This window comes from Pangasianodon hypophthalmus, chromosome 6 (genome assembly GCF_027358585.1).
Source record: "Pangasianodon hypophthalmus isolate fPanHyp1 chromosome 6, fPanHyp1.pri, whole genome shotgun sequence".
Lineage (NCBI taxonomy): Eukaryota > Metazoa > Chordata > Actinopteri > Siluriformes > Pangasiidae > Pangasianodon > Pangasianodon hypophthalmus.
In genome coordinates, this window is record NC_069715.1 from 13,611,489 (window position 1) to 13,725,011 (window position 113,523).

General features: G+C 38.9%; 7 protein-coding genes across 22 annotated transcripts; 3 read left to right on the forward strand and 4 right to left on the reverse strand.

The window, feature by feature from the left end:
* The first annotated feature begins 211 nt into the window (after nucleotides 1-211).
* Nucleotides 212-18,286, forward strand: arih1 (ariadne ubiquitin-conjugating enzyme E2 binding protein homolog 1 (Drosophila)). 2 transcript variants are annotated; one of them, XM_053234704.1, is made up of 14 exons: nucleotides 212-679; nucleotides 2,487-2,554; nucleotides 2,682-2,826; nucleotides 5,074-5,166; nucleotides 5,763-5,818; nucleotides 9,155-9,221; nucleotides 9,429-9,535; nucleotides 11,623-11,665; nucleotides 12,369-12,440; nucleotides 12,529-12,659; nucleotides 12,756-12,813; nucleotides 12,963-13,223; nucleotides 13,389-13,501; nucleotides 14,359-17,542. In XM_053234704.1, the coding sequence occupies exons 1-14, from the start codon at nucleotides 395-397 to the stop codon at nucleotides 14,429-14,431; spliced, it is 1,572 nt and encodes a 523-aa protein (XP_053090679.1). In that variant the 5' UTR covers nucleotides 212-394; the 3' UTR covers nucleotides 14,432-17,542. The 2 variants fall into 2 exon arrangements, with proteins under 2 accessions (XP_053090679.1, XP_026783221.1); XM_026927420.3 differs by lacking the exon at nucleotides 14,359-17,542 and adding an exon at nucleotides 17,549-18,286 and having other exon boundaries at nucleotides 214-679.
* A 1,931-nt stretch (nucleotides 18,287-20,217) lies between these two features.
* c6h15orf39 (chromosome 6 C15orf39 homolog) lies at nucleotides 20,218-32,256 on the reverse strand. 5 transcript variants are annotated; one of them, XR_003403499.3, is made up of 5 exons: nucleotides 31,996-32,256; nucleotides 26,390-29,357; nucleotides 23,297-23,325; nucleotides 22,962-23,101; nucleotides 20,218-22,114 (listed from the first exon to the last, which is right to left on the reverse strand). XR_003403499.3 is itself a non-coding variant. In XM_053234702.1 (5 exons), the coding sequence occupies exon 5, from the start codon at nucleotides 22,002-22,004 to the stop codon at nucleotides 21,096-21,098; it is 909 nt and encodes a 302-aa protein (XP_053090677.1). In that variant the 5' UTR covers nucleotides 22,005-22,114; nucleotides 22,962-23,101; nucleotides 23,297-23,325; nucleotides 26,390-29,357; nucleotides 31,996-32,242; the 3' UTR covers nucleotides 20,218-21,095. The 5 variants fall into 5 exon arrangements, 4 of the variants coding, with proteins under 4 accessions (XP_053090677.1, XP_026783101.3, XP_053090676.1 ...); XM_053234702.1 differs by having other exon boundaries at nucleotides 31,996-32,242; XM_026927300.3 differs by lacking the exon at nucleotides 22,962-23,101 and having other exon boundaries at nucleotides 31,996-32,253.
* Nucleotides 32,257-41,571: 9,315 nt separating this feature from the next.
* Nucleotides 41,572-45,546, reverse strand: ppcdc (phosphopantothenoylcysteine decarboxylase). The gene is made up of 5 exons (XM_026927282.3): nucleotides 45,191-45,546; nucleotides 44,246-44,341; nucleotides 44,041-44,169; nucleotides 42,883-43,051; nucleotides 41,572-42,750 (listed from the first exon to the last, which is right to left on the reverse strand). The coding sequence occupies exons 1-5, from the start codon at nucleotides 45,338-45,340 to the stop codon at nucleotides 42,677-42,679; spliced, it is 618 nt and encodes a 205-aa protein (XP_026783083.1). The 5' UTR covers nucleotides 45,341-45,546; the 3' UTR covers nucleotides 41,572-42,676.
* A 131-nt stretch (nucleotides 45,547-45,677) lies between these two features.
* On the forward strand, nucleotides 45,678-52,602 carry hacd3 (3-hydroxyacyl-CoA dehydratase 3). Of its 2 annotated transcripts, XM_053234969.1 has the most exons (12): nucleotides 45,678-46,006; nucleotides 46,563-46,639; nucleotides 47,149-47,191; nucleotides 47,276-47,349; nucleotides 47,712-47,876; nucleotides 48,018-48,066; nucleotides 48,183-48,293; nucleotides 48,578-48,705; nucleotides 50,516-50,628; nucleotides 51,450-51,556; nucleotides 51,709-51,840; nucleotides 51,967-52,602. In XM_053234969.1, the coding sequence occupies exons 5-12, from the start codon at nucleotides 47,790-47,792 to the stop codon at nucleotides 52,041-52,043; spliced, it is 804 nt and encodes a 267-aa protein (XP_053090944.1). In that variant the 5' UTR covers nucleotides 45,678-46,006; nucleotides 46,563-46,639; nucleotides 47,149-47,191; nucleotides 47,276-47,349; nucleotides 47,712-47,789; the 3' UTR covers nucleotides 52,044-52,602. The 2 variants fall into 2 exon arrangements, with proteins under 2 accessions (XP_053090944.1, XP_026783082.1); XM_026927281.3 differs by lacking the exon at nucleotides 46,563-46,639 and having other exon boundaries at nucleotides 45,682-46,006.
* ints14 (integrator complex subunit 14) lies at nucleotides 52,585-58,624 on the reverse strand. 2 transcript variants are annotated; one of them, XM_026927280.3, is made up of 12 exons: nucleotides 58,506-58,624; nucleotides 57,690-57,969; nucleotides 57,341-57,448; nucleotides 56,337-56,492; nucleotides 55,826-55,944; nucleotides 55,563-55,705; nucleotides 54,669-54,761; nucleotides 54,439-54,583; nucleotides 54,199-54,332; nucleotides 53,736-53,854; nucleotides 53,277-53,342; nucleotides 52,585-53,176 (listed from the first exon to the last, which is right to left on the reverse strand). In XM_026927280.3, the coding sequence occupies exons 2-12, from the start codon at nucleotides 57,909-57,911 to the stop codon at nucleotides 52,919-52,921; spliced, it is 1,563 nt and encodes a 520-aa protein (XP_026783081.1). In that variant the 5' UTR covers nucleotides 57,912-57,969; nucleotides 58,506-58,624; the 3' UTR covers nucleotides 52,585-52,918. The 2 variants fall into 2 exon arrangements, with proteins under 2 accessions (XP_026783081.1, XP_034161255.1); XM_034305364.2 differs by having other exon boundaries at nucleotides 58,392-58,507.
* A 57-nt stretch (nucleotides 58,625-58,681) lies between these two features.
* slc24a1 (solute carrier family 24 member 1) lies at nucleotides 58,682-82,300 on the forward strand. 6 transcript variants are annotated; one of them, XM_026927137.3, is made up of 11 exons: nucleotides 58,682-59,134; nucleotides 59,696-60,899; nucleotides 67,938-68,000; nucleotides 68,322-68,430; nucleotides 70,454-70,504; nucleotides 74,803-74,886; nucleotides 75,545-75,642; nucleotides 76,585-76,860; nucleotides 77,641-77,730; nucleotides 77,876-78,042; nucleotides 80,413-82,300. In XM_026927137.3, exons 2-11 carry the CDS (start codon nucleotides 59,847-59,849, stop codon nucleotides 80,660-80,662), a joined length of 2,241 nt encoding a protein of 746 aa, XP_026782938.1. In that variant the 5' UTR covers nucleotides 58,682-59,134; nucleotides 59,696-59,846; the 3' UTR covers nucleotides 80,663-82,300. The 6 variants fall into 6 exon arrangements, with proteins under 6 accessions (XP_026782938.1, XP_026782939.1, XP_026782940.1 ...); XM_026927138.3 differs by having other exon boundaries at nucleotides 68,322-68,424; XM_026927139.3 differs by lacking the exon at nucleotides 70,454-70,504.
* A 1,343-nt stretch (nucleotides 82,301-83,643) lies between these two features.
* Nucleotides 83,644-113,096, reverse strand: dennd4a (DENN/MADD domain containing 4A). Of its 4 annotated transcripts, none has more exons than XM_026927134.3 (31): nucleotides 112,839-113,096; nucleotides 107,619-107,965; nucleotides 106,753-106,999; nucleotides 106,376-106,445; nucleotides 105,749-105,918; nucleotides 104,393-104,631; nucleotides 102,575-102,641; nucleotides 102,388-102,446; nucleotides 101,535-101,679; nucleotides 101,222-101,397; nucleotides 100,648-100,748; nucleotides 99,674-99,895; nucleotides 98,673-98,818; nucleotides 98,229-98,255; nucleotides 96,592-96,725; nucleotides 95,881-96,013; nucleotides 95,546-95,752; nucleotides 94,071-94,199; nucleotides 93,298-93,442; nucleotides 91,948-92,070; nucleotides 90,639-90,758; nucleotides 89,495-90,393; nucleotides 88,985-89,210; nucleotides 87,124-87,215; nucleotides 86,278-86,453; nucleotides 85,895-86,012; nucleotides 85,491-85,709; nucleotides 85,205-85,334; nucleotides 84,874-85,039; nucleotides 84,717-84,781; nucleotides 83,644-84,519 (listed from the first exon to the last, which is right to left on the reverse strand). In XM_026927134.3, exons 2-31 carry the CDS (start codon nucleotides 107,927-107,929, stop codon nucleotides 84,383-84,385), a joined length of 5,199 nt encoding a protein of 1,732 aa, XP_026782935.3. In that variant the 5' UTR covers nucleotides 107,930-107,965; nucleotides 112,839-113,096; the 3' UTR covers nucleotides 83,644-84,382. The 4 variants fall into 4 exon arrangements, with proteins under 4 accessions (XP_026782935.3, XP_026782934.3, XP_026782936.3 ...); XM_026927133.3 differs by having other exon boundaries at nucleotides 89,483-90,393; XM_026927135.3 differs by lacking the exon at nucleotides 98,229-98,255 and having other exon boundaries at nucleotides 89,483-90,393.
* Between the last annotated feature and the right edge of the window lie 427 nt (nucleotides 113,097-113,523).

A 113,523-nucleotide genomic window follows, 5' to 3' on the forward strand; every position in this document is an offset into this window, starting at 1 on the left:
TTTTCTTAAATGCAGTTACTAATATACAGTTACCATCTATATATATATACACACACACACATGTGTATGGTCGCCGCATTGTTTGTAAAACCTACTAAAATATAAGGAATGTATTTATATATATGTTTATATACGTGAGGCTTAACTTTTTTCGGCACGCGCATGACGTAAGTCGCAGTCGGTTGATGACGCTGTACGTCTCTTTGTTGGCTCGGCAGCAGCGTCCGATCTGTTGTTATTTTCTCTGCAGCTAAAAAATCAGGAATGCTAAGAGGCTAAAGCGTTTTTTTTCTCCCCCCACTTCCAGGTCGTTCTTTTATTTCTCCATAATCGCCGTTTCTGCTCAGACACCCGTATATACCCTGGCTTGTCACGACCCAGCGTCGATCTAGTAATGGACTCGGACGAGGGTTACAATTATGAATACGACGACGAGGAAGAGGAGTGCAGCGAGGACAGCGCTGAAGAGGAAGCCGAGGACGACACCCTGGAGCTCGGCGACGTGGAGCTGGTCGATCCCGTGGTGGCCGGCGGCGAGCGAGACGAGTGCGGGGAGACCGGCGGCAGCGGCCTCGGCCCGGGACAGGACGACGAGGACTACCGCTTTGAAGTTCTCACCGCCGAGCAGATCCTCCAGCATATGGTGGAGTGCATCAGGGAGGTCAACGAGGTCATCCAGGTAAATGTTTAGGAGCTTAGAGTGGCTGTGGAAGGCTTTCAGTGTTTAACCGAAAACTGAAACGGTGCTGTTTTATCAGAGATTAGCCGTCTCTCTGGGTGCACACTTACAGGCTTACAGGTTTAACTGATAATCCTCCAGCTGCTCCTACATTAACCTTCAGTTAGTTACTCAGGATAACTAATAACTAGTTGTCTGAGTAGATAGTGTGAAGTAGAGAAGAGCTGGTTAACTAACGTTAACTAATAAACGCCCTGATAAACAACCATGACAAGAATGACACTGGACAGCTAGCCTAGCCTAGCTAATTTGTTGTCATTTCACTTAACCTTAAACATTTCACTTCACCTAAATACTTATTTATTTTCTTCGCCGTAGCTTTTAGGGTATCTGTCATACGTTAGCTAGCTAGTTTTTTTTTAAATATATATATGCTCACACAACTCTTCTAAGCTAATTAGGTAGTTAATTAGCTGCCTAGCTTCCTACGTGCTAATACAAACTCTTTTTGAGAGTGCGTTCCGTTTAAAAGTTTATAACCCCTATGATATTTGTCAACACCCCATAATCTGACCATGTACACTGTTTTTAAGAGTTGTTGTTTCCACTCGTTTTGTGTCACAGTGCTTTTGTGTGCCCAGAAATATCAGTTGTAAAGTCAGCTACATGGCTAGCTTGCTATCCTGGCTGTGTTTCGTCGCGACAACAACATGGCGGAACTTGTGCTTTATCATGGCTGTTAGGCTTCATAAATGGCTTAAAATGTTCGTCTACAATTCACTTAAGATTTACAGCTTATTATGGTTACTTTTTTTTCTTCAAAAGACAGACCCTTATAATGTATTAATAGCGCCAGTAATATGACAGGTAATGCTATGTGTATGTGCTAAGCTGGATGGATTATTTGGGCCAGGTCAAAAATCAGTTCCATTATTAAATATGTTAGGATTATGATGACAAAATATGCTTTTGTGTAATGAGACACAGAATATAATTACAATAAGGGGCATGTATTTTTTCTTTTTTTAAATCTCGAAACTAGGTTAAATTGTTATGTAGGAACCCAGATGTAGAGTTTATGTAATGAAATAGAAACAGTTGTTGCATATTTTGGCAGCATGATTAATACTGAAGGTCACATTTTTTCCCCATTGTCTATAACTGTATTAGATTGTGAAAGCTGCTGGTCACACAAATGTCTTTAATTCCATTAGCTTTATCAGGGACTGTGGCATGTTGCTTTTGTTGCTTCTTGTCAAGTTTTGAAAACACAGAATCACACGTCAGAGCCGCTGGAATGAAGAGGTTCATCCACCCATCTATTTATAGTATGTAGTTCATATCAGGATCATTTTATAAAGTGTGACCTGCAAGCTAAATCAACTTGGTGGGACTCAATACCTCTTGGTTTAAAAGATCAGTATTTGCGCTTTCGCCGTATTAGTGAATATGGCTATGATGGACAACAGTTCTGTTTATATTTGTATGAGAGCTGTTACTATAAATAAACTGAGCGACGTAACAAAAATTGTATGCCATGAAGGTAATACACAATACATCTCCCTTATGCTCTTTTTAAACTGTTTAGTACACGCTTTGCGGTTAGAAGTAAAGGCTTACAAGGACCGAACCTTGAATAAGACCTGAGCCGCTTGTTCTGATTTAAGCAATGAAAACTGCTGATCAAAATGTATTAAAATGCAGTTCATTTCACTAATACTCGCACTGCCATTATTCTGTTACTGTTTTGCGTATGGACAGAATAAACCAAGTGTAATGTTGTCTAATGAAAATTTTGATTTTACAGAATCCTGCAACAATCACAAGAATACTGCTTAGTCATTTCAACTGGGACAAGGAAAAGCTTATGGAAAGGTAAAAGTTTTCCATCATTTCTTTATCGCTAAAGCTTAGTTTGCTTTTTATGTTTGTTCCTCAGTTCATATTTTTCATCGATGAATAGTCAAATCTGAATAAAAGACAACCAGTTTGTATTTTACAGGTACTTCGATGGTAACCTGGATAAACTGTTTTCCGAGTGTCATGTCATAAACCCTAGTAAAAAATCCAGGACGCGCCTCATGAATACACGATCGTCAGCTCAGGATATGCCATGTCAGATCTGCTATCTCAACTATCCTAATTCGGTGAGTGCCGTCCAGTGGTGCAGAGCCATACGGGTTTTTGTGCTTTTCTGTTACCAGTCTAACTTGACATCCTGATATTAAAATGAATTACACATTAGACTGCACTGGCGAGAAAAGATCTCACGCTTGGTGTTAATGTATTGTGGTGTATGAGTTCAGATCACATTAACTGAGATGTGGGGTTTTCAGCTGATGGGATACTTCCATACGAGTATGTTCAGCTTTTCATGAATCATTTTCTGTGATCTAGTGTTAGCACTTTTTTAAATCTCTGGATTATTCAAATTATGTATAAAGCAGCAGGGTGGAGGAACAGAAGAGCCGTAATGTCTGCAGAGGATCTGAGACAGTTGACTGTTTGTGTAGATGCACATTTATCCATGTTTATGTATCAACTTTGTTACACAAGTTAAACTGGGAGACACCATTAGACCAAAGTTTTAGAGGTAGAGAGGTAGAGAGCAGGCAGTTACTGTCTCTCCCCCTTTCTTATGTTTTTTTAAACTTTTTTTTTTTTTATCATCAAGTTGCTTCATTTAATCTAGATAATAATACAGCATAATATATGGTTTTTGATCACACTGCAGATTTCCACACTTGTCTAAGTTTGTGTATTTCTTTTTGCTAGTTTAATGCTTTCTCCTTATGCAAAGGAATGCACTAGCTTTGGGACAGGAATGGGGATAACCTGCTTAAAGGATAGCTTATTGTCAGAATAATGGCATTATTTGAAGCCCTTATTATTTTATTTTCTCACAATTGTTTTGGCAAGCATTAAATTATATACTACTTCAAATGTCTTATCTGCAATTGAGATAAACACAATGCAAAATATTATTCCATCATGCTTCAGGGTGTTTAAAGTTTAAATTTATTTCCAAGAAATAAAATCTGACCTTTTTAACCTTTCATGAATATACAATAAAATGAGCAAACCGTATCTCACACCCAGTGTTTTTAGCTTTGTAGCTGTACCACATACTGTGACATAATGCCTTATGTTATTGTTTTTGGACACAAATGATGAAACCCTTTTGTAAACTAATTGTGTTTAGGATACTAAAGACAACAAATTTTGAACAACACACTCGGGGATCTCCTACACTTGACCCGATTCATAGAGACGCTTGACGTCTTAACAACACGTCATTTGTAGAGTTATGCTTTTACGCTTTGAAATGTGCTTTTTGAAATTTTACTAAAAACACCTGGAGAATGCTTGATTTTTTCATTATTAGTGAATATGTAAGGAATCAAACACGACAGGGTGCGCTGTTATAGAAAACTAATTTAGGATTTGGTGCGGTGGTGTTACCCCCGAAGCTGATTCCCCCCCCCCCCCCCCCCTCCCTCCTTCCATAACTGTTAAACATCTCCTAACAGAAAACCTCACCAAATCGACGAGACTTTTTTTTTTTTTTTTTTTTGTCAAATACAGGGGGGGAAAAAAGTCACTTTATAATTAGCCTTAGGTTGTCTGGAGCTTCCTCCATAAAGTCCTTGTGAATGAGTTGCTACTATAGAAAGAATGATGTATTGAACGAGTGCATTAATGCTCAATAACATTGCAGTATTAGTTATGCTGTGACATCAGTATACCTGGCAACCAGTTCAACTTACAGTGACTTGAAGATAAGTTACAGTTTTTGGTTACAGCAAGGACCATACCATACATTCTGGAAGAGTATTTCGAGATCTGCAAGAGAGAAGTCTTCAGTGTTGTAACATTTATACTTTGTACGAAATATCCTAATTATAACACTTGAGCATTGAAATACACCAGTGTAAATTGCAAATGGACACGTCTCACGGTCTAAGCTGTTTATCCAGCTGTGTTTTAAAATGTAGCTACTTTTTTTGTTTTTTAAGCTGTAGTGTTGTGTCAAAGCCATATTCATTTGTATTTTACTCAGTGGCTGCTGGGAAGATGCCTAAATTTTCACTTTCAAAAAGCTGTTTGCGAATATTTGCTTTTCCCGTAAGGTTGTTGAGGCACTTGGATAAATTACGTAGCCAGTAGCCTGAAACCACTTCCTGACAGACTTCAGTTTGCTTAATGCTTAAGAAAGTTGTGTACTAACTTCCTGTAGGGTTTATGGCCATTCTGTAGGAGACAGAACTGCTTTGCTCTTCCAGATGACTCTAATTTACAAAACTGTGACTTGCTAATTGTACATAATGCTGGATAATGTTCTAAACTGCTGTGTTTGCGTAGTGTTTGTATTGATTTATAATTCTTTCTCGCAGTACTTCACTGGTTTGGAATGTGGGCACAAGTTCTGCATGCAGTGCTGGGGCGACTACTTAACCACCAAAATCATAGAAGAAGGAATGGGCCAGGTACCCTCTCTTCCTGTTTTTTTTTTTTTTTTTTTCCTTTCTTTTTTTATTGTCTTATCTCAAAGTTGTTTATCTTGTTCCCAACCCTGGTCCCAGAGCACCTCCTGTCCTAGATGTTTTAGTGTTTTCTCTGCTCCTAACACACCCACTTCAACTCCGGAAGGGCTGTTAATTAGCTGACTCATTGAATCAAGAGTGTTAGGAGCAGGGAAACAATAAAATGTGCAGAAAAGGGGTTTGTCCATGACCAGGGTTGGGAACCTCTCATCTGGACAATTGTATGAGGTCTTTATGGCAAAGGGTTTTTTTTCCCCCTCACATACAAAGAGATGTGTCATAGGCAGACTCTTGAAAAAGCACAAGCTTTGGGACAAGGACGGAAAACTTGTGAAAACTGAAGGATCAGTATGATAGCTTTTTTCCCTTGTTGTAGTATATATAAATATAGAGTTGTGCTCTGAGATCAACATATTTAAGAAGCACAGAATCCTACCAGGCCCTCTTGTTCTCTAGTTATCTCTCTGGTAATAGATTGTAAAAATTACCTTTGATTTGCCTTTTTAAAATCATTCTTTGTATCCATGTTCTCATTCCAGACCATTTCCTGTCCTGCACATAGTTGTGATATCCTGGTTGATGACAACACAGTTATGTAAGTGCTTGAGCTGTTTATATTTGTGTGTATGTATACTGAAGGTGTGTGGCTAGGTGTTCATCCTGCTCTAGGTCAGGCGGTTTCTTGTGATTTATCTGGAAATGGTCATGATGTAAAGCTCTTGGGGGGGGGACTCATATGAGGAAAAGGAGTACTCAGTGTGAATATATGCCAGCTGAATGCCATGTTTGTTAGCACAGAAGATAATCTGTTGTCCCACCTTGTAGTAAAGCTCACAATAATTGTATTAACCTACATGTTGATCTTGCTGTACAGGCATTGGTGCATATGCGTAATCCGAAGAGTGTGTGTAAGAGGAGTAGCGTCAGTGAATAAGTAAAGGTGGTACATTTATAGCAAAAAAAAATAAATAAATAAAAAATTTCATTCTTCTGGTTTTCACGTGTGGACATCTACCTAATTTTAATGTACTAATACTCATAAGAATTAATGAATGGATATTAAGATTTGAAGAAAGATTTGAAGAAAAAAAATTATTAATTAATTATTATATAAAAAAATTAATTATTATTATTATTAATTAATAATAATTAATTTCTTATTTATAATTAAGAAATATAATTTTAAAAGCAGTTAAACTTTCCTCCTCCTGGAGAAATGTACATGTTTGTGATTTGATGGATGTCATGGGTAAGACATAAAACACATCAGGAAGTGTTGCTTTAGGAAAATAATCAGTGACGGGGTGTAATGCGAAGCGGAGGGTCATTATCACCCCAAGGTTGATTCTTTTCCGATAACAGCACAATTCGCCAATGATTACAATTTTTATTTATTAAAGAATGACATTTCATAATTTTTTTTAATTGATTTATAGTTATGTTTAATGTTGTGAGATGTCCGAGGCAAAGTTAGAGCCTTACATTTCTTATGTAACTGCTATGAAGATTTGTTCCCATGCCAGCCTCGCTTTTATTCCCTCTCACTTGAAGTACATAAGGCAAAAAAGCAGCTTGACATGTTGATGAGAAACTGCAAACCCCTCTTTCCTGAAGACTTTTCTGGAAAGCCTAAAGCTCCAGCTTTACCTCTAACTGTTACAAAGTGCTAACACTGGAAAGTCTTTCCAAAAAACACTAAATAAATGTCTCCTCACAGAAAACGTCACCATATCAAAGAGGATGAGCATTTTTTAAATCCCTTTATGTGAATCATTCACCAAAGAAGTACCTGTGAATTAGTTGTTACTTTAGAAACGATAACGTGTTTGAGCATAAACCATTTGCCTGGTAGCCGAATTATTGTCAGAGCTTTGTTATTGAAAATTAATCAGCATCTTCTGACAAATAAGATTTGAGAATTTGACAGTGGTGTGGTATAAAGAGAAATAATGAGTAGAAATTTAAACACAGCAAAAGCAATGTTTTGAAAAACGCCTGTATTCTTGGCCAAAATTCAGACTTGGCGAAAATTTCTGTCACAGTGTAGATGTGAAATTCTCATTGGCTTAACAAACCTTTAGTGACAGTGCATGTTTACATTGATCTGTCAGAACAGATATATACAGATTATAATTACTAAACCAGTACATGAAGGTACAGAAATGAATGCTCCTGGTAAGAGCAGCGATTAGTGGAAAATGAAATGTGCTACATGTGTTCTGGTGTAAAATGTTAATCATGTTCAAACCCTATATAGCCTAAGGGTTAGGTTTAGGTTGAGGTTTATTGGGACATCAGGTAAATTGGGACAGTTAAATTTAGAAGTCGTTATTTTTTGGCCCGATAAGTCCTACTAAGCCATTGATAGAAATAACATGACGTAATTGGTATGATATAATGGGGGTGGTCAGCATCAAACAGGACGTTGACCCCAAACGTTTTGAGGTAGGAAAATGATTTTTTTATTTTATAAGGTTATAAAATTGAGATGTCTAATACTATATTCCATATGTATAATTAAAATGTACTTCTGAAACAAAATAAGCAGAACATTGGTTCAAATTATGTAGTGATGTTCATAATTTAATCACTGATTATACATTATTTATTTTCTGTATTTTGAAATTAATAAACCAAAAAAAAAAAAAGAGTTTGTCATGTTATCAAGAAACCAAAAAACATTAAAGTCTTCTTTAGTTTAATACATTAAACAGAGTTGTATGGAACATTATTGGATATGTATTATCTCTCTCTCATCCTGCGAGCTTCGAATCTGGCTGCCCGCTCTTGCCTGCGTGAGGAGTAAAAACCTTCTGCTCCTGAGACTTTGTCATAGTGCACACCTCCATTTTGCACAACACAACAGTGCTGCTTTCTGCATCAAAATACTGCCAGGCACGGCTTTGCTTTTTCACACTTTCTCATTGACATTCAAGTGGCATGACGAATAACTAAATAGTGATTTCATTATTCAAATACTGGCTCCTCAAATGTTTAACCAGGTATTCAAATACTAGTGCATAACTAGTAGATGTAACTGTGTAACTGTGTATAGATCTTTAGCAATATATTCTATAATAGCTGCTGCTGTTACTAAGGTAGGCCAGATACTGGATGTAAAGTCCCCTCTGAAAGTATTGGAATGGCAGGGACAATTCTTTTGTTTTTGCTATACACTGAAGGCATTTGGGAATTAGTGACATCACCAACAACCTCCGCAGGGCAGGCGTGAAAGTGTCACAATCCACCGTTCAAAGACTTTGAGAGCAGAAATATAGAGGCCATGCCACAACATGCATACCACTCATCAGCAGTAATAATGGGAACGTCAGAATGGAATTCACAAGGAAATGAATTCAGAAATCTCCAGAAAGATTCTGTCTGCCAGTTTACAGAGAAATGCATCCAATCTAATTGGGAGGAACGTCAACATGCAGCAAGACAATAACCCAAAACACACTGACAACACAACAAAGGACTTCATCAGGGGAAAAAATGTGGAAGGTTTTAGACTTTCCAAGTCAATCACCAGACCTTTTTTTTTATAAATCTGTATGCATTTTTAATCCTGTTTGAATGCACAATCTTCCTAAGGTGAAAGAAAAACATGTTAGTACATATAGTCATGCAAATTGTTCTCTCAGTTTAAGTAGATTCAGTGAAGTATTTTTTAAGGGCAGTTAAGAGCAGACTTTTGATTATGACCAGATCCTGAGAAATCACAGGAAACTTCACTGTTATCAAGTAGGCCAGGATGCAGGACTTTCACCGCCAGTGAGAATTTCTTTTTAAACAAAGAAAGAAATCAAGAAAGATAATGACTTTATAATGCTTGACTCTTTTTTTTTTTTTTTTTTTTTTTTTTTTTTTTAAAATATTCTTTTTATAAGTAGGCAGAATAACATGTTATTCTCTGTATGTCTATTTCCAGGCGACTGATAACAGATTCGAAAGTGAAGTTGAAGTACCAACATTTAATAACCAATAGTTTTGTAGAGGTAAGTGCTTCTGCTTTTCTCCTGGTTTATCTGGAGTTTACCTGAGTTAACCTCAGAATATAGAAGACTTAAAGTGGTAATTTTGAACATCTTGTTTGAATAGTTATGCAAAACAATATTTTGCATCTGATTGCCTACATGGAAATGACCTTATTCAGGAATTTTGCAAATATCTTGTGCAAACTTTGACTTTTACTTTCTGTGCAGTGCAATCGACTGTTAAAATGGTGTCCAGCTCCTGACTGCCATCACGTAGTCAAAGTCCAGTACCCCGATGCCAAACCCGTTCGCTGCAAGTGTGGCCGGCAGTTCTGGTAAGAGGCCTCTGAGCCGCACATATTAGATTATCTGATAAAACCTTGGCATTGCTGGAGCCGGCTCCAGTGCCAGGCAAAGCACCTGACTGACCAGAACTCAGGAGTTTCCCTCCCCGCTAACTCTGTCACCTTGTCCGCTCACAACTTTCTGTTTAAAGTTTCCTCCCTAATCCCTTTAACTGGAACAGGACACTGGAATAAAGCGATTTACCTGCTGTGGCCTTCCTCCCCTCTCACACAGATTACTGCTGACGTCACTGATTTAAGTTGGCTTTTATGTTTTGAAGATTTTCATATTGGATGACAGTGCTGATACTGAGAGAATTCTTTCTGAATCTTAGTAATCATTTGTTGACTCAAACATTGTATTGGCCCTGTGTTCGAACACCATCTGCATCATCGGCCGCTGGCTGCCCTGAAGTAATCACTGAGGAGGAAGAGGGTGGGGGCATGTCACTCACAGAAACATGCGTCACTTTATTTATTTATTTATTTATTTATTTAGTGGTAGAAGCTATATAGATATATTTTGTGTATAAATGTATATTGTGGCCAGTTTGAGTTCAAATACTTGACAGACAAAACCATCGGCTCCTTAAATTCCTGGGCGCTGATAACGACTATACAGAGTCCGTTGTGTTCGCGCCAAAGACAAAACTTAATAGCAGTATAGTCTTTGGCTGTTCTGTATGCCTATGATCTCTCTTGTATTGCTCTGCAGTTGTTTAAATGGGAGATGATTGCGTGCTGTTTTTGAGGAATAAAATGCTCACTGAAGCATTGTAACCAGTGCAAAATAATAAATACTCATTTTAAACCCAGCGCCTGTCACCGGCACTAAGCTTATTTTGTCGCGCTAATAAACTTTATTTGATCATATGCCGTGGTAATGCATGTTTGTAAGGGGAATTCTGTCTCTTCAGCGAGTCAGATCATTTGGCTCAGTTCATCAGAAATAGCTGGCTTTTGGCATCTTTTTTAAATAAACTGGTCCAAGTTTGCAATATTTTGACCCCTGATCATTCTTCTTTGCTTAATTATGGCTGAAATTGTTTTGCTTACTTTGCTTTCTAATTATCAAAATAACATTGCTTTGTACAGCATTATATAAAATTAGTTTATCATGCTGTCTTATACACGCAGCTGAGAGTCAGTTATGCATCTCACCAGCTCAGAAGTTGAAAAGAGATTTCCATTAAATTCTGATTAAATTACACCGCAAGTGTAATGACATTGCTTACATCTACAAAAGAAGGAAAAAAACAGTTTGTACATGTGAGTCTTTTCTCAACATTCACGTAAAAGATCCGACTTGCTTGCGAAAGACACATGGCTAGTGTGAATAGCCGTGTGTAGCCATAGTGTGATGTGAATGAATGAGTCATGGGCCAGACGAAATCAATGAATTAGTTGCCTGAAGTGTTAAATAATGAATGTGTCACTAGCAGTATGAATTGAAAAGCTTGGCTCCAGTTCTTTGATGTTAAATGTGTTTGAAGGAGGTTCACTCGATGTTCAATGCTGAGACACTACTTCTGGGTTCTGCATGGTAGAAACAAGATTTTAACCCCCCCCTCCACCCCTTTATGAGTGTGAGATTGACAAGCATGTTTGTCAGAAAGACCAGCACAGAGAGAGTGTGGGAATGTAATAAGTAAGCTTGTGGCCCAGGACAAGCTGACATAGTAGTTTGGCAATCACATGTATCAAATATACTAGTGACATTGAGTTCTCTCTTATTTTGACTCAGAAATGATCAAAATGAGACAGAACTCAAACCATCATAGTCACACAACGCACTTCATTTTACTGTATATAAGTATACAATTGGATGACAATAAAAGACTAAATAAACTACTAGTATGAGCTTGCTAGTAAATGCTTTAGATTGTGAATTGTGCACTTTGGCACTGGTTTTGTGCCTACATTGGACTTTAGAAATGCACATATGTTGTGTGTGAGACTGGAGTCCAGACTATAGAAGTAATTAGAAAGAGTTTCTCTATGATAATTATCAGGGAGGAGGACTGTGTTCTTTTGTGATTAGTCATGCTAATATGTTCTCAATACATTCCCTAATGCAGCTTCAACTGTGGAGAGAACTGGCATGACCCAGTAAAGTGCAAGGTACGACAAAATCACATAACTCTTTCTATTGCTTATAAATGCCTCTAACCTCAGGGTTAAGTACATAATTCATATGACTTTTGTTGTTTTTATGTTGTTTGATTAGAAGTGACTTTATAATTTGATATATATATATATATATATATATATATATATATATATATATATATATATATATATATATATTTTATACACACACACACTATTTTAAAATATTTCTCACTGACAGTTTGTCATAACTTGTCATAATCTAACTGTTGGGGTATCTTATCATTCTCTTCTCTGAATCTGAAGTTGGTTTAAAGGGTCTTTAAAAACTGCATATGTTGCAGCACTGTTGTCTGTAAAGTAGAGATGTAATGTAGAGAATGCAGCTAAAGATGTGTAAAGCTTTGCTTCTAGTGAGACATGTTCCTTCCTTGGCAAAACAGGCACTACCTCTCTCAGTGTCTGTGCTAAGAGCATCTCTAGAGACATGCTTTGTTATTGCAGGGGGAGCCTTGGTAAAAACAAAGGAAGCATCTTGTCCCTTTGCGTCTTTTTGACGTAGATTCGTCTCTTCTTTACATGAGATCATACTTAACCCTTCCTATGTAGCACATGTTGTGACTAATTCTCTGTTGCATTTGTACAATTTAGTTACTTGTTACTATGTCAAGCACATTGACTGTTTTTGACTCAGTGCATTTTTTTCCCCATTCAGTGGTTGAGAAAATGGATTAAAAAGTGTGACGACGACAGTGAAACGTCCAATTGGATTGCAGCAAACACTAAGGTCAGTGATGTGGGATGATCCTAAGTTTTCAGTGCTCTCTTTCTACCTTGTGGCTATATCAGATTGTATTTCTCTTGTTGTGCTGCAGGAATGTCCTAAATGCCATGTGACCATAGAGAAGGATGGCGGCTGCAACCACATGGTGTGTCGGAACCAGAACTGCAAAGCGGAGTTCTGCTGGGTTTGCTTAGGCCCGTGGGAACCCCACGGATCAGCCTGGTGAGTTCAGTGTGGTATGGTCTTGTGGTTAGCTCTTGTTTGTTTGTACTAACAGAAGCCTGACACAGGAATGAAACATATTTGCTGTCATTCCAGGTACAACTGCAATCGCTACAATGAAGACGATGCCAAGGCAGCTAGGGATGCACAAGAGGTAGGCAAAGTTGAACCAAGGGATATTTACAATTACAGCAAATCCTTTAGAAGCCAAACTCGCAGACCTGATATACAGTTTTTGGTTGAATGCTTTTGTTTCTAAGCCGGCTCTGGTAATACACAATTGTACACGTGTGTACTTTGCAGCGCTCCAGAGCAGCCTTGCAGAGGTACCTATTTTACTGCAACCGCTACATGAACCACATGCAGAGCCTGCGCTTCGAGCATAAGCTGTACGCGCAGGTCAAGCAGAAGATGGAGGAGATGCAGCAGCATAACATGTCATGGATTGAGGTGCAGTTCCTGAAGAAGGCTGTGGACGTGCTGTGCCAGTGCCGCTCCACGCTCATGTTCACCTATGTCTTTGCCTTCTACCTCAAGAAGAACAACCAGTCCATTATTTTTGAGGTAAGGTGTAGATCTCATAAGGTTTTGGTAGACTGCTTGGAATCTTTTAGTTGATTATTTTAACTTGTAAGAATATGACATCAGCTTTATGTTAGTGACCGAGCCCCAGCACAGCTAATCTGAAGAAGTGTGTATGAGTGTGTGGTCTGTTTTTTTCTTTTTTAGAACAACCAGGCTGATCTAGAGAATGCCACTGAGGTGTTGTCTGGATACCTAGAGCGAGACATTTCCCAAGATTCACTGCAGGACATCAAGCAGAAAGTACAAGACAAATACAGGTAAGTTTAATGATGCCACTGATTTTCTGTAATCCAGACCGTATTGAAAGGGTTCTGTTGAAAAGCTAAGCACAGAAACCTTGGACCTTGGACAGCTGGCATTGTATGACTGGCCTGTTGAATTTATAAAAGCCAGTCATTTGCATTGTCGCATCATTATTACATTGTAAGTATCATTATAAGTATTTTACATAAATCGAGAAAACGTCTCATTTGTCACATGTCCCATGTTGCTGTTGCTGGGACTGGAGTTTTCAGAGAGTGAACAGTTGCTGGTTGCTTGTTATTAGGCTTAGCTGCGTTTCATTTAAGCTAGCTTCATTCACTGCATACAGCATTAGTGGTTTTGACTGTGAGTGTATTAGTGGGGTAGAACTGGAATGGAGAGAACCTTTTTGTTTTCTCTGAAAGTATTTTGGAAAGTGCATAATTAAAGCAAAAGAAAGTGATTTTACCCTGTTCGAATAGTATGTTCTGCTCTTTTCAAAGCGGCACACGTTCTATTCTGCCAAATAGCAGGATGAAGACTGAAATGCAGAATCAAATTAGACTTGAAAAGCTGTTAGGTTGTATTTTCTTTTAGATGCAAACCACCTGATGGACCTGGTTTGTTGCACAAGTTTTCACTTTCATTATAACATTGCTGTTAAAAAACAACTTCAACATTTTACCAAGGATAGGGCTCTGTCATGTAATCTGGAAATGTCTGGATTTGGCCATGGCAATATTCAGTCCATACCTAAACACATTAGTTGGATTGTGCAGATGAGCTCAAGTGAAAGTTTTTGCGTCAAACTTTGTGCAAAAAAACTTTGTATAACCTCACACTGTATAATACTTTGTGTTGTATGATATAGGATCAACTCTAGCATTACGGAAGTACTTGCGCAGGAAGAACTTGTGCAGTGCCGTCACATTCTGTCAGGGTAAATGGAGAATGTTCATTTATATCAAATAAAATCTGTTACTGTATGTCCGACTTAGCTATCATTAGACAAGTATATAGTTAACATACACTGACCAGCCATAACATTAAAACCACTGACAAGTGAAGTGAATAACATTGATTATCTTGTTACTGTGGCACCTTTAAAGGGGTAGGGCATATTAGGCAGCAAGTGAACAGTCAGTTCTCAAAGCTGATGTGTTTGAAGCAGGAAAAATGGGCAAGTGTAACGATCTGAGCGACTTTGGCAGGTCTTGTGGGGTGTTCTTGGTATGCAGTGGTTAGTACCTACCAAAAGTGGTTCAAGGAAGGACAACCGGTGAACCGGAGACAGGGTCATGGGCGCCCAAGGCTCATTAATGCACGTGGGGAGCGAAGACTTGCCCGTCTGGTCCGATCCCACAGAAGAGCTACTGTAGCACAAATTGCTGAAAATGTTAATGCTGGCTGTGATAGCAAGGTGTCAGAACACACAGTGCATTGCAGCTTGCTGTGTATGGGGCTGTGTAGCCACAGACCAGTCAGAGTGCCCATGCTGGCCCCAGTCTACTGCTGAAAGCACCTACAATGGGCACGTGAGCATCAGAACTAGACCATGGAGCAATGGAAGAAGGTGGTCTGCTCGGATTTTCTTTTATGTCGTGTGAACGGCCGGGTGCGTCGCTTACCTGGGGAAGAAATGGCGCCAGGATACACTATGGGAAGAAGGCAAGATGGCGGAGGATGTGTAATGGTCTGGGCAATGTTCTTCTGGGAAACCTTCCTGGCATTCATGTGGATGTTGCTTTGACACATACTACTTGCCTAAACATTGTTGCAGACCAAGTACACCCCTTCATGGCAACGTTATTCCCTAATGGCAGTGGCCTCTTTCAGCAGGATAATGCACCCTGCCACACTGCAAAAATTGTTCAGGAATGGAACATAACAAAGTGTTCAAGGAGTTGACTTGGCATCCAGATTCCCCAGATCTCAATCCGATCGAGTGCTGTACAAACAAATCTGATCCATGGAGGCCCCACCTCACAACTTACAGAACTTAAAGGATCTGCTGCTAACATCTTGTAACACTTTGCTGCTAACATCTTGGTGCCAGATACCACAGCACACCTTCAGAGGTCTTGTGGAGTCCATGCCTCAACGGATCAGAGCTGTTTTGGTGGCACAAGGGGGATCTACACAATATTAGGCAGGTGGTTTTATGTTATGGCTGATTTAGTGTATAGACAAGTACAGTCATGGGGATAAGAAAGTATACCCTCCTTAAATTCTGTGTTTTTATTTATCAAGATTAACTAATCTTGTGCATTTCATTTGCAACACTTGGCTGCTAATTACTCTTAATGACTGTGGAAGTAGGAAAGGTATATTTTTTTTTCTCACCTCTTTTCTGAATGTTGGTTTGCATTTTAGAAAAAATGACATGTTGAAATCTGTTGAGTTTTTTATTGTTACCTGAGGTTGATTGTTTATAGAAGTTGCTGAGGACCACACAATTGTTTTTAGGCCTTGATAAGTAAAAACATAGAATTGAAGGAGGGTGTACTTTCTTTTTTCCATGGCCATATATGGTAATGCCGAAATGGTCAAAAACCATTTTCGGACAAGCAAATGGGACAAAGATTTTGACCTAAAACATTTAACAGGTTTACAAAGAAGTGTCAAATCTAACACTTTACAAATAATGCTAATAGTAATAAAATATTATGAAGTAGTTAAATATGCTGGGGTTTTTCATTTTGTTTTGTGTTGGTCTCTCCAAGCTGTACTGCTGATAAAATTATTATGCCCCCCTGCCCCCCTGTTAACACTCCTTAAACCTGAACTGGTCAAAATACTTTTTTTTAGGCTATTGGCTCTGGATGATTCAATCATTTATCACTTTTTTCAAAATGGTAATTTGTGAACAGGAAAAAAAAATCACTATTGCATAAGCCTAATTACAAACATTTTTTAATCTTTAAAAATTTTAAAAATCTTTAAAACCCAGTGTTTTTGATACTATAGCACTATTTAAAGTTTAAGCTTAAAAAAACATTAATTGCATGTGTTGTTCATCTTCATTTTTTGATTATTTTCTTGAGTGAGCCAATAATTTTTGATGATTGCAGTATGATTTGGTTGAAGTATTCTCCAGGGCACTAGAAAGACTGATCTGGAATGACTTGGGTAACTGGGTCAGCCTTTACCCGACTGGTTCACAGCTGTGTTAGCTGCATTTATCCCACTGAGCAAGCCTTCAAGATTATTCAAAACAGGAGCTTACCTGCTATTGCTATAGTGTTAATGCTGTTCTGTAAATTATTGTGCACAAATGGCACAGCCTTTATTATAGAAAAAGGATGTGTGCATAACTTGAAGCCGATATTAGTATTAGTATTAGGATTAGTATGCTATTTTACATTTTTTTTTGTACACTTAAAATGTTGAATAGGGAATAACGTGCATTAGCTAATAAATAAATAACTAGGGTGGACTATAAACTTGTTTTGCAACCTACGTTCACATTTCTTGGGATTTGGCTCACTTTGACTCCCCCAAATAAAATCTTTGCTCTTCCCTCTGGTTTTGATTGTGAAAAAAAATTCTATTGCCTTCTTCCTATAAAAAGCAAGACCTCACAAAGGAATACAACAAATGCAGTCATAATGATTTCAGTAACCTTTGCTGTTTGTGCAAAAGCTGATGTTACAACCATAGAAAAAGTCACATACAATATTAAGCTATCTGAAAGAGGTTACAGATGTCAAAATAAATTCACCTTGAATGCATGTAATATAGATGCACATTTGTGTGAATATCAGTGACTGAGGAGTTGGAACAGGTTTAAAATATTCCATTCATTTTACTTAGACTTGCTTTGAAATAGGGAGAAAACACAAATCAAAATGTCATGAGTCTGTTGTGTCTGGCCAGTTGCCATTTTGAGAATGTGAAGCCAAAAGTGAGTAGTTGTCTAATTTCAGGCTGTTAGTCATCTCATGAGTAAGACTGCTGTCTGTCTCCATGGCAGTGTAACTCAATCCCTCACAACAAAATGTTTTAAATGTAGTGATAGTGCATCACTTTGTGTCCTGTGTAACATTAACTCTTGCGTGCAGATACTGTGAGAGCCGACGGAGAGTTCTGCTGCAGCATGTGCACGAAGGCTATGAAAAAGACCTGTGGGAGTACATCGAGGATTGAGGCAGCGTCCTCCTGCTACAGACTCTCGGAGAGTGCCTCCATCAACTAGAGCGCTGATGCAACTGAACCGGGGCAGCACAAGCCTCAAGCTGCTGCCCTGTTCCCTCCCGCCGTCCCACCATCCCACCCGCCCACCTCCCTTTTTTTTTTTTTTTTTTTTTTTTTTTTTTTCCCTCCTCCCCTCTGTGGCTTTTCGGTTTTCATACTGAAAGTAAATTATATTTAAATGAAAAAGGAATATTCAAAATAAAATAATCAATAATGTGTACAGCAGTATTGTTAACGGTGAACAAGCGCGAAGACTGAGATTCAAGAAAAGCAAGTGGATGGTTTAAAAAAAAAAAAAAAAAAAAAAAAAAAATCTTGTCCAGGATGGTGTTGTAACACTTCTTCCCCATCATCTATTACCTTTTTCATGAATGTTTTCAATTCATTTCATTTTCTTTTATTTTGGCCTGTTTGTTTGTGTGCGGGCAGAGGACTTTTTTCATAATGGCTTTAATTGTCCTGATCATGATCTCTTGCATGGTCAGGTCCATGTCTGGGTTGCTGAATGTTTGCTGAAAACAAAACAAAACAAAACAAAAAAAAAAAAATCAAATTGGTATTTTTCAATTTGTACATAATGCATATGCATGGGAGTTAAAGAGCAGGAGTGGCACGTGTTTGCATACTTTTTAAATTTAAGGAAATATTTATTCTTTTCAAATATTAAGGAAAAAAAACCAGATGTATATTTGCTGTGTAGAATGAGTGTCTCTCCCCGCCCTTGTTTGTCCCTCTTCCGAAGCGTTTCGGACGTTGGATGCTTAACCCAAAACAGGAGTCCAAATCTCTCCATCTTTTTCACTCCGTCAAACCGGAGCATGGCTGTAGGAGACTGAAGACTGAACTCTGCCAAAAAAAAAAAAAATAAATAAAAAAAAAAGCAGTATGCCAAGGAGGAACGTTTAGTTTGCTGCAGGTCTAACTAGCTAAAAGCAACGAGAGCTCACTGTCATGAAGAGCCCGAGATGTAGAACGCTATCGTTTTCGCGATTCTTATGGAGAGTTGTAAGACACAGTACCTGTAGGAGCACATGCCAGCCACAAAGAATATGGCGCTCAACCGGGCTCTTCCTGGTTTGTGTATTTTTCCCGAGTAAATAGATTTTGAACTGTGATCTCATTTTAAAGTGATAACTTTTGGGAGCCAAACTGAGTGACATTCACTCATTATATTTATAAATATATATATATAAGGTTACATGCACACAAACACTATATATATATCGTTTGCATGAATGTAACCTTTTATATGCTCTGCATCTCTCTCTTAAGGTTCCTGTTCTTCCCAAAAAAATTTTCTTTGGTGCACTTGTGGGGCAGGTTTGAAGGCATTGACATGTATGAATGAAACTGTTCAGTTAACAGCATTAGTGAAAGCAAGCTGTCTGCATTGAGCCAATGTCGAGCACAGGTGTATACTGAACCGTGCAGATCTGGTCGTCAGTCATCTCTTGTTTTGCTGTGAAATTTCATGTGCTTTTAACCATGTTTAGCTCAGGGGTCATGTGTATTAAAGATTCTCATTGTACAAGTGCTGATTTTTCCCCTTTTTTAACAAGTTGCAAGTTGCGCTGATTTTTTTTGATTAGTACTTTACCCTGAGACGCCTTTATACACATGAGGACATGTGTCACTTGCAATGAGTTTCATCAAGAGCTTTAGTAGTTCGGTAGCAAAGCATTCTGTTAGCAGATATGGTTGAGCCTACATGTCGTCATGGTTGGAGTTGTACGTTTGGTTTCACACGTGTTAGGATTACAAGAATGACATGCCGCAGTGTTGATTGCTTTGAGTATGGAGAGTGTGTGTGTTGGGGGGGTTTCTGTGTCTAGCTGGTGGTCAAGTGGATCGAGGCAGGGCATCCGTGCACACAGCACTAGTGCAGGTCAGCTCATGTGGTGGCTCATGCTCAGTGTCCATCAAGAAAAGGACTGGACAGAAGGGGAGTGCATTACAAAATGTTATTAAAACTGTCTTAAAAAGGCATTCTCTAATTTACGTGTGTGTGTATGTGGGTTGGGGGGTAGTGTCAATAGAGCTCTCCTTCAGCGAGGTGTTCCATGTGCATCTGAAATACACAGATGGCTGAGAGCAGTGAGGGGTCTTCCACGTAAACATTGCTAATTTGACTACTAAAGTGTTTTTATCTCTACTAATTGGATTTAGTCAAAGCTTTTCTCAGTCCCTGTGGTTCCCTTCACATTTGGAAGTGGAGTTTGTGAAAGTGTCCAGTGATCTCAAGGCTGCTTTTGTCCTGCAGATCACCATGGATGTTACTGCGTCTGTCAGACCGATTGCTTCTCAACGATCTCAGTATATTCAGTCTTGTCTCGTAGTCCGCCAAGATCCCAGTGTAATATTCACGGTAACAAAATAAGCAGCTACTTTCATTTGGTTCAGACATCAAAAAAAAGAGAAAGTTTTAATACTTTTCTACATATCTTTATGCTATTCAAATGTTTGGTTTCTTATATACATAGTGTAAAATGTGAAATAAATTAGTTGTCTGTTTTGGAGAAAATGAATATTAAAGTGCAAAATGTTGCAAAATTTTTATTATTTTGTCAGTTCTTTTTGCTTACTGTTCTACTTTGTAAAGCTGAAGCTGAATTTCAGACAGTGCATTTTGGTTTTCTTTAACCTGACCCATGAAATCTGTTAACAGTGGATAAGAGCCTACACTTCTGATTTTAATTTAACCATAAGAGGGAGCTGTGACAATAATATTTACTACATCAACAAATAGAGTGAAGGGGTTATTTTAAAAACAGAAGCAGGAATTTAACATGTATGCAGAAACCTAAAGGATGAAGTATTTCTAGTTCAAGTTTTTTGCTACACCTAGAAAATTAAAAAAAATAATACGAAAACAGAAGGCAAATCAAAACACGTTTTCCTCAGCAGCAATTTCATGGCAAAGTAACCCCAAAGTGAAGTTTTAATAGCATAATTTAGGAGAAAAAAAAATCCCCTAACATTTATTGAAATGCAGAATTGGGTCTAAAAACAGTTCTACCATTTAACAGCACGTTTTATAGAACATGGAAAGGCACTTTAGACCATCACTAGCTATGGCTGATTTAAACACCATTAGACAGCAGCTTCAATAAAAAATTTTTTTTAAAAAGTAAACATATAAGTCCTTTGGTACTTGATTACAGTCCTGGAATGTAGATCACTTGAAACATTTGGGTTTGGGATATCTCAAACATATAACTGACCAAAACTGGTACAGCAGCTGTTAAAACTTTAAACAGACCCAACTCTTTATAAATATAATCTATTTTAAAATGTGATTGTCAGAATTAAAAAGCATGATAAAAATATTCACATTTTAAAATGAAAAGATGCAAAGAAATGAAAGAAGTTCACAGTTTAAAAACCATTTACACTTCTACACACTACAAAAATTCTTCAGTCCTCAATTTGAAGCCACCCTTTCGTGTAGTCCACTAGCAGCTCCAGGTAGTACTGCCACTCCGGCTCGCTGTCATACTTGACCTCAAATACAGTTTTTAGCGGGTTGGGATGGGACTCATGGATACGCAGCACTACACCCTTGTACCACGCCTCTGTCTTATCGTTTTCTTCATACAGATGGCGGATCCTTTTGCCCACTAGATCTGGGTAGCGGCTCCTCATGGCCTGGCGGGTGTTCTGTGCTGCCGAGCGCAGTACCCATCTCCTCCTGTGCTCTGAAGTACACTGAGTGGAGAGATAAGGGCAGTGCTGTGATCTTGAAGAAAACTTCCTCACTCTGTGTCGCATACTAGACTCTGAGCTTCTACGTTTCTTTTTTCTGTGACAGCGTCTGTGTCTGTGTCTCCGTCTCTGAGCCTCAGACTGGTCCGGGACTGTCTTGTAGTGGGACACTTGGCCTCGTCTGCCTTTGGTATAATAGACTTTCCTGAGCTTTAGAACCATGTCCGAGCGCTTCTTAGTGCTACTGGGGACGTGTCTTGCATACGATGATAACGAGGTCATCTCTGTATCCACGTCAGTGCTCTCTGAGGAGAGGTCGTCGGAGGTCAAGGGGCGCCCCCAGGAATTCTCAGGCTCTTGCTCAGCGTCTGACTCGATCTTGACCTCAATGTGAGCCTCTACATCGGTGCAGGCAGCTGGTACGTTTTCCCATCTTTCTACCTCCAAACAACTGGTGAAAGTCCAGCTTTCAGATTCCTTAGCAGGCCCATCCTCTTCAGAGGAAGTGTCGTCTCCTAAAAACCTTCTCTTGCAGGCACCTTTTACCCTCCCTTTGCTCCTAAGACTTTTCTGGCAAGAAGTTTGCTTCAGGTTCTCCAGGCATGTGGCGTTATCAGGCATGTTTGGCCTTGGTGATATGCAGTGCACCTCAAACCCGTTAAATGAGCTTTCAACTTCAACTTCAGAGCATTGCACACATTCTTTTTTAAAAGTGGAGTTCACTTCTCTTCCTAGAGAGAAAAAAAGGGCAAAGTTAGAGTCATTTTTCTTTACTCAAGCAAAATACAAAAAAAAATCTATCATCTACACTCTCTGAGAGCTTTAACAGCACACCTTTAGTATGCATCTTTAGTATTTTTTACCTGAAAAGGTGCATGTAATACCTTTAGCCCTTTACTCTAATTAAACTAATTAAATATACTAATAAACCTCTGATGATGTATCCCAGATCATTTTTAAAAGGTTCAATACTTTCACATTTCCATGGGAAAGATAAATACCATGGACAAAACATACATGCTTGAGGGTTGCACCCCGCATCAAGGAACTGTTGGCTACAGTTTATTGTAATAACATAAAATGCCATGTGCATTTTCAATACTATTTTCAATACATTTTCAATACTACTCTGAAAATGGAATATTGGAAAAGAATTCTATACTTTTCATTAAACTGCAAATATTAGTAGAGGATTTACACTACTAATTATTAGCTATATAAAGGTACCAGAGAAGACAAGACAGACAATCTTGTTACTAAGATTAAGAATATAATAATATGAAAATAAAGAAAGGTTGAAAACAGACCTGAGCAAGTGGAAGATCTCTAGACAAGCCTGAGTGAGTAGCAATTTTATGGCCAGAGAAAATTACTAAATTATATCAATTTATTTTTCCAATGCAATTAGAGAAAATCTGGCCCAGAAGGTTGATGGTGTAAAATAAGTATCTGGCAAAAAACATCTTTCTATAAAGTCTCCTGCATGTATGGAGTAAAAAGGAAGTTTAAAAAAAAAAAAAAAAACCCTTGGTGAAAAAGTAGAGGAAGCTGTATATGATAACTAGGCCAAGTAAACACCTGCACTGTTTTATCAACGGATGCCTGAGATGCTTCTTTGCTGGGGGATGTGTGCAACAGGTTTGACCGAGATCCCAAACCACATCACTTCCTACAGCTCACCACAGCATCCGATCACATTACGCAGAAGGTGGCTCTACCTGCAACAGCACATGAGGGGGATCCTGTCTTTCCTGCATCTTTCTCTACATTTAAAGAATGAACTCAAAGCTGTACTAACAGCCAAGAGCATGAAGATAAGAGAGGCAAGTAAATAAAAAGCTTAGCTTCATGACTGAAGTGAGCGAATAGAAGAAAGCAGTGTGGGGCAACAGAAGAAGAAGAAGAAGAAGTACCTTTTGTGCATCATCTGTAGGAGTAGAATCTGTAAAATAAAAAAAGGGTTCAAAACAAACTAAACATGTGAAATAAAAAAAACAAGAATTAATAATAATAATAATAATAATAAAACCCTAGGGATTAAATTGGCAAAGTAAAAAAAAAAAAATACAGAAAGTAATTCAACTCGATTAGCCTGTTTCACCTAGTAGCCTTTTTCAATAAAGCATCATTTCCCTTATTAGGCAATATTCACAGATTTGTGGAAAAATGACCAATGCAAGTCATTTAGTATTTTTAATAAATTATTGTAGGATGTCTCTCTAACTCTGCAACTCTCAGCCAGTTTTCAAGACCGCCACTTAGTCATTAATATTTACCGTAATTGTATTATGGAATGCCTCAGAATCCATATATGCACACTAACACATTAATAAAACATTGGTGCTGTACTTGTTATAGAAACAAAAGGGGGAAAGAATGAATCTGGAAGTAGTTCTAGCTGTAACATGAACAATAGGTTAATATTAATGCGCTCGTTTTAATACGTTTCTGTTTCTATATTAACAGCTCGTTCACAGGGACTTGTATGGGGGACACTTCACATAATCTAAGACTAAAAAACAAAACAAAACAAAAAAAAAAAAACGTTATTTAACAAAACGATGTGATGACTTTTTTTTGTTAGGAAACGTTTATTTAACAGCAATGGAAGGAGTATCGATTGTAAGTGCTTTGCAACAATCATTATTGCTTACGTTATAGCCGCAATAAACAGTCGTTCCCTCACCAGCATCTCCTTTTCTCTCGTTCTCTCTCTCTCACACTGTCTCTTCCATAAATGTGAAACAAAAAAAACGTCAGCACATCAACGATTATAGGTTTTACTCAGTTAAAGACTTTTTAAAGTCTGTTTATTATTAGTCTTATGGGGAGCGTCTACCATACAAGTCCCTGTGTATGAGCTGTTAGTATAGAAAAACTCATGTATTAGAACGAGTGCATTAACCTTCCGTTCAGTAGATCTATTTCAGGCAAAACTACTTTCTGAACCTTGCAGTTATACAACAATGATGCATACCTTTTGACCAATCAGATCTGATTGATTCAGTCACACTGTAGTATAACCGGTTGTAACTGCTTTATAAGCACATGTATCAGGTGTTGATAGAAACAGGTACTGTATGCGTTTCTAACAGGCTGAACAAGCTCCAATTATGTAGCTTGCATAGCTGTAAATGATCATCACGTATCACGCGTTCTTAGTAAATGTTTAATTTGTGCACGTCTTGGTGGAATGCTCTGGAGAGTGATCAGTCTCAATGATTTACACATGTGAATATTTATTGTTTTACAAGTTATGGCTTGTTATTTCTACTGGTAAATATAAAGGAAATGAGAGGAGCTGATTGGTTCTCATCTATCCTCACCTCTTAATAATGTATTTAATCCCAATTACTGTTCTCTAGTGTCTTAGCTAATGATCACAAAAATACAAAGAATGATTAACGCTGCAATCTTACATCATATCTCATCAAAAATGAAAATCAAAGTGAAAAAAAGGAACTACAAAGAGGTGACAAATTAAAGGAAAAACAAAAAAGTGGCTTTGTTGTGCTGTGTGATGTGCTTTGTTGCTGGCAGGGTTTTTGGTCTACTTGTGCACTTAGAAGGAAGAGTCACCGTAAATCAATACAAAGTCATTCTGACCTAACAGCTTTATGCTATGATGAAACATTTCTCTCCTGATGGGAGTGGTCTCTTCCAAGATGACAGGTTCCCCATCCACAGGGTACAAGAACTCACTGAATGGTTTGATGAGGATGAAAATTATGTAAATCATATGCTATGGCCTTCAGAATCCGTAAGTGGTTGATGAGTGAATTAACTGAAGCCCTGTTGGAGATTTTGGAATGATGTATTAGTGCTCTCCACTACCATCATTAAAACACCAGTTGATGGATCAAGTCCCACTGAAGATGTTCTGGTGGCTCAGTAAGCCTGCTTTGTACTTTTTTGCTAAGCCTCTATGACTATGTTTTACAAAATAATCAGAGACAGTCTGAATTCTCCATGACTCCCTACTGGACATAGAGTTCTCTACATAGTTATCGAAAGCATTATGTCATAGTTAATTTATTGCACTAATATTGGTATTATGGAATGAAATTTGAATTCAGTCAATCAAGGATAATAAAGTCCAGCTTATTGTGATGAAAAACAAATGCTGTATAAAAAATAATAACTGTTGTGTAGGCAGTGAAGCCATTTCTGTTATAAATATGCAAATATGCCTGGATCTGAGTTTTCCCATTGGCTAGGAGCATAAATAATTTGTTAACATGACATTTTGTATGAGGAAAGTGGCTCACCACTATCCCACTCAGTTGAATTATCCACTTTATTCTGCTTACTTCAAGCGGAAAATGTGACCGAATGCAAAACTTTTTTAAAGCACTCTTTCAGTCAACTCACTGTTTATAACTGACCTGCATGCAAATGATAGGTGAGGAATTCAATGTCAGCTCACTCTCCTCTACCCAGAGTTGAAAAGATGAGCACTAGTAAACAGAGTTACTGATAGATTTGAAATTTTACTTCTATTATCATATTAAGTCTTGCATGAGAGCCATTATTTCTTACTCTACCATACGTAGGTTATATCAATGGTGTCCAATCTAACCCTCAAAGGGATGACGTGGCTGCACATTTTCGTTCCATTCACTCCCAAGAGTCATTTGAAGACGACAATCAGGAGAATAAACTGGCGCTGCAGGCTGAAGGCCCTTTACATGTAAGATCAGTGAACCCTGAGTTTATGATTTCCGCCTACCACCTACACTGGCATGAATGGCAGCTCAATCACTGTTTTGCAGTCATTGGACTTTACTAAAATACAATCAGAGGGAATGCTTGTTTAATTTAAACAAATCTACGAAGTAATTTCTATCAATCAAACATTGAGGTATTGCATGGAACACCGTAGCTTTTTTATGCATTAAAGATACAGAAACAACATGATTCAGAGCAGAAATGAATAAAAACAAAATGCTAAATACATGTACAAGATCCAGATGTCAAGGAGTCTTAGGAAATTATCCTCAACTCACCAAGGAATTTGCAGACATCAGCATAGTAGTGGAGGTTGAGGACATCTGGATAGATATCTGGCAGGTGTTTGAGGGACATGAGCCTCCTTAGTTTAGAAGAAAAAGCCCGCTTATGTAGCTGAGTCAGCTGTCTCTCCTCCGACAGTGTGGTTGGCCGCAACTCAACTCGATGCTCTTGTAGAACCTGGTCTATAAATGTGCCCTGGACCTGAGGAAACAGCACCTCCTTCACCACCAGCATGGGGATGAACACGGCCCCTGCTCTGATGACATGAGGAAAGGGGCACTCTTGAATTCTGACATAGTTCTCAAGCTGGTAAAGAACTTTCTGGAGTGCTCTCATCGCCTCTCCATCTTTCATCCACATCTCCCTAGCCTTGGGACCCAGAAGGCAAGAGACCTTTTGGGTTTTAGCTTGAAGAGAAGCAGACTCATCCAGGTCCAACCTGGATAACCAGTTCCTGAGCTCACAAAGTGAGGTTTGAGAAATGCAGCCTGATATAACTCTGCAGAGTGACTGGTGAAGCTCCATGAACTGATACCGGGCCTGTCTACTGCTTATGGCTACTTTATTCTCAACAGGAGACTGAAGAACCTCAGGGACTGGAGACATGGAAGTTTTGAAGCCTTCAGGCAAAATTATTTTAAAGCTAGTCAGTTTAAGGCAATGAGGAGGGATTTTATTGAGGGAAAACGTAGCCTGATTTGTCTGACTTGGAACTGGGGGTTTCGCAGACAAAGGGGCTGGAAAATCAGATTGTTTTTTGTCAGTGTTTTGAGTTGGCATAGCAACTCCATCCATCACACTAAACGCAGTAGTGCATTCAAGGGGGCTTTCTGGCATTTCAGATGTGACTGACTTTGAACCTGAATAAAAGCCACTCTTTATAACTAGGTTGTGTTTGGTGTCACCCTCTGTTGAGTCTAAATTGTCTTGTTCCTCTTTAACATTTACATTATTGTTGCTCTGACTAATCACAGGACTGTGGCTCTCTTTTTCTGATTGACATGCCCTTTCATCAGGCTCTATTTTCTCAGTTTTGACTTTCGGCTTAAAGATGTCTTTGTCTAAATTTGTTTTTGGATCTGTGTTTTGTGCTTCTGGTTCATCTTTTGGTGGCTTTGAGTCAGGTGCCATGACTGGACAACTGGGGTCTTGTACAGGCGACAATACACCTGTAGCTTCTAAGTAGGCTTTGTAAGGGGCCAGACTAAAGACTTTGTTAATTACTGGCATTGGAGGGGAAGAAGGGTGCTTAGTCTCATTAGCTTTCAGCTGATGTATCATTTGAAGTTTAACCAAAGAATCATTTTCACAGCTTTTATCAGTTTCCACCCTGTGCTTTTTAGATAGATCAGCACCATTACCTGCTTTGTCTGAAAAACATAAACTCTGCTTTTTATTGAATATATCACCAGTGCATGTGGGAGAGGCTGTACAATTGTGACTAATAAAAAGACAATTATCTTCTCCCTGACATGGACTGTCCAGGGATGAATTTTCAAGATGTAAATTATTTGAAACCATATAGTGGGCTTGGGGCTCAGTTTGATAAAAAGTCCCTTTAATTCCAAGCTGTCCTTGAGGAGGTTGTTCCTGGTTGGAGTCTGCATTCTGCTCTCGCCGCATGGAAAAGTCCAGGGGTTGTTCTACCTGCTGCATGACAGGAGGACAAAATGGTCTCTTAGTGAACGGATTCATGTGTCTAGCATTTAAGTGTGTTCTATAAGCAGGATAGACAGGTACGTTCCTAACAACTGGGTGGCCAGGAGGGACAACAGTGTAGGAATTCTTGAAATCCCTAAAAAATGGCTGAAGAATAGGGCGGTGCCCAGATGTTTGCTGAAAATTCTCAGGTCTGTAAACATCAATGTTATTCTTTGGACAATAAAGCAAGGAATGCTGAGGTATATCTCTATACTTAGATGTGTGAGGACAGTCTTGATAAATCTGCATGTGTGTTCCATATTGCATCCCAGGTACTGGCTCATATATAGGAACCAGATCCTTATGTACCTGTTTGGGCATCTGAAAACGTTGGCAGCGATCTGGTGAAGAGGGGACAAATGGGTGGACATGGTTATACATATAGCTGCTCTGGCGTGGATCAGAAAAAGCAGAAACCCGCTGAGGTTTGCTTGGGCTAAGGCCATGGTAGCCTTCTGTGGTTACGTCTTTCAATGGTATCCTCTCTCCACAGTGCTCAAACGGCAATAATCTCTGCTGCAACAAGGTTTCTGACTCCTTTTTATGCATGCATGCCCAGTGACCATAATATGTCATCCGATCATCCTCAAACATTTGTGGGGGCATCCGTTGCAGCCCTTGGTCCATAGTATAGCTGTGACCTACTGTGCACTTTTGGCCAGCACAGCAAGGACTATGTCCATACACTGGTTTTGGAATAGCAAGTCCACCAGATTTTTCTGCTGTTGAGGGCGATAAGCTTGTGCAACCTATAGGGATTTTCCTGAAAGGGACAGGGGACATTATTCTCGCAGTACTAGGGCTGTGCTTACTTGGACTTCTAGAACAGTAGGCAAGCTTCTGCTTCACTACCACTTCTTCTGCTACAGTGGGGGAGCCATTGTCCTCAGGGAAATTCACATTTTCAGGCCTGTAAATGACTGGATTTGTAATTGACCCCTCTGTGGCTCTAGCATGAACCACAGGGCTCCCTCCATTTCTCACAAAAATCCTAGAGGGACTCCATGGTGAGGGAAGATCTAAAGTCTCTTGTCCACTGAGAGAGCAAGACATATAGGTGTGTCTGTAGGGTATAGACTTGTCTTGGGAGTACTGAGGCAGGCTGTTGGTTTTGGAAAGCCCTGAAGTCCCCACAGTACCCATGGTACCCTCTAGTCTTGCTCTCTTGCCTTGAGGTAGAGGATCCATGAAACTCTGCACCCGCTTACTGTTCATCATTATATCCTGTCTTTGAGGTTATATATTCGTACCAAATGACACCTAAAAAAAAAAAAAAAAAAAAATTTTTACTGGAGGAATAAATATATTTAAATCTGATCTTTCTATATTACATTTTCACACTAGTACAATGCATAATTACCAAAGCAAAAAATATGATTAGGATTAAAAAAATATTTAGAGACGTCATAAAATATGAAAAGAAGAAATGTAATAAGCTTTTTAAAAACCTGTGAACACATTCAGCCATTGCCTAGACCACTTTGTATTTCTAAAATATTACAATTATTTTAGTGTTCTTTTAAATAAAAAGATCCAATACTTTTTTTTGTAAAAGGACAATAGCCTATTATAGGGCATAATCATTTGCATGCATAGCTTTATGAAGCCAGTCATATCACAAACTGCACCATGACTACACCAGGATTACATCAGTCATTCTAATAGTTCTTATACTAATAGACATATTATATCTACAAGCTTAATCCCTTTGTTAAATTGCTTAGAATTGACCTGCAGTTATGTCATTTTACCTGTTATAATTCTCTTATACCTGACATGGTCTATTAACTGAATGCATTTGAGTAAATTCACTACTACAGTTTTGAGGCATCTTTAAGAAAATGTGTGAAAGACTCTTCTTACATAGCACCAGTATGTGACACTACGTGTCTGTCACTAAAACCTGTTCCACCAGGCTCTCCTAGGGCGGCACCATCCGAACATTGAAGATTATCCACATCATCATCAGGTAGTAAATGAACAAGGACACACCCCAGTTCATACGCGTGCAGTGAGAATGGAGAGCACCTAAACTGGGTCTCTCAGTTTTAGTCAGCAGAGTTTCACAATTATGGTCCTGGAAGCATGTTTTTGGTTGCATAATTAATTATAATTGTGCAACTGAGAGCACGATTTTTCACTTCCTGAATTAATTTAACACAATCAACTGCTCTGTGGCTGAGATGTATGTATGTATGTATGTATGTATGTACATACATATATATACACACACACACACACACACACACACACACAAAAAGGCCCAAAATGGCAAAATATTAAGCTTTTAATGGTCTTAACAGCAAATCATTGGCAAGAGAATTGGCAAGAATGAAACAAATAGATAAAGGAACTTAGTATGGGAGAGCTTTTCTCTCTGATTTCTTTAAATGTTTAAGCCTTGTGGCCCTTGTTGGACTGCATCAGGTGTGGCAGATAACCAAACAATGACTAATCTTTTCAGAGAAAAAAAAAAAAAACATCCCAGAAGATTTTTTTTTGGAATATTTTGTACACATAGACATGTGTTATTTTGAATTTTACATCAAACATTTTAATTATTATCATGATTTTACCTTTGCGTACAAGAAGACTATATAAGTGAATTTCCCTGTTTCTAGCTTTTTGTCAAACAAACAGTTCACTGCAGCAAAAGCAAACCAGAAAATGGACACACAGGAGCTCTCAGGAGTGTGTTTGTTTCATTCTTGCTCATTTTCTGACCAATGATTTGTTGTTAAGACCATTAAAAGCTGAATATTTGCCTTTTTTGCCCAGCAGAGTGTGTGTGTGTGTGTGTGTGTGTGTGTGTGCGTATACATATACAAATATATATACACATATACATATATACACACACACACACAAATTTAATAAAGAGTAATGATTAAAGAGGTCATATTTTGATTCGAAGGGCTCCCTCCATACTTATTTCTAATGAGATAAGGGGAATACAGGCTTTACTGTGTGAAATAGTTGATTCTGTTGATTTGAAATGATAAATCATAACGTGCAATAAATGTATTTTATTCAGAGATTGGACGAATTATTGCCATAATTGCCACTTGGTGTACACTACAGTGCTGGTATAGGTAACGGGCAGCTCTAGGCTCAATCTCAAATGGCTCAGTGCTCTCTACCAAGGCAGTCTATACAGCAGTCTAACCTAGTAACCTAGTTAGTGCAGTTAATACCCAGTAGGGGGGCATTTGGGATCCAGTGCCGGTGCTGAAGAGTGGCTCTGGGGAGATAATCCAGAGGGTCATGATGAAACCTCTGTGACTTTCATCACGGGAGAAAGACGAAACGCAGATCAAAAAAAAAAAAAGTCTATCTTTAAGCATTAACTGGAAAAAGTGAAGGGAAAAAACCCCCTGCCACCCGGGCTTGCTGTGAGGTTGAAGCGCAGGCTGTTTGCATGCCCACTGCAGTGCCGCTACCCACGCAGCAGCAGCAGCAGCACAAACCCACGAGTCCATCTTCATTCTCTAGAAACTTCCGTCAACATCTACAAAGCACCTTAACAGCTCTCAGCCAAAACACGCCACTGCAAAGTGAGCAGTTTCCCGTCACATTAATCACAGACTACCCCTCCTCCCTCTCTCTCTCCCTCTCTCTCTCTCTCTCTCTCTCCCTTAACAACCTTTTAACCTGCCTCTTAACATGTGTAACCTTTTAATCCAGTTTATGAATGAAGCTTCTTCCCCTCACGCGCACTAACACGGCGGTCTCTCACGTGCTCTCAAAGTCCAAGCAGCTCCTAATAAAGCGCGGCTCGAATCCAACCAACTGCAGTAGAAAAAGATAACGTACCGGGATGACTGGCAAAGTTTACTGCACTCTCCTCACAGTGCTCACAAACAACACAACACAACACAACACATCAGCAAGAACTCACCGAGGACAGAGACTCCTACTCGTCCAACACCCGGCTCTATTAGACTAGCCATGCCAAAAGCGAAAGTTAGCCATCATCATTCTTGTGAAGAAGCTCAGTTCCATAGACAGCGTGTGGTTTGGAGAACTCTAGCGGATGGAGAGATGGTGAAGGCTGCTCAGATAGTACTGCCTTATTTTTCTCAAGAGTTTGTAGGCGTCAGTCCATAAGTATGTAAGCTGTTGGCACACGGTTAGCCAATTACAATATGACAGAAAAAGAGGGAGGATCTAAAGGTTACTGGAGCTGTAATGCGCGCGCGCGCGTGTCTGTGTGTGTGTGTGTGTGTGTGTGTGGTAGCTTTTAAACATTAACAGCCCCGAAAATGTGAAGCACTTATTTACATGCACTATGACGCCGAAATCCGAGGATTTGCAAATTCATTTTATATCAGTGACGTCATAGCTTTACTACTCAATTTTGTAAAACATTAAAAGAGTGTCTATAAAACTAGCCAAAGTTAAACCTCACTGACCTAAGATCAGCATTAGTGAGGTTTACTCTTTCTCAACTATGCTATCCATGATGGATGTGTGATTATTTTATATTATTTGAAATATTTAGTTTTCTTACACTCAGAAAAGAGGGTACTAAACTGTACCTTTTTTTCCTTTGGGGTGGAGGTGGAGGTGGAGGTTGGGATGGGGGTGGAGGTGGGGTTAGACCCTTATCTTTTGTACCAGTTAATATGTGTAATATCTTTCACACAGAAATGTGAATATAGTGTACATTTGTAGTGTAAAAAAGATTTAAGGTACATCATTTCACCATAATTACAGTGTAAAGCTTTCAATGTACATGACATGTATCTTTTAGGTGAAAGATGTGTACCAGATGTTGTTGTGGCAAAATTCTTCAGTTCAGAATAAGAAAAATAACTTTCCAAAGTCAGATTGTTTTGGATGTCAAAAAGCAGACTTTACTGAATCAACCAACAAAGCCGAGATGATCATCTGATTTACACAGTCGTGGCTCATGCTTTTATACACTTATTAAGTGAAATCTTCTCTTTTCTTCTTTTTATCACACCCTTGTCTCTCACCACAGTTATTTCACTGACCTTCTATCTTAACCGTGGCGAGAGCTCAGTCAGTTTATTTTTTTAAAAAAGTTAACATTCATCACATCCTCAACAGTGCACTTCAGTAGTCTGGTAGAGAGAAAAACGCCCTCCCATGAGATATGACAGAGCACATCTGGACTGAAGAAGATATAATTTATGAATGAGAACTGTGTGCTTATTGTTTTTCCCAAAAGCATAGTCCACCTGCAAGGTCACACCAGTTTGTTTTAGGTTTCTTGATTCAAATACACAGAAATATCCTTGTAAAATCATATACATAAAGTCACTCTCTAAATGTACTAAATCTCTTATTATTTCTAAGTATTTTAACTCTTGATTATACCTGATGGATTATATGAAAACCATATTTAAATCACACTTTGATTTAAATATCTTCTATCATGTCCAAACGGTGTACTCATAAGGATACCACCCCAGCAACAAGGGAAAGGTACCATTTGGTACCCTTTTTTCCCCTGAGAGTGTTGTTTCCTCATGAAACTAAGATCATAAACGCATCAACCACTCAAATTCTACGAACTCTTTATGTATTCACTTTGTTTCCTGGAAGTTGGGTAAGTTTGTGTTTGTGTCAGCCTGTTTTGAAGAGTAGGCTGTTTAGGGACATGAGAAGGACATTTTCAAATGACATCAGAGACAGAAGTTGAGGATGACAATTTTCTAAACAGTGTGCATTATTGTTATTGTGGGTATTATATGCAGGTCTACAGATCTGAACCTTTGGCAGGATTATTCATGCCAGAAATATCTTATTTACTACAGCATCTTGGTTCACTAACACGTTAGAGTTTCAAAAAAAATTGCCTGGATGTAGGCGACAGCAATGTGATTACTTTCTTCCCATAGTGCATCCTGGTGTCATCTCTTCCTCAGGTAACACCACTGAGTACAGTAAAATCAGCATTTAAAACGATAAATTCTTCTGCTTATTAGTATCAATACCTTCAAGCCATTGCTAGTATAGAAGAATTTTCTTGGTCAGAGTATGATGGTCCATCAGGTCCAATCAAAAGTTAAATCAAAGTGAAATGTGGTAATCTATCAAAGGCCTAAGAATGACAAAAGTTAAATCAAAGTGAAATGTGGTAATCTATCAAAGGCCTAAGAATGACTCTGAAGTGCATTTTAATCATGAAGAGAGTGTGACTTTATGTTAAATCAGTGTTTAAGCATAGTTCTAATCAATTAATTAGAAAATAATTTTATAGAGAATGTTTGTGTATGTGAATCAAGAAAACTATGACAAGCTGATGTGACTCTAGCTTGTGGGAAATCACTAAGCACACAGTTCTCATTCATAAATTGTATCTTTTCAGTCCAGCCTTGTTCTGTCCTTTGTCATGGGAAAGTGCTTTTCTCTACTGGAGTACCTGAAGTTTGTATCTTTTTCACCAGTTTGACATTTGTTATTTCTTACAGCGCATTGTTAAAAAAAAATAAGCTGACTGAGCTCACACCACAGTTAAAGAGAAAATAGAGGGACAATGAAATAATTGTTGTGAGAGGTCAGGGGCGTGATTAAAAGAAAAAATGAGAAAACGCCACCCAATGAGATCATTGTTTTAGAATTGTATAAAAGAATGAGCCATGACTATGTAAATCAGATGATCTGCAGACATCTCAGCTTTGTTGGTTTTTCAATAAAGTCTGATTTTTGGCATCCAAAACCCTTTGACTTTGAAAAGTTATTTTTCTTTTATTTTGGACTGAGAAGATATTTCCACAACTCTAGAATTTTGAAGCATAGCATATAGCTGTATTAAACTGAGTCTTTTTTTTTTTTAAATAAATAGTTGCAGTACTCCAATAAATAAAATCAATGCATTGAAATTTTGACAAAAACAGATTTCCCTGAAAGTTTAGATATATTTCCTTTGCTATCTTAATATCAAATTTTGACATCCTACATTAGTTGATGGTTGACCACAAACATTAGATGCTGCCAGGAATAGATAATATATTATCAGACTCTGTTGCAATCCCAGCCCCTATATGGAGCTTCCTACAAAGTCTGTCATCAACATCTGATGTGTTACACATAAAGTCTTGTAAGGTTAGTTGGTTACCTATAATGAAAGGCAAATAAGAGATTTATTGGGGGCTGAGTGTGTGTGTGTGTGTGTGTGTGTGTGTGTGTGTGTGTGTGTGAGAGAGAGAGAGAGAGAGAGAGAGAAAGAGAGAGAGCACCTTTGGGTCCTCAGTTGAATGATCTGTCGGGGTTTGTGGCTTATATGCTATATCTACCAAATTGTTGCCAATTCTAACTTATTAAAAACAACAGCAACATCTATGCAATGTCACAGAATAAACACTGTCCTAATTAAAAGTCTTGATAAGTGTTACGATGTTAAAGATTAAAGCAAAGAATTATTCGGGTGCAAAAAAATCTACTACATAAAAAAGCCTAATATCATCACTAAATTTCAGTTTAGGTGAAGTGAATATGAATATGGCATGTGTCAAGGGGTGGGATATATTAGGCAGCAAGTGAACAGTCAGTTCTCGAAGTTGATGTGATGGAACCTGGAAAAATCTGCGATCTGAGCGACTTTGACAAGGGCCAAATTGTGATGGCTAGATGACTGGGTCAGAGCATCTCCAAAACGGCAGGTCATGTTGGGTGTTGCACTGGGTTCTGGGGTGTTACCTACCAAAAGTGGTCCAAGGAAGGACAACTGGTGAACTGGCAAAAGGGTCATGGGCACCTAAGGCTCACTGATGCGCATGGGGAGCGAAGGCTAGCCTGTCTGGTCCAATCCCACAGAAGAGCTACTGTAGCACAAATTGCTGAAAAAGTTAATGCTGGCTATGATAGAAAGGTGTCAGAACACGGAGAATCACAGCTTACTGTGTATGGGGCTGTGTAGCCGCAGACCGGTGAGATTGCCCATGCTGACCCGTCCACCGCCGAAAGCGCCTACAATGGGCCTCTGAGCATCAGAACTGCATCATGGAAAAATGGAAGAAGGTGGCCTGGTCTGGTGAATCATGTTTTCTTTTACATCATGTGGATGGCTGGATGCGTCACTTACCTGAGGAAGAGCCATCTTCACCAGGATGCACTATGAGAAGAAGGCAAGCCGGCAGAGGCAGTGTGATGCTCTGGGAAATGTTCTGCTGGGAAACCTTGGGTCCTGGCATTCATGTAGATGTTACTTTGATACGTACCACCTTTCTAAACATTGTTGCAGACCAAGTACACCCCTTCATGGCAACAGTTTTGCCTAATGGCAGTGGCCTCTTTCACCAGGATAATGTGCCCTGCCACACTGCAAAATTGTTCAGGAATGGTTTGAAGAACATGACAAAGTGTTCAAGGTGTTGACTTGGCCTCTAAATTCCCTCAGGTGGAAGTGCATGTGTTAGCACTACCTAATTGTCCATCCTTTGAGATTAGTGCTGCACAGTCTAGACAAGCTCTTGGCGTCCATGAGACCCCCCTGGGTTTTTGGTTTTTGCTCCAAAGCTGGGTTTCAGAAAACCATCTCTCTGAGGATGTCTACACGGCACCTTACACTGTTTGTTGTCATGGCATCAGATCATTACAGCCGGTCGACAAGTGCCAACAAGAGACCCTCAAATAAACCCTCTATAATTAAACTGTATACTGTATAAAAAAAGAAAAGTGCTCAACATTTTGGTATATAAGCCAAACTGGTCAGTCCAGAACTGCATGAATTGGTGATACTTCTCATTACAAGTATGTGGCTACATCTACAAAATATGGTTTATTTATTATTCAGTACAAATTAAAACTATGCCTGCACAAAGGCAGCAGTGTTTAGACAGGGTTTATATCCTCATATGGTCCCATACCTAGGCAACTAGATCATTATAATTCATAAGAGGAAGTATAATTTAAAAAATGTGAAATACCCAGATGGGAACGAGCACAACTACTGTGAGGGGTACTTTTACTAGCATCATGGGGTTATTATAGCTAGTTGCAGTAAATAATCAGGACAGCACGTGATTAACAGGTCTTCAGACAGCAGGATGGAAGCAATGTGATATCAGGAAATAACACCACTTACAGCATTTTCACACCAAGAACAATCTTCAAACCCACAGACGCTGTATTTGTAATTTACCCTGAAGCTAGTGCTTATACAGTATTTATTAGTAAACTAATATTTAAGCAAAACATCATTGGTTGTACAATGCTCTGTGCTGGTTTCTTGACAGTTCTGCCATCAGTTTTGATGTTTAAGATGCTTGCATACGTTAAAGTCAAAGGTGTTTTTTTTGTGGTGACCCCCAGCTACATCCCACTATACTGGTGCTGATTATCTGATGAAACCTCAACAGTACATGTTCCAGTGCCAGTGCCTGGTATGATTTCACTCAGCCATAGAGTTACATCAGCCAAGTCTGTGTTACCTGTATTCTACCTCGGGGAACAGTACAGGGGTGGGGGTGTTGTGAAGGGGGTTCCCTTCATCCCCAAAGGACAACAAGAGGAAATATCAGAAGTGTTCACTCAACCATGGTGACACCTCAACAGCCAACAGTCTGCTGGGGAACAATCACGTGGACTCTCTTTATAAACATAAAAAGATTTTCAAAAAATACTCTTGTACCTAACCACATCACTTGCTGTAGTTTTAATGCTATTTTGATACAGCCATCATTAACAAGATGCAATTCTTTCATGTTCTCAGAAGAATCTGTGGGGTGCAATTCTTGACAATTGTACAAGGCTTTGTACAGATGACAGTAAACTGACCAGGGCTTGGTTAATATATATTTTGCTTCCCATCTGGAGCTGCACCTCCTCCATACTCTCCCTGGTCCTGTGATGTCACTCCCTCTGCTTGATTAATGTTTCCCTCCCTGCCTGAGTGTCTGTTTTCTTTTTTTTCCCAAACCAACGGCTCAGCAGCCAATGACAAGAGAACAAGTTGCAGACTTAGACAAGGCAACCATACACAAGGCAGCACGCACCTTCATCTAATGACAACACCACAGCTGCTTTGCTAAACAAATCAGATGTGACAAACTTGGTCTAATGGGAGGTGAAAGGAAACAGCAGAGTCAAATCTCTACACCCCCCCCCCCCCCCCCACCCACCAGAATCTTCTGTACTGTTCGTGCACAACACAATAGAGGACAGTTATAAATATATGACTGAATGCATGTAACACCTCTAGCGCAAGCCTGACTGGACAAACTAAGCTGCCATTCACACTTCACATCAGGCAAGCGGAACTGAAAGCTTGAAAGTGTCCAAGTCACACTTCCTTTTCAACATAAAAAGGAAAGGAACGACAATGTGTTGCTTATCTAGTCTTGCAATGAGATCACTCAGGATCATAAGCTATTTCCACAAGAAGTGTTTTAGTGTTTTTCTGGGGCCACAAAGTATTATTTTGATAGCCCTACACATGAAATCCAATTAATTTTACATCTGAAGGATGACTCCACAGTTTGAACAATCTTTAGTATACATCTCAAAAAAACTATTCAAATACTTGTCCAGTCCATTGTGTCCCAGCTGCTCCATACAAACAGTGGGCACCCACACCCATCAATAATACATCCACGTGTTTTATGACTAAACCAATTCCAGTACTTCAGTGCTATCATTTAAGTAATAAGATCATTGTAAAGCACCCTGGTCTTTGTTTACTGAATGATGGTTATCATCTAAACCTTAACTTAAATCAACATAAGGTGCAAAATTAACATCAGCCAAGAATAAAGATGTGCTTTGAGCCAACATATCCACCTGATAGAACAAGGCTTATAAAACTTAAAAACATCGCATTTTAAGAATAGTTAACAGCAAGAGCTACCAGAACCAAACGCAAAACTGTTAGAGCATGGGCAAATGTTACTGTAAGTACTTCAGGCTATTATTGTATAATATTACAGTGCACATATATATATATATATATATATATATATATATATATATATATATATATATATATATATATATATATATATATATATACATATAGGTGGCAGGAGCTTTGGATATGATCTAGATATGTACAGTTGTTTAATCCTACATGTTTTCTGACATAAAAACAATAATCACAAAAAAGAACCCATTCAGTTTCTTTCTCTTCTTCCTCTAGTTGGGAAGTAATGGAGTACAATAATTTTCTTACTTTAGTTTTCAAGTGTCTGTACTTCAAATTTTCTTTTATTTAGACTTTTGAACTGTGATAGGAACAGGGGTGTGAATGGTTCTTGATGTATTTATTTGTACAATTATTTGGCACATCAAAAAAATGAGAAAATCAACAGGAGAAAAAAAACAGGAAAGTGACCTATATTTTGCTAGAAATATCTGTAATATTTTTGTATTTACCCAACCAGTTTGCAGTTATAGCATGCAGATTACATCACCAGTTATCATGCTAGCTAACATTTAATAGATTATAGGTCTCCTTAGGTAGCTTTAGTTAATGTTTGCCTACATTCCTTGGTCCAGCAGTGGAAGGCTCTCTAAAACACAGTCAGTAGCTGAAAGCAAATTATGATTTGATATGCAGAGACACTGGTGATTTTTGTTTTTGTACTTTTTACTTTCATTTAAATTAAATTAAGTAAATGTAACTGAACCTATTTTTGTACTTTAACTTGAGTAAGAACATGAGGATGCAGTTCAACTTTTAATAGTGTATTTTTTTAGGTGAGTAATTTTGTATTTCTACCTCTCTGGCCATGTTTCTTTGATCATATCTTAAAAATCATTTCAAAATGTTATCATGTAGATATTTAATTATGACATACTATAGTACTATATTGTTGGTGTACAGATTTGTAGTTCTTCCACAGGAATTTTTTTGGGCAACAGTGAGCTTTTAAAGATCCTATCACCTACAGAGGTTTTAAAGATGACTTTGCACTGATATGTAAGCATGAAAGACGCACCATTTAAACAAATCAAGTTAGGTATGCAAAAATTTCAGAAAAGGTTACCTATACGGAAACTAATACAATTTCAAGAACAGTTCTGAATAAATGTAAGCATGGACTCATAACCTAAGATGCAAAAGAAAATGAAATTAATAATAAAATTTCAATGCTCTGATGAGAAGATACTAAGATTTTAAAATGATGACATTTGAACTTTTCTGTGAAAACACAGCTGACATGCAAATACTAAGGCAAACGTTCAGTGACATTCATGTTTGCTAAAAGGTTAAATCAGGTGTTCAACAGACATCCACCACTCAAACTGGACTGTTTGTAATGTTCATGCTTGAAGATCAGTTACCATGGTGCTACAATATTTTATCAGATAGAACATAGGTTTATCTTTCTGCGGATATATAGGTCAGCACTGAAAAAATGCTGAAATACAATTTAAGTCCAGTGTTTGAATTTAGTCTGGTTATTTTTAGGCCATTAAATAAGATTCTTAACTCTGTATAACCCACAAGTTTTACCAGGCTTTTACACTGCCTTTTGAAATTTTGGAAGCACCTTGGCTTATTTAAGGTTCTCTAGCTAATACTGAAATTTTCAATGACCCCAAACACAAATCAAAACAGTGCAAGAGATATTTGGAGAGGAAGGTGGTGGTGCTGTTTATACTGGAATGACCTGCGCACTCACCCGACCTTAAACCCATTCGAGCTGAAGAGTTGAAGCAAAAGAACTGAAGGACGTTTCTAACGCATTACAAAAATCTGGGAAATCCAGAAAAAAAGAACATCTGTGATGTAATTACTTACATAATAACATTATGCAGAATACATTCAAATAGTACATTTCTCTTTAATGCAATTTAACATTGTATTCAAAAGTGAAATCTGTGTGTGTGTGTGTGTGTGTGTGTGGAGGGGGGGGACGGGACAAAAGTTCCACAGTTGCAGCTGCTATGAAGTCTTTTGGTTGTTGAATGCACATATTAACTGGCCTTGAGTTATTGTCCCAAAATTTCACATACATGATATAGTTTTCCTCAAAATAAACCTGATTTGTTTTTAATTACAATGTAAATGATCCTCTTATTTGTGCTCACGGGGGAAAAATCTCCCAATTTATTTTATGGAATGTCTTATATTAATAATATTTATATAATAAAACCCATATATCATATTGACATATTCACTGCTGAGAAATACTTATCTGTCTTTGTGTTATTATATTAATCAAGTGAATATTTAGTAGTACAGGTAGTAGGATGCATTTTACGTTTTTCATGTTGAGTAAAATAAAATGTGAAAATGAAAGAATGGGAATGTGAGGAAATGAGTATTTATGTATAAATTGCTGCCTTTAGAAAACATAAAACAAAGCCTTGCACTCAGGCATTTGTTCTTCAAGGCAGTTTCATAATTACTTGGGAACATTTGTATCTAGCTAAAACAGAGGATTTTTTTTTATTGCAGACATTGATTGCAATCATGTTATATTACTGGTGTGAGGAGTGGAGAAATAAAATAAGGGATGTGTCATAGCTGTTGTAATGTAAAGCAGCCAAATGCAAGAGGTTATTCGATCAAAGCTTCATCCACAGTTTAATGACACATCAGATTCCAGGATAAAAAAGAAATGAATAAATGCAAATAAAAATGAAACAGATACAATGTACTGTAGCTACTAAAAAAACTACTATTTGATTACTACAAAAGCTAAATACTTGATTTTGCATATAGTTTCAATATGAAACTTCAGCTAGCTGTAATTTGAATACTTTGATTCCACCATCAGCAAATTTGATGGTTTTAACCTGAACAGGAGAATAATGAAAAAAATTGAAGACAAAATGCTGGCTTCAGTAAGCTAACATTATCACACCTCCATGACACAGCTTTAATTTCTCTATTCAAGCCTTAGATACACACTCAAATATATAACTTGCTCATGATTGATAAGGGAGTTTATTGAAGCAGGACATGAGCTAATCCCACATTTGAATAGGTAACACTACTAAAAATCAATGAGAAACCATATTCTAAAAAGCATTCAGAGAGCCAGGACTCACAGTCATTTCATATTTATAAATCTTATTTCACTACATACCTGATACTGTAGGCTGTAAAACAATGGTAGATGTGTTGGGAGATGGAACAGATCAAAAACAAGCACTGAACTTGAGAACATGACAGGGAAACTAAAGAGAGTTGGGCAATAATTTTGGGGGAGAGACCAATAACTTCCAAGAAACACAATAAATTTCAAGAGAAATGGAAACTATGATGATTTCTTTCATCACTCAGTTGTAGACTTTTAAATAAATTATATATTTCAAAATGCTTTGCAATTTTAACAATAATAGAGCTGCATTTTTTTTACTTTATTGCACAATTGGCATTTATTTATTTTTTTATAAGGGGCTGTCAATCTGACACTCGTCTGTTTAAAATATCCAAAAGGTAATTTATTCTGTAATTTCTAGTTAAACTTCCTATTTCAACTGAAGAACTCAAGCATCACATATTAAAGAAAAATATCTTTACTACATTTATGGAATTATTTAAAAAGATTTAATTTAGATTGGTGCTCATAGTGAAATACTCATTATTCATTATATATATTCATACATATATAGAAAGATATATTCTAACTTTGGTGTTCATCCATTTGTGCTGTGATTTAAACAGCTGGTCTTGGAAGATACTGTTGGATGGCATCCACAATAGTTGACACCTCTGCCATTGCACCTTTGCCTGCAAAAGTATACAAACTTTAGTCTGAGCTACACATAAATGAACACGGACAGTCATCATGGAACAAGGGCTCTTTGAGTATTCAAAAGGTACACCTATATCCATAATGGTATTACGGTGATGCTGTTATACCTTCATCTCCACAGACCAGCTTCTTTGAAATGCAGGGGATCTCCACATAGCCGAAGCTCTGAAGCGTGGCCACTTGCCGGGCAGTGATTGGATGCTGCCACATGGCCGTGTTCATGGCAGGACAAAAGAGTAGAGGACGACTCATATCCCATGCTCTTACAATGCATGTCTGTCAGGGGCAAACACTACATATTCATTTGGCACAAACATTAAACCAAAGCATCAAGAATTTAATCCAAGCCTGTTAATTGATCAGGAGGAATGAATTACTTACACAAATGAAAGCAAATGAACTCTTCATGAGCAAATGAGCATTACCCATTAAATGAATGATGTTGTGATGTTTAAATATATGTTTCCATAATCCAATTATGTGCAAATTATGTGTATGCTATGCTTTTGTGCCCACTTGTGGGCAAATTTCCAACTTTCTTGTTTTTATATTTAAACATGATCTAACATGATTTAAACATGACCGTTTACATATTTTCATATTTATCATCTAACTTGTGCAGGTCAAAAAAAACCTCATGTTTATACTCTTTGATAATAAGATATGATCAAAAGCAACTACAGAGCTGGAGAGTGGGAGCAACTACATAAAATAAAAGTATTAAGGATGACATTTTGTGAGGATGACAATTCTGCAGTTTTTTAGAAAAAAGTTTTAAAGACATTGTTAGAGAATTTTTTTGGAAAGACAAGTTGCTCTAGTTATGAGAGCGTAAATTTTGAATCGATATGTGCAATGTTTATGTTATAGAATAATTTCTCTCTTTCCACTGCAGGATTACATTATTTCTAGCCTGGTTCTTGTAGGTTCTAGTGATAAAATGCCACTAACCTTCCTAGAAAAGCATAAAACCATCAATCCATTGTGGATTAAGACAAAACACTTAGAGCAACTTCCAGGGACCTGCAGAGCTTCTCACTACAAATTAGATCAACTACCATGACTCAATATTTAGAATCCACTTCTAACAAAGTTTTTAATCAATATTCAGCTCAGGTTTGCCAAACCACAATTACATGACCCATGTTTAGAAACAATTCTCTAAAAAAGAGAAGTGGATATTTTTATTTGACAAGTGGATATTTTTATTTGACAAGGTTTTTGGATGTACTTTATATCTCTATATTAAAGAAACCCAGTCTCACCAGAAGGTTGTCACAAATACCACTGGCTATCTTGCCGAGTGTGTTTGCATCCAGTGGAGCAATGACTAGCAGGTCGGCCCACCGTCGCAGCTCTATGTGTAGCACAGGGTCAGAGCGTGTTTTCCACATCTAAGACAGACAAAAATCACATATTTATCTCTTCATGATCTGCAACAGTGCTTGTATAGATACCAAGCATACTCACCTCCCACTCGTCCTTGTCTGTGTAGACACGGACAGGAACCTCAGCAACTTTGTAAAAATGGGTGGCATGGTCTGTGGTGACTACCCGTACATCGATCTTCAAGGAGAAAGGGTTAAAGATTATTTGACAGTATATACCTTCTCTCAATAATTTAAAAGAAAGGAGTACATTTTACAAATTTGTAATAGCTGTTTTGGATTAATTTCAACTTTTAAAGAAGCAAACTGGTCTAGGGGTGATCTAGAGTCTCCCAAAAACATGCTGGGCGATTGTCTATGCTAAATTCCCTCTAACAGCCAAGTGTGTGGATGTGTGTGTGTGTGCCTAGTGCTGAGTGAAGTACTGGTGTCCCATCTGGGCTGTATTCCTGCCTCACAGCAAGCATTCCCAGGATAGGCCTCAGCTTTCACCATGACTCTGACCAGGATAAGGCAGTTACTGAAGATGAATTAATGCATGAATGTGGTGTAAACCAGGGGTGTCCAATCTTATTGAGAAAGAGCTGGTGTGGGTGCAGGTTTTCATTCTAGCCAAACAGAAGCCACACCTGAGTCTACTGAAAGCCAGGATCGACTGATGAAACAGGTGGAATCAGGTGTGGATCCTGCTTGAAAACCTGCAGCCACACTGGCCCTTTGTGGATAAGCAAACCATGCTATTTATTAACAAGGTACAAATTTACAATCTTCCAATAAACATATATCTTCTTGCAGACAGCCGTTAGTAAGGGATAAAATTTGGGGAGGGGATGAAATAATGACTTCTGTACAATCTTCAGTAGGGAGCGATTTGGGATGCAGCAGCCTAGCAACACTAAAACCTGACAGAGCAGAAACACTGCCATCTGCTGGACAAAGCAGCACCATACAATTACAATCACACTCACTTTCCAATGATAAATACTCTACCCTCACTCAAACTAATAATACTGCCTTAGAAACTTACCCCTGGGATTTCGAGAAGTTGTGACACCAGCAAAGGTAACTTAAGTGCTGCAACGCTACCAGTCACACCTAGAAGCACGCGAAATCTGGAGGCAGCAGAACTCAGGCTCAGCGTTGAGCTAACGTTAGCAAAGTCAGAAGTGTGCTCCATGGCACGGGCTAGTTAACCGAAAACTCTTATTAAATAACACATTACATTTTCTCCACATCACACTCTGGTGAAGTGTTTGTCAACTTGTGACAGGCAACGGTAATAAAGTGCAAAGCAGAATAATGTAGAAACGTGTTTCTGAAATTCTGTTGCTCTTTGTTTCACTTCCGTCAACATTGCCGTTACGTGACGTCACCTTGATGACAGCGCCCCCGCTGGCAGTATGACGTATTAACGTAACCGTCTACACAAATTTTTATACTCGTCGTCGCCTGTGTTCTTATCCATATTTGCATTTTTTTAAATATACAACGAGATAGCTTAGATAAGGAGGCAGCCTATCACACAATCTATTCCTCTCCTACACAGAAATATTCTCGTGGGCGAGAAAAAAAGCGCGCCCCCGCGGCCGTACTGTACAGAGGCGCGCACGCGCACAGCTCGCCCACCGCCGAATATTCTGGGCGAACGGTTGCTGTGCGTCTTCCGCCAGCCTGGTGCTGATGTGTCGGGGGTCTGCATTTATTCAGCCCAGGTTTCGAGAGCTGAACTGAATATTATACTGAGCCGCATAAACATCTTACGATGCAGACTCTCACACCGCACGTGTTTTGGGCCCAGAGACACGGCGAAATTTACCTGCGGGTGGAGATAAGCGATGCGAAGGTAACAGTGGTGGAGTCTCTCTCCTCAATGAAATTAGAGAACTAGCATAAGCGCTAGCTGCCATTTCACCAGAGAGCTAGCTCCAACTTCAGTTAACGAGCTTGTTCATGTAGAAGCTAGTCTGTAATTCTTTTTAAACCTATATAAAGCTGATATATGTGTAGTTTTTCAGCAGGCACCTTTTTGTCCTGCTACTATATATATATATATATATATATATATAGATATAGATATAGATAGATAGATAGATATGTATTTGGCAGTTCTTTTTGACAGCTAAACGAGCTAGCATTTGACATTCTGTCAATATTTTTGCTATTACTAAATAGCACTAAGAAGCAAATACATACACTGGAAGGTTAGTTACCAAGTTACTAAAGACTAACTGTCGAAGTGAAACCTGATTCTCTGGAACAGGAGCTCAAAGTCAGCATGCAAAACCCTTTAAAACAAGGGAATGTTGTTTGTGGGTTTATTTATTTTTTGAAAACAGCAAACACAACACAACATAACCATATCCTATGAAGGCAGCATTTATATCCTGCGATCTTTGTAGATGCAGATCCATGGCTTCCTCCTCCAAGACCACAAGCCATCTGTACCAGTCATGTTTTATTTACAGACATTTTTCAGGTACTGGATGAGAGAACATGTGGCTTGTACACAGGGATAGGTGTTTCCTTGAACGACTTCCACCCTCCCCCATCATTTGTGTGTTGCTCTTTTCTGAGAATAGGTTGCATGTTTGAGAAATATCTTCACAGTGCTAATGCATGGTCATAGTGCTTAGTGTGCTTTCTAAATGTAGGCATAGCAGACTTTCACACAATAGTGCAATTATTGTGCTTCCATGCAACTGGTAGTAACCTGTGAATACCAGTTTGATGCAAATGATGGATATCAAGTCCCTGACTTTTGAGTTTACTGTACCTTCAGCTCACACAACAGATCATTTGTTCCAGGTTTTGTTGCAGTTCATCAAACATAGGCTATCTGTTAAAACAATGTAATGTAGTTTTATTGTATTTACCATAGCACAGACATCGTGTCTGTTTTATTTTAAGGATATTTTAAAGGAAGTCAGGAAATGCAAAAACGTTATTGGGTTTGTGTGTGTGTGTGTGTGTGTGTGTCTTTTGCAGAACTTTGACATAAGCGTACAAGAGAACACCCTCAAGTTTAGAGGTAGGTCTTTTAACCATCTGCAGTAGCTATTAATACTTAATGCTGCTTTCTTTTGAACTATCTCACTTAATGTTTTTGTACCAGGTCAGGGTCATGGAGCAAAAGGAGAAAATGAATATGAATTCAGCTTGGAGTTCTTAAATCCGGTGAAACCTGAGGTAGGATGTTTGACTATTCATTAATTTTTCAAAGTAATTCAACACTTTTTAAATGCTTGGACAGTTTTAAAGGGTTATAGACTGTTTAACATAAGTATGTGGTAAAGATGACTTGTTAGCTCAAGTTTTTTTAACATTTTCATGACAAATGGCTTTCAGATAGCAGATATCTTATAAGTGATGAAATACTTTCAGTGTACATTCTTCTGTAGAAATGAGGAAGTTTTATGTAGTAGTTTATTGTTTGTACATACAGAAGAAGAATTGTGTGCTTGCTCATTTATGTTAGTGAGATTTGTGAGGCACCTGTTAATTCACTGAAATGCATTGAAGTGTTTTTTTTGGTGTGTATATGTGTGTAGATAAAACACAAATCCACCCAGCGGCAGGTGAATATCACAGTGAGAAAGCAGAAGCACTGCTGGTGGGATCGACTCACCATGCAGGAGAAGAAGCCTGTGTTTCTGGCCCCTGACTTCGACCGCTGGCTGGACGAGTCAGATGCTGAGATGGAGCTGAGGCAAAAGGTTGGGGGCGTTTAAATTAGAGGATGTTTTTTTTATGACTGGAATTTCAGTAAAACAGAATATGTACTTCCTTCACAAGTGCTGATCCATTACAGTAGGAGACAGTGCAGCTCTCACTAACCTTTGTTTATGCTTGCACAGGAAGAAAGATTAAATAAAATAAGCATCGAGTCAAGGATTCCAAAGGACCGTAAGTGATCTTTTGATTTTCCAGTACAGAAAAAGAATATTTTTCAAAAGTAAGGTGGATAAAGAAAGAAAAAATCTAAATACCACTTGAGCAGATACAAATTGGTTTTCCCACAGCATACCTAGGCTTGAAAAAAGGATATCTCTTCATGTACAACCTGGTCCAGTTTCTTGGGTTCTCCTGGATCTTTGTCAACATGACTGTTCGTCTTTTCATACTTAGGGAAGGTGAGGATTTATTTTAAAACTACATAGAGACTACACTATCCATATCTATTGTATATCTACCCCAGATGTCAGCTTTTGTTGAGGCTATGAACTTTGTTTGTCATCCAAAATACAAAAGATATAACCTCCTTTTCAGTCCTGATGTGCACTGTAGACTTGTAAGTGTGGTTTGCTTGTTTTGCAAGTGTGGTTTGTAATTAATAACGAGATAATAGAGGATGTACTTTCTTCTGAATGATGATCTGATTGGTTACATTCATTTTTTTTTCATCTTTTTTGAATAGATTCTTTCTATGATACCTTTCACACCATTGCTGATGTGATGTACTTCTGTCAGATGCTAGCCATTGCTGAGGTTATTAACCCTGCCTTGGGGTTAGTCAAGACTGGTGTAATGCCTGCCTTTATACAGGTGAGAGCTGTAGATCATGTCAAATGTACAGTAACTCAAGATGTTAAGACTAACCAATTCATGATTAATCAATATAGTCTGCAGGAACTTCTCAGTATGTGGTAAAATTCTATTTTGTAAGCCTTGCAGTCTTGGTTGCGTAGAAAATTCCTCTCACAAGTTGGGTAAACAAGAGGTGTTCAGCTTGTCCACTTCTGTTAGTCACAGCAAATTTTATTAGCCAACAAAGGTTCAAACACCAGACACGGTAAATGCCACCTCCGTTAGCTCCTGTGTTAATTAATGTAGACTTTAGATGTGTGATATGCAGCAGTGTACAGTTAACATACACGCAGTGGGCCTCGTTTATCAAGCTGGCTACAAATTGATTTATTCATAAATTCATTTACATAAGAAGTTTGGTGTTCATGAAAACCTCATAATTTCCACTGAACACTGAAAATTTCTTAATGTAAAGACAACATAAATCCATAAATTAAGACAAATGAGTTCTGTGACTGAATGCAGATCAGCTGTGCTGTGTATGTGCCTGTTAATTTCTGGGTCATTGGCATTTATCATGCACACACACGAATTCTAAAACTTTTATAAATCTGATGAAAATCTTTAGTTCGCATTGGATTATGCAAACATTTATACCCAAATTACTAAACGATTGATAAATGAACCCAGTGCTTCTATTTTTTATGAGTTCTATTTCTGCTGCATGCTTCTTGATGAAATAGGAATCTTTTTTTTTATTTAGAATTAAGATCACAATTCTCACTCATGATACTTTTGTAAGCAACAATACAATATGCATATTTATTGTAGTCCTGCATTACTGTACCAGACTGTGGGAGCTACATTTTCCTAGTAGATGTTTGAAAGTAACAGTTTTGAATTACTGGTTCACTGTTACAGTCAGAATCCTGAGCATAAATAACTGCTAATTTGTATAAAAATTTAATCATATTAGGGCGCCAAGTAAAAAAAGAAACTAGCAATATTAACAGCTGGTTGTGTCTTCTGTTCTTCTACTCATAGGAGTAAAAGTGCTCTATGTGTAATGTGTCACTGTCAACCTTTAAGCAAGACAGTGTATGCAGCCATGGCTCACTTGTGCCATTTGTTACATTTCATTAAATTTAATACATTTAGTCTCCGTTAGTTTAATTTGGGCTTTTGGGTCATTTTAAAACTCACTCTCAGCTTTCTGATGTTGTTTTGTCTGTGGTCATAATGAAGGGGAATAGTGACACACTGTTTTATCTAATGACTGCCCGAGTTCAAATGCTGTAGAACTGATGTTCTTCAATTGCATTGCATTGCACCCACAATATCTATATAATAAACATGCAGTAAGTATATTACAACATTGAGAATCGATAAATTTTAGGAATAAGACCTGAATATGGTCTTTGGAAATGTATAGTAAGTCACAAAAAGAAATGTGTGCACTGCTAATAGGAAGCAAATGTTACAGTGAACTTTGCAAAGCACTGACTCCGACATGGCCATGCCTTATTGTACACCTTAACACAGCTGAGATGTATACTGAACATAAAAATGTACACAGCAAGCATACTTTTTTTTTTTTTTTTTACTGAAAAGTACAGTTTGTGTGAGGGTGGGTGGTCTACCTATAAAACAGGTAACTATGTGCATATGCCCATCACTCTTCTGTTTTTCTGTTGACAGTTTCTTGGGTATCCAGTCATACCACTCAAATATAAATAAAGGTGTGGTCTGCACATATGCAGTGTTGAATCTAACTGAAAGTTGAAGTTAAAACTGAAAAGTTTTATTTTGCCTTTTCAAACTTTTAAAGGTGATGGGGAGGAACTTTGTCCTTTTTGTCATCTTCGGGAGCCTAGAGGAAATGCAGAACAAACCTGTTGTTTTCTTTGTCTTCTATCTCTGGAGTGCCATTGAGATATTTAGGTGAGCTTCTAAACATAAATTACCCACTTGTAAAGAAATACACTATATGGCCAAAAGTTTGAGGACACCTGACCATCACACCCATATGTGAGCCTTCCCCAAACTATTGGAAGTTGGAAGCACACAATTGTATATGATGTCTTTGTATCCTGTAGCATTACAGTTTTCTTCACTAGAACTAACAGGCCTAATCCAAACCCGTTCCAGCATGACAGTGCCCCTGAGCACAAAGCAGGGTCCATAAAGACATGATTTGCCAAGGGTGGAGTGGAAGAACTTGAGTGGTCTTTACAGAGCCCTGACCTCAACCCCACTGAACACCTCTGGGATGAACTGGAACACCGACGACACCTCATGCCTTCTCGCCTGACCTCACTAATGCTATTGTGTCTGAATGGGCAAATCCACACATCCACATTCCAAAATCTAGTGGAAAACCTTTCCAGAAGAGTGGAGGTTATTATAACAGCAAAAGGGGACTAAATCGGGAACGGGATGTTTAGAAAGCACATATTGGTGTGATGGTCAGGTGTCCGCATTCTTTTGGCCATATAGTGTATGTACCAAAGTTGAAGCACATGATGAAATTTTTCTGCTTAACCCAGCTGCTAGTTCTAAGGAAGTCACATGAAACTCTGTGGCTTTAACAGTTCAGTGCCCACATTAGCATAGATAGCAAAAGGATATAAAATATAAAGCCTGTAAACACAACGGTGTTGGAAATAATTAGCTTTTGAAAGTAGATTCTGGTGAAAATGGATTATAAAAGTAAGACTTTTAAATAATATATTTTTATAAACACATGTGATTATTCACCTTAGGTACCCTTTTTACATGTTGGCCTGCATTGACACTGAATGGAAAACGCTGACTTGGCTACGGTATACTGTTTGGATTCCCCTGTACCCACTTGGTGTCCTTGCTGAAGGTGAGAATAGTAAATGCTATTTTAAATATTTTTAAATCAGTTTTACCCTATATAAGCTGTGTTGATGTTTATAAAGTGTTTGCTAACAATCAGATCAAGCAGTCTGGTTCAGATGTTTGTAAGATCTTGTTTCTGGCTTGTTTGTCCATCAGCTGTGGCAGTCATCCAGTCTATCCCCATCTTCAATGACACTAAATTCTTAAGCATCCCTTTGCCTGAAGCCCTCGGCTCCTCCCTCAGCTTCTCCTACGTCCTGCAGCTCTACTTGCTGCTCATGTTCCTGGGTGAGTCTCCTCTTTGAGAGTCACACTGCTATGTTGAAATGTGCTGTTCTTGTGCTATGAACTGCAATATAATCTTATTGCTGTGTACAAGCACTGATCTGTATTACACTACTGCACACTTTACAGGACTCTTCAGCAACTTCCGTCATCTCTACAAGCAGAGGAGGAGACGGTTCCGAATGAAAAAGAGGAAAGCCAACTGAGATGCCCTCGGAAGAACTGAAGTGTCCTGCCTTCACCCAGGACTCTCTCAGCCCATCTTTTTCCGCTCTCTAGCTAGAGAAATCATTACAGAAGCAGGATTACCCATTCCTCCGCTGAACCAAACAAAGTGCATTTACAGTCTAGTTCTCAAACCCAATAGGACCTTGAACCAACTACAAAACAGATTGTTTAATTTGATAGGGCTTAAAGTATTTATAAATCTAACTGTTATTTCTATTGCGAGTTATGTTTAGTGGGTTGGGCATTTGAAGTTGACAGAGTAGTAACATTCTCCCTATCAATCATTCCCCGGAACGTGTTTGTGTGTTTATCTCTGCAGAAGAGCAGAGAAACTGATATAGAGACCAACAACCTCAGGGACTGTGACAGTTTTAAACAAAGCAGCAGAAACCCACAAGAGGGGCAATAATCTGCTATGTTATATAAAGAAAACAGATGAATAGTATATGCTACTGAATACCAGGCTACTGATGATTGTTTAAAATAAAGCTTTCAAATGAATGATTACTATCAACTACATTACAAATGTGAGACACACTTTTATTTCGTTTGGGTCATTGTTGTAGAAAATGCTATGTACACAAAAAAACTAATACTTACTGAGAAATAGTTTCTTGATAAACAAGTTTCTTTCAAGGATACATCCAAGTACAAAAGGCATGCCATGAATCAGTGGTTCCTGTGCCACAAAATTCATAGCTCCTTATCTATTCCTAAGATTTAACTTGTAGAAATGAAACAATCCAGGATCTTATTGCAATATTGTCAGCCTCTTCACAGTTGAAAAGGCAATGAGGAGCAAAGCAGGTTCCAGTGACATTTAAAGGTTTTTATGCAGGAGACTTTATTTCACCTACATCCTGTCAGTCCCACTTCCTCCCCCTGAGAAGTCAGTGAGCATGGGGGTGATTACATGATCGAAAGCTGCATATTTGGGGTCTCCACTACTAGCCAGTTTGAGTTGTTGGGCAGCGTGAGACAGCTGGAAGGCAGCATCCGGATGGGCAGAGTCAGGCAATAAGGTGCACTCCCTTTCCAAAAGCTCAGCTACACCTTTTAACAAGTCCCAGAAACCAAATGCTAGAGCAGCTTTACGCAGCCGGTTCAGCTCCTTCAACACAGACACAGAAAGGTTTCAGTCATTAAAAATAAAATAAATAAGAGCCATCCAGTATTTAGCCTCCCTACTGATTTCCTAAACAGTACGTTACCTTGTAGAAGGTTTGCGTTTTCTCTGGAAGTTTTCTTGCATTTCGAAGGATTTTCTGTACATCTGTCTGTAAGGAAAAGACATTTAATTTTGCACTATGAGCAATTTTGTCAGCAATTTGGCTGACTAATCTGCAAAATGTCAGCTATTTATTGCTTTCTACCAAGAACATGAATAAAGAAATGGGACTGCAATCACTGAGCATTTAACATTATGCTCTGGATAAGGGCATCTGCCAAATGCCATAAATGTAAATGTAACATTCTATGTTCAGTAGTAACTGTATTGTGTTTGTAACTTGTCAGTCTGTATTCTCTGTCAGTGAGGTGCTGTGAACTGGGCCCCCAAATCAGATGTTGCCACCCCATAAGGCTAGGGTCAGTCCTGCTCTAGCATACCAGTCACAGCATCTTGAACCTTAAACAGATCATGACAGGACTCATGGGTGGCATTAACATACCTGCAGTCCACTGGCCTTGATCCAGACTGTGACATTTTGGGCATAGCTGCGTTTGCTTTTGGGTAGGACAGGGAAAGGGCTTTTGCTATCATCCTCTCCATAAGGATTTTCTGGTGCATCTACAAAGCCGAAGGATTTTAATTTAATATGTAATAATATATAGTTTGACAGACAAGCATAGTTAAATCTACGATGGTAATATTGTTACAAATATTTTATAGTAGTACAGTATGTAAGCAGTTATATTCACCCTTGCATACTTGCATGGCACTTTAGAAATGTATATTTAATGACAAAAATAGATAAATTATTTGGATTTTATAGATAAATTATTTAGACTATTATTAAAATTGAATCAATTCTTCCTCTTCCCCTAAAAGTACCACTGTTTTTACCTGAGTGGAACTGCCTCTAATCAGATAAAAATTCAAACTCACTTAAATTCAAAATATCTGTGTTCTACCTGAAATAGGTCCAAGTTGAGAGATTTTCCCCAGCCACGGTAGAGGCTCTGGGCCAGGCTCAAAAATCGACATCATCAGATTTGACTTTTTCTTACTATCTGCCTGTGAGTAGAGCATCCCGAACCAATCAGGCCTAAAAGAGGAGGTTCATGATTAGAGACCGACACAAGGGACCATACAAAGGTATACAAAAGATATGCGTGAACAGGGCTTGATTATCTTATTCAACAGTTTCTTACCCCAGCTGTACAAGGGCCACCATGCCTTCCACTTTCAGACTGCCATGCAGGAGGACACAAAAATTTGGGCTCTTTCCTGCCATCTGATTGGTTGACGTCTCCTCTTCCATTTCATCAGCAGCCCCTGCTCCCAATTCATCTGCCTCTGAGAGCAAACACAAAAGCAGAAATCAGCTGCAGTGCAAATACAATGGGAGTGAATAACAAAGAATCTGAAGTGGAGCGGGAACCTTTGTTAACAGCTATGGGTAGGACCAGGTGTCTAGACAGGACTGGAGGACTGGCAATATCACCAATCTCAATAAACCCCACAATCTCCAACTCTGAAACAAAAAGTATACATATAATATTACATATTTTAATTTATTTAAACTTAGCAGTGTGTGCATGATAGCACTGCAGCAGCAATCAGTTTTGCAGCATTTGACTGAATCTGAGCAGAAAGTATAGCTCTATACACTTCAGAATTCATCCTGCTTCTTCTATCAGCAGTCACATCATCAATAAACATCAGTGACCCAGTTCCATTGGCAGGTCTGTTTTGCAGCCTTCACTTGCATCACTTCCCATGAACAGCTACCAAATGCAAATTCAACACTTGGAATCAACTCCAGACCTTTTTGCCTCCTTAATTTGTCATGAAATAATGATGAAACTGCTTATCAGTCAACTGTCCAGTTACTTCTGAGCCTATCAAAATTGAGGGACTATATAAAAAATGGCTGTAATTCCTAAATGGTTAATGCAATATTTTTGTTCAACCCCTTGAATTAAAGCTGAAAGTCTACACTTCAATCACATCATGATTGCTTCATTTCAAATCCATTGTGGTGGTATTCACAGGCAGAATCACAAAAATTGTGTCACTGTCCAAATACTTATGGACCTGACTGTGTGCGTATGCATGTGTATGTTTTTGCAGAAAATATTAGCTAATTTGTGTAGGCCAACCACAAAGGTGACAACTTTGCTACTAGTACTCGGCAAGGAAACCAATACATAGTGAACCTCCACTAGTTCCAAAAGAAACTGCTCTGGTGATCCCCACTTAGTCCCAGAACCAGAGTTACATTCCTAATGTTCCATTGTAAATGTGTACAAAACAGGAAAATAGCAAATGGTACCTGTGTGCACTGTTTTTGGTACCGGGTCAAGCTCCTCATCCAACAGCACAGGTTCTGGCCTGGGAAACACCTGCACATCAGATGCTAGATTCCCACAGCGCAGCACGGCATGGAAAGGCATGTATGCCTGGTCAATCAACTTTCTGCCAACACATGTTTACAAGTATAAGCAATCCATGGTACTCCCATTAAGTCACTGGTATATGTTGTGCAAAAAACACACAGTATAGCAGTTATACAGATGGAGCAGTATAGTTACCCACCCAAACATTGCTTGAACACTTTTCAGACATAGTGGTCCATCCATAGTAAAAATCTGTCCCTCTCCACCACTTAATGTGAGAAGCTGCTCCAAATTGTCCATGGCATCAGTGGCTTGGAGCTGCAATTAAAAATAAAAATAATGTCCAAATTAAGGTTACATGAGGATTCAAAGATACATGGTCTGTTCACTTTAAAATGGGCACCACAGGCCACCTCTTTGGATTTTATAGCAAGGTAATTAAAATATCTCAGGTAGCACTATTAACAATAGTTATGTATATGGACAAACAAAACACTTTCAAATGCCTGTTGGTCCTTCTGCTGTCAAGTGCATATAAATAAAGAACAAAGGAGCTATGACGGGGATTAATATCAGCGAAGATTTAAAATGTCAGAGAAATTGAGTCAATTGTGATGTTTTTTTGATACACATCCTATCATATATACTGAATAACTTAAACAGAAGGTAAGGATTAACAATACAGCATTTATTTAATTTGCCAACAGTACCTCCTCTGCATTGGCGATACACACGATGTAGAGCTTGGAGGGAAAAGGGAAGGGTAGGGGAAACTTCTTGTCCTCTCCCCGTTGTTTCAGAGTGGCCAGGGAGTGGCGCAGAGAACCACGACCAATACCAAGAGCTCCATCAGTCACCAACACCACCTACAGGCCATTAAATAAATCACAGCAACAACAAAAAAAAAAAACAGTAAGAAATTCAGCATGAAAGCCAAGGAAAAGTAATGAAATTCTTTATAGATGTGACCTGCCAATGTACATTCAGTGAAAGTATGTGAATGCTGATTTCTTGAATGGTAATGCCAATGTGAAATATGTGATGCATCATATCATAGGTCAAGGACCTCTGGGGTAAATCAGAAAACAGAATTACTCACCAACAAAAACCTGCAACACTTAGTATCGCACCTGAGACTGCTATAGGGAAATAAATATTGTAACTCACCTAAATATTTTCATATAATAATACCTAAAATGTGACCTGCATCTGCAACCCAACCTGCATCTACAATTACTGCTGGTGTATCAGTTTTACAATTGATGTGTTGTCACCAACTGGTTATTTTTCATCTACTGCAGTTACTATACACATGGGGGCATTTTAAAGTGAAGTGTCACTGCAAATCAATACAAATTATTCTGACTGATCATCCTCATCTTACTGAACGTGAAACATTTCTAGCCTGATGAGTGGTCTCTTCATGACAAGGTCCTCATCCACAGGGCACGAGGGCTCAGGGAATGGTTTGATGAGTATGATACAAATAAATATAAAAATATATTATAAATAAATAACTAAATTATACAAATCATGTACTATGGCTTTGTCAGTCACCAGATTTAACCCAGTTGAACACCTATTGGAGATTTTGTATTGATGTGTTAGACGAACATGTTGATGCTCTCCACCTCCATCATCAAACACCAGTTGAGAGAATGTCTTTGGAAGAACGGTGTTCATCCCTCCATGTGCTTAACAGAACACACACTACCTGGCAGGGACAGGTGCTGCCCCACTCCTGCTGCACAATGTTACTGACTCCCTGCAGTGCTGACTCCAGGCAGGTTTTATCATAGTCCTCCAGATTGCTCAAGGCCTCCTGTGCAGCAGTTGAAAGAGCAAGTATAAAATTAGTAAACTGAACTGTTTAACAACAAATCAAATCTTTAATTTACTGATGTACCACAATATGAACACATGCATGTTTGAGGTCACCATTTAATTTGGAAAAGAACTACATTCAACCTAACCTAATAGTGAAACACTCCATTTTCCAAATTGCATAAGGTGAAATTAAAATAATATCAACAGTAACTGTCCTGTACTAGGATAGTTCATACCTGTAGAGTGTTGTAGTCCCTGGTGAAAGGCACCATGAGCTCCCAAAGGGATGAAAAGGCGACAAGTGCAGTGAACTCCAACTTGTAATTTGTGGCCATGTGTTCAAATAGCATGGTCAGGCCATGGACAGCCAGGTTCTTCCGCTGAAACTCCTCGCTGCCTTCCAGTGACACAGGCCGTGTCATGGACAGTGACGCGTCCATAAGAACCACAGTTGGCATGATGGCAAAAGTATTTTATTCACACTCTGAAGAAGTTATGGAAGCTCCCACATGCCACCTGTGAGAACGTGCAGAAACTGATTATGTCTGTTTGGGTGGGTGCTAATATACTGTTATGTTACAGTACAATACAGTCTGGACGTTACACTTCCCTTCTCACAGGGAATTTTACTTACTTTAAGTATCAGGTAACCAGTATCACATTACTTTACAACACATCATCACAGCACATACAGTATCACAAGGATAAGGGCAATATTTACGTTTAACATTTAACACTATTGTCTCAGGGTAAACACCTATTCGGTAGCTCTTCACAATGTATCTCTACGACACTTAACAACGATTATAATCCGTTCTGTTCTTAAATACAAAATCTGTCCGATGTTACCGTATCCTTTCCATTTAAAAACATTTTTTTCTTAATAAATCAACGAGCTACCTAGCTAGCAAGCAACACCACAGCGTCTGTGAACTTACTGCGTTCAAATCGCGCCCGAACCTAAAAACAGTCATCATTAAAGAATTGTAACACTTACAACAATTATTTTGCCAATAAAAGAAATGATAAATGTGATTAAAACGAAACTTTACCCATTCTGAAACCAGAAAAACAAATGCAGCTTTTGGAGAGTGAGTGTGCACCCCTTAATGATACCGTGCAGGGACAATGGAAACATGACATTCTGTTCCGAGGAGCGAGCGAACGAGCGAGAGAGAGAGAGAGAGAGAGAGAGAGAGAATGTATTAAAGATGAAGCATTTGTAGCAACTGAAAGGCAATACATCTACGCAGTCTATTACTGATAAATATTTCAGCCAGTTTATTTTGCTGGCGAAGCTTATTAGAGCATTCCATAGAAATCTGTCCAAAGTTTAGTTTACAGCTTTCTACATTATTACATTTTTCTTTCCAGTCAGTTTTTATTCATTTTATTTTGACAATTTAAAAATGAACAATTAAAATACAAGAGATCAAAATAATTGGGATGAAAATGGTTTAAGACATAGGTTAATGAGAGTGTAGGGAGACAGTACAGATAATCTTCTTAAAAAGACTTCAGGTATTAGGTATTATGCTGATCCACGGTGGAGAGCTGTCCTGCTGTGCGTCCCAGTTGCCCTGAGCTGCTGTGCGCAGTGTGCGAGTGTGTGAGCGCCGGAGCTCTGCGTTCAGCCCAGCTGTTCATCAGCACCGCGCCACGGACACCACCGCACCGCTCCGTAAGTACACCTCTCTCCATACACCTCTCTCCATACACCTCTCTCCATACACCTCTCTCATCACCTCTCTCCATACACCTCTCTCATCACCTCTCTTACAAATATCAGATTCACAAAAATCTGTTTCCACTCATTCATACCCGATGAAATGTGCTCGTAATCTGCTCATATTATCCTAGGCTATGCGTAAAAAAGTAAAAGAATAGATATCCACCTGTAGTTGCTACTGACTGAGGATCATCAGGCTATCTAATCGATTTAGATTTGTCTAATAAACAACAAATGAAGTGCCACTTAATAGAGAAAATGCATGTACACCCACATCAATTTAATGGTTTCCTTTGTCTTTCAGTAGCTGTTTCCTCTATAATTGTTATAGAGATTATTGCTCTATAAATAAGCAGTTAAATCAATTTCATGTTTTTGTCATTTTTTTTACACACTAAAGCACCGTGTCTGTTTGCATAGTCAGACTATTTGTCACTAAAATGCTATAATTGACATGCAAGCAGGTCTACACACAGAAACCTGTTGCTTAAAGCTTATGCCCATTGTTTGCAGCGAGAGACCTGGGAGATGAATCCTCCAATCCTGAGAGAATGAGATGGTCCACTCTGTGACAGGCCCCTTCACACCCCATCATAACCTGGTGGGACACACTGGGATATATTGTCTGGGACAAGAGCAACTCCCTTAGGAAACGCAGTGCAAAATGTATCTAACTCGTAGAAAGAGACTTCAGCTGACCCGGATTATACTTCTCTTGTCTGGGGTTTTGCTTTGTTGTATATACCAACTAACTGTTAGAACCAGATTACAAGGACCCTGGCCAGAACCTCAGATTGGAGAAAATGCCGAAGTTGACCATGAAGATGTTACTGAAGGACTGGTAGTGAAACCAGGAGTAGCAGCTAAGCTGACCACCGCTGCTGTGGAAGAAGGTATATCAACTCATACAGCGCATAAACCAGACACAACTGCATCCACTGCCCCTCTGAGAACCGAGAGAGCTGAAACAACGGCGTTACATCCGGTGACCACTACAAACAGGACAATTGTCCGCTGCATCTATGTAGATCCACACCTTCCAAAGCCCACTCCAGTTCCTTCTCCAGCACCTGAACCCACTCACCCTACACCCACAATCACCATCTCCGGCCCTGCAGAGCCCCCTCACGTAAAGGGCGAATACCCTCAGGACATCTTCTCCATTGAAGAACGACGGAAAGGCTGGGTGTGTCTGCACATCTTTGGGATGATATACATGTTTGTTTCTTTGGCCATTGTGTGTGATGAGTTCTTTGTCCCTACTCTTGGTGTCCTCACTAAAAAGTTGGCGATCTCAGATGACGTTGCTGGAGCAACATTCATGGCAGCTGGAGGCTCTGCTCCTGAACTCTTCACCTCCTTGATTGGTGTCTTTATCTCACACAGCAACGTGGGTATTGGAACTATTGTAGGGTCAGCTGTATTTAACATCCTTTTTGTAATAGGAATGTGTGCTTTGTTCTCCCGGGAGATGCTCTATCTCACCTGGTGGCCTCTCTTCAGAGACGTGTCCTTCTACATCTTAGATCTGATCATGCTCATCATCTTCTTCTTGGACAATACCATCATGTGGTGGGAGAGCATAATGCTGGTGGGTGGTTATGCAGTCTACGTCTACTTCATGAAATACAACGTCCAGATTGAGCATGCATTCAAGTCTCAGCTCCGCAGGCACAAGAACATCGTCAAAGTCATCCCAATCGAGGAGCCTGAGAAGGTGTGTCCTCATTGTTTATTGTTTTTTGGGGTTAATTAAGAAAGTCTCTTCACAGTTTAGACTAAATAGAGGCCTGCTAAGGTAGTGTATTCAAGCAGTCTAATTTAGTTATAATCAGTGAGCCATAGAACAAGATTGGGTTTGTTTTATATTACACACTTGGACTCTTCTTAAAGACCTTTATTGACACAGTGCAAGAAAAATGCATTCCAAAAAATATGCAAATCATAATTTGTTCAGTTCTGTCTAATAGGTATTATGCAACTGTATTATAACATTGTCCAGCACAGACAACAGTAAAATTCGATTGTCCTATGTATATTCATTAAACAGACATGCACATTTGACAGCCTTTGATGAGACAAAATGAAAAGGATCTCTTGTGTTTGTGCAAGCGAGACCTTACTAATGAGCCGTCCTGCCATTTGTGACGTAGCTCACACAGACTGACAGTGAGAATCCAATAAATATTAATAAAATGTTAGTTACAATATGTTTACAAGCTCCCCTCCTCAACCTCACTTTCACTCTCAGCTTAGACACTGTGGTTAGTGGTTGCTTTGGAGAGATCAGCACTCACATTAATCTACCATAATGTTTTTACGAACACGCACACATGCACACACTTGAGACGAAGATTAGAAGTAATACAGAAAAGGTTCACCTTAAATAATTTGTCGAACTGAGAAATAATAATGCTTATTGAAAAAACATTATATTGGCAACCTTTTGTTTGTGCATTAGAGGTTTTTTTTTTTCAAGTTTAACAGTTCTTGTACTGAATTATCCTTAAAGCTTGTAGAAGTTAAAGTGTATTTGCTATAACATGATAGCTGTAGATTCACATGACCATAAAAGACATTTTCTTAGTATATTTATTTAATTAGACTTGATAAATTAAAGTCAGTTGTGCACCCAGGGTGTCAGCACATACACCCTTTTTAAGCCCTGATACTATTTTCCTCTGCTAGCTGAAATAAAGCCATTCTCACTGTTAACCCTAATCCTATCAGGCTGTGCTCTGTCCAAACTGTGTAACATATAGCATGTTTAAGTTAGCTAAGTGTGACTAGAGCTTATATAGTGTTAAAAGGGTATAAGAAGGCTTACAAGTTTGTCAAGCTCTTGTATCTGAGTAGATCTCAACCCAGTGGCACATATTTAACACTGATGATTACTTAAGGAATAAAACACTGCAGGGCATGCTGTTATAGGAAAATAATTAACATGGGGTGCTTTTATTCCTCTTATACCACAGCAGTATGTCAACAATTAAAAATTAATATTTAATAATGAATTACTTTTAACCAATTATACTATTTTCTGTTACCATTTATATTATGTTTACTTCATACCACAGCACTACTGAATGCTTGATTCTGATTGATCAGAATGTATTTATTAATGTTCTATAACACAGCTTGGGCAGTATTGCCAGCAAATGATAGGTTTATATTAATGAGCTTGTTCTAATACCTTATAGGTTTTATAGTAACAACTCATTCACAAGAACTTGGAGGACATTGTATAATCTAAGGCTAATAATAAATGGATAAATAATAATAATAAATGGAAAAAAACAGTTGTTATTTAAGAAAATGAAACGTTGATTTGATGAAACTTTCAGTAAAGAGAGTCTTGGGGAGAGTGTGAGTGTAAAGAGTGTGATGGAAGGAGTCTTTAGTGGCTGTGCTTTGTAAAGATCAGTACGTTTTTTGCCACAAGTGAGCGTTCAGGACAGAGGTAATTAATAAATTAAAATGTGTAATCATTGGCAGATTGGTGTGGCATAAGAGGAATAAAACACTTCAGCATCTTCTAGGACAATCATACATTTCAGGCTGTATCACACCACCAAGTCATGTATTCATTTCCCATAACAGCAAGTCCTGTTGTGTTTTATTCATTACACAGATAGTTTCCATTGCCATATTACTGAAAAACTCCTCCGTACTGTAGACTTCCCTGTGACATAAAATCATTGACTGTTACAATGTGTGGACACCTGAGACTCCTTCCATAAATGTTAAATAAAATGTCTCTTTACAGAAAGCTCCACCGTATCAACGATTATGCATTTTATTTTGTTCAAATAACAACAAAAAATCCATTTATTAATTGTCTTAAATTATGTGGAGCATGCGTCCACCATACAAGTCCCTGTGAATTAGTTGTTACTAGAACAAGAGCATTATTTAAACCTATGATATGAATTTTAGCCAGCACTATTGTCAGAGCTGCAGTTATAGAAATTTAATCAATACCTTCTGACTAATCGAATTCACAAATTGAACAGTGCTGTACAGAACAGATTATAGGAAAATTAACAGGGAAATTGTACTTACGGTAGCATATCCCCTAATCAGCGCAAGTACTTTATATTAAATAAGCTGCTTTATTATCCTTAATGTGCAGTATTTGAAATTGTCAAATGTAGAATTCTACCTAATACTACTTAGGTTGTGGGCACACTGAGTGGTCAGATATGAAGCTCACGGGACAAAGAAAGACCACATTCATGAACTTTTGATGCTGTGGGATGAATTTACCGCATCTACCTGGTCAGGGTTGCAGTGGTTTAAATTTCACTATTAGTTTGTTAATATTTTGGGAAACAGAGTTAACTAACTTTGTTAGAAAACAAACAAAAATAATGACTGCAATAGACTGGGATTTAAAAAAAACAGTCCATCTCCAGTAGAGACCAATTATGAACTCACTTGTAGAGAGAGAGAGAGAGAATAAAAGTGTTACTGTGTGATGGCGACTTATTGGTTAAGCCTTTGGGGTACTGATGTGAAGGTTGTGAGTTCAAATCCTAGCAACATCAAACTCCCACAGTTGGGTCCTTGCGCAAGGCCCCAAACCTTCATTCATTCAGCTAAGCTTCATCATATAACACATCTATTACTTCAGTGTGACTGTCACATTCACTGAGCCTAAGGTGGAAGAGCAAAACCTCTTGGTTGCTCCACTGTGATCTCACAGCATGCTACTGTGTTGTCTCACGTCTATCTGGGGTGGCTACACACATCTCTAAGGCTAATAGAGTTAGCCCATTAACTCTAGCTAGCTAAAATACAGCGTCGAGAACAAAACTGTCATTTCTTCTCACTTCTCACTCTCACCCAATGTATGTATGTTCTATTTTATTACCTAATCTGTATTTTTTGTTCTCCAGTAAGTCAAAAACACTAGGCATTAGTGTTAGCACACTTGCTAATACATAGAGAAATAAATATAAGTTACACAGAGAGGGTGAGTAGATGCCCCAGATGACATTTGCCCCAATATAACAAAATTTAAAATACAAAATATAAAGAAATAAACAACTAATGTTAGTCACTAGCTGGTCCACAGCCTGTGTTTACTAGTTAAACCAATTTTTCATCAGATGACTACCATTTATCATTCACTAGCTTCCCACAGGATGGGAAAAAAAAACATCATTACCCCTTTTCCTTTACAGTTTAATATCAGACTTTTTCACTCACTCTTTTTCTCCCCTGATTTGCTGCCAGCTGTTATTGGCATATAATGTATATGAACAAATCTCCTGCCAATTCTGACCCATTATGTCTGACACAGTGCTGACTGTAAATTACCACTACAGGATTGTCAGAGTGACTCACGCCAGCTCAGGAACATCAGATTATAGAGTCCTTTTTTGGTCCTTTTTTGCACTTTTAACACACACTTTTAATGCCTAGCTTTAAAGCTCAGGATGTTTTCTGAAATCTGTGTGCTTAAACATAAGAAAGCATATAAGGAAATGTATATATATATATATATATATATATATATATATATATAGGTACAGGGGCTAGGGTGGCTCAGTGGTTAATGTTCTTGGTTACTGATCAGAAAGTTGGGGGCTCAAGTACTAACACTACCTAAGAAGCTAGGATATGCAAAGAGAAGAATTTTTGTGTACTGTAATGTATATTGTGACAAATAAAGGCCTTCTTCTTTGGGTTCCCTGGTGGATTAGTGGCTAGCATGTGGCACTCTCACCACCGTGGCCCGGGTCAGGGAACCAATCCCACGGTCAGTGCACTCTCAGTGCTGGTCCCAAGCCTGGAAAATGGAGAGGGTTGTGACAGGAAGGGCATCCAGTGTAAAACTTGTGCCAGAATCAAAATATCCCGATGGTTGATCCGCTGTGGCAACCCTGAACGGGAGCAGCTGAAAAAAGAAACAAAAGGTTCTCTTCTTCATATAAAGATGCTTTTTAAAACAAGAATTGTAATTTGAGCCTGACTTTCCTATCTGATAAGTAAAGGCTTGACTTCAAGGTAGATGCTTAGTGCTTTACCATAAGTGAACTTTTAAAATTTCTTAAAGGTGCAATATTCAGTTTCTTTTGTTCCTTTCTTGTAAAATAACCTTGATTATATGTAGAACATGATTTAAAACAAAAAACAAACAAACAAACAAAAAAGCTATGGATTAAGCTGTGACCTTAGAAAAAGTATATTAAGTTGCTGAGAAAACTCATTTGGAAAACGGATTTCCGGTCCATTGTGCTTGTTTGTATTTGGATGCGCTTCCTCTCGAGTCATTTTATAGACACTCTCCAGGCCACCATAGATCCTTGGGGTGGAGTTTTATGAACATGGGTGGGAATGGGCTTTAGGGGTTAAACATTCAAATGTCAAACCCATCTAACCTATAGACCTAATATTGAAAAAAGACTAACCTAAATAATGCACCTTTAACAGCTAATTCAAATGTGTTTTATTAAATTATTACTACATGTGTATATACAGTAATCATCTATAACATTAAATCCACTGACACGTGAAGTGAATAACATTGATTATCTAATTACAATGGCACCTGTCAATGGGTGGGATATATTACGCAGCAAGTGAACAGTCAGTTCTCAAAGTTGATGTGTTGGAAGCAGGAAAAATTGGCAAGTGTAAGGATCTGACGACTTTGACACGGGCCAAATTGTGATGGCTAGATGACTGGGTCAGAGCATCTCCAAAACAGCAGGTCTTGTGGGGTGTTCCCGGTATGCAGTGGTTAGTACCTACCAAAAGTGGTTCAAGGAAGGACAACCAGTGACCCAGGGCTTATTGATGCTTGTGAGGAGAGAAGGCTAGCCCGTCTGTTCCAATCCCACAGAAGAGCTACTGCAGCACAAATTGCTGAAAAAGTTAATACTGGCTATGATAGAAAGGTGTCAGAACACACAGTGCATTACAGCTTGCTGCGTATGGGGCTGTGTAGCCACAGACCGGTCAGAGTGCCCAAGCTGAGCCCCGTCCACTGCTGAAAGCACCTACAATAGGCACAGGAGCATCAGAGCTGGACCATGGAGCAAAGGACGAAAGTGATGTAGTCTGATGAATCATGTTTTCTTTTACATTATTTGGACGGCCGGGTGCGGGTGCGTCGCTTACCTGGGCAAGGGATGGCACCAGGATGCACTATGGGAAGAAGACAAGCTGGCAGGGGAAGTGTGATGCTCTGTCCAATGTTCTGCTGGGAAACCTTAGGTTCTGGCATCCATGTGGATGTTATTTTGAAACATACAACCTACCTAATCATTGTTGTAGACCAAGTACACCTCTTCACGGCAATGGTATTCCGTAATGGCAGTGGCCTCTTTCAGCAGGATAGTGCACCCTGCCACACTGCGAAAATTGTTCAAGAATGGTTTGAGGAACATGACAAAACATTCAAGGTGTTGCCTCCAAATTCCCCAGATTTCAATCCAATCGAGCATCTGTGGGATGTGCTGCTAACATCTTGGTGCCAGATACCACAGCACACCTTCAGAGGTCTTGTGGAGTCCATGCCTTGACAGGTCAGAGCTGTTTAGGAGGCACAAGGGGGACCTACTCAATATTAGGCAGGTGGTTTTAATGTTACACCTGATCAGTGTATGGTATTTGGTATTTGGGAGTAAACATGAAGGACATTTCCAAGAATCAGTACTACATGCAGCCAAATTGTTGATATGGATAATCCAAACCTCATAAAGGAATAGGACACAGATGTAGGGGGAAAACTACTTTGCATACAGGGGACACACAACTACGTCTGTAAATGTGTGTAAAGGGCAGTGAAGCACTGGAGCCAAAAGGAGCAGGAAGGAATTTCTATACCATGGTGTAAATGCTTATTGATTTAAGTTTAAGTATTACTGTCTGAACAGAAACATAACTAAGAACACATATGAGAAAGATATCTGCTCTAGTGCAGGGACGTGCATTTGTGCATTAAAAAATAATACAATAAAAAGAGCTACATAATAAACTATCCATTCTGTAAGTATCTCAATATCTCAGAGAAATATCTGATCCCTTAAAGAATGTCTCAGAACACCTCCCTTATGTACTCATTCTTATGAGCATAGGTGATGGTGCATGATTTGAAACAGATTTCAAATTTATCTGGAATAGTAAAAATTGTGCAATGTGAAGTTGGGTTAAGGTTAGATATTTGCATTTTATCAGTTACATAGCTGATATTAGGGTTTATCTATTTGAACATGGTATTAGTTGATTTGTGGTTTGAGGATCTGATTAACTGATGTCTGGACAGTTCCATCTTTGTTCATGTGATATATATCGATATGATTATACTAATAAATGAGTCAACTAGATAATTCGATGATATAGAAATGGTTGATATTAAGTACCTACTAGGAAATATTTGACATTTCACCAGATGATTTCAATGCCACACAAACTGATTTTCTCAAATAACTATAATAATTGTGTAGACATCTAAACGTGATGCATTTTTTTGATACATATAATGTTGAAATTGCTTAGACCTATCACTGTCGACTACAGTGATTTGTGCTCTCTTGAGATTCAGGAGATTCAATTACACTACCAATTTAACTGATCCCATTTCAACCTCTGAGGACATGTGAACTTAATTATTCATCATCATTGCATCTAATTACAAACATGTATTTTTTTCATATGAATTGGAATTGAAAAGAAGAAATTATTCTCAGTTTCTGTGACTTTGGTCTTCTGTAATCGTTGTTCTGTAAATCATTGTTTCTCACAGGAAAATGGGACATCAGTTGATGATAATTCCACTCCTGAACCAGAGGACAAGAATCGATTAAAGGTAATAAAAAAATAGTTAAAATGAAGAAAAGCGAAATATTTCTCATACCATCAAAAAGAAACAAAATAAATCAAATGGGCAAAATGCACAGAATTTAGAGTCATCTATGTTAGATGTGTGATGAGTTTCACATGTCCTATTGTATGAATATGGGATTCTTATTCTGAGTAAAGCTACCACTGTTTTCCAACAGTGCCTTTATGCTTTTGTAAATCATATTTATTTACTAGCTCTTTTGACATTATGAGAATGAATGCTACCTATCTTCATCTTTCATGTGTCTGTGTGAAATTAAATGTATGTCTGTATCCCTATCTTCAGCTTAAGCCCATACTACAACGAGGGGGCAGTTCAGCATCTTTGCATAACAGCACCATGAGAAACACCATTTTCCAGCTCATGATTCACACACTGGATCCTTTGGGTGAGGGTAAGAGCACTTCAGTGATACATCCCTTTATAAAAGGAAGCCACTTAGCATAAATTGTAGAAGTCATGTGGCCTTTTAAATAATGGTGTATCCAGTAAAGCTGCGAACCATGATTCATGGTCATCTGATCTGATGGTGATGAAAGACAAGATTTTGGAAGAGGCAAGGTATATATTCTAATTTTCAAGACTAATAAAAATGTTCTTTTCATAAGTTATAGATTTTTCGAGGAGAAACCAAAAAATGTAAAACAATCCCACAGACAATGTCATTTAGATATATTGTAAAGGAAGCAATTCTGACTTAATAAGCAACATAATCAGTAAAACTGTCATTCTGGTTAACTTGACACTGTTCAAGCAAGAGAAGAAATACTGAAAAATCAGCATCATATTATTTTTAAGCTTAGGTTTTGGTTTGCATCCTGTGCATTTAGCTTTTTAATACATAATAAGATATTCAACACGATCTTTGATTAAAGTAGCCATTTCTGTAGATAAACAGTGAAATATGCCAAGGTGTGATACAAGGGAGTCCCTTTGCCCTTCACTGAGTAAAATGGATTAGCAAAGCGTTTCAAGCGAAGGCAGCACTAAGTCCAGATTGAGACTAAGCAGATAAATGCCTCTCTCAGTCTATGGAGTGATGAGTGATTCAGGTAGGGAAGCAGCGATGGAAATGACTCATAAGAATAGTCATGGTTCTGTGGCATTTTATCTTGTCACACCACTGAACACGCCAGCATAAATGTGCTGGGTCATTTTATATACTGATTATGCGGATTTATGAGCTGTAAAATAATCACAATATTTTCATATCATACTAAGATTACTAGTTATATATCTTGACTCCACAAGAGCTAGACACTTAATTTTGCATGAAAATCCCATGGCTTGTCAATGCAGCAGTACAGTAGTTTCATTAAATTCTTGTAAAACCACCCTGCAGTTGTAATTTTGAGATGCTTCACAAATGACAAGAGAAAACAATGCACATGGAGGTAAAAGTGATTAGTTATACAATAAAACTATCCATTACTCTCATATCATGGGAGTTTATTATTATTATTATTATTATTTATTATTATTATTTATTTATTTGCACACAAGTATGCAGTGAGCTATACATAAACGCCAGAATAAAACACAGACTGAGCTTGCCAGGGTTAAGCCATGTTCATCCAGTGTGCATTTAAGCTGATCTCCATGGAAGCTGGCCTAGGGGTCAGTGGTAAGGGGAGAGGAGAGGCGTTAAAGGTCTCTAGTATCTGGTGACCTTAACCTCATCCTCAAGCAGTGGTGGTGCAGCTGCAGCCTCATGGTCCTTGCTCAAGCTGCCAGCCCTGGGCTGCTCCAGCATATTAAGCTGCTTTGATAGAGCTCATAAAAGCTGGCTGAGAGCCAGCCTCCAGCAGCGCAATCCCTTTATCTTATCAGGGCTCTCCCTTATTCATACACAACAGATACAGCACACCTGCTACATAGCACTTCACATGACCCACTTTGTGTAATTGTTATCTCCGTTAATGCATACAGTATGGAGTTTCTCTCATGACCAGCCTGGGGAAGGGCAAGAAGGGTAGTGTGCAGCTCTTTAGATGTATATAACACCACTACACTGGCCAGCATGGAAAACTAGGCTTTAAACCTGAATCTCTATGTAGAGCACTCTTCTGCATTGTTAAGCAACAATACCACTGTTATTTTGAAGATTTTGAAGTGCTGAATAATTCATTCATAATCCTACGTCTTATTCAGAGATGGGGGCTGGGTTTTAACTCACATGGTTCGTGCATTTGTTGTATTACACGTGTGCTTTTGATTCTTCCAGTATTGCACCATCATGAAAATTAAAAATTACAGAAATAGCTGTTACATGATTTAAGCAAGTTGACATGAGTTGACTCAATATTATAGATGAAATTCGTCACATACTGTATGTGTAGGTCAGGGGAGGTACAAAATCGTTTAAAGATGCTATTGTGTTCTTTTCAAAAGCATTCATATGAATCTCTGCTTATTAGACTCAGTGGTAAATGGGGGTACAAAGCCCAGCAGCTCTTTGGGAAGTAAAGGTAAGATGTTGGGGTGTGCTGCTATGCCCATGTTATTGTGGATGTTTGTGCTGTGATTGCTATGTTGGTGTTGCAATGAAATAATGATGTTTTTAACTGCACTTGTTTTATGAGCTTATATGTGAGTTGTATATTCATGGTAATGGAGCCAGACAGTTGAAATTCCACAGCATATGCAGTATAAAAGAAGTATTTTCAAATATCTGCCATCTACAGTCAGGTCCAGATATATTGAAAATGAACAAAAAGGCTGTTTAAAAATGAACAACATAGATAATATGATACAAGGCACATTCGGGAATGATGCATGCTTTTATTATAGTGACACTGTATATACAGGTCAAAATTACTGGTGCAGCTTCCCTGATGGATATCAACAAGAGATTTTTTTTGTCTTTTAAAGCTCCAATCAATATGTGATGCAGCCCACTATATTATTTCAGCAGCAGATTTTTAAAATAATCTTATCCTTGCTGTTTTGGCTACCCCTGGAAATCTATTTATTTAAACTGCAGAACACATTTGGAGAGTCAGGTTTCCAAGTGGAACCTTCTTATATTTTTTTAAATATCTTATATAAATACTTTAGTTTTATGCTCAGATTCTCTTCAATTCACACATACTAGTCAAGTCAAGTCAATTCAAGTGGCTTTATTGTCATTTCAACCATATACAGCTAGTTAGTACACAGTGAAACAAAACAATGTTCCTCCAGGACCAAAGTGCTACATAAAACAAACACAGAACTACAGGAGACTACATATATTTTACATAAAGTGCACAGTGCAAACATGTGCAGACAGCACAAGACAGTACAAAACTACCAAAACAAGACAATGGGCACAGTAAGTTACAGTGCAGCACTGACTAGTACACAATTCTAGTAGAAAATGAATCAGATGACAGCAGTGCAAACGTATAACAATATAAGTTGCCGTAAATGTAAACATAAGTAGTAGCAGCCAAGTAGAGAGTATAAAGACTATATACAGTATATTATAACTATTGTAGCAGCAGAAATTCTTACTATTCTTTACTTAAATGCATTCATTTTTAAAATATAAATAGTTGCTACAAAGCATTGTTTTGTTTTGTTTTTTATTTTTGTTATTATATTATTATACTGAAAGGTCCTGTGAAAAAAGTGCAGTGCAAAAATTATAATGCAGTCTCCAGTTAGTTTTTCTTTGTAACTTAATATTTGTGTTTGCCAAATTTTCTAACTTCAATTTTAATGTCCATATATGTCTGTTATGCTATGAAGATGAACATCCATTTGATACATTAAGCTAACACAGAGATAGGTGATGATAGATAATGAAAGAGTTTCATATATGGTATAACCTTTTATACCACAGCACTGTTGAATTCTTAAATCTGATGGGTCAGAAGGTGACAGCGGTGACTGACAATAGTGCTAGCTGCAGTTCAAATCACAAGTTTATGTTAATGTGCTCATTCTAATATATCATCATTTCTATAGTAAAAACCTAGGAAGGAACTTGTATGGTGGATGCTCCATGTAATCAAATGAGTAAACAGAGTTAAAAATTATGTTGCTATTTAACAAAGAAAAAGGTATAATCAGTGAAATGGCTGATATAAGCTTTCTGTAACATTTATGGAAGGAGTCAGTGTCAACACTTTGTAACACTCTTCAGGACAGAAGAATTTGTTCTTTCTGTGTTCTTGGTAACATGACAAGCTGCATTTTTCTGACTCTTCAAGATAGAGAAATAAAGAGGGACTGGTGAGGGAACAACTGTTTTATAGCTATTATAAAGTAAGTGATAACATTCTTGTGAACATTCCACAACATTAAATGTAACTATAAATGATTAAAAAGCATGATATGTCATTCATAATTAAAGTATAAATTCTAACTGTTTGTTGCTGTGGTAAAAGAGGAATAAAATACACCAGGACATGCTGTTATTGGACAGTGTCTGGCCCTGTCACACAACTCCAGCACTGATTATTTTCCTGTAATAGCATGCCCTGTTGTGTTTTATTCTTCATCTAAATATTATGGAAGGAGGAAATAAATGCAACCAATAATTAGTCCGTTAAGAGGGGTTTGACCAGAATTTCATTGCCATTTTAATGCACCAATAATTTTGACACATTCAGTATGTTTCAAAAAGATACAGTGAATATAAAAAGTCTACACACCCCTTTTTAAAATTGCAGGTGTCTGTGATTAAAAAAAGAAACCAAGATAATTCCTGTCAGATGTTTTTCCACCTTTAATGTGGTATAGCAATCAACAAAATTCAAGTGAAAAACAAATAGAAAGGTTTTAGGAAAAAGAAGAAAAAGAAACAATGTACAATAACCTGGTTGCACAAGTGTGGAGCATGTGACTTTGCTCAGCATTAACCAATCACATTAAAACTCATGTGCAAAAGTAATTATCATATGCCTGTCATGAATAAAGTGATTCTGATGAACCCAAAATAAAGATCATCTGTTTCTGTAGGATTTTCTTTGACACCTTGGGTTCATCCAACTGCTGAAGCCATGGTCCGCAAAGAGATTACAAAGCATGTACGGGATCTCATTGTCAAAAAGTATCAATCAGGAGAGGATTACAAAAGAACTTTTTGAAACATTAGACATATCATAGAACACTGTGAAGGCCATCATCAACAAGTGGAGAAAATGGGGCACCACAGTAACATTACCAAGAACAGGATGTCCAAAACACAAGACAAAAACTTATCAGAGAGGCTGCCAAGAGACCAGCACCAACATTAAAGGAGCTGCAGGAATATCTGGCAAGTACTGGTCACTCCTCACATGTGACAGTTCTTCACATGTCTGGGTTATGGGGAAGGGTGGCTAGACAGAAGCCCCTTTCTCACAAAATTCTTTTTCCAAGCCCACCTAAATTACCCTAAACCGTGTGGCAGAATGTGTTATCATCTGATGAGACCCAGGTAGAACTCTTTGGCCATCCATTTTGGCAAAAACCTGCAGGCTTCTCTTAGACAACTGAAGGTGAAGAAAAATCTCACCTTCCAGCATGATAACTATCTATCTATTAAATCTATCTATCAAATTGCAGGAGATCCCCTAGTAATTTGATAGATCTAGAGCATTTTCCAATGGTTGAATAAAGTGGAATAAAATTGCCAAATCAGGAAGTTGGTAGACTCAAAATGACTACCCAAAATGGTTAAGTGCTGAATTACAAGCAAAAGCTGCTTTAACAAAGTATTAGTTAAGTGGTGTTCACCAGGTTATTGTAAGTTTTTTTCTTCTTTTCCAACTAAAATGTTTTTATTTGTTTTTCACTTGGGTTTTCACATGACATGATTTATCTTGGTTTTATTATTATTAGTTTTTTATATCAAAAAACCTGCAGTTTTAACAGGGGTGTGTTGAGTTTTTATATTCACTGTAGCTGTCATTTGTATTATTATATTTATCACAATAAAAGCATGTTTTCCCCATGTTTTATCCTATATGTTCTGTTCGGCCCAAAATGACCCATTATACAACAGTTAGTTCCGGACCACTAATTTGAGTGGATAAGCGTTCCAAGAGTGCTGATATTTAGCATAACATCACTGGTGCCTTTCGCTGTTTGTATCACTCCGCGTGTCTGTTTGCTACTTAAATTTTCAACTCTAGCAATAGTTCATTACATTGAAACCATTGCTACACTTACTACAGCTTGTCACGCAATGCTCTATCCAGCTGTGGCTTCTTTGGGAACTATTTTTGTTGATGGCCTATGGCCGATTCCCATCCATGCTGATATTCACTAAAACAGCACTCTTGCTTGTGCGCTATCGCTTAATTATAAGTGACAATACTAAAAATGAAACATATAACGGTTCTTGGCTGAGTCTAAAAGACAATCATGATGAACAATCATACAATCAAATTTATATTACAGAAATTATGTCCAACTAATGACAAGGTGTAACAAAGCACCGTGATTTGTGCCACCTTGTTTATGTGATTGTTGGGTGTTTGTAAATCTGAAACAAAAAAACATTTGTGAGTATATTTGCTCTTCGGGTTATCTTCCTTTCAATTCCAATTACACATTCATTCATTCAGTCATTCATTTAGACATTCACTGAGATAAAGAAATTTATCTGTATTGCTATAAAACCTAAGTATGTATCCTGGGTTAATGTCAAAATGTAAATTATTACTAATTAGAACAGAACAGAAGGGTTAAACATAACATTATCTGTGCTGTTGCATTCAGCTTTTTTTACTTACCTTTATTAGGTGCCTTAAGTCTAGACCTGACTGTATATTTCACTTCTTTTGGTTTGCAGTGAAGTTTAAAGACAAGGCTCAGATTTTGAACAACATGGCCAGGGGAAAAGTAGAGGGAAAAGAGAAGGAAAAATCGGGCAAAGGTGAGCTCCGGTATTCCACCATGTTATCATAGTGTCCTAGTAAACAGTGTGTTATTGTGGTTGCGCAGAGGTTTGTCTACAGGTTTGAATTTCATTGGTCGATCTAGCAAGTGAGCTCGGCTGCTTATTTACACTGCTGATTAATGTGGCATTTGCAGAAACAGCAGCACACCAGCTGGGACCTGGATGAAAGGTGGCCAGAGAGGACTCTGCCAGTAGCTTTGTTTTTGTAGTCCATGTCTGTTTGTTCAGTCTGTTTGTTCAGAAGATCTTTACACATTGGCTATCATAATAATTGAGCTTATTTTCATGAATTAAGTATGAGACTCAGGATCTCTGCAAATGATAAAAGCTGCCATGATAATATTATTCCACTACAACCCCATTTCCAAAAAAAGTTGGGAAGCTGTGTAAAATGTAAATAAAAACAGAATGCAGTGTTTTGCAAATCAGCATCCCGACTTTTTTGGAAACAGGGTTGTAGAAACATCTATTACTTTCTTTAAAAAACAACTAGATCTGAGAGTCATTCAGTGATGTCATCAGTGACAAATCAATAGTTGACTGTGCCGATGAAAATATAAGTGCATTAATCACAGGCTGCTTAGTTTATTTGTTTTCTTGAGTTTGGCCTTCATATGATGGTGAAACTTCACAGGTGATGATAGTAAAACAGAGGAGACTAAGGAATCCAAAGAGCCAGCAGGCGCACCATCTAACAAGGCAGACACCAAGGAAAAGCCAGAGGGACAGAAGGTGGGCAAAACAACTGGGATGAAGCAGAGACATTAAATGATATACATTCACCATCCACTTTAATAGGAACACCTGTGCACCTGCTCATGTATGCAGTTATCCAAACATGCTGATACAGGTCAAGAGCTTCAGTGAATGTTCACATCAAACATCAGAATGGGGAAAAAGTGTGTTCTCTGTGATCTCTGTGCATGGGCTGATTTGAGTACTTCAGAAACTGTTGATCTCCAGGGATTTTCACACACAAAAGTTTCTAGAGTTTCCACAGAATGGTGCAAAAACAAACAAACAAAAAAGCATCCTGTGAGTGGAGGGTCAGCAGTCTGAAACACCTTACTGATGAGAGAGATCAGAGGAGAATGACCAGGAGAATGACCAGACTGGTTTGAGCTGACAGGAAGTCTGTAATAACTCAAATAAGCACTCTTTACAACCATGGTGAGCAGAAAAGCATCTCAGAACACACAACACATCAAACCTTGATGTGGATGGGCTACAATAGCAGAAGACCACATCAGGGTCCACTCCTGTCAGTGGTGAGCCCATGATAGCCTCAGATTCCTGTTCATGGCTGACAGGAGTAGAACCTGATGTTGTCTTCTGCTGTTGTAGCCCATCCACCTCAAGGTTTGATGTTTTGTGCATGCTGAGATGCTTTTCTGCTCACCAAGGTTGTAAAGAGTGATTATTCGAATTACTATATCCTTCCTGAAAGCTCGAACCAGTCTGGCCATTTCCCTATGACTTCTCTTATCGACAAGGTGTTTCCACGCACAGAACTGACACTCACTCTGTCAGTAACATTGTGCTACTGCCACATGATTGAATGATTGGATAACTGCATAAATGAGCAGATGTATAGTTGTTCCTATTAAAGTGGACGGTGAGTGTATATTAGCCATTTAAACTTCCAGCTCTGTCTCTGTTTCTCTCTTTCTGCAGGAGGAGAAGGAGGCAGCAGGAGGAGAAGGAGGGGGCTCAGAGGGATCGGAAGGCTCAGATGACAGTGATGATGACAGTGAGGAAGACAGTGATGAGGACAGTGATGATGAAGATGAAGATCAGGAAGAGGGAGGCACGGAGGATGAAGATGGAGAGGAAAAAGATGAGCCTCTGTCCTTGGAGTGGCCAGACACCAGACGGAAACAAGCCACATACCTATTCCTTCTACCCATTGTCTTTCCTTTGTGGCTCACTGTACCGGATGTCAGAAACCCAGTAAATCCAAATAATGCCTTAAACTGAGTCACTTCAGTTAAGCAATGCTTCAGCTTATAGCTTTGTTAGCAGTCCCTGGTTAGAGTTTTAAAGTAGAGGTGTGTGTGGAATTGTTTTTTCATCCTGCTCCTGCCCACTTCTGAAGGAATTCAGACCAATCCTGCTCCTGCAGTTATGTTTGTACCCACCCCTGATTTTTTTAATGAACCTAGTGGGTTTTATTTCCCAAAATATAAACACATAAATAATTTAAATCCCAGTGACCCTGACCAGGATAAAGCAGTTACTGAGGATTGGTGAATGAATGAATCAATGAATCCAATTACGGGTTGCAACAAAGGATCATTTGATTTGATTTGGCACAGTTTTTATGCCGGATGCTTTTCCTGATGCAACCCTCCCCAGTTTTATCTGGGTTTGGGACCGGCACTGGGAGTGCAATGTCATGTGCAGGGGTTGGTTCCCTAGCCAGGAATCCAACCTGGGCTGAGGCAGTGAGAGTGCCATGGTCTAAGCACTAGTATTCCAGTGACCCATACTTGACCACCCTAATGAAAGTAAAAATCAACAACTCCCACAACGTTCTGCAGGATCACAGTCTTGATGCACACCTCTATTTTAAACGAATATTCCAGCCAACATTAAATGTTAGCTAGCAATCTTATTAAATATTTGGATTTGAGCATTCTTGAAATCAAGTAATACTTTAGAGTGGTCTGAGACAGGTTAAGAAGCTCTGTTTTCTGGTCTGTTTGTCTCATTGATCATTGTCCTTTATAGGCATCCAAGAAGTACTTTGTCATTACCTTCCTGGGTTCTATAGTATGGATTGCTATTTTCTCCTATCTCATGGTGTGGTGGGCGCATCAGGTCAGTTTATACACATTTGCCTTCTAGTTTAGGTTCCATTTATACTGGAATGTCAGTAAAACAGTGACATGGAATTTAATATCGTGGAATATTCATAACAAAGAATCCATCACAATGGAGTCTTACTTGTATTTTTTCCTCAAAGGTGGGTGAAACCATTGGCATTTCAGAGGAGATAATGGGTCTCACCATTCTGGCAGCTGGTACATCCATCCCTGACCTAATCACCAGTGTGATTGTAGCTCGCAAAGGCCTGGGAGACATGGCTGTTTCCAGCTCTGTAGGCAGCAACATATTTGATATCACTGTGGGGTAAGTCACCAAGGCATGTATGGCATAAGTGGGTGGCTTTTAAATAGCAGTTCCTAAATTAAGAGCCAGTCTTTTTGAATTCCTTGAAGTGAATGGAAATTACTGTCATACAACAATAAATTATATTGTAGAACCCTTTGTACTGAACTGTGGGATTGTGTCAATTTCAGTTGTGACTCTGTCCAAGTGTGAACTTCTTGGGTCAGAGCAGCAATCTTGTTGAGGGACTCTGATATCAATATCAGAAATGGATATTGGTGGAGCTGGAGTTTGTATTTATGTGAAACTGCCATCAGGACCTACTGATCTGATCTGATAGCTACTACCCAAATAGTTCACTTCTTAGAACTTGTCCCATGAGGTCAAAGGGAGATGCTTGCTAGGGGCTTGTGGGCATAATATTATGTCTAGCATTCATGCAAACTTGACAGGCTTTTGGGGGAACTGGAACGGTGAAAGGCAGACTAACCACTCTTGGCATCATGTGTAAATTTGTTTGACAACCCATACCCTGGCCTGGGTTGCAATGTGTCGAGCAACTCCCCAACAGAGGGATCAGCATCTGCAGTGTTTATTCCAATACTATCAGTAGAATGGCTAACATATTGCCATATGTAATCTAAAATTATAAGCTCTTCCTAGCATGTCATCAGTGAATCTTCATTCAGTGCTTGGAAAGTGCACATCTGGGCATAGAGTTTGTCTGCTTAGACCACCATACAATGCAGGTATCAACAGTAGGCATGTGGCCCAGGCTGATCTTCTTGTGGTCTGTAAATCTAGCAAAAAATGTGTGCCCCTAAGCCCTGGCACAATTGAGCTGTCAGTCCAAAAACCATTTAAAGATCTCAATAAAATACAGTCCATTTTATGAAGAGAATGAGGGGTGAATGGTTGGAACCAGACACCACGCCCAGTGTGGCTTATGTAGCAGGTTCAGCAGTGAAACAGTGAGGGAAACCTAGCCGTCTAGGTTGGCAGTGCTAGTCATTGGCCCAATAACTGGTATATTGCATTGGAGTGTGGAAAAATCTCTGATAACGTATAATGCCAAAAAAAATGATAACACCATGGGAGGACCAAACCTGGTGGAGGGAAGAGGGCAAAATGGAGGGAACCAAGTACATCCCATTTTGTGCATTAATGGAGTACATGTAACTTAGCAGGCTCAGGGAGAGTGTGTGGTATGGCACACTAGTGGCACGTATGAACAGACCCACTGGTCCGGCTAGATTGTCTGAATGATCAGGTGATGGTGCAGAGGGAACCAACCCCAGCAGAAGAAAGAGGTGTTAACTTAACAGCAAAGTTATGCCATAAGGAAACTAGCTAAAAGTTAAGTGTTAAATATCCCATATTCTATAGAATAGAATTAACAAATTTTACAAACTGTCTTACAACTGGGTGGCATGAAAAAGTTAATATGGCAGTAAGTCAGTAAGTATCTGATTTTAAATCAGATGTAGTTAAATAGGCTGGATATAAACTCAAGTACATCTAGAATTATCTTCAAAATGTAGTACAACTTTGTAGTAATATGCACTACTGGTGAGTGGTGGAATGTATTTAAAGCTATAATGTGCAGGATTTTTTTTTTTTGTTAAAATAAAAGCATTATTGAGCCAGGGGACAAAAATACTCTGAAACATGATGTTCCTGAACTGTTGTGAGTTGCTCTGACAATGCTGTGATATTTATAATTGTAACAGTAATTCACAGTCAGAGCTGCCAGGTTTGAATTGGTGGCAACACACACTTAATAGACCATACCCTACGTTATTGTGCCTCAAACTAGTTTTAGCTAAAGAAAGAACCATTCCTAAATTTCTGGTATGAATTAACACAGAACCACAGGCATCAGAAACCTGTCTTTGAGCCATATAGCTCATCAGCCTAAAAACACACAAAGCTATGTGGACAGCTTGTAAACTCTGTAGACCAGCATGATCAGTATGCTGTCAGATCATAACAGATAGTCTTTCTACTTCAACAAGACCTTGTGTTTTAGCTAGTGACTAGTGTTAGCCAGCTGTCTTGCTACTGAGGGCTTTGTGCTATGTCAATGTCCTTCTAGCAAAGTCTATCCACTTGGTGGCCATCTTGGTAAATCATCCAGGCAGTTATTTTTAGTTTTAACCCCCTAAATCTGTACTGTAACAGCCTCTACTAAAAAGCTAAAGCATACAAAGACATTCTAGATAATTCTGTGCTTTCAGCTTTGTAGCAGCAGTTTGGGGAAGGCTCACATATGGGTCAGATGGTCAGGTGTCCACATACCTTTGGTCATATAGTGTATATACCAGAAATTGATAGACATCATTCAATTGATAGACATCATTCAATTAAAGTTGAATTCCCCTGTGTCTACAGGTTGCCAGTGCCCTGGTTAATGTACTCCTTCTTCCATGGACTGGCACCTGTGGCTGTCAGCAGCAATGGACTTTTCTGTGCCATCGTGCTGCTCTTCCTCATGCTCCTCTTTGTGATCATCTCCATCGCAGTCTGCAAGTGGAGGATGAATAAAATGCTGGGCTTCACCATGTTCATGCTCTACTTTGTGTTCCTTGTGCTCAGTGTTATGCTGGAGGACCGTATAATTATCTGTCCAGTGTCAATTTGAGCAACACATTGACTCCCAGTCTCTACTGAAATGGCTAACATTCCAGTTGTAATCAGTTATTTGTCCTGTTCTATTTCATCCCTCCTAACATCCCGGGGAGATGACACCTTCTTGTGCATGTGTGCATGCATGCCAAGACCTTTCAACAATGTCACGAAGTGATGTATGATGCAGTGTTTACAATATGTACTGCTGTAATACATTTTTCCCATTTTCTTCGCACCTCGTACGCATATCAGACCAGATGTATACCATATGGAGCTATTCACCTAGCAGCTTGTGACTATGGCCAGAGCTATAGGTTTCCTGTCATTTAAAGCTTGAGAGAGCTGTCTGTCATCCCATTTTATCTCTTTTGCCTTGGTTAGTGTATTTTTCATACATTCCTCATGTCTTTTTGTCTTTTTATTTAAAGACAAAAAGGTTTCAGGGAAGGACAACTGAATGACAGCATTACTTATTCCAAATATTGTGTCATACATCACTTTGTGACCTTGTGGTTATCTTTTGGTTATCCGGGATTCATAGAACAACAGTTACATATAGTATGTATCTATTGTTTAACACTGCTGCTTGTGTAACACTGCATTAGACATCTTTGTAGTGTTGCTCTCGGGAAAAGCTAAATAACCCAGATACATTCACAGTTGAGTCTATCATTTTATCTCTCACAAACAAGTAAGATGACTATGGTGAGCCACTGTGCAACACACCACATGGTGGCATCTTATGCATTTTTTTAGTAGCTGGTTTAAGCCTTTCAGTTAGTCGCTAATGCTGGTTAATTTTTGTGCACACAATTTCCAGTACATCATACTTGAAGTATTCTGTGTTGTACAATACAGTCATGTATATTTCCCCTTGTTCAGTCCACAGTGAATTTTAAAATATACTATTAACATTCAAAATTTCTACCCTAATTTACTACAGATGCACACATTTGTATAGATATTTGATATATAGTGAATGTATGGTTTGGTTTTTGGATTATATGTTTATGTATGCAGAACTAAATTGTAGTAATAGCTGTATTATGCTCTTTCTTAGATGCCAATATTAGCATTCTGGCAAATAATGTTTCACATGTTTTTGTGTATTGTGTGTGTGCAGACACTTTTGTCAGGGTCTCAATTTAGTAGCATCTGTTTAACATACTCTTAAAAGCATAGACCTGCATTTTTTGCATTGACTTCACATATTTCTTTTTTTGTTTAATCAATTGTATCATGCAAATACATTATTCCAAAGGCAGTAGTCCTTTAGAAAGAATAATGAAATTCAATGAATTGTTTACTGTAAAGTATGTAATTTACACTCATACTGCAATGGAATTATTTTTGTAAAATGGATTACTACAACACGAGAACATCATAATTTGTGCTTGTACAACACATTTTTCCTTTTTCAAGTTTGAAATAGCTACCTGCAAGAAAGTAGTCTTGTGTATTAGTCTTTGTTTATTAATGTTCTAATAAGTAAATAAAAAAACCAGATTATTCTGCTATGGGAGTAAAACCAAATAATGAGGGAAAATGGTCCGTCGACGGTGCGATAAACGGTGTTCCAAAAGTACCATGTTTATCACTCTCTCACTCAGTTTTCCTCTCTCTATTTCTAATAAATGTGTTTCAAAGACAACATTGACCATTCAAGTGAGTTTATTTACAGTTATAAACAGCTTTTGCAGATCCCAACTTGATCTGGCGAAATAAGGACTATACAATATTAACAGGAATAAACACAAGAAATGATATGTGTAAAACACATTGGGCCACAACAGTACTTTAGCTTACAAAAATCATTTCATAAACCAACTTTCAACAATATTGAAATTATTACACATACTGAAATATAATTTTAAGTGGCTTGCCACTCAAAACACCAGTTAGATTTTAGTGATGCAGATAAGGATTTAGGATATAGAAAACAGGCAAAATCATGAATGGCAGTGTCAGGGCATCAAATTTTATAAATCTGCACAGCATCTGGTCAAAATGATTAGACTATAATTCTTTGGAGTGGTATTCTTCATTATAGCTAACATCTCACACTATGTGTAATGCATACAATGCATAATATGTAACAGTTCATAACTGTAGACTGTGTAATAATACAATAAAGTAATAAAGTGTAGCTTAAATTAATATTACCAATTAATATTACCAAAGCAAATTAAGTTAGATTAAGCTATGTAAATATATATTTGCTGCAGCTAACATTTAAATTCATCACTCAGATATAACAGACTTGCTCATGTGCTCTTTATATCTGTAAATTTTGTCTCAGGTACCATAATTTCGTACCATTTCAAATTGTACCATAAACATATATTAAATAAAATGTGAAAAAAATTATTGAAATCAAACGCTCCAACAGCAGAAAGCTGCCAATTTGTAAACATGTCTATATTTGTACATGTGGATTTAACTTTTGCGTAATGCTAAAATGATGCCACTAGCTCATGTCCTACATAAAGACATTTAAAAGAAAAGAAAAGAAAAATATTGAAAACATGGCAACTGTCTGAGAGGACCTTACTAAGTATTCCCTTAATGTGTTTAGTAAGATGCCAAACTGTCCATATGTATGTTTTAATCTAAAACAATTCTAAAATAAATGCACCAGCTTATGTGGGCAAGGAAATTATTTGTAGCCTGCAGTTATAGTATTGGTGCATCCCTAATATCTAAGAGAGTATGTATTCTATGCATTTTTAGTTGGTCTTCATCCAGTTCTGCAGCTCATTTGACCTTTTATAAGGCATTGTTTTAGTTGCTTAGTTGATTTACAATATTTATATATTATTACAGTCACCTTTTGTCACTCCTCATAAACAGTCATGTAATTCATGAGTTAACATCTGATTTGGTCCAGTTCTGTACCTCATCTATTCAAAAGACAATACGCTTCACAGATATCACGATCATGGTCTCCAGGACCATATTCATAGACAACACACTTGCAAATTAAAACCAATACACTGCTTGGTACTGTCTTTACATATGAAGACAACTCAATTATAACAAATACAAGTCTTAAAATATACCTTTATAATACAAATATTCTAAATAATAGAATAATAGGCTATATACAGAAAAGTGAATTTTTTTGTGTTAATATACAAGTGCCTCTAGAATACTGTGAGAGGAATGTGAGGAAACTTCAAAATCTCATTGGGATTTGTTCATTGTGCTTTTCTACTAAGGGTCCTAAACAATAAAATACATACTGCTACTGGTCCCAAAACCACTCCACGATCCTCTCTATGTGATTTAATGGTGATGAGTGATGCCATGCCTTGGGCACTAGATGATATTGCTCCTAATCTACAATGGCCTCGGTAGTAAGTATTACCTGAGTGAGGCTAAATGTTTAAATGTGAAGCAGGAATTAAGAATGAAATGTGAAGAAGGTGGAAATTTAGGGGATTATTAAATTTAGGGGATTTAGGGGATCTGTTCTGAGGTAAACAGAAACATTTACAATATATGACATAGTGTTTAAAGGTAGTACACAGTAAATGGGAATGAGCCACACACTTGTTGGTTTTAACAGAGAGCTCGGAAATGTCTCTAAGAGTCTACATGGCCCTATTCAGAGCCAGAGGTAGCTTTGGTAGTAGTGAATCCTTCTTCTTTGGCTGTCTCAGATTTCACATCTCTTCCTCTGGGTGATGGAGGGAGAGAAAGAAGAAGATGGAGAACCACAGGATGAGAGAAATCACAGACTCGGCAGCCCAAAAGTCCTCCTACACTCCATGACTCCAGCGCCGGGCGGGCGGTCACAGTTGTGAGTCAGCTTGACCTGGCTGGGGGTCAGTCGATCATACGCCAACTTGTACTCACGGTCAAAAGCATCTGAGGAGGCAAAAGGCACAGGATGGTAAGTTTCTCTGATTGACAAAAAGAAGTACAAAGTGGGATGAACATATTCCTTCCAGCATTTCCAGCACCCTTTGCAACACCAATTACTTTATTACTATAAAGTAATTACTTAAAGTAAAGTATAAAGTTGATTACTATATTAATCATATAGTATGAATCGTATGACTCACCAATGTTGATATTGTTCTTGCCCAATGCCACCAACGTCAAGAATAGGATATCTCTATACAGGCTCCTGTAAGCCAAAATGATGCAGGATTAGCACAGGCTTTTTTTTCAGCATGAGCGGTAAACAATGGAAAGCCTGCCTCTTCTTGAGGCCATTACCGTTGCCTGATGAATCCTAGCCTTGTACCAAGCAGCTGAAGTATCTGGCTCATGGGCTGGTAGACATCGTTCTTCTGAATGCTCCTGACAACACTCTGGAGAAGTTCCAGGCTCACAGGCTGTTTCTCCTCCAGCAAGGAGGAGACACAAACATTAGAGTTTGAACCTGCACAAATACAACCAGGATTAAGGGCATATACACACACTGTAGCCTTCACAAGTCACCCATGCCAGGCAACCACCAATTGCAACAGCTTTGGTGAAGTGCCAGATATAGGTCCATTATGAACATATATTAAGCTGAGACGTAACAGACAAGGTGTGATCTTACAGTGTGCATTCCACAGCATGTAGCAGGGTGGGATAGGGTCCTGGTGCAGTTTGGGGTTGTCCCACAAAATCTGGACTAACACATTCTTACTGTCCTCTGAGGCACTGCTCTGGAGAGGCTGTGGATCAATCTGAAAAACAGCATTATCACAAATTTGTATGTAGCTTTGGCAAGATATATGAAAGCTTTCCTGACAAAATAGATAATTGTGGGATGTTACAACAATTATGAACATGCTCTCTCACATTTGGGCACCAACAGGACGAAATGGAAACACAATGCTCACCTGAATGTTCTGGCTGCAGTGCTTGGAGCTAAGGATGAGGGCAGGCAGGCTGCTGGGCAGCTCCAGCCTGCGGAAAAACCACACCAGATTCCAGAAGACAATGGGGTGGTGGTCCACAATGGCTGGTGAGGAGATAACCTGCTCGCCCTCGTTCTCCAAGAGGCTCTCCAGCTCCTTCCACAGCACCAGAGGACTCAAGTAGGGCACGGTGATTGGCTCCTAGAGCACAGGGAAAACAACACCAAAACAATATTTAGACCATCAAACTGGATTTTCTGATGGGATGGGATGGGAGTAATAAACAAGTGTGACAAAAAGGCAGATGAATAAAGTAATAAACAATAAGCAGTAAAAAGCAAACTTAGCCATATGTTGACTGGATGTTTGGACAGCGAAGAACTTACTGTGCTACTGCTAGCACTGTTGGAGGCACTGTCTGTGGATTCACTGCTTGGCTCCTCCTCAATCTCTGAAGCATCATTTTTTTCCGTCTGGGAACTAGGCAGGTCTTGAAAAGGAATTCTGAACACAATGTAAAGCATACAAACTTGTGTTTATGCTTGTGTTTATGCTCTTACAAAGTCCTAATCTTTTTAATGTTGATAGTCATGTGATCAGGGCAAAAATGGAGTGACTACTTTTAGTCAGTCATGCTCTGCCCTGGCTCAACATATGCTTACATAAATATGAATATGTATCTTGATTCTGTGCACATACACCCAAACTATATGTTTAATACCATATAACTGTATGAATTAGTGAAAAAGACTGTGTGAGAGTTACTTGCCTGTCCTGGCTGGTCAAGTCTTGAATGTCCACATTAAGCAGGGGCAAGAAGGCTGAGCCACAGAAAGGGCAAGTGCTATTCAAATTGGAGTCATCAGCTGTCCAGCCAGCCATGATCTCCTCATCATACGCCAGGCACTCGCAGGTGTTGCAGCGTGAGCAACTGGACATGCGCACCTGCACACATGAACCAAAAACACTGCATTTCTAATGTCAGCCTTTTACTCACAATTACCTTATTAACATAAATCACACTCATGTCTACAGTCTTATTTGACATTCATAGAGTATTTTAAAAAGTTTAGCATCCCAAAGTAGTATTATTTATTTTGAATCTTAGAAAATTAGGGCCTCAGAGTATACAAATGAATGTCTTTTTATTGACTGCATATATAGCAAGTACAGATTCAGATTATTGCTGGTGTAGGTGCATGATGTTAATTAGATGTATTATGATGAAATATTCTTTGGAATATATAGTTTTAAACATGCAGGCCTGCTGCATTATCTTTTAATGCAGGTGAATCTTCAGCTCAGTTCAGTACACATATACACCTACACATGATTCTACGTTCCATAATATCAAAAGGCAACTTATTTTGATTTACATGGTAGGCCCATTTCATAGTTTAACATAATGAGTTGGACACATTTGCCAATATACATAATTCTTCTATAAATTCTAAGAACAGCATTAAATGTGAGGTGGGGCAGAAAAACCCATCAGCTGTCACCGTAACTGAATTCTGGAAAACAGCCAAAATTTGATGATGTGAAGGGTTTTCCCAGGCCATCACATAAATCAGTGACAAAGTAAAAGATCTCACTGGTGTGGAGCCAGTCTCACCTCTATGTCATAATTTTGCTGGGCTGGTGTGGGGCTGGCATCAGGACACACATCTGGGGTTTGTGGGGCTTTCACTACTGCCAGTGACGATCCTAGTCACAAAAGAGAGACACACACTTCACTCACTGAGGTGCACAAAGACTCAGTCCTTAAAATTGATATTTATCTCAGCATTTTCTCCACTAAATAAGGGCATGTTTCAGAATGATGGATAGTGTTGAATACTGATAACTGGCTTTATGAATGCTAATTTTGATAGGGCTCAGCATAAGATGTGCACACTCCCTTGAGCTGATAATAAGCAGAAAGGTTCTACAGAGGCGTAGGGTATGTCTGTGTCACATCTGAGTGATGATTAGGGAGCACTTCAGCCTGGTTGCCTGATTGAAGAGTTCCAATCAAGGTCTGCACTCTGTGCCAGAAACACTCAGAGGCTTGTCTGCTGGCCTAATTCAGCAGCCACTGGGGCAGAAACAAATCATCCATCTTGCCACACTCACACTCTACAAGAACAAAGCAGCCAAGAGGCTACCTAAGCATGATGCTCAATGAGCCAAATAGAGGATATACATAAATGTATGTAATATTATTTGAGGCATGTGCAAACTCAAGGACCTGTTGTATGCTTGATCAAATATATTTCACTCACTGAGTCCTTACATGCCTGTCTGCAGTCTCATTATACACAGACATTGTAATAAATATTTCATGAACCTTCTTAGGTGATTTCCAAACTCAAATTCCCCACTCAGATAATCAGATATGCTGCTTTTTGTCAAAGCCATTGAGTGATTTGTATTATGACAAATAAAAATTTTGACAACGATGGGCATTTAAGCTGCTATGTATCTTTGTGTCACAATGGTGAGAAAACATATTTTATATTTAAATCAGTAACCAATTCAGAAGGTGAGGAAAAAATCCTTCCTAACACCACCAGTCATAACAAGGGATTGGATGAGATGTGAAATAGCCTAGTTGTTTGGATGTAGCTTTTTTTGTAGATATAATATATGCCAAGTAAGTTGGTTTATTTCAGTAGGGTTTACTTATTACAGGCCATTAAAGAGCTGCACAGCCCAGGCTAGCCATTTCACTGTTCAGTAGCTAGTGTAAATATACAAGAAGAATCATGAGGCTAACTGATATCAATGTATAGTGTACTTATTTTGCACTAGGTTGTGTCCCAGCAATTTCCCACAGAGTGTGCTTTATTACATTTGATATATAAAACACCATGATGGTGCTGCTGAGTACATTTTAGAAATTGTGTCATAAAACATGTAGTCATAAACTTTTTGTCATTACTGGTGGTGTTTATTAGAGGGAAATGTGGAAGCCAGGCCAGAGAAGGTGAATACATGTGACTGTGTATTTGCAGATTGAGTGAAAACGGGGTTACTGCATTATGTGATGTCTTAGGATATTTTTTTCTTATTTTATACAGGGTACGTGCAGGTTTGATCAGCTGATTTTAACAGTGTAGAACCAGTGGTGTTATATCTAAGTAGTTCTTAGTTGAGTCTTGTTTGCATACACAGTTATCCTAATTTAAATACTGACTTGGTATATGCAAAAAAAAATTTAAAAAAATGCTTGTTACTTTGTTTTTTTTTAATCATTTTTTAATCATCATGTTGCAAGATTTTTTCCTTTTGTGCACTCATTGTGTTCCCCAGATCCTGTAGCTGCTCTTGGTGTTGTTTCCAGCAGTGGATTTGCACCCACATTTTATGTGAATTCTTAATTACACCCATCAACAAGAATTACAACTCCTTATTGCAATTTAGCAGGCTATAATTAGGGATTCAAAATGAGGGGAATGTTTACGATATCCACACACACACACACACACACTCACCGAGGAGTGAGGCCTGGCGGAAAAGCCTGGGAGGCGCAGAAGGACTCTCTAAGCAGCAGCTGTTCCTGTTTGGACTCCTTTTGAAGGGAGTGATGCTGAGAGAGGCATCTCTCTGGGGGGAGGAAAGACCTTCTGGGTCAGGACAGAGTTCACCCTCAAACAGAGAGGAGCTGTCGGGCTCACCTGAGCCCAGTGAAGACACGCTGACCCGATCAGAGTTCAGGTCCTGAAATAAAAACACAAGCATCATGAGGACATTCAGGAAACTGTGGGCAACACAGACAGAATACACTTCCTTCACCTGTGCAATGGAATAATTGCAACAAAAAGCAATAATTGTTTTCAATTATTCTTAATTATTATTTAGGGGTGCCAACAATTTGTAGTCCTAAATTGGTATGTGTACTTCTGCACCAAGGTTCTATGTCTTACAGTGAAAAAATATCACGTTTTTCAATTCTGCCAATTTATAATTGAATGCAAAAGAACTGCACTAACATTTGGACTCGCCTGTGCAATGGAAGTCTGTGAGGAGAGCCTCGAATAGAGACGGCTAGCTTTCTCAGCCATGCCCTTGCCTGCAGACATGAAGCTGCTCCTAAAGACATCTAGTGTAGGTGTGAGCAGGGATTCCATGGAGAAGGAGGAGGCAGAAGGGGTGGGTGAGGAGGGTGATGCTAATGAGGTGGGCCGGGCTTCCTTGCTCCTACGTGGACATCCCAGTGGCAGTGATGGCGAGGAGAACAGTCTGCTCCGGGGCTGGGGTTGCACCTGGGTGCTTGGCGATCCTGGCACAGCAGTCTGGCGAGGCGAGCTGTGTGGCGAGGAGCTCTGGATACTGCGTAGATCTGTGCTGAGTGAACGCTGACTCACAGGGCTGCTCAGGTGCTCCATGTGAAGCTGGATCTCCTCAGCCAGGTGACGGCGTGTGCCAGGGGCATCATCTGTATCTCCTGGCTCATCTGGCTTGCCGGCCTTTCTCTCAGCTGCCAGAAGGGACAACGGATCAAAGCCAGATTCGATCCCTGTTCGTTGAGGCACACGACCTAGAGTGCTGCTGAAGCTCACGCTCCGTGCCACGCTGCAGTGTGCATTGCTAATGCTAGTCTCCGTGGCAACTGTGCAACTTGTGCTCCTCTCTGCAGCAGGTTTGAGTGGGTATGTGGTGCCTGTTGCTTCCTCTACCTCCTCTTCATCTGGATAAGTTTGCTTCTGTTCACACCCTTCAGAGACATTCAGCAGCTGATCAGACGTCAGCACTAATGTACTGGGCCTCACAGTATTTTTTCCAAAGATGTCCAGTGAGTTGGGACGTTTGGGTACAGATGCACTGTCCCTTACACCTGAGGGATATAGTGGTCTCAGTGCAGGAGATGAGTCCTTTTTTATAGATGTTCCTGTCTTGGCCACTAAAAATATGGACAAAAAGTAATCATGAAATATGGACAAAAATAAAACACACTCACTACAAGTGTGCCTCCAAAAACACAGCTCATATTTGTACCTCTGTATGATATACAAACTTTGACCTTCAACAGAAAAGAGCACACGTTTTACTGTTATATAATAACTTGCAATGCCACACTACACCACTTGGTGGAGTCTTATAGCTCACACCTGCACTACGGAAAAAACATCATCATGTACAACTCACGTGGAATGCTGTCTCTCTCCTTCATCTCCTTCATGTGAGGAGAGCTGTCTTGCTCTTCTCCTCCCCCCAGCCGCACCTCCTCTTTAGACAATGAGTCATAGCCCTGATCTGATTGTCCACCTGCAACAGACCGTATACAGAACATAAGAGGCACTGTGAAGCACTCACAGTCAAAGACAAAGAGAATTACAACAAAAACAATCACACATTCTAGACCAGGGGTTCTCAATCTTTTTTGCAGCAACCTTCTCTGCACATAATCCAAATGTTAAGCTCATTATTTAAATGTGTACAATAATATTTTGGCTATTTATTGCAGCCATAGCGCTTATTAATGTATAGGTGGGGTTCATATTACCAAATAGAAAATGGAGTAGACTTCAACTGGTAGGGCAAAAAAACCCAAAGTTTAAGCACAATCTTGTCAAGATACACAAAATGAACTGCCCGCTACACTTCACAGGTTCATTTATTATACTACTGTCATGTTCTGGTCAAAAGGGGTTTCATTGCAAACAAAAGCTGCAAGCATTTAATAGGTCTATCATTCATGATGTACTAAAAAACTCAAAAAGCAAACATGCCAGAATTTATAATAACTGATTTAGTAGATTTTGCAAGCCACTCTGAATTAGCATGCACCTACATTTTTTCCAGACTCATCACAGGTATGACTTCACAGCACAGCTACTGCACTGCAGAATATGAACAAACTGAGAGCATACCTCTGAAAATGCTAATGAAGCACTGATAAAGCTACTGAAATCTATGAAATATGGTCATTCTCTCCCTTCATAGGTAAACTAAAAAAAAAAGTTATTTTACTTGTAGTTATTTTTGTTACTCTGCCTCCTCCACTGTCTTTGACTCCTGCTGAGAGACTGCATACAGAGACTGAGTATGTTTGAGTTGCTCTTTTCAAAACTCTGTTTATGCCTATCAAAATTCTCCTGTGAGCAGCATTGCTATATGTTACTATAAAATGCCCCTTTAACATTCAGCTATGCCTCGGCTCTTCTTTTTCTTCTCTCCCCCTGTGTGATGACATCTCATGCTGTGTGTTACACTACTGTGTATTAATGAGAGGTTAAATAAGGAAAGAAGAAAAACAGGAGAGTACTCTCTTTTTTTACCACTGTGAGAAATACTCTCTTGCAGCGACTCAACCTTTTCAGCAAGGAGAGAGAGAGAGAGAGAGAGAGAGAGGGCAGAGTCCTGATAAAGTATGACCTTGATACTCTAGGAAGAAAAAGAAAGGATGTGAGAGAAGAGACACATGAGTGACCCAGAGTGAGGGCAGTCAGGGTACCTGTGCTGGATCCATCATCGCTGGAGTCCATTTTGGTGAAGTCAGTATCGATAGAGGCTCTCTCTGCTGAGTCATTCGTGCTGTCCAGACTGCCGTGGCTAACGCTGTCCAGATCACTGGCGTCTGTGCACAAAAACAATACGCAACTTTCAGTCAGCTAGAAAAACTATCCCTTTTTAATAGCATATCTACAAAGATCATTAACAACATAATCAATTACTCCATCTCATCTAGCCGAAACCAGCTGCTTGATCTTTAATCCCTGGAGATGGAGCTGAATCATGGATGAGACCTCTAACTGGATGCATTTGAATTTCAGTCTATTACTACATCTGTGAGAACGTTGGAGATAAGATCAAGATTAGGCTGAAGTGTGACAGTACTGATAGCTGCTTCCCTAGCTATCTTAATTGGACCCATTAATGCCTGCCTGCATGGACTGGCAGCTTAGTAGAGTTTATGGAGAAATATGGAGATGACAGGTTCCTGAGGAATTAGGCTTCCTTTAAAGAGCCCTGCTAATTCACTAACACTGTGCTGTGTTTTATCTAACATGTTTCAGCCTTGATGTTGTTTAATGCTCCTCATATCTGACAAGAACACAAACACAAAATCGAGAGCAGCATGACACTGACTGCAAAGATTGGCCATAATCAAGAGTGGCAAAGATTGTGGATGCATGTAGATGCTTTAAAAATAATGGAAAAGATGCTTTAAAAAACTGTCATAATCCTATAATTGTACTGTTTTATTTGCTCAAAGATAAGCCAGTTTATTACCATAAGGCATGTATTGAAAGTTTTAATGCACAATCAGATTCAGACCATGTGTTAAGTAAGGAATAAAACACAATGGGTAAGCTGTTGTAGGAAAAAATATTTTCCTAAATATAAAGAACTTCTGAGGTTTTAAATATGTTGTCAAGTTATATTGTGAGACCTGGTTCTAAAGAGAAGAATGCAGAAGCAGAAGCAGCACTTTACTAATGCAAGTGGCGCAATCTGTTTACTGGCCTTCACCCAAGACTGCTGTCTGTAAGTAACTGGACAATGACAGTGAAATGGAGTGGCAGGATGATAAATGAAGTGTAGAGAAGCAGCCTTACTTTCCAGATCCAGCCAAATTCCTCAAATCTCATAAAAGGATGCTTTAGGTCAATAAAACATAATTCTAGCACAATTCAGGAAATAAGAAGGAACTGATGAGTGGATATAGAATTTTTTTTGTTAATATCAAATTATTTTGGGTTCTTTAAATATTTAAATATTATAAACATTGTATCCCAGTACCATTAATTATTATTAAGGATTTTTCTTTTTTGGTTTGCTGTTTGTGTGATTAAGTATGTACCTGAGAGATGGGGATCTTTGGCATGTCTAGCTTGTCTCCTCCACACTTGTTTGAACTGAACCACACCCCGGACCACGTTGCGCAGTTTACCCCACAGGAAATAGCCCCCTCTAGTGGACGAAGGCCATGTGCTCTCCAACACCGCCTGAGCAAGCAAGAACATAAGGAGAGAATGAAGATGAGCACAAGCACTCACACGGACAAACTAACACACACTCACACATATACAAACACCCAAGCAGATTAAGCAAGTAATTCTTCTCTGTAACCCCATTCATTATGTTAAGAAGATTGTGTTCTCTCTCAAGGACTGGCTGTAATTACTCTGAAAGAACAGGAACAACTCTCAGCTGTCCAGACATGTGTGTCTATTTATGTGTTTTCTAGATGTTTTTGGGACTTTTCTCAAGGCAGAGAAACGCTAGCTGTCCCACGGGAAACTATCTACCCGCATGCTCATTTATCTTATGAAACACAAGCACCTGAAACAAAGAACCAGCCTTGGACTATATGCTGGCTCTGAAATTAGATTAGGTATTTAAAATCAGTCTGAGTGCTCCCAAACCCACATTCATTTGTACATGCATCTTCACAAATCTCCTACATGGTGCAGTATAGACAATGCTTACTGGTGCAGTATAGACAATGCTTATGAAGAACACAAATACAATCCATAAAATTAAATATAATCCATTCTCCAGAGAGATGCAGGGCGTTTCCTACTACATTGCTCACTGCAAGTGGCTTCCTGTGAATACAAATATGATACTCACTCTATTATAATATCCGTATGTTATGGCATTGGGCTGAACTCCAGCCTTCTTCATCTCAAACAGCACCCGAACAGCCAGCACTGGCTGCCCGTACTGCCCACAGAGCTGCATCAGGATCCGGTAACACACCTGAAGATAAGCACAAACTGTGAAGCGCCTAACAACAGCAGGTAGGTACACAGCTAGTCCCTGACCTGTAAGTCTCCATTACACAGTTTTAAAAATAATTAAAATCATATTTATATTGCAGAGACTATGCTCAGGTTATTTTGATATAGAGAGTGGGGAAAGTGTCAAAACAGACAGATGTTTGAAAATATGTTCCTGCCACATCCATCACCTCCATCACTTCTTTGTACTCACAACATGCACACACACCTGCCATCAGCTAAGTACCCAAGTATCTGCAGGAGATTTATTGCTAATAATTCAAATATATGTGGAAACCCTTTACATGGTGAAATCTTGACATTTCTTACTATATATAGCTCTAAAAATAGAGACTTTGCAGAACTGAAATATGTTTTTCTTTTCTGTGTATCTGTATCAGAAGCAAAGTTACAGCATTTTAGAATCTGGATACTCCCAAAACTGAAAAGTGGAAACAAATTGCATTTTAGGATTCCATTCCGACTCTGAGGTGCACCAGACACATCCTGACAGCCAGTATCTGATTACAAATTAAACTGATTTATGTCCATTTCCCTAAGTTCATCATAGCTCATCAAAGCACGCAAAACTGTATGAGAAAATGACAATTAACTAGCAAGATTTTACAGTCTTTTTTTTTTTGCGAGAAGTCAGCCACAGCAACCGCCGACAGGTTTATCCAGACAGTTTTTTTTTTCATTTTTTTTTTTCATTTTTTTACCACATATTGGATGTTTAAAAATAGCTTAAATTGTTTTGGTTAGGAAAAAAACTTGGTGCAGTTTTTAGGTTCATTCATACAATATAATTCCCTATTAAGTATGATTAGCTCATTCATACTAATACTTCTAGGTCATCCATTAAAAACATAAAGCTGAATAAAAACTGAACAACAGTAAATAACTGAAATAATGCATATTATAATGCAAAACACAAATAATGCATATTATTATTATTATAATGCATGATCATTCAGCTATGTTTTGTCAGTTTGGACTTTTATTCAGTGTATTTTTGCCCCCATGTGTAGTTTATTTGTTTGTTTTATGTGTGGTATATACATTTGTTTTGTCTGTTGTATTTACATTATATGCTTGTTATATGTGTGGCATGTACAGTACTTTATGTACTGTTTTAAAATCTGTCTTGTATGTCAGTCTGTCACAGGGACAGCAGATGGAAATTAGTGAATTAGCCAAGTCTGGCGCATTTGCATTAGGTGATTTTTATTAATGTGTAATTGCCCGTATAAATATAAGAATAAACAAACGTTAGCCAAGCATCAATTTCTGACAGAAGCGATTGTGTGTATTCTTGGTGTTTACCTCATCAGGTGGCTGCAGCTTCTTGTCCTGCATCATCCTCAGGACATCGTAGGCAGCTCGGAGTGCCCGCACCTTAGAGTGGCACGCTGCTACATAGGCTGGCAGGCAGATGAACCACAGGCCATGGCAGTGGCGCAGCAGACACTTGGACCACATGTGAGGTATGGATGAGTATGTCTTGGCCATGCGCTGGGCTGATTTAATCTCCTGATAAAAGGAATAGGATCAGAGAAAGAGAGAGAGTGTGTGTGACTGGGTGAGTGGAAGTTAAAAAGGAGGAGCAGCAATAGCCATGCTCTTTGATCTGGACAGAGAGATGGATAGGTGACACACACCTGTTTGGAGCGGCGGAAAATGGCAGCTGGGCTCCCAGGGCTGGTGTGTCTGGAGTTTGAGGTTGTCATAGGGATGCCTGGGCCCTCCTGGGGTTCACAGAGTTCAGCATTCAGCACGGGAAAGCCGCTGTAGCTACACAACACACATAAGTTATCCATCAATACTGCAGCACTTTCATCCAATTGTTTTTGTCCTACATGGATTAAAATAGGTTTGTTAGATTTGGCTGGTGAATGCTGATTGCAATGCAGCAGGGCAGAAGTGCTTTTGTTTTTTAATTATTCTGACTCCAAATTCTTGGCACGTATGCACAAACACACCATGCAAACACAGACTAATTGCAAAACATGTGGCATTTGCCACAGTGCATGAGAAATATTTCAGACTGAATATGCATAAGCTCAAAATGGGAGGCTGAAAAACAGCACAGTAATAGCTAAATCTCTAAAGCTGTAAATTTGATCACATGCTCTGCTAGGAGTCTATAAATCTGGATGGTGGATGAGGAGATTTGTAGACATTGGAATCCAGGGAAATTTTTTAATGTGGGCTTTACATCCCCTGGGGAATAGCTCAGGATCGCAGAGAGCTTTTTCTGCTGCTAAGCAGAGTTGGCTATCTTGTCATGACTGTTGTTTTGTAATGCTGTGCATGTATGCTTTTTTCTGTGTGTGTGTGTGTGTGTGTTTGTGTGTGTGTATATATAGTACCTATAAAGTATGGATGGCTCCTCTCCCTCGGGCACAGGAGGAAGCTCTGGAGGTGTGATGAACACCGTGTGCTCACTGCGATGTGATTTGTCCAACTCAATAAGTCTGGTGTCTTCCGGCCTCTCACTGTCAACCTGAGATTGAAGCACACTCATTATAAACTTGCCATAAACACACAAAAACAACACAATGGTCCAACAGTGGTGTGGAGGCAAGGGATTTCCTGCAGTTTGAGAGCTGCAGGATAGAACACTGGAAATAAGACTGAATGGGAGACTCGATAATCTTCTTTAACACTGGCTTATTTCACCTCTGCACCAAGAAGCCCAAATCCACCTAGCCTCTGACACACACACAAACAGAAACATATACACAGACAGACACACACACACACAGACACAGACACACACAGACACATACTCTGAGTGCAGTGACCTGGACTAAACACTGCTCACGGGGTGCAGACACATTACTCTGCAGTGCACAGGCATCAGACTAGCCAGTAGCTCAGAAGTGTCACGACACATTTAGCTTCCAGACTTCTCTGTCTGCATGACCATACAGACCCCACCATACACAAAGCACTGAAAGAAAGCATTTATTTTGTCAATTTGTGAGAGAAAAATCAGCTACTCAGGTTTCGATAGAGAGGAAACAACACTAAGAATTGTTTCTTGGCAGGAAGAGCTGACACCCAATAGCACTGATTGAGTTTGATTGCAGAACAGAGATTATGTCTGAACCACCACCCAGCTCTCTTAGAAGGTCATCATGGCATCAGCTCGAGCCTTAGCAGAAGTGTTTTAATGCGCTGGGCTCCACAAGCCCCCTCTAGGAATCTATATTCCAACTCTGTGAACTGCTTCAAATCGTGCTCAGCTAGCATTCTGTTCTCTGTGCAAACCCAGACAATGTTCTCAAGCCGCATTTGGCCCACTTTAAAATCAGCTCACACGGTCACTTCCATTATCAGTGCACCGCTAAAGCACTGTCCTTGGCAGGCTTTAAATGGCAAAGGACGAGACATGGCAGGCAATGACTTCCACTGTTTATGGCTCTAATGAACAGTGTGATCTGGAGCAGAGCCACCACCAGCTCTTTACTGGATGATAGAGAACGAGAGAAAAACAACTCATGCTTCAATGTGAATGAGAAAGAAGTTTTATAGCACTTCTTATGCCCATAAAAACAGATATTAATAAATCTTGAAAATGTTTTCCATGAGAGAAACGTTGGTAACGCACAACACATCATTTAATGTCTACATGTAGCTGGGTTCAGGAGAAATGGGTGGAGACAATGGAGCATATGAGGTGCGTCCTGGCAGATTCTGATTGTCTTGGCAGTAATGCAGAAGCGCATCTGTTATGTATTGCACTCTAATGGTGCTGTAATAACACATGCCATCAGCATAAAGTCATACATAAATAACATACACAGACTAAAAGTGTGACTGATGAACAGATTCTGTAAAGAATATTGCAGAATATGCAATATTCTTCTTCTTATTATTACTAATCTCTAAAGAAAAATGCTTGTTGCTCAAAGTCCAATCTTAAGTAAACAAATTCCAAAGAAGAATTCCATAAAAAATATTTTTTGCTCTTTATAAAAGACTACCAAATCTAGCTGCTTACCTTTCCTCCCTTTTCTGTGCCAAAGAGCTTTCCACGCAAGCAATAAATGCAGGGGTTAGATAAAAGAGAGAAAAAGAAAAATAGGCACAGAGGAATGGGCAGAGTAATTGGAGAAAGAAGAAAAATGGAGCATGTAACAAAGAATATTGCTATGAATTTACTGGTCTAATTGGCATAATTCTTGAGGAGCTTATAACTTTATTGTTCTTGCAAATCCTTACATATTTTTATACGGTTTAGTGTTTTTTTTTTCTTTTTCAGATCTTCACTACGCGTAATGCCTGGAATGTGGTCTAAAATACTCTTTAAACACTTTAGTGAGGCAAAAGCAGAGCTGGCTAAAATCTAGGCAATTTTTACCCAACATCAAACAAGGAAGTTTGTGTAATCTATACCCTTTTTTAAAAACTAATGCAAAGAGTAAATTCAGATAAAAATTTCTACCTTGTCTACGCAGTCATCAAAAAATGCCAAGCTTGCATCCTTATCACTGACAAAGGAGCACTCCTCAATAAAGCGGATGAACATCTGAGTCTTGGTCATGAGGGAGTAAAACTTCTGATGAGAGCGATCACGGCTCTTTAAGAATCCTGCAGAGAACATGAACCATTAATCCTTGTATTATTGTATTACATAGCAATGGATGTTATAGTAATTTAATTGAAGACTTTTAAAATATTTAAAGTATCATGTCCTCATCTCAAATATTAGCATTACTATGTAAGTATACATACAAAACCTCTCCCATGTTTGGGGATCCTCCTGATAGCAGGTGTATGTGTGCACAGATATGAGTCCAAATAAGTCATGCAGGTCATGTGACATGTTTCATATTTACAAAGGATCAGTCATTTTTGGCACTCATATTTCACTCTGTCAGAGTTCATAAATGCTTTAAAAATGGACTGGAGACCAAGATGGTCATGGGCAATCCTGATGTTGTCCTATGCCATAGATTGTTGTCTTGTTACAGGACATGCAGCATTTAATTTTTAACATTGTTTTCACATAGATTTTTATACGTAAATTGTAAAACAGAAACATTTTCCCTTTTGTGCCATGGGGTGTAAACAGTATATATATATATATATATATATATATATATATATAAATGAACAGTCATGCTGTTGTTTCAGGCTTGACTTGTTCCAGATTTCAACATTCAGCCCAGCTGCAGAGCTCAAGAGTTCTCTCAGTGAACTCCAGTGGGCTTTTCCAGCAATAAACAAAACTCTGGAATTAAGATTTCATTGTTTTTGAACATCGAAATTTCCTCAGGGTTGACACTATTATGGCTGTCTGCACTTTTTTTTTTTTTTTTTTTTTTTTTTTTTTGCTGTGGGTTTTTCTTTCAAACCACAGGACATCTGTTATCAGATTCAATCTGAGCCGCAATATGGTGTGTTTAACTAAATCTAATTAAAACAGTTGAATGAGAAGCCTACCTTGCAGGTCAAAGAGAGAGCTGGCGTCAGTTGCTTTTTCTGAGGGAGCCTGAGTAATAGGAAGCAAGTAGGAGCGGTAACCCTTTAAGATGGCTGCCATGAAGCGCAGGAAGGCTTCTTGGATCTCTATCTCCAGCGCCTGGAGACTCTTCTCCCCGCTGTCAGGGTCTCGCTCACTCATAGCTGCATCTATCTGGCCTTCCTCACGACTCAGCAAATAATCTGCACAAAATGTACACAGCTTACATGAGTAAGGTCAAACAGGCTCCATTTCTATCTGATCTGGAGATACATTTTACTGTTTGGTGATAATGTAAGTAACATTTGGTCTGATGATGATATAGTAGCTTTGAACATTTACATGTTTTATACATAAAAAACATGATTTACTCCTTAGACCATTCCTCTCAGGACTGCAATGAGTACACGCCACTCCCTGTAAATCTAAACAGTCAAATAATATTATGAACATGCAAAGATTTATTGTTTTTACTGCAGTCTTTAAGGTCAACATAGCATGGTTTAGTTTATCTAAAGCACATATTAAGGGACATACATCATACTTTACGTACTCGCACATAATGTACTGTATATGGCCGACAAGAATGAAGTTTAATAGCCTTAACCGAACTATCAATCAGCACCTAGATAACATCACAAGGCTAAGCAGACATTCAGATATTGACTCTGTCGGTGGCAAGCACTGAACTCTGTCTCTAAAACTCAAAGCTTCTCAAGGCTCAGTACTGTTACCTTATTTTATTCTGTCAACCATTAATAAAAAAGCTGGATGAGTGATAAAATGATTCAACGACACCTGAAAAAGGACATGGCATAACCCGCTACAACCACTCAGACAGGTCTTTCTACTGCAGTGAATTGTGCTAAATGTGTCCTTGAATGGAGACTCAGAGAAGAGGAAAAAGAGAGAAAAACTCTCCACTCTGCTGACACCATACTGACTCCAGACTCACCCTGCACCAGCTGCTGATGGAGATTGCTGAGGGTGTTGATCAGACGTTTGCAGGCTTTCCTTGGCAGGATCTTCCATGTCAGGGCTCGGCGATCTTCTTTGCTGAAACCAGAAACACACAAGTTTATCATTAAAGGGAGGAAGAAACAGGTAAACAGTGCAGAAAAGAGGAGATAGAGCCAAGCCCAAAGACAGTAGAGTTGAGAACTACATCTGACAGCTACAGGACCTCCATGACCTCCATAAACTCTTCAGCATTCTCCATCTGGCTGACAAACAGGAGCATGTGGTTACCAGATGTGCGACTGGGTGTCTTATATTTTACAGAGTGCTGCTCATTCAATATTAATGTAATGACCAGCAGGATCAAGATAGCTTCTGGCAAAATCATTATCAAGAATCTCCTCAAGAAATCCTGGTCATAAATGAAAGCCAGCAAATGTAATATTATGAGAGGGAAAACGGGATTGGTAATTTTATGGAAGAGTGGAAAAGGTCAGCTGAGCTTCAGGTCATTCTTTAAGAGAAGCTCCCTGAGGGGTTCAAAACTATGCACATGTCAAAAGGTCACTCACTGTGAGATGGTGTTGGTGTCCAGGTCCACACAGCTGATGTCAGCTGGTGGCTCATACAGGTCAAAATAGCGTGAGTCCACACCAACTATGAAGGGGCATGGAGCGCTGAGCACATCGGCCAGCGCCAGCGGGCACAGGGGAATGTATGGGCATGGCCAGTGGAAGGGAAAGATCATCTGCAGGCAACACAATTCAGTGCTCTATTATAAACTCAACAGAAAGCAATTAGTAGCAATTGTATATGTGGAGGTAAAAACCCCAACAGGTTTTTATCACGAGTTAAAATGTAAGAAGCTTTGCAGGCAGCACTCACTGACACCAGAGCCTCGGTAACACTGGTTAGCACAGCTGGCCGCAGTGAATGCACCAGAATCTTGTGCTCGGTCACAGCCAGAACCAGCAGAGTTACAGCGTTTTTAGGACCCAGGTTTAGCAGCAGCGTGGAGAGACTTCCACCACTGAGAAACAACACAAAAGGGGAAGCACACATTCACATACAGACATTGTGTCAGGAAATATAAATTATACAAGACCTTGCCTTGAACTTGGATGAGTCAGTTTTTCATGCACATATCAGCATCTGCCTGTCAAATTCATTTAAATATTGCCTTTGAATTTTAAGTACCTTAAAATATTTAGTATCTGAGTGCATAAGTACATTAATAAGCTTATAAATCTAGACATCCATAGACAGTGCAAACACTAGTAGGAGATACACTGAGCATTTGTATCACATAAACCATGGAAAGTGAAAAATTAAGCAAACAAAAATATGATGAGACAATATCATAGTCTTAGTAATGTCTCAGACTTGTTTTATTTACCTATGGTTCTGGTCCTTTTCACTGATATTTGATCTTACATTTCTAGGTGACCCAAGATGAACATAACAATCCACCGCAGTTAAGCAGAATCTTAATTCTTCCTCTTCATTACATATACAGTATGTAGAGACTATATGCCTCATATGATGCCATTTGAGATTTAACAACTGAAAATTGTGACTTTGATCAAGTGTATTGGAACTATGTGTATGTAATATTTGTTCATTTTGCTTAATTCTGGCTATTTATGGAAAATGTTTAAGAAATCATGCATCCTAGTAGAATACTATTAGAATTCAATAAGTAAAACTGGCTCCTGTAGACAGTGGGTGTGTGACCTACCTCAGAGGCAGAGGAGAGGAGACAGGCTGGCTCAGCATGAGGTTATCGTGTGGAGATAACTGTGGAACAAACACACATCCCTACTTAAACATTTGTGAGGCCAGATTAACCACCACTCCTGCAAAAATGTTGATATCCTGTATGCACACATGGAATAAAAGTCAGGAAGCATCTTGTAAAAACTCACCTGGACCAGAATGCGTGGTCTTTGAGAAGATGGGAAAGGAACTTTGTGCATAAAATGAGAGATATGCCTGTAATAAAGATGGAGAGAAATATAATATCTAAACACAGAGTATTAATATAGAGTTTCATTCTTAATTTAACTGGACAATTTTGGTATGACTGTTTACTCTTATTTATTTAACAAAAACAATATTTAGTTTGTGTACATATGATTCATACTTTTTATGCCTACAAGGGTTTCGACCCACTTTATATTAGTAAAATATGCTAATGAAAAGAATTCATAGAAATTAATAACAATAATAAATATGCACAATTTCTCCTAGAGACCAAATAAATCAGGGTTGAGAGCTCTGTGTGCTTTTTTTTTTTTTTAACATTCTTGCAGGAAAGACTTTGTATGCTGTGCCTCAACCTTGCTTTTTTTTCCCTCCAAGCATGTATGATTATACCATTGGATTCGTTTTGATGAGTAGATGTCATTTATTACATGATATTGAGAATTTATATATGCATTTTTAAAATATGATTTCACTTCCTGTTTTACTCCTTCACTATCAAGTTTGTTTGCATGCCATGGGCAAACGGTTTTGAATATCAAAAATCCGTCTGACGACATTTATGCAGCTTGGTCTGAAGATGATCCAAAAGTGTTGAGGATTGGACAAAAATTGAAGGCTGTTAAAAGTTTTAAAGAGTTTTCAAGAAATTCCAAATGATTCATAAAATACAAAGGTGGCCATGAAATCTCTTACATCATCTGACCTTAGAAGCTTCCAAGGAATCAGGCAAAACAAGGATCATGATGGGAAAACCAAAGACTTCATAACTACTGAGAAAAAAAAGTTTTTCCTTATTATAGGGACACCTGGCAGTCAAATGAGATGAAACTTAATAGGGTCTCTCAAGAACTCATTCTTGAGGTGTGTGGCAAATTTGGTGTGAAAATGTCAAAGCGTTGCTGAGATATATCTAACCATCCTTCCTTTTGTGTATTGGCGTCTAAAAAATTGGATGGAAAATTTTTGCATTGACATGACTCAGCATCATGTCAGAAATCAGATGACACCAGAATTATGAATTTATTCCAAATGGTTCCAGAGTAAATAGCAAAAAAATATGACATGAATATTTTTGGGGACCCTGGGGGTGCCGTCCCAATAAGTATTCTCAAGGTTTTTTTTTTTTGTATTCTCAAGCTTTATGTCGAGCCATCAAACCGCTGTCAAGATATGGCCTCACTTCCCATTCATTTGCGTGCTACAGATGAATGTTTTTGAGTATCAGAAAACCTGAACATTTGCTGAGACTAGTCTGAAGATCATCTGAGCCAAATTTGGTGAAGACTGAACAAAAGCTGTGGGCTGTGAAAAGGTTTGGCGGAAAATCCAATATGGTGGAAAATGATGTCATCAGGCTGTTGAAATCATGTGCTAAGGATTAATGTGGAAAAAGAATTTTGTTCCTACATCAAACAGTTCAAAAGTTATAACCAAAAATGTACCTTGAAAATTGACCTAATGGTAACGCTAGATGCATTGAGGAGCACAGTCCAAAATTGGTGAAATGACTATTGGCACTATGCCCAATCAGTGTGCCAAATTTCACAACTTTTTACGTTTTACTCTTTTTACTTTTCACTGACTTTGAGCATATAATAATAATAATAATAATAATAATAATAATAATAACAACACAAAGAAAAACAAAAACCTTTGTTGCTTGACCTCTAATTATGTTAATTATATCAAGATTCTAAAACTGTAACAAATGAAAAAAGAAATAGTTCAAATATGGAGAGATTTGGCAAGGCACTCACTTCTCAATGGGCAATGTGTGAGGCCCAGAAATTGAGTAGCGGTAGAGGAAGGTGAGGAAAGTGCGGAAAGCGTCGAAAAAGGGCCAGTGAGAAAGAAGGCAGATGCTCTTGTTGGTGTGGACCATCATGGAGTCCTCAGCCCTTAGGCCACTTTCTTGCAGGCCCAGCTGTGTGCGCTGTCTATCAGTCAGACGTTCTTCTGGGTACATCTCGTAAAACTGGATCGCTGCACCATAAACCTAGAAATGCAAGACATGCTAATCAACAAAATCAAAGTGTACCAAACTAAACATCACAAAATAAACACAGCACAGCTGTCTCTACTGAGCCACTTGTCTCATCAAATTAGTCAAGTGCATAAGATGAAGGGTTTTAATCTATTTCTGAGAATGATTCCAAAACATATTCAAAGCATGAAAATTCAAATCTTTGAGATGGTCACTTGAGAGACGTAATTTTGGTTTTTTTTTTTGGCTTTGTTTTTCTATTCATAGAAGCTACCCATATCTTGGGGTAGTTTTGCTTCTTTGAAGTTGCTACCTAAATGAATAAATTACAGAATGGAGCAACATGAGAGCAACAGGCTGGGGATTAGTGTGCTTGTAGAGGGAGCAAGAGGAGTGCACTGAAGTATTCACTGCTCCAAATTCACTCTCTGCTAGCCCAAACAGAGATTGCTACATACATTACTGCCAGAAAACTCAACCGCTTTTTTATATTTATCCACAACATCTGTAGCATTGTGTGATGGACAATAATCTTGGAAAGATTCTTTTCTACTGAGAAATCCATTTATTTGAATCTCACTCATTCAGGAGTCTAAGGCAGTTAAATTACATAGATAAGACATGCATGAGAAAATGTGCAGTACAAAATTATGTAAGATTTCCGTGAAGTTTTGTGGCATATATGGGTGATAAGGCATAAATCAAGGAGCTTCTGTGTGTGTTCTGAAAAAATCAGTTCCATCTTTAAGAGAATAAATTCTCGTAATTTTCAAATATCTTTGACTGAGGAATTCATTAAAGCATTGCGTGCAGATATGTCCTATATCTGTAAGTGAGACTGGCCTAAACAGGTTTTACATTCTTTTCTCTGTAATGTTGTCTCTGTACCAAAATGTTTGTCTATGCTAAATCATACACACACTACAGATTGAAATGAGGTTGAAAAACACTGGAGTATTTTGTTAAGCAGCCCAATTTTGAAATGTTAATTTCCCTGATTGCTTCACATATCAGTGTGTTACTGACCGAAATTCCTTGCACAGTTTCTTTTGTCATTTTTGTCTGATTTTTTTTTTTATAATATTGTTAGCCTGTGTGTAAGTGTAGTTTTATACATTTATGCACTTACCTTCTCTCCAGAAGCTCCAGTGAGAACAAATGTCGAGAATACAGGGAGAGAGTATTTCGTTTGAGACGGCCAGCACTCTATGGATGCTCCCATTGGCAGACAGAAGAGGGGCACTGACTCGGGCAAAGGGAACGATTCATAGTCCTCTTCTGGGTACCGTGACAGCAGGCCTAAAACAGCCAACAAATATCACTCTTAGCACTTCTAACAAAAACTCTGCTTCCCCCAGCACAAATGATCAATACCACACAGGCTGTAAGTGCTTAGTATTGTCTTTCATGTGGAAGGCTTATTAGAACGAATGGGTTGGAACTAGAAACTGATTTTCATCCTACTGCGATGCGTCGTCCAACTATAACACAACAACACTATCCCCACGAGCAGAACATGTTCTGGCAAAAAACAGCTGTATGATGATTTCATAGCCCCTCACCCTGGGAGAGTATCACTTATATCATGGACACCACCCCATCTCTCCCTATCTATCTGAAGAGATAATATCAGACTGCTGCACTGTGCTGTTTTTGACCGATGCTTACTAATCAAACAAAGAAAATTTATTTCCCATCTGGTGCTAAACTATTGCTATACACAATAGGTGATTTGAGTACATTTTGCACAACAAACCTGCTTTGAATGCAAGAGTGTTCGTTTTGGCCAAAGACTTTTTGTAGCACAGGTACACAGAGGACCCCCACTGCAAAGGGAAAGAGAACAGACAAAACAGACCCCATATTACTCTGAAGAAAGAATTATGAAGTAGTGTAACAGGCAGCCAAATTTTTTGGATTGGAAAAACAGAGTGTAAGAAACAAGAATACAGCTACTGAAACCCACATTAGCCATGTTTACCAAGCTGCTGAGAGTTAATCTTGTAGCAGCAATGCTGCTGTTTCAGCACTTGGCACTGTGTGTGGCTTTAATAGCATTGAGTTATTCTACAGCAAAACATTGCCAAGGTCTACATATAATTGTATGTGTAATCCTACGGTGAGACCACTAACCATGCTGCTGTTCAGGTTTTTGTCCACTTTGCAGAAGGCATATGGTGGTGTTTCTCCTTTGCCGGGAATGATAACACAAATATCTGTGACGGCCAACGTGGCATGAGAATGACACTCGGGCGCACGGCGGTATGTGATGTAGATTCTCTGTGAGGAAGAGCTGCTGATGTTGGCAGGGCGACCGGAAGGTGTGGTTTGGATGATGTGACATCCAGGCTTCAACTTCTCCCTCCACTCATAGAGGACACTGGGAAATAGTAACGAGAAAATAATAATTTAGAGGCATAGATGCTCCAAATTATGCATTTACTTTTGTGGTATTTTGCTACTGTATGAAAGCAGTGTGGGAACGTGTGGGAAAGTTTCATGGAATCCCTTCCAATACCCATAAAAGAATTTTTATCTATGATTTAAATAAACAAAAGTTTTTCCAATACAAAGCAAAAAATGCCAGCTATGCGGTCACTAGGCTTTTCACTTTGTATATACTTTTTGTAATGTGTCTGAATGAATGCCTCAAAAAGCAATGTACCTAGTGTGTTAATGATAGAACTGCAAATACTGCATCATGTAACTCCTGCCTTAAAAAGCTGAGCAGATAACTCACATAATACCCACTCAGTGGTACAAAAGACCATTCTTCAACTCTGCAAATCACTAAGCCCTTATTTCCAAAATATTGAGATTGTCAGAGATATCTGGACAGACCTAATAGTTATTTACTTTAGCAGTAATTGGAAGGAAACACTGCTGCACTAAGATGCTGTTATTATCCATTTCCCTGACTCCTATTATATGCCTATTACGATCGGCTCCTGTAATTTGGAGCTCATTGTAATAGCTAAGGGTAAACAGAAGTGACTCACCCAAGGTCAGTGAGAGGAGGCTTGTCTCGTCCTCGCCTGTAGCACAAGAAGATCTGTGGGCCAATGATGCTGCCTCCGTTCAGCTCAGCGGGAAGGCCCGAGGGAGTGCACTCGATGCAGGTGTAGCCCTGCGGCACCTCCTCGCCCTGAGAGCGAAACACCACCGCCACATCTGTGATTGGAGCCTCGGCTTGTGTTGAGCTCCTCTGGCAGCTTTCATCACATGTTATGTCCTCTTCAAAGGGCTCTGAGGACTCAGTGAGGCCCGCCACCACAAAGTAGTCTGCTACACGTGGGCTTTTGTCCTCCATCTTCTAGCTTCCCCATAGAGAGAGAAAACAGTAGAGCTGGGAAGAGTTAAGGAGGGAGAGGGAGAAAGTGAGAGATAGGGTAACCACACACATGAGAAAGTAGGGCATGCAGCGTCTATGTTACAGAACGTTGCTCACTTTAGAAAGTTATGTGAAACTTAACTAGCATGAGCTGCATATGCCAGATGGAGAATAAAACATAATAACAGCAGGCAGTACCTCAACACTGCAGACTTTCGAAACAACGGTAATGTTTTGCACAAAACTATGACTAAGATTGACTAAGTTGCAAGCGGTCTATCTATAGCATAATTTAGCATACAAAATACATTCCAGCAGATCTTTCATATTTCACTGGAGGACATTTTAAAAAGCTGACCTTTGGGTTTCACAGAGAGGCAAAAAATAATATGGCTGTTTTGCACATTAAAAATTCACATTTAGCATGAAGTTACAGAACTCATGCAGCAACTTTCTAAGATCTAGATCCATGATTGTATTCCTCAAGGTTTAAACATCTAACACGCCATTCTGTTACATACACTCACGTGTGCGCGCACACACACACAAACTAAAAACTGTTTCATATGCCACAATCTTTGTAATAAATACTCCCAAGACCATATGGTTGCAATTATCAATCATTCCTGCTGTGCATAACGGCATATGTCTGACTGTATAAGCTGTACGTCTTTAAAGGCATCCGTTAGAGCAGAAATTAAATACAGTTCATATCATAATACAAATTAAATATAGTGTTACATGAATAAACAGCATGCATGAAGCAGAACTACACTGTTGGGACAGTGGAACTGTCTCTCCAAAACAACAAACATTTCTATTAAGGATGCCACAAGCATCTCTGCACTTCCAGAAAATTGGCCAAGGCAGAGGAATTTACAGCACACATGTACAAGTGCCTCCACACTCTAAAGCACAGCCCTGTGTAGCTGGTTGAGTGTGACTGATTCTCTCTATCGCTGTTTCATGGTGCCATAAATAGCAATGAGACTGTGCCCAGGCACTATGTGTGGCCTGACACACGCACACACACACACACAAAAAAAACACTGATGCTTATAACTATATTCATATGCTGTGTTGTCTCTGCCTGTTGCAACTCTAATATTTGGCTAATAATCATGGATCATGAATGGGTGTAACCAGTACATTCCACAAAGACCTATCATCATACACAAGATCCCTTAACATTATTAATTTTAACATGCTCTAATACTAATATTATTATACACATTACTGTCTAGATCTAATTTCCAGAGTCCATTGAGTATCTCTTACAAATACCCTTACAAATAACGATTTGTGTGTTTCGCACAGTCACAAGCCAGGAATAACAGGGTTATAAGCTATACTTCGGTCTCATGATATCCAATACATCGTAATATTTTTGACTTCATATGCTAACAGTAATAGGCCATAGTCAGACAATCGTGCAGGCTCAGTTTACAGGCTGCTGAGCATCATCAGCAGCACTGACACAGCAGACGAGCACTTTCTCTGGCTCTCTGTAGGGTGTCAGTCAGTCAAGAGCTTTGGAGGTAATGGCTTTGTGGTTTGCATTATGGGCCAGTAGTGTCACGGGACTGAGCTTAAGAGCTTAGAAAAAAAAAAAACCTCTGACCTACTGACTAACTCCTCCATCATGAATAAAGAGTTCTTCTTCCACTTCTTTGTTTTATTAAACTGGTCGGCTACAGAGTGTGCAGAAGCATCTTGTCATATATTTTGCAAATGGGCACAAAAATAACTAATTTAAATACTCGGAATTAGACTCAGAGATCAAACATGGACTATATAACCCAAATCTAGCTCAAGGTTAGTGACACATCTAAGAACACGTGCTCCCGCTGACTCATTTAAGAAATCAATATGCATTCCAATTCATTTTGTCTCTGTTCGATTTTGAATCTTTAAACCAAATTGCTCTGAGTTGGAGCCACAACAGTAAAGCAACAGCATTTCTGATTTTCTCTCCGAGGAAACCGACACGAAGCCACCCACTCACAAAACTCTCTGTTCCCAGATCCACCTACATCCCCGCACATCTCAGACCACAGAGTGCGGCAAACTCTACTGCAAATACGGAGGTGAAAATGTAGCAGATGTATCACAAGTTAAGCGAGAGATTTTGGATTATATATAGAGACATAATCTCTTGGACCAGCAACCACGCCATCCGCCGGGACTGGCAGTATGAGCAGAGAAATCATAATCCTCACCATGGCAACAATGGTGAAAAAAATAAATAAATAAAAAGCAGCAAATATATGTTGTTTTGTGTTGTGCCAGGAGAAAGAAAATTACACCCAAGATTTAAAAATGAGAAGGACATTCTGTATAATTGATATTTTAAGCCCAAAGACAATTGCAATTTGATGACAAGCGTTGTAGTCTGAAAAATCCATAAATAAATGCATGATTTAACTAATCTACTTTCAAGTTGGAAACAATCTTGCCAATTATACAATAATGTCAATTATGATAAGAGAAATGTGAATGTCATGAATAAATAAACTTCATGAATAAGTGAAGCCCAGGAAAGCCTTCAGGTAAACAACATTTATGTCATTCAAGTAACAGAAATTCCTGAGAATGACTCATGCTGTGACAAAAATGGGCAAGCACTGACAGGAAGTTGCTGCCTGATTGAGAAACACCACAACAGCATCACACAGAGACATCGAGTTGGAGGAATGTCCGGAAGCATACTGGAAGCTGAGCATTTCATCACAAACTCCTACACAGCGGACATCCTGCCAAGGAGAACCTGCGTAACTGCAACACTGAATGCGTAAGTACAATCTGCCTCCTTGGGAGGCTTATTAAAGAACAGGGAACTAGTCTGCTCAAACGATGACTGATTTCCGGACCATCTCTAAGGAACTGTGTACCAGGAGAGCTGACCTCAGTCTGTTACTCAGAGTAGTTCTCTTTTCTCTCTAAACTGACTTGGTTAGGATGAGTCACACTACTGAATTTTGACAAAGCCTTGGAAACCAGCTCAGGATAACACTGCGGTACAAGTTAAGTTTTGGCAGTAAACCATGTGAAATGGGCACTTTGGGCAAATAAATGTAATACAGGCTTTCTAAGCACACTCAGACCTAAACATGGATAGTATTGGAGTGCACATTAGTGACAACACAGCCTTACAGACTTAAATTATGCCATTATGAAAAAAAGAAGCTTTCACTAGAGATAATGGACCTGCCATAGTGTAACAGCATGCCACCTTCCACTATTGCTTATCTTTACTGTCAAGGATACTTCCTTGCATCTGCTACAAAAGCCTCTGCCTTCTTTCGCCATCCTGTGGCTCTGAGAAGGCTACGGATAGGCCAAATCAAGACACTGTCAAAAACAATGTACTTGATGTCATACAGCTGTTTCAAAGCTGGGTTTGCTGGCCCAGAGCCAGCGTCTCCTGCACTAGGGAGGTTCCTGCTAACACACAGCTCTGGAGCAGTAGGGAGGCCAAGGGGAGAATGCAGGAAGCGGGAACTCATACAGCACATTTGGCCAAGCATCTGGTCCTGCTTAAGCCACGGAGGTGGACATCTGACTCCTCGGCACCATGAAGAGACACAAGCAGACATCTGCATACTTAGGAAAGGAGGAAGCCAAGCTATTTCCAACCAAAAATGTTTTGTCTGGCAGATCTGGGTTACAGGAAAGACAATAAAATGTGTTTCTGCTACAAAAAGCAGTCAGTTGTTTAAAGCTGCGCTCACAGACTGAGGTTGGTCACGATGATGAATGTAATTCAATTAAAAATCGGGTGTTGCCTCAGACAGGCTATAAAAACTTGCAATATTTTTTTGGGGAAAAAAAAAGAGCATGATAACATGGCTAATGCCTTAGGTGAACATGCCACAAACAATGCATGTGATGAGATGTTAGACTACACATTTTAGGAAATGTGCAGTCGAGATTCAGACAAGCCTCCTTGCCTGACCAGCGTGGGCTGGCAAGCTTGACCACAAAAATCTCATCAGCTTGAATGAAAAACAGTGTAAGCCAGCATAGGAGTGTACTCCTCTGGGTGGGGTTTCTGGTCAGTCAGGGCTATAGGGGAATTAAAGAAACTTACAAAAAAAAAAAAAGAAAAAAGACAGTAAACATTATCCGATGAACATAACCATAACTGATGCATTTAAACAACACACAAGGAAACCTGCGTGCTTCTTACACACACAGGGAATTCCTCAGAAATCAGACTTGAGACTGCCTATGAGGTAACAGACACAGTCTCTTCATTTTAGCTACTTCTAATCCCACTGTTATGCAAGTGAATAAACATATGGTTTATTAGGCTACACGTTCAATAAGAAAGTAACACGCTGTTGTTTTCAATACATCAAAGCATCCCTTTCCACCAACCATTTAAAAAACCACTGGGATTGTTTACATACCTCGGTACTAATGGACTAAAGCCGCCCTGGCCTGCAACAATCACGCCGAGAAGACAGAAAAACATATTGCACACATATAAACACAGATAGTGCCCTTATTATTAGATATCGAGGGCCAGGTGAGTCAAAAGATAGCATCAATGACTCCAGCACCCAAGCAAGGCTCACAATCATTTGTAAATATCTAAGAAATTTATGCAAAGACATATATAGAGTATATATACAGAATATCACAGACCACCGTTAAAAGGGGATTTCCGAGCTGATGCCTGAACTGAACATCAGCACAACACAATACAAATACACGAGCGAAATCAGCGCATCATGGACGTGTGGTGCTGCTCACCACCACCGACATCACCGCTCTCTCAGTTACGCAACATATCACGGGCAATTCACCGCTAAAACGGCTAAACATGTTACCTACAAGCCACCAGAAAAAAGAAAACATACTGTAATCATCTAAATCCACTTACGGTTTCAGTAGAGCTGCGCTGTGATGATCAGTTCATTGAAGCTCAGCCGCGTTCTTACTCAGCTTGAAACATTAGTATTTCTTATACCACCTACAGCTCTTATCTGACATTTTTTACCAACAAACAAACAAATTCTTTATATATTTATGTATCAAATTCTGTATTCTTCGACACGGCCGTCACCACAACCTCGCTGCTGGCCGCTTTGGGATGCGCTGGGCTGGATTCTCGCGCACGCGCTTATCAGAACCTGCTGGCGCCGACCACGTGACTGCCAACAAACGGCGAGTACGTCACACCTCATCTGGCTCTGAGGAAGAGCAGCACGAGCGCGAGCAGAGAAGCACTACATCCTCACTGATGACCAGTGGAGAGCTAGCGGCCACATACAAGTCATATCTTCATTATTACATTATGCATTTTCTTAGTCTATCCGCGCCTGTATTTGTAATGTGTGAAGCCCGATTCTTAGCTGTGCCAGCTCTTCAAGATCACTATATATATGTATATATATATATATATATATATATATATATATATATATATATATATATATATAATTATATATTTATTGTAAGTGTATTTATATAGGCATAGGTGCTTATTGTAATTAAAATATAATAAGAACAACTGTAATGAGAAGGAATAATTAATAAACAGTCTGTAGAATATCAGTGCACACCTG

Coding starts and splice junctions, on each gene's coding strand:
- ints14 (XM_026927280.3), bottom strand. CDS start 57,911: ATGCCAACTGTGGTTCTTATGGACGCGTCACTGTCCATGACACGGCCT. Junction 54,584..54,668: donor ACCCATAGCTGTTAACAAAG/GTTCCCGCTCCA, acceptor GTTTGCTCTCAG/AGGCAGATGAATTGGGAGCA. Junction 53,177..53,276: donor AAACGCAAACCTTCTACAAG/GTAACGTACTGT, acceptor TCTGTGTTGAAG/GAGCTGAACCGGCTGCGTAA.
- slc24a1 (XM_026927137.3), top strand. CDS start 59,847: ATGTATCTAACTCGTAGAAAGAGACTTCAGCTGACCCGGATTATACTT. Junction 68,431..70,453: donor ACTGGATCCTTTGGGTGAGG/GTAAGAGCACTT, acceptor TCTGCTTATTAG/ACTCAGTGGTAAATGGGGGT. Junction 74,887..75,544: donor GAAGGAAAAATCGGGCAAAG/GTGAGCTCCGGT, acceptor GAAACTTCACAG/GTGATGATAGTAAAACAGAG.
- dennd4a (XM_026927133.3), bottom strand. CDS start 107,929: ATGGAGGACAAAAGCCCACGTGTAGCAGACTACTTTGTGGTGGCGGGC. Junction 98,819..99,673: donor CTCTCTCTTTGACCTGCAAG/GTAGGCTTCTCA, acceptor TGTTCTCTGCAG/GATTCTTAAAGAGCCGTGAT. Junction 84,520..84,716: donor CAAGAACAATATCAACATTG/GTGAGTCATACG, acceptor TTGCCTCCTCAG/ATGCTTTTGACCGTGAGTAC.
- hacd3 (XM_026927281.3), top strand. CDS start 45,926: ATGCAGACTCTCACACCGCACGTGTTTTGGGCCCAGAGACACGGCGAA. Junction 47,877..48,017: donor AGATGGAGCTGAGGCAAAAG/GTTGGGGGCGTT, acceptor ATGCTTGCACAG/GAAGAAAGATTAAATAAAAT. Junction 50,629..51,449: donor AGTGCCATTGAGATATTTAG/GTGAGCTTCTAA, acceptor TATTCACCTTAG/GTACCCTTTTTACATGTTGG.
- c6h15orf39 (XM_026927300.3), bottom strand. CDS start 29,315: ATGATGAACAGTAAGCGGGTGCAGAGTTTCATGGATCCTCTACCTCAA. Junction 23,326..26,389: donor TGATGTCTGCAAATTCCTTG/GTGAGTTGAGGA, acceptor TTTATTTTACAG/ATTCTACTCCTACAGATGAT.
- arih1 (XM_026927420.3), top strand. CDS start 395: ATGGACTCGGACGAGGGTTACAATTATGAATACGACGACGAGGAAGAG. Junction 2,827..5,073: donor ATCTCAACTATCCTAATTCG/GTGAGTGCCGTC, acceptor TCTTTCTCGCAG/TACTTCACTGGTTTGGAATG. Junction 12,814..12,962: donor CAGCTAGGGATGCACAAGAG/GTAGGCAAAGTT, acceptor TGTACTTTGCAG/CGCTCCAGAGCAGCCTTGCA.
- ppcdc (XM_026927282.3), bottom strand. CDS start 45,340: ATGGAGCACACTTCTGACTTTGCTAACGTTAGCTCAACGCTGAGCCTG. Junction 43,052..44,040: donor GTATTTGTGACAACCTTCTG/GTGAGACTGGGT, acceptor TGCCCCTGACAG/ACATGCATTGTAAGAGCATG. Junction 42,751..42,882: donor GCTGGTCTGTGGAGATGAAG/GTATAACAGCAT, acceptor ATACTTTTGCAG/GCAAAGGTGCAATGGCAGAG.